Raw genomic sequence first — 116,244 nt, forward strand, 5'->3', positions numbered from 1 at the left:
CAACCCATGACACAGGTTGGTCAGATTAAACGAAGCTGCATTTGTTGAGAATGACAAGTGTTTAGCTGGCTTCTCAAGAAATTACAGACAACCTGACTTGGTTAGACTGCAGTACTTTCTCATCTATTCCTTCACTTGGTCCTCCAGAGTGCTGCCACCTGAAGCCTGAGCATTTCCTGTTCTGGTGCGATAGTAGCCAGGACTTTTGTCACCTGGAGAAATAACTGGGAACTTTTTGTAAAATTCAGGGACACTTTCCAAATGCCAAATGCTTGGTGACTAAGAGAAAATTTTCCCATGGAAAATGTATTACAAGAAGGCTGTCCAGGCCAGGCACAGTGGCTCACGCCTATAATCCTAGCACTCTGGGAGGCTGAGGCGGGCGGATTGCTTGAGGTCAGGAGTTCGAAACCAGCCTGAGCAAGAGTGAGACCCGGTTTCTACTATAAATAGAAAGAAATTAATTGGCCAACTAATACATATAGAAAAAATTAGCCGGGCATGGTGGCATATGCTTGTAGTCCCAGCTACTCGAGAGGCTGAGGCAGGATTGCTTGAGCCCAGGAGTTTGAGGTTGCTGTGAGCTAGGCTGATGCTATGGCACTCACTCTAGCCTGGGCAACAAAACAACTCTGTCTCAAATAAAAAAAAAAAAAAAGAAGGCTGTCCATGCTGAATATATAAGGGTCTGAGCCCTCCTTTGCAGCCCAGAAACTTAAAAATGCCTTTGGGCCCACTTCTAAGATCAGGAGACTCGAGGCAAATCACTGTGCTTCCTTCTTAAGTCTTATCCTCAGATGATATCAAAGTTAACTTTGAAGGGCAAAGAAGTCCCCAAGGTCAACAGAAGGTATGAGAAATTGTAAAGATAGGAGGATAATCCTGTCCACTTTGTCTTGGGACTCAGGTCCTGGGATCAGGCTCCAAGCTTCTCTGAGGTCACCCTGTCCAACATCTCCCATTTTCTACTTTTGTGACAGGGGCTCCCCATGGCCATGCTTCTTAACCAAGCTGAGGAAGGTGGAAGTGTTTTTTTTTGAAAAAGCCCCTCAGCAACTTGGAAGGTAGGCCTCCTTTGAGACTCATCAGATACTAAACCTGTAATTTTAAAGACGAAGTTCCTGAGGTCAGAGAGATGGAGTTTGCCCCAACATCAGGAACAGAGCCAGCACTATCCCAGACCACCTGACTCCCAGTCCCTGCCCTTTCCACTACTTCCATAGTCTTTTCTAGCAAAGGCTGGCAAGTCTTCCTTTGGAACTCTCCTCTCCCCTATCTCCCAAGTACAAAGACTCTTATTATTCCTGACTATCCTTCTGCCTCGCTGGCTCTGATAGAACTAGCAATGGGCATTTTGGACACATGCACAAGATTCCCGTCCGAGGGGATCTGAATACTGGCTGGTTTATACTGGCCACTTTGAAAGTACAGGGAGTTTACCTTCGCCTAGTTTTAATAATGGCTATCAACACAGGATCAAGTCAGGCTTTAAAAAGCCCTAGTTCCATAGCATTGTGCTCATTTGAGAGCCTGGTAACAAGTATGCAGTGTCAACAGTTCAATCCCATAATGAGCCGTTGGCAACCCAACAGCTAAGGCAGAAGGGAACTAAGGAATCTGTGTGTAGTTGTGTAGCTCGTTGAATTCTCAAGGTCAGAGTCTTCCCAAATTCTCTGGTTTCATTTTGGAATTAGCCCCCGTTAGGCTTCCAAAAACTTGATCCTAATATTCCTAGGAAATGAAATTGGAGGCCTACTAAACTTACCTTGGAAAAAAAAAGGAAAAAAACTTACCTTGGGAGGTTAGTTCTATTTCAAGATACCACGGAATCAAACCTCCAGGCCTCCAGAGCATCTCGGCCTGGTGTTCTCTGAGAACGTGCTATGACAGTTTATGTTAACTTTACCTAATTTTAAATAAGCAGGCTATGTTTTCTACTTAAAGTAAGAACTCAGAATATCCTGTTACCCTACTACACTTCCCAAAGACAGTGTATTAGTTATCTACAGCTGTGTAACAAATTACTCTAAAACACAATTGTTTAAACAACAAACATTTATTATCTTACTTTCTGTAAGTAACACATTGGAGAGTGGCTTAGCTGGAGTAGTTCTTGCTCATGAGGTTTTGGTCAAATCTTGGCTGGGACTGTAGTCATCTTGAAGTTTGACTGGGCCTGGAGGATCTGCTTCCAACACGGCTCCCTCATGTGGCTTTTAGCAGGAGGCCTCTGCTCCTCACCTCGAGGTCCTCTCCACAGAGCTGCTTGAGTGGCCTCACCATACAAAGGCTGGCTTTCGCCAGAGTGAGTGATTCCCAAGAGAGCAAGAAGGAGGCAATGGCTTTTATAACATACTCTCAGAAGTGATACATTATCACTTCCACATTCTATTCATTGAAAAGGAAATTACTAAATTCAGCCCATACTTAAAGGGAGGGAAAGGAAGTACCCTGTCTTAAGGAGAAACATATCAAAGAATTTGTGGATAGATTTTAAAACCACCACAAAGCTTTACTTCCTTATTTGTTAACAACTTGCCAGTGCTCACTGCACCTTCTATTATTTTCAAATTAATGTTTTTTCAAAGTAGTAAGATAAATTATCTGTCAAATAACCAGGCAGAGAACTAAAATATACCAGTATCTGGAAAGGTAGGTCTACTTGTAAGTTTTCTGAAGATTAACTTCACCTTATTAACAACTGACCCCTCCAAAAAAAAGAAAAAGTTCCAAATATTTCTTCTTAAGCAAGAGAGGATAATGGTAACTTAGGAAAGAATAGAATAATAATCACTGTAACAGGCTAGGCATGGTGGTAAGCACTTGTAGTCCCAGCTACTCAGGAGGCTGAGGCAGGAGGATCGAGTGAGCCCAGGTGAGGTTGCTGTGAGCTAGACTGACACCACAGCACTCTAGCCTGGACAAGAGTGAAACTCTGTCTCAAAAAAAAAAAAAGGCCGGACGCGGTGGCTCACGCCTGTAATCCTAGCACTCTGGGAGGCCAAGGCGGGCGGATTGCTTGAGGTCAGGAGTTCGAAACCAGCCTGAGCAAGAGTGAGACCCGGTTTCTACTATAAATAGAAAGAAATTAATTGGCCAACTAATATATATAGAAAAAAATTAGCCGGGCATGGCGGCACATGCCTGTAGTCCCAGCTACTCGGGAGGCTGAGGCAGGAGGATTGCTTGAGCCCAGGAGTTTGAGGTTGCTGTGAGCTAGGCTGATGCTACGGCACTCACTCTAGCCTGTGCAACAAAGCGAGACTCTGTCTCAAAAAAAAAAAAAAAATCACTGTGCCAAGTATCTTTCTTTTATTCAAAGATCTGTTAATATTAATTTCTTTCCTAAATGGAAGCCAATCCACAGTAAAATACTTTTATTCCATTCCTACTTAAGGGATATATAAATGGCATAAAGTTGCACATCTTTAATATAGGCCATACTGTAACTGTTTCCACCTAGTGGATGAAAATGGTACTAAAAGGGTTTGAAAAATAACAAAACTTCCTTCATATATACTTCATGAGTTACACACTTCTGTAACTTTTTATAATACCTGTCAACAAATCCTACAGAAATTCTTTCTATAAAGCAATCACATAAAACATACATTTTCCTATTTACTACAACCTCTAGAATTCTTCAGGTCAACAACCTGGAATACTACTAAGAATGAGGAAATAATCCAGTCTCCTAGCAGCCAATTAGTGTCACAATGTCCACAAACTGAAGCCCTATCCAACTGACAACTAAAAGGGTAGGAAATAGTTGGTGCCTAGCACATGAAATTCAATGAAGATCTGTTAAAGGAACCAATAAAGCTCCTGTATTTGACTCAAAAGGGAAGTCTTTCTCCCAGCACCTAGGATACTCTTTCCTGCCTTATATACTGGTCCTAGAAATCTTCTAATCTGAATTCTAATCATACAGCAGATCAGAAGAAACAGGAACTGACTCAAGAAAGTTCATTTTGGTCAAGCTGTCAAGACTGACAACTGACAGCAAATAAGAAAATTGTTGGAAAAGAGACACAAAGCAAACCACACTATTCTTGGGGCTGGTCAGTCTGGGAACAAGTGATACAATATAACTAGAGTTTATGATAATACCTGTGGGGTTATTAAGAAATGGTTCTTTTCCATACACCATTTACGAATGTAACATATTTTGAAAAAATTTTTGGTAAGACTTTTTTTTAAAGTTTTGTTGCTTAATGCAATGAGCTCTTAATCATTTGGAAAATTTGGCTATTCACAAATATAAATTCCCTGAGGGTTCTAAACAAGCAAAGCTTAATAGTATACTTCAAGCTGATATTAACTAAAAAAACATTTTACTAATGTCATTCACACTAAAATAAATAATTTCACTACTGTCACTCAGATTAAACAAAAGAGTCCTCAATTGTGTTCATTTTTCTTTCCTTTATTTTTGAGATAGCCCAGGGTAGATTCCTCCCCAGCTCTACCTCTACCACCCACATATACCTTGTAGGCATTAAATAAACAAAAGCAGTATCTTTGGTAGGAAATTTTCAAAATTTTCAAAAAGTTTTTAAAAAAAAAAAAGACAAGTTTCCCTCCTAGTTTCTGCATCCTGGACAAACAAAATGACACAGACTCACCAAGTTCCTTAGTCCCCTTCCTCAGTAATAGCCACTTACACTTTCATGTGCACTCTTCAAAAATAAATATTAATGCACATAAACACATGTCTTTTTGGGAACATAAACACCCTAGAATTTATCTGTTCATCATCAGTTTGCACTTTAATACACAGGGATTTTTGTCATTGTTTGTTCTCTCTTTTCAAATTCTGAAAATCTAGCTAAAAAATATCCCCCAAATTCTCCTTCAAAGGTTCTTTCACTGTGTTAAAAACAAAACAAAAAAGCTACCAAGACTACCCTAATTTCAAATATCAAAGATTTTCCCAACAGAAGAGAGCAAGAATAGTAATTTTCTCCTGCAGTTTTTAACTTTTAATTTAGTCTTTTAAAGGGCATGTTTTTTACAATTTAATTCAACTCAGAATGAAACTAAGTATCTATTACTTTGTGTAAAGAACAGCACTATGTACAGGGTAAGACAAAGCCTGTACCCAGGAAGAGCTTGGTGCTCATAGGGTAGAGAGAGGGAAAGAAGGTAGAGGAGAAAGAGACTTGAGAGAAGCAAAGACTATCATAAATTACTGGAGAGGAGGCTGGGGCCATGCTCAGGTTAAATGGAAAGGACAGAAAACAGCTCACTATGGACTGGAAAAATCAGTCTGGGCATTCACTCCTGTTTGCTTCTTAGCTTCCTCCCCACTTCCTTCTTATCACCATCTATGTTCTTCCCACCTAGTCTGTCTGAGCTTGATTATTTCCAAATAATTTTGAACCTTACTGATGACAATGGGACAATGAACTTGGATTAGGATAACAGTGCGTATGGCCTGAAATTACAAAGGAAAGTATAAAATTAACCACACATTTGATCACTGTGCGGAAACTTTTATATGTGATTTTGCCTCTGTAATTCTTTAAAATGTTTTCTTCTTCCCTAAAGTATAAGGTGGGGCATAAAAACCATGGTGGTCCCACTCAGACCATGGAAGTAAAAAATAAATAAGATCAGAATTCAAATGATTTAAAAAAAAAGGGGTGAGGAGGAATTCAATAAAAATATATGGTCTTTTAAAGTCCAAAACTACACAATAGCTCTGGAGAAAGTACCGAATCATCTGTTTCTCTTTGAGGCAAAGACAACACTATGACAAATAAAATTCTGGCTTAAGTACACTTGATAAATAAAATTTGACTTTTGTGCCTTATTGTTTTCACTCTAAATGAGCCAGAACTATGAAGAACCTACCAACTTGTTCTTCCCTTCATCTCCATGGCTATGGTCCTCTCACAGAAATAACAAAGGACTAGAAAGAGAAAAAGGTACAAAATGTCAACATGAATAATGTCTTCTCATCAAGTTAGATATTTATATATGGGCATATTTGTGAATTTTTCATGGAAATACTTTCTTTGCTTTTAGGCTGAATCTGCAAACAAGACACCCAAATCACTAGCTAACAAGCGTCCTTATGAAAACAGAAACAATGTGAAACTGAAATGATTACTAAATGTAGATGTGGTTTTAAGTTATTCCAATTATTTGAAAAATCTATTAGTAAGTAGCTTATAGAGTGCTTCTTGCTTCAAAATGCAATAATTTTAGATGTGAAAGCTATCCATTCTGATGAAAATTCTGGACATTAACATTGAATAAAATATTTATTGTGATTTTTTCCCCTGTGACATAAGACTGTTTATTTTTCCTAGCTCTCCAAATGACACAGTTGCAGAACCTCTTTCAGCTGGTCTTGCCTGAAAATAATATAAAGATTAAAGATATTAGAAATAGATAGATACACACAGCCCTGATTAAACCCCTTAATGTTGTCTTAAATTTTTTTTTAAAAAAACTAGGTAGGTGCAGTGGCTCATGCCTGTAAACCTAGCACTTTAAGAGGTCAAGGTGGGAGGATTGCTTGAGGTTAATAGTTCAAGACCAGCCTGAGCAACATAGTGAGATCCCATCTCTAGAAAAAATTTTTAAAAATTGGCGGGGCATGATGCTGCTCCTATAGTCCAAGCTACTTATGAGGCTGAGGTGGGAGGATTGCTTGAGCCCAGGCATTTAAGATTGCAGTGAGTTCTGGTTGCACCAACTCACTCCAGCTTGTCTCTAAAAAATTTCAAAACTTAATAAACAATAATAAAAAAAACCCCACAGAAACATGAACCCACTAAGAAAAATGATCTGTCTTAATAATGTTACCTGTGAATCATGATATTTCCATCCTATCATGTAATAAATCTGATATGTGGCAGGTACTGAACCATCTTCATTTCTATACATTTCTATAAAGACAAACAATAATAGTTAAAGTCTAAAAATGCAAGTAGGAAAAAAATCTGCTCAATAAAATTCATGTCCTCCAAAGAGAAACAGGTTACTAGGATACCTGTAGGAATCTGACAACGCTTTACATGAAAAATTCTTAATACCAAGAGGCTGAATAGTAAGGAAATAAGAAATGCTGTCTGGAAAAAGACAGAGCTACAGGATCTGTGTTTTGAGAGGAAGGACAAGAAGTCTGATGGAGCCTTAATGGGAAAGGACTCTCATTAAGGGGAATGTTCAGGGAATCAACATGACACAGCACAGATTCTTCAGTAAGGCTCAGGTGGAAAGGAGGGGTCACAGCTCCCTTACCTCTGTACACTGCTGCAGCCGCCAGCATTGTGTCTCGATGCAGCAGGGCTTTTCTGTTCCAAGAGCAGTTACTCTCACCCATACCTAAAAATACACTACAGGCAGTTTGAGATAATACAGCAAGTACCCTCAGCAGCTCAGTATCACAGATTTAACCCCATCTCATCCAATAGTTCACCTGTTCCCATTCTCTAATAATCATGTAAACTAACCTAAATCTTGCTTCACTTTCAGATTACAGCTCGGCTTCTTAGTAATTCTGAAGCAAAATAACTTGAAGCTTCGTGGATACTAAGACAAGTGAAGTCTAATTTCAGAATGCAAGCCCCACAATGCTTTTCTTGCCAGCAGTGGTCTAAAGTAAGCCAGCTGGGCAAAAATCAAGGTGATTGGCTCCCCCAAGTGAGTTGTCAGTAGTTGGCAAGTGCCTTTCTAAGCCCCTTTAGCTGCTCCTTGGAGGAGGATAGGCCAGTGCCACAATGCCTCACTCCTTCTAAGCCATAAATGTAAGTGTGATTGTGAAATTTGGAAGAGGGCTTGGAGATTCATTAGATAAGTACCAAAGCTACTATATGTTCTCAGATTTTACAATATTTTACTACTTCCAGATTAGGAAAGAATTATGTGTATTATTTTCAGGGGTACTTCTTTTAATGTTTTAAAATTCATTTTTAGACTTCTTTCCTTCAAGTTGATGGTTAAAAGTTAGGATAAATATTATTCCACTGTTCAACACAAATTAATGTATATTTGATGTTTCTTTATGCACATACTTAAAATTACTTTGAAAAGGCACATTCCAGTCTGCTAAAAGAATTTCAAAAATAAAAATTCTTTATATGTATTCTCTGTATTAAAGTTTACTACATGATCAAGCATTAGTTTCTTAGTTTTACTCTTCTACTTTCACAAATTAAAAAACAAATATTAACTCTCTAATATCAGTACTCAACAGTTTAAATATAATAATCTACCAAGTTTTTAATAGCTTTATTAAAAACAACAAATTAGCAGCAATAACAAAACCTTTTTCTTCTCTTCAACCCCAAAAGTTCCTATTATTCCCTAAAATAATGACTCTCTGACACTAAAATCCATGGCCCCTATCCTGTGAGTATAACAGCCCCAATTCATGAGGAATAGACTCAAACTAGTAGATTAATCATCAAGAAAAAGGTGGATCATACTCTTCTGTCAGGAAGCAGGTGGGCAACCTCAAACCAAACACCTGAGGTCTCCAAGGTAGCCAGACTAGACGGTCTGTAAAAGTTTCTAGTGCTAATATGTTTTAGACTCACTACATAATCTAATTTAAAAACATTTTACATAGCAAGTATCAGCCACATCAAGTGATCAGAGGTAAATTGGGACTCACACTACAAGAGTCTGTTGCTGATAATTGGTGTGGTGCTTCCATTTGTGCTCAACTTCCTGCTGCCATGGCTTACTTATGCATTAGACACAGATTATACCAGTGGAAAACAAATTTAATTTTTTTTAATATAAATATATGATGTACTAGAAATTCTAAAATGCCTGCTTAACAAACAATATTAGGATATTTTAATTAAGATTAGTAGGTAAAATGCTCTGAAGGGCTGAGCTAGGTCAGCCATACAGAAATTTAAGAGCACTACTGTATGCACAGGTGGTAACTGGGCAACAGTCCACCTTTCCCTCACAGAGAAGTGCCCTGCCACACAGAACGTCCCTTCTCCTGTGGAAGCAGTGTGATGTGGTGGAAAGAGTCTGGACTCTGGGATCATAATCCCAGTTTTAGCTGTTACATGACCTGGGGCAAAATCCTCAAAACAGAATGATGATACTTCCTAATAGATTGTGGTAGACCTTTTCTAAAGACCACCTAGAAAAGTCTGGGACTTCAGGACTGGCTCTGGGCTTTGGGATAACAAAAAAAAAATCTGGCCAGCAGGTAACTATTTAAGACTCTCACAGTGTTTTTAAGGTTAAGTTCAACGGCTTAGTAAAAAAAAAACTCCTAATTTATTAATATTACAGTTTATTAGGAACAATACTGAGTATTGTCTAAAAAAAATAACTGAACTTACCTTAAAACCACTGTGAAAGCCTTGAAAATTTCTCATGCATTCGTCAGCTGATATGCAACTTGTTTTGTAAAATTAGGTCAACATTCTGGACTTTTTTTCCTGTGAATTAATAATAGCAGCTTAAATGAGACACACCACACCATCAGGCAAAAAGTATACTACAAATGTCAAATACCAAAAACAAATTTGAAAGTGACACAGTCTTCTAGTTGGCAAAAGCAGAACACTTGGAAGTCTCCCACGTTCTCCTCCCTCCTTCACTCATCTCACCTGCCTCTGACTTTTCCCGCGGTAGAGTGGTTGAGATTTCAGGACACAAATCAGGCTTCTTGACTAAATTTAAATCCTGGCTCTACCACTTACTAATTACATCATCTTGGACAATTTACTTAACTTCGCCCTGTGCCTCAGTTTCCTTCTACATAACAAGACAAATTAGCCATGCTAGCTCTAGTCTTACCTTCCTCTTCCTCATAAACTATGCCTCATAAACAATGCTGGAAGGTGAGATTTCTAACACACTAATCTATCTGATTGTCTCCCCTCGGTGCAAAATTCTTCCATAACACTAGAAAGCTCACCTCAAAAAACCCAGAAGCCTCTAATCCTGTCATTACCCATAATCTCTACATTCTACATACTCATACAATACTGAATTACTATACAGTTTCTTCATCAGCAGAGTGAAGGATGTGCATATCCACTTACGCCTCCATGATTTTACACTGGCCATTTCCTCAGTGTGGAATGTAATGCCCACTCCCGTAAACCTGAACCCTTCCTTCATTCTCCTAGCAAACTAATTTTAGCTTAGGTGCTGCCTCTTCTGCAAAAGTATCTCTGACTCTCTAAGCAGATGTAAGGGCTTTTTCTCTTGTGTTTCTCCATGTACTTTGAAAAACAACGATCTCATTCTACAGTTGAATACAAATATCTGTCTATCTTTGTGTGTCTCTTCCTCTCTACTAGAATAGAAGCTCCCTGAGACCAGAACTATATATTTACATCACTGGCTCAGTGGCTGGCACGTAGTAGATGCTCAATAAATAATAAGTGGATGAATATAAAATTAACCAGTTAATGTTTATATGTACTTTGTAAAATATTACATTGATATGTTATCTTTAAATAATTCCTCTTAATTCTCTTAAGGATAAGAGATATCAAAGACTAAAATGCATTTCTGTAAATGACTTTACAGTGAAAATGAAAAGCACTGGCAGAGCTTCTCAAAGGTAAAAATTAGGCAATAGTTCCCCAAAATATATGACCTATTTAAAACCCTTAGGGGAAGAGAGGTTATTAACTGGGATGGGGCATGAGGCAACCTTTTAGGGGCCTGGAAATGTTTTATAACTTGGTCAGGATGGTAGTTAATAGGTCTACTTTCTCATTTAATAGGGTCTCTTTTTCATTTCTTTCTTGAATCATGAGCACACCATTTATTATACAGCAGAAAAAAAAATAAATGCTGTATTTGAAACATATTTTTATCATTAGAGCCTGAATGAGAAATCAGCCCACCACCATCTCTCAGGCCGTTGGATAAAGGTGCTGGGGGCAGTGCTTGGGAAGGGAGTCATATTATTGATCCTCTGTCATCTTGGGCACACATGCTACAGGCTGCTAATCTGTATGAATGAAAAGTGACTACAACGATACATTTCAGCTACACATCTTTACCCTGTAAAGTTAACAGAAGTTTCATATATACTCAGAGGACACTGGACAATGGGCAAGACGAACTTTGTTAGAAATGGACAACTCCAAGAAGCAACAGGGTCAGTTAAGAGAACACCAGAGCAGGAGTCAACAAGGCAAGAGTTGGGCACCTAATTCTGCCACAAAGAGGCAAGTAGTTCTCTTTGGGCATAATCTTTCTCACATGTAATAACAGGAAAGTAAGGGCAGCAATGTTCGCAAAAAAACTGTTAAATCTGTAAATAAAGAGCAGACACTTACTTTTATAATCCTATATTTTAAATCATCTTAAAATTTTTCATGAGCCAGATTAAGGCTACTTGAACTTCACAGAACACACCTTTAACCCCTCCATCTTCCCCCATTGATCAAAACTATGACATCTGTGTAAAAAAACAAACAAAACTCACAAATTCTCACAAAGGAGGCAAGCTAAAGCTCTCTTTTGAGAATAATCATCACCCCAGCATCCCTTTCAAGTAACAGATGCTTACTTTTGCATTTGGAGTTGGATCTGTGTCCTTGGTACTCCTTAAAGCCTCTTACAGGCCGTTACTTCCCCAGCCTATCTAGCACCCTCACCCTGATGAGGCCCAGACCACTTGGCTGTTACCTTTCCCTACTCCTGGCTTGCTGTCAGACATCAGGCCAGTCACTCTTCTCCTTCACTGAAGGGTCTGGCACCTGGCCAGGTTTACCTTATATCCCCAGTTCTGCCACCACCCTGGGTGACTTTGATGTTAGTAACTATCAAGTTAGGATTTTTTAATTTCATCTCTAATGAACTTCTCCATCACTCCACCTTTGCCTCTGTGACATGTTCCAGGCCGAGTTATCACTTGTAACTGCTTTACTTCCCAAACCATCAAATATCCCATTTTCTGCTCATATCCTCCTATCCTTCCAGTATGTTCAGGTACTTCAACCATGACTATTCTCCGACCACCTTGGGATTGCCTGTGCATGGCTGCTCTACTTTCTCCCACTTAATTAGCTCATTCTTTTTTCCCCCACTTCCCTTTTTTTTTTTTCTGAGACAGAGTCTCATTTTGTTGCCCAGGCTAAAGTGAGTGCCATGGCATCAGCCTAGCTCACAGCAACCTCAAACTCCTGGGCTCAAGCAATCCTACTGCCTCAGCCTCCCGAGTAGCTGGGACTACAGGCATGTGCATCCATGCCCGGCTAATTTTTTCTATATATATTAGTTGGCCAATTAATTTCTTTCTATTTATAGTAGAGACAGGGTCTCGCTCTTGCTCAGGCTGGTTTCGAACTCCTGACCTCGAGCAATCTGCCAACCTCGGCCTCCCAGAGTGCTAGGATTATAGGAGTGAGCCACCGCACCTGGCCCCCACTTCCCTTTTATTCCAGCATAGATTCTTCCAATTACACTCTTAGAGCTATCTTTTGCCATTGTCTTTTTGTCACTTTCAAACTACCAAACTCCAATCAAACTAACCCAACTATCTGCTTTTTTGTGCCTGGCTTTGAGCTGTGAACTACTGTTGATATATCTTACCAACTCAAACGCACCATTCAAATTCTCTAACTTTTCCCTGGTCAATTCACTTTCCCATTCTCTACAATGACTAATTCAAACCATCTCCACTCAGTTCTCAAACCTCTGACCATATCATTCTCAGCATATGAAATTGCTTCCTGTTTGACAAAGAAAACAGATCCATGAGATGGGAACTTCTACTATCAAACATAAATATCTGCTCCATTGGCACTACTCTCCTCCCTTCCTTCTATAAATCTGCTTCTCCTCTTATCCAAGGTCAACCCCTCTGTTGGCCTCTACCTTCTGAGGTAACTGAATCATCAATTATTGCTTCTCTTTCTTCTAGAGTCACCCTTCTATGGAAACACTTGAATTCTCCCAGTCAGCAGTTATATAAATTCAAGTCCTAAGACAAAACAAAATATAAAACCTCATCCCATCTCTTATTCCTCTCCTCTCCTCTGACACCTGTAACCTTTCCATCTCTCCTCTCTTCTTCACAGCCAAACTTCTAGAGAGAACAGCATACATTTGCTATCTCACCTGCCACTTACTCTTTAACTTACTCCCAATATTCTCCTTCCCTCACTCCAACAAAAGAACTCTACCAAGGTCACCAATAATCTTCTGTTCCTAGAGCTAATGGACTTTCTGCTCAGTCTGTATGTGACTCTTGATGCTGCTGAGTGCCTTCTTTGTTTTGAAACACCATTCTCTTGGTTCAGGCAATTCTACACTTTTCTAACGTTTCTTCTGAACACCTGGCTGGCTATTCCTTTTCAGTCTCCTTGCAGGCTCACTCTTCTTCTAACCAGTCACTATACAGCAGGTTCCTAAAGGTTCAGGACTAAGCTACTTTCTTTGCTCACTCCAAGCTTTTGCCATAGGTAACTGTTTCAAACACCACCTATTCACAAATGACTCACAACCTTTTAACCAGGCCAGTAGCCTCCTCTGAGCTACATCCCCATATACCTAAATGTCTACTTGACATCTCCTCTTAGATATTCCAAAAGCACTTCAAACCCAGTGTATCCAAATGTGAACTCAAGAATTGTCCCTGCCCAAACTTGGTCGTCTTCTACTATTTCCTCTATCAATAAAGGACACCATATATCTGGTTATCTGAGTTAGAAACTCAGCAGTTACGTTTGCAATGTCTCTCTCCTTCATCTGCCAACATCTAATCCACCAGTAAGAACTATCAAATTTACCTCCTAAATATCTCTGGAATGCATTCACTTCTCTTCATCTCTACTGCCTCAGTCCAAGCGTCCTCAAACTACAGCCGGCGGGCCACATGCCACCCACCTAGGACATTTATCTGGCCCGCTGGGTGTTTTTGCTGCAGCTGCCTGTCCTGCTTAGCAGCCGACTCGCCCCGGGCCCACAGTGTGCACTCTCCAATGGTCTGAGGGACAGTGAACTGGTCCCGTTTAAAAGTTTGAGGACCCCTGCCTTAGTCCATACATCCTCAAGGGGCATTTTAAGATAAGGACAAACAATTGTAACAAGGCCAATAAGGGCCTGCTGTGTGATCCCTGACCCTCACTGATCCACCAATCTCATCATTTAACTTTCTTTCTTACTCCCTGTACTCCAGCCAAAATGTCCTTCTTTCAGTTCTTGCCATAGGCTTTTGCATATACTGTTCTCCTTGCCTGGGACTCACTTCCCTGCCCTTTCCACCTAATTAACTCATCTTTATTTTTTTTTTAGAGCACAGCTCAATTGTCACTTCCTCAGACAAGATTTCTTTGAGTCTGTCAGAGCAGGACCTATCCCCTTAACAAAAGCCCATTCCTGAACTAATCCAACTCTCCATTTTCTTGTGCCCGGACCTCAGCTGCCAACTGTGGCTAGAAGAAGTCTTTGATATGTTCTACCATCCTCAAATGCACTCTTTACAAAAGTCCCGCCATCCTTTTATAAGCAGTCATTGCACTATACACCTCTACTTCATAGCACTAACCATAATTCAGATTTAACACTTATCTTTGTGACAGCTGCCTGGTGTGTCTGCCTCTTCCATCTTATATCAAGTGCTCCATGAAGACTATCTGTCTTCTCCTCATCAATGGATCCTTAGAGCTTAGCCCCAGTGCCTGCCATAAAGTTGGCTCTCAAAACATGTCTCTCAAAGGAGTCTAAAAATTCTTTAAAGTGCCTTACCTTGTAAGTCTTCCATCAATTCAAACATTCCAGGATAGTTAACTTGAATTTCATCGGTGTCCTATTTAAAAAGAAAAAGGAATATTCACTTGACATTCATCATAAAAAAACCAGATTTGAAAAGGGATCATACAGATTATCTAGACCAAATCTCTCATGGTAAACAGGAAATCTTCCTTACAACATTCTTCACAGATGTCATCTGGTTTATGCTTGATTTATGAAGATCACAAATTGCTGATTAAATATTCTCCATTGTGAGAGAAATCTTCCTAAAACTCTTATCAATTGGTTCTAGTTCTCTCCTTGGGAACAACACAGCATTAAGTCTATGCTGTACTCTACAAGCCATTAACCTCTTCTCTAACTCTTTGAAAACTCTTCCAAGACACCATAGTTTCTTGGAGAGGAGAGCTAGTCTTCTAGACAAAATTATAGATCATGTTCTGGCTATACTTCCCTGGACACAGTTAATATCAATCCTTCTTAAAATGTGGCACCCAGAATCAAGTCAAATATGACCATCTTCCAAGATATTTTCATTTTACTTCTGGTAATGCAGCAAATCAAGCACTGGCTTGTTTGGGAAATGAGCACACTTCTGGCACATGCAGATTTATTTCTCAAATGAACTTCTGGGCAATGACTGCCCCTGCTTTCTGAAGCTTGAGGAGGGAGTTTACTTTTGGTACAGTGGCAGACACCACTGGTGCTCCTCAAATATCCAGGTGCTGGAATATCACAATATTTCCTAGCTTCAGATATTTCTTCTGGCCAAAAAAGAGGGGCAAGGTAGTAAAGAGCAGTGAGCCTTTTCCATCTTTGGCTGTGATGTCCTTAGAGGACACATGGCCAGACAGCAGAGCCACAAGATGGAGATGGGCTGTCCAACTGGCATGTGGTTGTAATGTGATAAAATTGTATTGTGTTAAACACTAAATATAGAAGTTTGTATTGGAAACTAACCCTAAAGAAATCTAAATGTCATTAATAGAGGACTGGTTAAATAAAGATTATCTATTCAATATATATATAAAATACTATATACCTGTTAAAAAAGAATGAAGTAGATATATGTCTAAAGGATAAAATCTCCAAGTTATTGACTGAAAGAAAAAAAAGCAAAGAAGTGCATATAGAAAAAGCAATAGAGTGTATATATTATTGCATGTGTGGGTTTAAATGACACAACTGCATTCTGGTATTGTGTGGGAAGGATGTACAGGATAGTTAACAAATCTTTAGGGAGAGGGACAGGATGTCAGAAGTCAGGAGGAGGAGACTTTTCACTTCACATTTTGCTCTGGATCTCATTCTCTCTATATATGCATTTTACTCCACTTTATTCTTTCTCTTTTTTTTAACACATGCATGGATCATGGTATGTGTATGCTTTTTAATAAGATCATCTCTGAGTAGTGAGATCATGATCATTTCACCTATATACTTTTCTACATTAACAAACTACAGTATTTTTAAAGAGATCCTAAGATTAAAAACAAAATTCCAGGCTGTTACCTAGCCATTAAGCAATATCCTTTGAAAACAATTCTTCGATGAAACTAAGTAAAAGCACTATCTCTATCTTAATCAAAAGAGTACCACAATACCTTTGTCAAAGGTCTTATTCGAATTAAGATGGACTGTATCTGTACCATTGTCTTTAATGTACTAGTCTGGCAGTTTTATTCTACAAGGAAATGAGCCTCATTTAGAATGCCAATTAACTCTGAAAATAATCCACTAAGAGGATCATATAAATGTAAATACAACTATATTATATTGACTTGATTTCACTTTAAAAATAAAAGTCCATTGTAGTGTGAAAGTAATATATCTAATACATACAACATAAACATGAATAATTGATTACATAAATGTTTTTATAGATGGGAATATTTAGAAAAGGAATTAGTAAACAATATTAATATACCACTTCAGAAACAGTAGTGTATATATGCCTCAAAGGATAAACTTAATGATTCAAGGAACAAATTCTTATAGCTTTATTATTAAGTAAGCAACTCCCTAATTCCATAAACTGCATAGAAGATTCTACACCAATATTTCTATATTATGTTAATGTCTGAGTCATTCATCTCACTTTTAGAGAATATGGAAGGTATTCCAAATTAGATTTCCCAATTAACAGAAACGTAGGCTTTTAAATGCTATACCATCAAGTTAAACACTTTCAGTAGAAATTATTTCTAAAATGCATACTACATTACAACTGTAGAAAACCACTGTGGTTAACACAATTTAACTTTCCTCTTATACTTTTTAGAGGCTGTGCATTCCCAGAGATTCTTTTTTCACCTAAATTAGAGGTTTGTAACACAGCAATGTGGGAGACAATTCTTAATAAGGGTGGACTATAAAGGGAATTTTTTCCATATTATGAGTAAACTAAGTATTAGAGATGAAGTCTTTAAACCAGTGGTTTCTAATCTACTTTCAGTCACAAGATCTGATAAACCATGGGTTCTTTTCTCCATATATGAACAAAAAAACCAATTTTGCACAAAATGTCCCAGTGTTATTATACATATGAATGTGTCTATCTATAGTACAGTAAAGTAGTTCTTGTTTTACAAAAATCTGGAATATTACACACCAAATTGATAATAGTAGTTACCTTCAGGGTAGCAATTCTCAAAGTGTGCTTTGGAGATTCTTGGGGTCCCTAATATCATTTTGAGGGTCCATGAAGTCAAAACCATTTTCATACTAATACTAAGATGTTATTTGCCTTTTTGACCTCGTATTCTACAATGAGATTTTTCATAAGCTACATGACATGTGGTAATAGCAACAGATTTGAACACAGAAGCAGACATGAGAACCTAGCTTTCTTACTAGAGCATACATTAAAGAAATTTGTAAAAATGTCAAACGATAACTATTCTTCCCTCTCCGTTTTGTTTTGGAAAATATAGTTCTTTTTCATAAAAAACAGGTTATATATGTCAACAAGGAATAGGTATTGATAGTTTTAAATAAATTAACAGTAAATAAATTCAACTTTAATTTCTAATACGGTTAATATTGATAGATGTAACTCACATAAACAAAAACCCTTTAAGGTCCTCAAAAGTTTTTAAGTGTGTAGAGTGTCCTGAGACTAAAATTTGAAGAACTACTGCTCTCCAGAGAGTGCTGAAAGTTTTGTGGTTAAGGGAGAATGATAGGATTTCACTTTATCTGTATAGTTTAATATTTACAACCAAAATATATTTATGTATTACTTATATAATTAAAGTATATTTCAAAATAGTGACCCCTCAACATATTATACAATTGTCTGTATTAACAATGTTTGTTTTCATTACAAAGCTCATGTGAAGCAGTTTTTTGATTTCCAGCTGCTCTCCATTGCAGAATGCAGTTTCTATTGACTCGGGCCATTAAAAGTTTACATAAAGGTCAAGCCTAGACATAGGTGTAAATCTTGAGGGCTGTCTTCATTTCTCAGCCTAGCCTTCCAGCCTGTTATTTCTTCCCTTCCATTCCCTTCCCTTCCTTTCCAACATTAGGGGGCCTGCTGGTCTACACCCCTTTGCTTTCTATCAGAACAAGGAAGGATATGACAATCTATTTTTGTATGGTTGATTTTATGAAACATATTTACACTAAATAACTTCAAACAGTTATTTTAATTTTAAGCCTACAATCTCTAATTATGCAATGAACAGCTTTCTTCAAGAAATTCCTCTTTCTTCTAATCAGGTTTAGGAATATTTCTAGGCCTGAGGGGCTTGGAAACTCATTGTAAGTTTACTCAACTGATCTCTGCAGAGACTAATAACGTCTTTTAGAATGTTATTGGTGCGAGTGGAAGAGGGCAATCATGGTTTTTTCAGATAACTGTCTCTTGGAAGCCTAGTCCTGGGGAACTGCTAGCAGTAGAAGGATGGAGAAAAAGGAAGGCAGGAGCTAATATTTACTGAGTATCTACCATGGTCCAGGCACTTCAAACCTTTTATCTTATTTCTCACCTAAGGTAACTAACACATGCTCATTTCTGAAAGAAAGAAATGCTCAAAAAGGTGAAGTAAATTACCCAAATTGCTCTAGCTAGTAAAGGGGTAGGTAAGGATACAAGTTACTCCAATTGGACACTAATGCCCTATCCCATCACTGTACCATGCTGACTTCATGGTTCTTCTGCCCTGACTGCCTATGGATCTTCTTCTAAGCCCTAATGGAGTGGATCACCTGGTTCTACCTTCTCTAACCTTGATCTAACCCTAGGCTTTGAGAATTTGCATTCTGTCATTTCTGTTTCATATGGCATTGTTTCAAATGAGGGCTGGTGGTGGTAGTAACACTATAAATGCCTCTGTATATCCCCTTTTATTCTATCATCTGGAACATTCTAACTCCCATATTACACCTAACTCTGGATTGGAGGATTCTGATGGAGTAGTATGTTTAGAAAACTATCCTTGTTAACTATGGTATATTTTTTGAGCTACTTTTTCAGGTAACAAATACTAAAAATTTCTATATTCCTACCTTGTGTCAATGATGTATTTATATAAACTAAACATGTTAAATAATAGCTTTTCCCTTAAAAAAGAAAAAAGAGAGAAAGTACCAAATCTTTCCACAAAACCATGAATATGTACAGTTTTCTATCTTTACAATGAAAAGAAGTTGTTTCTGAACTGTGTAATTAATGGGTTACTTGATTCTCTAGATAGTTACCACAGTCAGAGTATTAAAGCCAGCTCTCCCAAGTAGATGTCCGAGGTCATTGATAGCAGTGAAAGGAGAAACGTGTGGAGAAAATCCTCCTTCCCTTTCTGTTTCTGCTAACTGTAAGGAACACCGAAGCTCATAGAGTGTGTCGCCTCCAAACATTGCGCCAATAAATACTCCATCTGGTTTTAAAACATAATGAATCTGTAATAAATATAAGACAACAAAACCATTCAAAAATGTAAACATATAAATGTTAAAAAGAATAAATACATAGTGTCTACATTAACATTTTATGACTACATTCTTATTTTGCCAAACTAATAATCAGATAATTTAGTAAATAACATCTAAGGCAACCAACTGTCAAAAGGTCATTGCTGCATAATGTAGTTACAAAGATAGAACTATACATTCACTAATAATATTAATATCTATAAAATACATTGTATACTTTCAAATATTCTAATAGACAAAACTTAGTTTTTTTTTTTAAAGAGACAAGGTCACACTGTGTCGCCCAGACTGGAGTGCAGTGGCACAATCATAGCTCATTGCAGACTCAAACTCCTAGCCTCAAGGGATCCTCCTCCCTTAGCTGCCCACGTAGCTGGACTATAGGCGTGTGCCACCAGGCATGGCTAATTTTTCTTCTTCTTTTTAGAGAGAGATACAGGGTATCACTATGTTACCCAGGCTGGTCTCAAACTCCTGGCCTCCAGGAGTGATCCTCCCACCTTGGCCTCCCAAAGTGATGGGATTACAGGTGTGAGCCACTGTACCTGGGCACTTTTATAATCAGAAAAACACTGAAAGGAAAAAAAACCAAAAACTTTTAAGCATGGTAGATTGCACACACACACACACACACACACACACACACACAAATCACAACCTCCCTATATGGAATGTCATTTAAAATGTCATTTTCTAACAACTTCCATCAACAGATGAAGTCTATTTCCTCTCTCCTTGAATGTGGACTGCCCTTGTGGCTTGCTTTGGCCAAAAGAATGTAGTGAAAGTGACAGTGTGCAACTTTCAAGTCTAGGTCTCAAATGGTTTTGCATGCTTTCACCTGCTCTCTTGGAGCCCTGCCTGGCCACCATGTTGTAGACAAGCCTGAGCTAGTCTGGTAGAGGATGAGAGATGTGGAGCAGAGACAAGACAGCTGTGCCTACTGAGCCCATCCTAGGCCAGCCAGCTCCCAGACAATCTGGCAGCTGATCAGACACACTGGTGAGCCAAGCCAGCCCCAGAAGATTTCCTGACCAAAGCCGGTCCAAACTGTCAGCCCACAAAATCATGAGCTAAATTGTCCTTATTTTAAGCCACTAAATTGGGGTGGCTTATTACGCAGAAAAAGCTAATCTATAAAGAAATCATTATGATTCACAGCATTAACCTAGTAACATATTAGTTTTCTTTAAAAAGAAGTAATTTATTTTCCAGCTTTAAAACAAAAACAAGTTTTAATTGATAACTTAAGCAAAACCATGGTCAGAGTCAATTCCAGAATCAGAAATTTTGTTCATGACTCTTAGACTACAATCCATAACTACTTTTGACTCTGACTACTCTCACCAATGAGCACCAATATAGGAAAGGATGGATTCTGAAGTAAACCAGAACCCAAATCACAGTAGGTTCTTCTATCAAAGCATTGTCTTAAATGTATATTTAATATATTATGAAGCAATTAAAAGCAATATTAAGCCAACCATCTGTAAAAACTATGGTTTCTTCCTTTCTGCCCCTTTAGTGTTACCTTCTTCTCGTCACCAAGCTCTAGCTTATTGACTCCCATGATTTCACAAGGTCCATTTTCCAATCTGTCTTCAGCCTGGCTATCTTCCCAGAACTCTAAACTCATCTTCAATGGCCTATCCCCTGGATATTTGTCTCTGGGCAAAATCACCACACCCACTATCCAAGACCCCCATGAGCAAAACACCTACTTTCAAATCAACTGCCCTGCCTGTAATTCTAGCACTCTGGGAGTCTGTAAGCAGGAGGATTGCTTGAGCTCAGGAGTTTGAGACCAGCCTGAGCAAGAGCAAGACCCTGTCTTTATTAAAAATAGAAAAAAGCCCAAATTAGCCAGGCAACTAAAAATGGAAAAAATTGGCTGGCGTGGTGGCTTGCACCATAATAGCAGCTACTGGGGAGGCTGAGGCAGGAGATCACTTGAGTGTAGAAGTTTGAGGTTGCTATAAGCTAGGCTGACGCCACAGCACTCTAGCCTCGACTAGAGTGATACTTTGTCTCAAAAAAACCTAAAAAACAAACAAACAAAAACTACCCTTTCCTATTGCCATATTTCTGTTAATTACCATTTTCTACTCCCTTTATCTGATCATTATCATTCTTTCCCCTACTAATTACTCCCCAGGCATCCCGACTCAAAATTTTAAAGTGAGCTTTGACTACTCCCTCTCTTTAATCTTCAGATCTAACCAGCCACCAAACTATTAATTCTTCCTTTGCAGAGTCCTAAATACCTCTACTTTCCTTTTATCTCCTGGCATTGCCACCTAGGTGCAGTATATCTCATACCTAGACCCCTGAAATAGTCTCCCTTCAATTTAACCAACTTCTCCAGGCATCAGTTTTCTAATCAGCACAATATATATATCTTGCAGGTTTATTTAACACACATATAAAATAGAGCACGGTAACTAGAAAACTGCTTAGATATGGCAGCTATTATCCTGCCCACCAGCTTTTTAATCATGTCACTTTCCTCTTCAAAGTTTCCCAGTGGCTCTGAATTGCAAATAAACTCCAAATTTCTTAACCTAGCACTCAAATCCTCCTAAATCTGTTTCCAATACTGTATACCTCATCTTCCAGGAATCCTCCCAACAGGTTTTCTCTCTTCTTTCAAGCTAATGAGGCTCTTGTACCTCCTCACTTATCTTGTGATTCTGCCTTCCTGGAATGCCTTCCCAATCCAAATCTTACCTACTCTCTAAGGCCCTGTTCAAGTACTTCCCTCTTGAAGCTTTTCTAGATCACTCCAAGTCATAGTGATCTCTTTCCCTTCTTTGAACACATGCTTTTTATCTACAAGTTCACTGATAACTGTCAATCAACAAAAATTTACCTAGCATCTTCTGAGTATATGGGATGGAGAAGATACAAGTATAAATAAATAGGTTTCTACCCACAAAAAGTTTATAGGCAATTACAGGAAAGAAGAAATCTACACAGAAAATATCTTAACAATATCAATGTTATTTTGCACAGTTACTAAGCTTTTCATATGTTTAAAATTTATATTAGATATCTTAATAAGGAGAGGAGAGTCAGCGAATGTACTTAACATATTAATGTACTTCTTAATATGCCAAATGGCACCAGGTACACCTGGCCCACAGAAGATATTACTTGATTTGATTCCATTCTCCAATTGTCAGACCCATAAGAAAATAGTTTGTAAAAACAGAAACATCTTTAAGTTCCTAATAATAAAAAAAGCCCATAGGATAGTCAAATTAATACAAGTTTTCTTACCTGTTCAAGTGCTCTAGGAAGGTCATTTACCCAGTGCAAACTAAAATATGAAAACACATATTTATTTTAGCTTAATTAGTATAATTAGTATTATTATCAATAATGATGAGCCTCAAAAAAGGTGTTAATTTTGAAGTTTGAAATCACATATCAAAATTCACTGAGTGTTTTCATGAAAAGTTTTAAAATGATAAATATTTGTAGGGGGAAAACCTTTTCTGTCACACTAGAAAATTTCCCATGTCAATATATTACTTTGCTTAAACAAAAATATCTGATATAATTATCTGTATTTTATTATGTTTTATTATCAGTGATCATTCTTCATCACTGAATAATGTAAAAGTCATTTCTATTCAGGCATTTTATCTAAACAGTGCCATTATGACACCTTATTGGTAGAGAGTAGTAAAAATAAGCACTTGATAACATGTTCAAAGAAACTCATCAATTAAATCAAATAATTAAGCTAGAGAAATACAGTATTCTTAGTCATACTTTCCTAGAAAAAAATGAAATTCATCCACAGACCTAAAATTTTCCCAAGGCAAATGATGTTATTCACCAAAAGCTTAATTCTGTGAGTTTTCTGATAAATAACATCTTACTTTTTTCATTTTAAAAACTGTATTATTATTATTTTTTAGAGCAGTGTTAGGTTCACAGCAAAATTGAAAGGAAGGTACAGAGATTTCCCACATATCGTTTTCCCCACACATGCACAGCCTCTCCCATTACCGACATCCCTCACCAGAGTGGTACATTTGTACAACTGATGAAGCTACACTAACACATCATTATCATCCCAAATCCAGTTTACACAGGGGTTCACTCTTGGTGTTGTATATTCTACAGGTATGGACAACTGTATACTATGTACCCACTATTATAGTAGTATCATACAGAGTAGCTATACTGCCCTAAAAACCCTCTGTACGTACCCCAATCCTGGCAAATCATTGATCTTTACTGTCTCCAGAGTTTTGTCTTTTTCAGAATGTCACAGGGTTGAAATCATGCAATGTGTAGCTTTTTCACATTAGCTTCTTTCATTTGGTATACATTTAAGTTTCCTCCATATCTTTTCATGCCTTGATAGCGTATTTCCTTTTAGCACTGAATAATATTCCATTGTTCAGAAACACCATAGTTTATCCATTTACCTACTTGAAGGACATCTTGGTTGCTTCCAAGCTTTGGCAATCATGAATAAAGCCGCTATAAACATGCATGCGCAGGTTTTTGTGTGAACACGTTTTCATCTCCTTCTGGTGCATGATTGCTGAATAATATAGTAAAAGTATGTTTGGTTTTTTAGGAAACTGCCAAACTATCTTCCAAAGTGTCTGTGCCATTTTGCATTCTCACCAGCAATGAATGACAGTTCTCATTGCTCCGCATCCTTGCCACCATTTGGGGTTGTCAGTGCTCTGGATTTTGGCCATTCTAACAGGTGTGTAGTATGCCCCACATTTTTAAGGTGATAAAAAAAAAAAACAAAAAAAAGAGCTCTATGTATTTAATAAAGCTCTTTACTTTTCTTTTGAGTCTATTTACTGTCTCCCAAAGTATAGTTTAGTGACAGCAAAAAATATATTCTCCGTCTCTGTAGAGTACAATCACACTTTCCTGGAAGAGTTGGCACCTCTTATGCTGAGTTCCAGGACAGAACTGACTACCCATTTTCAAACCATATGCTCACATTTACCTTTCCTAATGCTTTCCGACAATTACTAGACACCTAAAAAACTAAGGAAGTAAGCTCTATTATAAGTTCTATTATAGGGAAATTGAAAGAACGGAATTAGTTACCTGCAAATATCAAGCAAATAAGCTAATGTTAAAACTTGAGTCCTTACTCCCTATCCAGGGCTCTTTCCCCTAGACCAAGGCCCTGTACATTTTTCATTTCGTGACAGAATGTAAGTATTTTCTAAATTTGTTCAGCACATCTAAAAAAGCAGGAAAGAAATTACAAACTCGCTGAAGAAAACATCAAGGGTGACCAGCTGTCCCAGTTTGCTTGGGATGGAGGAGTTTCCCAGGACATTGGATTTTTAGTGCCCAAAGTGGCAAAGTCCTGAGAAAACCATGATGATTGATTGTTTGCTCTAAAAACAGCTGTCAAAAGGATTAAATTGGAGATGGAGAGCATCCGTGTTTAATCTTTGAAAGAAAATCTATTTGACTGTAAGAAGACAGGAGAAATAAGATACTACAGAGAAATACCACAGAGAATATGTTTTTTCTGTTAGACTCTGAGTTCTTTGAGGACAGGATTCCTGTCTGAATTCATTTTTATATTCCCCCAAAGCATCTAGCTCAGTGCATTGTATATTGTAACCTATTCAATAAATATTTACAATACATATTTGTGTAATAAATGTAGAAGAACACGGTAGAAAACATAAAGGGAAAAAAGTAACCTTGAGGATTATATTTCTGTTCACAGAAATAAATTAAAGTTGAAGGAAATACTAGCTTTCCCATATTTGCTTGAATGAGTTATGATAAGGGCAATCTAACATTTGAATACTAGAGCCAGTATACTCTTTTACTCTTGCCCCCATCAATAGCAATTCCAAAATATTAAGTTGCATAAGGGATGAAACCTCTTCTATCTCAGATGAAATTTTAACAAGTTGTAGAAAGTTGGGGGGAAAAATGAGGTACTAAATCATATTATTTACACCAGGGAGCATAGAATAACTCTTCACCATAGAAATCTTATGGTTTATAAACCAAGATGACTGGTTTATGATTTTTAAAAAGTTATTAAGAATTTATTCCATTATCTATTTTCTTTATCATGTAATAGTAAAACTTTATGGCATAAATTATCTATTTATAGCATATATATTTTTTAAAAGTACAAATGGATTACCAACCTTAAACTGCTAACCACCAGATCAAATGTATTTTCTTGGAAGGGAAGGAACTCTTCATCAGCTAAAACACTGACAGTAGGAATTTCTGTTTTTAAGGAATTTTTCTAATGGTAAAAAATAAAAGATCAAAATCACATTTACACAGAATCTCAATTACTAACACGGTCATTGTTAAACTGAAGTTAATGTTACATTTACTTGGCAGTTTCTACTCCTCCCCCAAGAGGTGGCACAAAGAAGGCACTAAAAAAACATTTTTTAAATGACTCTTAAGATCACCCAGTAGAATGGACTAGCTAGTTGGAAAAACATAAACAGGATACCCATCTCACATCCAAACAAATCTCACAAGGCTGGACGTTTCAGTGGAATAATTGAAGAATTAGAGGAAAATATCAGTGAACATTTTTATAGACAAAAAAGCCTACACAGACCTGACTGAAAAGCCAGAAAATGTAAAGGAGGAAAAGATTGATATATCTGATGATAAACTAATAAACATTTAAAAAGCAATAAACAAAGTAAACAACGGGAGAAATTATTTACAACATATATGATGAAGGATTAATAGTCCTAAAAAACAAGCTCTTACAAATCACCTAGAATAAGAACACAAAATGGCTATAAGTAGATAAAGTATGAGATACAGGTGCGTCACAAAATTATTTAAAAATTCACAAGTTAAGAAATACCAATAGCCAAGTTGTTTTGCATAACTATGTTCATTGTGATGTTTGTTATTGAGAAACTAGAAACATAGCTGCCCTTCAACAGAAAGTTAGCTAAATAAACCATAGACTATTCATGTATTAGAATACCATGTAACCATCTAAATAGATGGTACACACATAAACAGTATTCATTGACATAAGAAAATGACATTCTCTGAGAAATATGAAATGTTAGCATAATGCCGTTCATATAAAATTGTGTAGGGGAGACAGGTATAAGTCTGCAAAGGTGGAGACCAAATGTCACCATTGGTTGCTGCCTCAGTGGTGGGACTAGGGGTGATTTTTCCTTTCTCTTTTGTATTTCCTGTATTGTATAATTCTTCTTCATATGTGTTATATTTGTAATAAAAAATAAAGCTATTTTCATTTTTTTTAATTTTAATAATTTATTTTTTTATTTTTTTATAGAGACAGAGTCTCACTATGTTACACAGGCTGCTCTCGAACTCCTCCTGGCTTCAACTGATCCTCCTGCCTCGGCATCCCAAAATGCTGGGATTATAGGCATGAGCCACCATACCTGGCTGCTATTTTCATTTTGAAGGAAATAAAAATCAAGAAATAAAGAAGTAAAAATCATACCAGTAGATCAAAAACCAACAGTGTTAAAAAGTTACCTACCAAAGCATTTTCTGCAATGTCGGTTTGGAAAAATTTTCCAACAGTTTCCTGCAATGGAACAATTAAAGCTGATCAAATGACACAAAAACAAACAAATAAGCCCAGTAACAAATACAATAATTGTTGAAATTTCTAAAGGAGAAAGTATTAATACAGATTAATTTTCACCTTTACAAGGGTATTTTTCTACATAACACCAGAATGGTACACAAACACCTTTAATAACATATATTAAGTTACACAGATTTAAATACATGTAGCTAACCCTTTATTTGATATTTTTAACTATATTAAATATAGTAGAGAATACAAGTGTGAAGAATCAACACCCTGAGTTTACCCACTGGGTTAACTACTCCTCTGTGTTAACTTTTCCCTGGCATAATATTCTGAGAACTAGTTTCCTCACTCTTATGCCACAAAGGACCTGGAATGGGTTTTTTGCCTTTTAGATTCATTCAAAGAGTTTATAAAGAAAGACATACACAGAGACTTGGGGGTGGGGCTTAAGCCGTTACATTTTCCCATTTCACCTACCCTCTCTTCCTTCCAAGAGGAAAGGGGACTATGCTATTTCTGTCCCAGAAAAACACTTCCCCTTTGACTCTCTTTTCTCCAGGATCCTGCTCCATCTCCATCTCTATCAATCTTCAATCTCTATCTTCTGTGTCTCTTTCCCTCACCTTACAACAGGCACAAGCTTCCCAATTTTGAAAAATCTTCTCACCTCTAAACTCCTTACAGTTGTTTGGTTTGTAATATGCAACTTTCTTTACTGCTTACTAAAGTCTTTCTCCACATTCTTGGTAATCTATCTTCCCTTTCACTGCTATCCTAACACTATCTCTAAAGATCACTAGCAGCCTAGTCAATAAACACAGCAGTCTGTCTCAGTCCTGTTTCCCTGTCCTCTTTGAAGCACAGCACCATTGATGGTATCCTAATAGCTTCTTCAATACTTTCTACTCTGGCTCCCCTCCTCTGTTAGAGAAACAATCCTTTTCACTTTACCACACTCACTACCTAAAGAAATTCAGTGTCCACACCCTGGAAATGGTATACCCTACCATTACCTGGTCATTGATTACCTGAGGGCACCTGTTGTATGGCAAATATTTAAGTACAGACAAGAAGGAAAGAAAGGAAGAAAAGAAGAAAGAAAGAAAAGTGTCCTGAGTTGTACCATTTGCCAATTTCTATGGTGTAAACACTCCAACAATGATGTATTTCATGCTATCAACATCATGTTGCTAAATGTAGAGCTGGGAAGAGATGTACACAATTAGCTCTCACAAGCCAGCTCCAGCACACCCCCTCAAGGGATGAAGAATTCAGCCAATCCAATTATTTGTCCCTGCCTCTCACTTGAAAATTTGAATTAGGAAACTCAGAGATAGAGGCAGGGGTCCCTGGAGCTGGAATAGTATGTAGACTTTGGGGTGCAGGAAATGGTGTGCTGGTAAATATTTAATAACTGGCTCTTGGCAGGGGACTGTTTTATAGCATTTGCCAACTTCCATGGCATAAATCAGGGATGGGGAACCTGTGGCCCTCTAAGTCCTTAAGTGCAGCCTTTTGACTGAATCCAAACTTTACAGAACTGTGGCCTTAAGGCCACAGGTTCGCTACAATACTCCCACCATGGCTGATTTCAAACTAGCAACACAATGTCACAGAACACAGAGCTGGGAAGAGATGTTAACAATCAGGTCTCATGAGCTGTATAACCTAACTTCAGCTCACCACTCGGTATAGGGTATTCATACTGGGGCATATGCACTGGTGAACACTAGGGATAGTCTACAGGGAGAAAAAAGAATGAAGAAACCATTAAGCATTCATGTGACACCAGAGGGTACATGAAAGAACACAAGAGACTTTTTGTTCTGATGTTTTGAATTCTCCGTCCCTTGTGAGGTCTGGCTCTATTTCTCTGAGTTACATAGGAGCCTCTATGTAACAAATGTCCCTATATTTAAACTGGCTTTGGTAGATTTCTGCTTCTTACAATCAAAACATACCTTACTAAAAGACCCTTTCCATCTTTCTTACTGTTCCCAGTATCCTTGGCTCCTCCTCATTTTCTCACCCCTAAGTACAACTGTGGAAGTTTCTCTTCTACATTTTTGCCCCAGAAAGCTTACCTATTTCTATGGTTTCAGTTGTACCTCTGAAAGAGACTTCCAAATAAGAACAATAGCCTCCCCTTTGTCAGACTTACCTTGTCTCCCTTAATCCTCTTACCAACCTTTTAAGATGGCATTACTGCTCATATTTTACAGCAACTGAGGCCTGGAAAGACTGGGTAACTGGTCCAAGGGTATGTAGAAACCAGAGCTGAATTTTGAACCCCCATCTGATTTCAAGTCGACACTCTTAACCTCAATACCCCAATTCCAGTTCCACATTTCCAACTACCTGCTAGATATTAACAATAATATATGCCACTGTCACCTCTAACTCAATACATCTAAGATAGGAAGGATCCCTTGCTCCTTGCCCCACCATATCCCCTGACTTTTTCCAGTCACTAAAGGCATAACTTTAACATTATCTTGCATTTATTCATGCAACAGTCATTTAATAAATCTTCACTGTATGTTCTAGGTACTAGGATTTAGTAGTGAACAAAAGTGAGCAAGTCCAGTAGAGAGTACAGATGCCAAATAAACATACACTGAGGGCTAATAAGTGTTACGGAAACAAATGAAGCAACTAGCCAGCAAAGAGTAGGGGCACTATTTTCTAAAGCAGTCAGGGAGGGGATCTTTGATGAGTGGTCATTTGAGCAAAGACCTGAAAGAAGGGAGGAAGCAAACCACACAGATACCTTGGGAAAAAGCTCAGAGAGCAAGTACACTGCAAAGCCCTGGCCTATCTGAGAGACAGTAAAGAGGCCAGGGTTGCTGAAAAGTAGGGAGTGAGAGGAAGGAAGGTCAGAGACATGATGAAGAACAAGACCACTGAGGGCCTTATGGATTAGGACTCTGAATTGTTACTAAGTTAGATGAGAAGCCAACAGTTCTGAGCAAAGAACTGACAAATTGATTTGTGTTTCAAAAGAATTACTTTGTCCTGAAAACTGTCAGGGACAAAGGTAGAAACAGGGAGACTAACAGGCTACTGCAATAATCTAGACAAGAAGTGACAGTAGCTTGGACAATACAGTAATGGTGAAGGCTGTAAGAAGTGGTAGAGTTATGGATATATTTTGAAATCCAAATAAGATTTGTTGATGGATTCGATATAGGAGGGACTCAAGAGGAATAAATAAATATGTGTTTTGGCCTGCACAACAAAAAAGAATGGATTTGCCCTGCCCACCATATCCAATCAGTCATAAAGTTTTGTTGATTCTACGAGGTCTCTCTCATACATCCCATCATCTGTATCTGCTGCCTCAACATGGGTGGCAGGCCTTTATTTCTCATGCCTGCACCACCTTTAACACAGCCTCCTAATTGTTCTATTTCTCTATCCTCTCTCTTTTCAATCATTCTTACATATCAGCCCCAAATTAATCTTCCTACAACATCACTATATCACATCTTACAGCATTCCATCTCTGTGCCTCGCCTCCTGCCATGCCCTGACTCTCACTGCTATGAACCACCAACAGACAGTCTTTAAAATTCCAGGTCAGATTCTGGACCCTCTGAGAAAGCTTTGGCACATGAACTGCTACTGATTTTTCCTTTCCCTTTACTCATGTTGCACCTTAATGACTATACCATTTCAGTAGCATTTACTATTTTATCAATAGTGTTTGGAGAGCCTCTGTAGCACTTACTATTTTATCAATAGTAGTGTTTTGAGAGTCCCACCCCTTTCCCTACCCTGGCCCAAATGTATGTTTTTATTTAAGCAGATTTTATATAGAAATCCCACTTTAATATCTATGTCCAGCACAGTGTCCTATACATTGGAGTTAAAAGAACAAATGAATGTCTTTATGGTCTGAATTAGAAAGTGTAAAATAAAAGGGTATGATCATTAGTAAAGGCTACTTACATTTAATCACACAAAAATTTATAACCAGTTGATGAAATTAATATTTTTCTAGCTAAAAAATTAGCTTAATCATATTTTCTGTCTGAATTTCAATCTGATTTTTATTGTGAATTATCAAAAATGTCTGAACAAAGTGGGTACAAAGAGAAATATATCACGTATAGATTTAGAGAAATTATGTATCAGTAGAAAAACTGTATAAAATGGATTCAGAGGAAAAAAACACTTTAAGAGCCGAGTGTGGTGGCTCACGCCTGTAATCCTAGCACTTTGGGAGGCCGAGGAGGGCGGATTGCTCAAGGTCAGGAGTTCGAAACCAGCCTGAGCGAGACCCCGTCTCTACCAAAAATAGAAATAACTTAATTGACCAACTAAAAATATATATACAAAAAAAATTAGCCAGGTATGGTGGCGCATGCCTGTAGTCCCAGCTACTCGGGAGGCTGAGGCAGTAGGATCGCCGAGCCCCGGAGACTGAGGTTGCTGTGAGCCAGGCTAATGCCACGGCACTCACTCTAGCCTGGGCAACAAAGTGAGACTCTGTCTCAAAAAAAAAAAAAAACACTTTAAGAAAAAAATACTTAAAAAGGGAGAAAACCACCTCTGGTTCTACCACTTAAAAAAATATTAGCAATTCTGATATAATTAAAATCTAAATATGATAAAATTAAATTAAGAAAGTCTTTCTTTAAAATTAGCCAATTTTATTTTTCAGATTAAATAAAGTAATCAAATAAATATACCTTATTCAAATGTTGCGCTATGTAACCTCTTCCACAACCAAGGTCCAAGCCAAGGGAGAAATCTCTAAAAAACAGACACAGAAATTATGCTCTGTCTATAATAATACAGTCCATAAATTAAGAACTAATTTTTTTTAAGTAAAAACACTTTAGTAAAAACAACTTAAGGCAGTCACATTATCTGCCTTTTCTGCCTCATCTTACAAGCTATATTTACCAGAGAGTACATTGCATAGAGCAAGTCTGTCTGATCTAGCCATTCATGGGACCTCATAATGGACTGGCTTTCTATAAGGTAGCTCCATGATGTGGATGTGAAGAATGGATTTAATATGGGTATTTTAATTTAGGTAAAGATGGAAAAGAAGTTTATGTAAATTAATATGAAAATAATTGACATACTTATCAAGAACTTAATAATTATCCTTATTTCTCAAATTTGTTGAAGCAGCAGAACACTTAGAAATCATCATGTGAAACACCATTAAGTGCTAATATGTTAAACTTAAAAAAAAAAAACTAAATCATAGCTCCTTTTACTGAAAGCTTACCATGTGCAAGTACCATACTAAGTGTCTGAAGCTAAGTAAGTCAACCCAAGTACTTCAACTAATAAGCAGCAGTCAAAACTTGATTTTATTTGGTTTGAATCCTGAACCAGAACTATTATCCTCTATGCTATGGTGACTCCTCTAAATATATCAAGTTATTCTAAATCAGTACAGACATCTAACTGTAGGCCATAGCTTTAAGAAAAATTTATGATAAAAAAACTTAAAATTTTATGTACTAATATTTTTCCTGAAAAACTCGAACAGTCTCTTTTCAATTTCTGTTAAAATTCTATGTCAAAATTATAGAATACCAGTACAAGGATGGAGAACCCTTGTTGACAGATAACCATTTATTATCTATTGCCCTATATCTTGATGATGAACACAGCAATACGACACAGTTAAGTACACAGGCTTTAGAATAAGAAAGACATAAGTTAAAATTCTGGGCTTGCAATTTGCTGACCTTGTGATTATAGACAAGTGACTTAATCTTGGTGGATCTCAGTTTCCCCAACTGTAAAATGTTAATGTTGTTGCCTGCCTCAGGGTTGGTAAGAGAAGTACATGAAATGGTACATGTAAAGTATTTAGCACAGTGTAAATATTCAACAAGTTAGTTACTAGTTATTATTACCACTGATTATAAGAGTAGTAAGTGAGCCTTTGATCCCACAAATAAGATGCTTAATAATGTGTGGGATTCATTTTTAAAAATCAACAAATGATCAATGTTAACAATACAAACTACACTTTCATGTTAATGCAAGGATACTTAAACTAGTATTTTACTAATTTAATTCCAAAGAGTTAATGTTAAGATATGCTTTTAGCTACAATCATAAGTCTCTACATAGACTTGACTGTGTTTTGCTCAGTACTATGACACATAATAAAAAGATGGTAAAATCCAAACTGATTTGCATAATTCAGTATTTCATTTATTAAATTATAAACAACCTATAATCCAGGTGAATAATTACAGTAGCTATTTTTCAGATCTTTAAAATAATGAGGCTGGGCAGTGGCTCATGCCTGTAAACCTAGCACTCTGGGAGGCTGAGGCGGGCAGACTGCTTGAGGTCAGGAGTTCAAAACCAGCCTGAGCAAGAGCGAGACCCTGTCTCTACTATAAATAGAAAGAAATTAATTGGCCAACTAATATATATAGAAAAAATTAGCCAGGCATGGTGGTGCATGCCTATAGTCCCAGCTACTCGGGAGGCTGAGGCAGGACTGCTTGAGCCCAGGAGTTTGAGGTTGCTGTAAGCTAGGCTGATGCCACAGCACTCACTCTAGCCTGGGCAACAAATCGAGACACTGTCTCAAAAAAAAATAAATAAAAATAAAATAAAATAATAAAAAATAAAATAAAATAATGGAACTAATGAAACAAATAAAATGTGGGTGCCTATTTGCAACTGTGAAGTACTACTTTTTTTACCTTACAAAATTCATTCATCCCAAGACTCTTTTAAGTAGTAAAGATACATCTAAAATACAATTTAAAAAGTTTGTGGGCCGGGCGCGGTGGCTCACGCCTGTAATCCTAGCTCTCTGGAATCCCATTATATACAATGTTTCTAAGGCCTGTGGTCATCTGACAATATATTGTGGATCCCGGCCGGGCGCGGTGGCTCACACCTGTAATCCTAGCACTCTGGGAGGCCGAGGCGGGCGGATTGCTCGAGGTCAGGAGTTCGAAACCAGCCTGAGCAAGAGCGAGACCCCGTCTCTACTATAAATAGAAAGAAATTAATTGGCCAACTAACATATATACAAAAAATTAGCCGGGCATGGTGGCGAATGCCTGTAGTCCCAGCTACTTGGGAGGCTGAGGCAGGAGGATTGCTTGAGCCAGGAGTTTGAGGTTGCTGTGAGCTAGGCTGACGCCATGGCACTCACTCTAGAAAAAAAAAATAAAAAATAAAAAAATAAAATAAAATAAAGAAAAAAAAAAAGTTTGTGATTTTATAAATTCCCTTTTTTATAGACAAATGTAATAAATTATTCACATCTTGGTCTAATTTAATGGATATCTTTTAAATAAAAGAGCACATAAAGAGTAATTTGCTAATATCACAGAGTAATTCTATTGCAAAACTATTACTTGACTGTGGTTCTCACATCTTTTAAGCTTTGATTATGCCTAATATATACAGCAATGAATCCTTCAAGGTTTCAATAATTCTTGATGATGTGTTTCTCAAGTTGGCCTGTAATTATATTAATAATTATCATAGAACCCTTATTATCATTAACAATGCCAAAGTCTCATATAACCTGATGGAAGAACAAAGCGAGGTAGACTTCTCTCCTTCACTTTAATTGTAAAACAGTTAAACTTTTAAACCTAGGTTTAGTAGATCTTAAAAATTCACATGTAGACAATTCTTTATCTCCATTTTTGGAGCAATCTTTCCATTACTGGCTTTTGGCCAAATCCAGTAGGTCAGTCATTCAGGCATGGAGATAGCTGTGAGTTTGTGCTTCCACATCCATACTTTTTTTTTTTTAAGGCAAAAAAAAAAAAGAGAAATAGAGAGTGAGTTGCTCTCCCAGACAACAAAAAAGGAGAGACCTACAAAGTAATTCAAATCACCAATCCTGGTAATAAATTCCTCGAGGTTCTGCCATTATAGATATCAAGCTCTTAGCATTTAATCTTTTGAGTTTCCCCTCAAAAGTAGATTCTATTTTATTATGGTAATCACTACTTACCTGGCTATGTCATACACACGGTCGGCGATCCGACTTCCAACCTGAAGTATTATAAAAGGACACACAAGTCAAGATTAGGTTAAAGAGTATTCAACAATCCTTAGGTTACTTATATTTCCACGTAAGTACTTCCCTTTACCTCTTTTTCTATTTCACCACAGCAACTTTCTTTTCAAATCCTGAATAGGAACATAAATTAAAATATACCCAGGAAACAAACGAAACAAATTACTTCAGAAGTCAATTTAATGAAATCAAGACTAAACATTCTTGAAAAATATATACACACACCCATCTCTTTGGCCTTTACATTCCATACGATATAAGACAACAAGGATGAAAAGCAACAGGAAAACAACAGGTACATTATTGTCCACAGACATGAGAATGAGGTATATGAAAGTGAAAAAATTAGCTGGGGTTTATTACAGATCAATATGTAAGTGATCACTTAATAAAAAGTATCATTTGATGACTAACAAATTTTGTGGAACTTCAAAATAAGTAAATAACTTTTTGAAGCAATATTTACAAGATAGAAATAGCCAAAACTAAATAAAGTATACCTCCCACTGTCTCAATTCCACTCCAATTTGAAAGAAGTCATAAGGTAGATAGCACCACTTTCTGCTAGGCTAGCTTCAACTAGCAGGAATAAAGACATAGGAGTCTAATATTCCCTGCATTCTACGCATTCCCTCCTAAATATGCCAGAATTGCTATTAGGACTTGAAAGTTCCAGACATAGACATATTTACTTTTGGGGGGAAGAGGGTAAAGGAGGCACAAATATCTTTCCCCAGAGGAGTCCACTTCGTACATTATTCCTAATATGAATACCTTTCATTTACTGTAAAAAGAATTCACACACTTTATCTCATTTATTCTAGTCCTGAACATTGGCAAGGCCTCAGTCAAGTCGTAAGCCAGGTGATTTTCTTGGAGAGCTGAGGCTAGGAATGCACATCTAAGTACATGACATCGTGAACATTTCATGACGAAACCAGCAGTGTAGTATGTACACCATGGCTTACAAACAGGATACAGAAAATTTATTGATAGCTTACTTTCTATCTCTATAATAGACATTACCAGCCTCTGAGCAATTGTCTAATCTATGGCTTCCTGAGAGCACAGTCAATCATCTGATCAGGCCAGTGCTTGCACAGAGCTCTGCTCAAAGTAGGAGCTCAATATATGTTTGTTATGTTGGCTTGAAAGAGCTTGTTACATTTGGCTCCAATTTTCCTCCACTCCTGAAAAAAATATTTACTGAGGCCTTAGCTTGGTGCTGTGTATCTTGAAACCCTCAGTCCCTAGTCTACCTGGGCTGAGAGAAAGAGGTCTCTCAGAGTAGCACAGTCAAATCAGAGATCTTAATTTGATTTTCCTAAAACATAAATCAGATCATATCACTCCATTGCTTACAATAAGAGCCTCACATTCTTCTAGACCAGTGCTGTCCCAAAATAATGAGTGCCACATGTGTAATTTAAAATTTTCTAGTAGCCATATAGGAAAAAAAGATAAAAAGAAATAACAGAAATTAATTTTAATATATTTTCCTTAATCCAATATATCAAAAACATCATTCCAGCATGCAATCAATTTTTCATATTAATATTTTACTTCCCTTTTACATTCCAAGTCACTGACATCCAGTGTGTATTTTTACACTTACAACACATCTCAATTGGGCTAGTCAGATTTCAAGTGCTCAATAGCCACATGTGGCCAGCAGTTACCACGCCGGATGGACAGTGCAGATGGAGAAGAAAATCCGAAGTCCTACCCTGAAAGGCCCTAATGACCTGAGCCCTCCTAAGCCCTCCTGAGTCCTCTCCCACTCTATCGAGCGTCAATGGAGGCCTCCACGAGGTCCTTCGGGCCTCAGGGGCTTTGCACTGGTCCTTCTCTTTGCCGAAGAGGCTTTTCACCCTAGATCTTAGCTTGGCTAATCCCTTATCTTCTTGTCTGCCTGAGCTGCCTCCGCTGACCACATCGCAGTCACAGTCACGATACCGCTTCACGTTATTTCTCTCATGTTACTTCTTTACCTGAAATTATGTTCTTTGTCTACTGCACGCCCCGCTTCTCTCAAGAATGAAAGCCCACGAGGACAGCAGTCTTATTTTGCCCTGGCCATAGCTGTAACTCAAGCAGTATTTGCTGAGTGAGCGAACGCATGCATGAATGGAAAGCACGTTACAAATATCTGAGCCCAGCCTGTCCGCGACTACAGTGGAGGCCGAGGAGGCAGGACTCCGGTCAAGGTCAGACAGCGAGGCGGTGTCGGTCGGAGCCCAGCGACAGCTCCCGGACCTGAAGACAAGGCCTCCGCGCTGCTCCTCCCCGCTGTCCCGCGCGCGGTCTCACCTCCTCCCTCAGGTAGTCAAACTTCATCGGCTCGGGCTGCCTGGCCGCCCAGTTCTTCTGTTTCCTCTTCAAATCCCGGTCGAAGATATTTAGGGCTCTGGGCGAGGTGCCGCAGGGGACAGAGACACCAGAGGCGACCTCCCTACGGCAAAGGTTCTCCGCGGGGACCCCCGGCGCCCGAGGTCGCCGCAACAGACGCCAGAGCCCCGCAGGCCGCAGCATTTCCACTGTCGGTATCAATTGCCGGCGCGTTTTGTCGTGCGCATGTGCCGGCGCGGTTCCGGCAGGTAAAGCCGAGATCTTCGCAGAGGGAAAAGTGCAACTAGTTTGGACCATTTCGCTTGCCGTTACGGCGGAGCGTCTCGCGAAGGATTGTGGGTGTCGGCCTCCTCACGTGAGGCTTGGAGAGGGATTCCGGACGGTGAGTAGTGATGGATCGAGTAGAAGGGCTTTAGAGGAAGGAGATAGAGCTAGTCTCTTAGAAGGTCTCTTTCGGATTCCTGAGGGGTTCGCCCCTTCCTCCTTGCCTTTCCGGCCTCATTCTTCAGTCTTCCTGGGTCTCTTCGAGGTCGCTTTTCAAGAGACCTTAGCCCAGTAGCTGCCCCCTGAGGTGTGGATGGTGGGAGAAAGACCGTCGTTCCGGGTCTGTGTGGTATTCACCACCTTAGAGGGTGGGTAGAAGGAGAGAGTGGGTTACGGGGATGAGAACGTGTGTCAGAGGTGAGGTCGTGTCGCCTTATTCTCTCTTGGAATCCCTGACGTTTATGGAGTGTTTTGGTTCTAAACATTTACAATAGACATGCGTTATCTCTGCTAATTGAATGAGGTATGATTGTTCGGAGGGTTAAATGGTTAAATACATCTAAAGTGTATAAATAAATGTTAGTAAAACCTTTGATTTTTTTTTGCTGGTTAGTGTATAGAAAGTTGTTTTAAAATTTAGGAAAAACACAGCTTTATAGTCACGCCTTGTTTTTCAAATAAAGGAATACTGCCCTGATTAATCAGTCCATTTTTGCTCTTAATAATCAGTGACTTTTGGCTCTTTGCAAAATTCAAATCCGAAGATGCTAAACTATTGGGGACTGTGTACAAGGGTGCAATGCTAATTTATATACACATACATGTATATCCTAACATGTGTTGGGTAGATCAGCTCATTTGAGCCTTAGTCACTGCTAGAATAAGAAATTATAGAAAGTGATATTTATTAACCAGAGTGAGACTTTACCTTTGGAGGGTGGTCAGATTTAAACAGGAATCTTTGTGAGCTAAACCTGAATTGATTTTGATCTGTGTACTGAGGAGACTGACCTTGTAGAACTAAAGGCTGTTGAGAGTAGCAAAGGTTAAGGGTTTACAGAGGGAATGGGACCAGAATGTGAAGAAGCAAGTGAGACCAACTGAAGCTTGAGAATCTTTTAATTATGTTAGCTTTTAACTTGTAATACATACAGTTACACAGATAGAAATACAGAAATTCAGAATATATTGTGAACCAATGTGTTTTTAAAACATTTTATTTAATTATATTATTAATCATTATTGTAATATTTGTTTTATTTTTTAGCATTTGGTTTCTTTGAACATTTATTCAATAAAACATTTAAAAATGTCATCCAAACAAGAAATAATGAGTGACCAGCGGTTTAGGCGGGTTACAAAGGACCCAAGATTTTGGGAAATGCCAGAAAAGGATCGAAAAGTCAAAATTGACAAGAGATTTCGAGCCATGTTTCATGACAAAAAGTTTAAGTTGAACTATGCTGTGGATAAAAGAGGGCGCCCCATCAACCATAGCACTACAGAGGACTTGAAACGTTTTTATGACCTTTCAGATTCTGATTCTGATCTCTCCGATGAAGATAGCAAAGAATTTAATCAAAAGAAAATAAAGAAGAAAAAAAAACAGATTAAAAAAGAAACAGATTCAAAAAATCTGGTTGAGGAGAAAAAGAAAGAAACCAAGAAAGTTAGAATCCAAAAGGATTCTGAAAATAAAAATGATTTAAATAATTCTGAAAGAATTCAGAAAATGAAAAACTCATGTAAATTTAAGATAGAGTCAAGTAGAAGTCAAAAGAACGATAGTGAAGAATTTACCCCAAAAAGCACAAGAGAGAAAAAAAACATTGTTCAACATAATACAGACTCTTTTCCCAAAGGAAAACTGAGAACAGTAGACTCCAGCACCTTTGAAATTGTGAAATCTCCCAAGATCAAGTGTTCTAAGACGAGAAGAGAAATGCAGTCAGGTTGGTTGCAAAGAAATAGAGATTCTTTGATGTTGCATGATTTATTTTTATACCAATCTTTTAAAAAAGTAAGCATATATTAAGTAGTTTCATTGTATAATGAAAATGATCAAATGCTTCTTTGGCAATATAAGGTTATGAAAGAAAAATATTATACAGTGATTATTTGTTTTTGATGTCATGCTTGCAGATAGATGTGGAAATTGAATCTTGCAGTTAAATAATCATTTTGATTTGTGGTAGGTATTAATGAGAGCTATAGTTTTTAACCAGATAACTAAAGTGTTATATGTTATCACATAAGAAGAGGTGTGTCTAAAGAAGGTAAGTAGAGTTGGGTACTCATTCATTAGTTAATTCAGGTACTTAGTAACTAGGATGTAGTAGATAGAATGTGAGTAAGGCATGGTCCCCCATCTCAGGGCTATTGCTAGTTTATATGATGCCTCTGTGCATATTAGAAAAAGGTATGCCCTCTGGACACACAGAGCTCCCAGGGTTCACAGTTTGGTGAGGGGACAGTGCCTATGAGTGAAGCAACAGATTCTTTGACCTTGATCAGACACAACCACCCTGCAGGTTGCATGGCTTGCTGGGTGGAGATTGGCCTTGATGTTAGCACTTACCCCTTTGTAGATACACTTGTGCAGATAACAGCCTACTAAATTATGCCATGGTACTGGTCTAAAATAGCACCGTCCAGTACATAATTTTGCATTGTCTAAGAGCAACATTAAAAAGTAAAAACAAACAAGTGAAATTAATTTTAATAATATATTTTATTTAACCCAATATATCAAAAATTTATTTCAATATTTAATCAATATAAAAATAAATAGTATATTTTACATTCTATTTTCATACTAATTGCAAGATCTCAGGTGCTCAATTGCCATGTGTCTATTGATTGCTATATTGGACAGCATAGCTCTAAAGTGGATGAAAGAACAGTAATGCAAAATAGAGTAATAGTAAGTGCCATAAAAGATATTTAGCAGAGGCTATGGAAATTGGGAGAAAGGGGTCACTCAGGATATGTAATCAGAGAAAAATTCATAGGGGATGTACTATTTTGATAGGGAGTTGGGAAAAATTAAGTTTGAGAACCAAGAGCATTCTACACAGGAGAACCAAGAACATTCTACACAGAAACTTTTTGAGCAAAGATGTGATTGGGCATGTTCAGAAGAGATCAGCAGTCCCATTTGATTAGATAGGGTAAAGTCTTGACGGTATGAAATGAGTAAAAGAGAAGTGATTGGAACTAGGTAAGAAATGTCTGGTTCTAGTTTGTGTTCACATGTTTACTACACTTACTAAAATTTTGTGTCACGTGTAGCAGCAGGAAATTTTGAATGTTGTTGCTGATAGTTGGTGTTATAACTGAAAATTGTTGGCAGTTCATATGAGCCAGACCTGTGAATCTGGTATCCAAGGAAGGGAGGCATCAGGAAAAGGCAGAGATCACATTGGGAAGGTAGGCAGTATCAGACTGTAGACAGGATTCTAGATAGCAGGGATCAGGAAAAGGCAGAGATCACATTGGGAAGGTAGGCAGTATCAGACTGTAGACAGGATTCTAGATAGCAGGGACTGGGGCATCAGAGGTGGGATCCCATTCCATTTGTAGTGGAATGAGGCAGTAAACCTCATGTGGTATAGGAAGAAGGGAAAGAAATCTGATTACTGAAATTAGAGAATAAAATTGGACTGGGACCAACAGCAAAGTTGTTTTGATGCTAAGTTTGTTAGTCTAGCATCTTTTAAATTCCGCTTGCCTTAGTACACTGGATTAATACAACGTAGCCATGTAATCCTTTGGATTGATTCTACAGAATCCTCATACATATTTTTTCTCGTTCAATTTTCTCAATAACCTTGAGAAATGATGATATATCAAGAAACAAGGTGTCCTTACATAAGGACACACAGACCTAGGACTATAACTCATGTCTTCTGAATCTTTCTACCCCACCATATTGCTTGCAATAATTTATGTTGGTTCTACCCACACTTCAGGTATCTGTCCATCTATCCTCTTCACTTAACTGGAAGTTTCAGTGAAGGGATTGATTACTTCTCTTTTGCCAATGATTGTGTATTGATTACCTAGCACAGAGCAGGCACTTTAGTATTGCATGAATGTATGGATCTACTTGCATAATCTGAGTATATGTTAAGATTTCCATTAAATAACTTGGTTAAGGATGAATTTTACCGAATTTATATTTTCCTTTACTCAGTTTAATAGAAATTATATTTTTACTAGATTTGATGTCATAAGAATTTGGATTCAATATAATTCAGTGTGTACATTTTCTTAATTTCTCCTCCCTTTAACATCTTACAATAGCTCCACACATAATGGCAAGAGACAGTGATGGTTATGAAAACTCAATGGACAGTAAAATATTTGAAAAAGATGCTCTGGAGGAAGAAGATTCGGAAAGTGTTAGTGAAATAGGAAGTGATGAAGAATCTGAAAATGAAATTACAGGTATTGGTAAAGCTTCGGTTGATGATAGTGGAAATGAAGATGATGAAGATGAGGAGGAGGATGAAGATGAGGATAGTGAGGAGGAGGATGAAAGTGACAGTGGCCCTGATCTTGCAAGGGGTAAAGGAAATATAGAAACTAGTTCTGAAGATGAAGACGATATGGCAGATTTGTTTCCAGAAGAATCTGGTTTTGAACATGCTTGGAGAGAATTAGATAAAGATGCTCCTCGGGCTGATGAGGTAACCTTTTGAATAAATAAGATTATTTGTGAAGAACGCAATACAAGTAGCTTTTATGAATGGTAAAATTGATGTCATTAAATTAAGTGCGGAAAAACCTTACTGGCAATAATCTTGATGGTTTTGATTAAAACTTCCTGATATGGAATATGTTTATATAAGTTAGAAGATATCTATCCCAGCAAATAAGTTCTACATAAATAATTAAAAGTCACATGAAATTTTTAGAAAATACTTGGTTTAGGTAGTAAAACTAAGAACTAAGTAAGAGAAAGTACTTATCTGTTATATTTTTACTACTTGAACTCATTTAAAGTTCTCTTTTACTTACTGAAACCGCTTAGATGGCTACTATACTGATAATTTCAGGGCTTGGGGGGGGAGCATTACATTTTTAGAAACTTTATTTTTCAAGTATTGAGAACTATACAGATTATAAAATATTTAATTATTTTTATTTCTCAGATTACACATCGATTAGCAGTTTGTAACATGGACTGGGATAGATTAAAGGCAAAAGATTTGTTGGCTCTGTTCAATTCATTTAAACCTAAAGGAGGTGTTGTATTTTCTGTAAAGGTGAGAATTGATTTCATTTTAAAGTAAATATTTCTTGGCATTTTAAGTTAAATCTGTTTTTTTTTCTTTAATTTGTAGTTTTCCTTTTAAGGAAAATAATATGTAAATTATCCAGTACAATCTGGCCTGAAATTTATATAATAGTTATAAATGTTAGAAAGGAAGAGGTAAAATTATTATTATTTATGGTCTGTATGATTGTGTATACTTTAAAGACTCAAAGAAATGTAAGCTCAGTAAAGGGACAAGGGTATAAGATAAATATTTTTAAAAATTTTATTCCTCATTACTAGCATTAACCAATTAAGAAAAAGATCCTAACTACACTAGTAACAGAACCATATTAAGTCATTGGGAATTACCTTAATAAACACTTATATGACCTATATGAAGTGAAATTGATAAATTTGAAACACAAAATTTTGAGGCACCATATTTCAAGCCAGCATCCATGCTTTGCATTATGACAGACCTGTGTTCAAATCATGATTCTCATAAGTGCTATGGGATCTTAAACATTTTATTTATTCATCTCTCAGATATGTTTACATCTCTCAAACATATAGTTGACAAAGGGATACAACAATAATGCTAGCAGTTGGAAGGATTAAGTAAAACACAGCTCACAGAGTATTTAGTATAGTGGCTGAAATAGCTCTCCATTGTTATTACAGGTTGAGTGTCATTTATCTGAAATACTTGAGACCCCAAGTATTTCAGATTTTTTTGGATTTTGGAATATTTGTATTTTATGTATTTATCAGTTCATTCCAAATCCTAAATGCTCCAATGAGTGTTTCCTTTGAGCCTTATGTCAGTACTCAAAAACTTTGGGATTTGGAGTATTTCAGATTTCACATTTGGGATGTTCAACTTATATTATTCTGTTTAAATATTTAAAGATGTCGCTTCTACAGTTTTCATTGAAAATCCCAGTTTAAATGAAAGTTAAGAAAGAGAATACCAGGAATCCTCTAAAAGAATAAACAAGCAAGAATGACTAATAAATTTTTGAGAAATCATGCCAATGCAAAAGGACTTAACCTACCAGTTAAGATATCTAAATGTTCTATGATGTTACAAGAGTAGACAGGTTTGGGTGAAATGGGACAGAGTTCATATGATAATTTAGATCAAAATAAGCTGCTTGAGTGTTGGGACAAATGGACAAGTCATTGGATAAAGAACTTGGTTCAGATGTTCATGTCACAATTGCCCTAAATAAACTCCAGATGAAGCAAAGGGAGAAAAAAACCTTAAAAGTCAAATCCCAGAAGCAAAAAGAATTGTGTTTTGTTAAACCTTGTGTTTCAGGAGATGCGTAGTATGAATTTCTAGACTTACAAAAGAGAAAAAACAATCAACAGATGTGACTACATATATGTTTAAAAGTTCTATGTCAAAACTATTATATACATATACAACTCAGTAAGGAAATCTTGGATCCTTTTGTTGATAAGTTGCGTTTTTCAGACAACTCAAAAAAGCATGTATTAGCTAACAAGTGTGTATTTAGCCTGATAGTATCAAAACAGTGTTAATTAATATAGTTATATTTCTTGACTCTCAAAGTGGCCAAGGCAGAAAAATACCAAATCCTGGTAAGAGTGAATCCTTTTTCTTATACCAAGGCTGTATCTAGTTGAGTGTGGTGGCTCACATCTGTAATCCCTGAAACTTGAGAGGCCTAGACAGAAGGATCATTTGAGGCCAGGAGTTTCAGACCAGCTGGGCAATATAGCAAGATCACTGTCCCTGAAAATTTTTTTAAAAATTAGCCAGATGTCGTAGTGAGTGCCTGTAGTCCCAATGACTTGGGGGGCTGAGGCAGGGGGATCCCCTGAGTAGTTTGAGGCTACAGTGAGCTATGATTGAAGCACTGTACTCCAGCCTGGGCAAACATAGTGAGGCCTCATCTCTTAAAAAAAAAGACTATATCTAATCTATATAAGATTGTCAGTGGCTCTTTGTTTCTTTAACAGAAAGCATTAGATAAATGGTATGACTTAGAGATAAGTTGGTTATTATAAAATTTATTTTCATTATTTGTGTTTTGTATATTTCTTTATTTTTGTGTATTTCATGTAAACCATTTAATCCAGTCATTTTTTATATGTGTTAACATTTAGAATTCCTTAAGCTTAGAATCTTGTTTTGCTTTTCTTAATTTTTCCTTTGGATCCTAGAACCATCTTGTCCCAGGTGATGTGTGGAGGAGATATTCTGGTTTTTGTTCCCAAGCCCTATACATGTTATTCTCTAGCCAAAATGACTTAAGGGAAATTCCTCAGGATGCTTTAGATTCCTATAGTGAATTTGGAAATGAGTCATCCCTATTGTTTTTGTTGAGTCAAGTTATGACTCTTAGAATTCCTGACCTTGACAAGTCAGAATATTTATGAAAAGGAATGTATAAATTACATTGATCTTATTTTTTGTGTTTAGATATATCCTTCGGAGTTTGGAAAGGAGAGGATGAAGGAAGAACAAGTTCAAGGACCAGTAGAGTTATTAAGTATTCCTGAAGATGCCCCTGAAAAGGACTGGTATTGAGTCACTATAGAATATAAAACTAAACCTCATAAATTCACATCACTAATTTGGAATTCTGGTCACCTTGATAGTTAAGACTAAAGTTTACCCGTGTGCTGAATATGGGCAAAACAGATTAAAGTCTGTCAGAAGTAGCACATTCTTCCAACATTTTGTGTGTGTATTTATATTTCTGTATTCATGAAAATAATTATTGTAGTTTTTGAAAAATATGATTAAACTGACTTAGAGTTCTCGACATCATTGCTGTGAATTAATAAGTTTTGACTATTTTATGAGATGTCACTTTTCATTTAAGTGGCATTGAAGCATTCTTTAACTTCATATTTTGTAATTTTCTTATTTGAGAATTAAATAGAAAAATAACGATAATGTTTTTTAGAATCATGGTGTAGTATAGAAAATAAGATAGTTTAGTTTTAAGCCACTAGGTGGAGCTATTTGTGCACTTAATAAAAATGGTTAAATTGGTGGCAGAAGGCGGCAGATGAAGACCTTTAAAAAATGTGTTGTAGTTAAGTGAAATTAAACTTAAACTTTTTAGACTTGACAGCATTTGAATCTGGAGCAAACATATTGCAATGTCTTTGTAATTAGAAGTAATGGTTTCCCAGGATATTTTATAATACAGTGATCCTCTCCAGTGGTTTTACTTGAGAAGGCTATATGTGGTAACAAAATGAACAAAATAACTATTCTAAGAAACAAAATTATAGATAAGCACATATAATTCTCATACATTCCTTTTCCAGATATCGAACTCTAATACAAATACCTGTACCTTGTCAGAACAATAAACTGAACTTAAGTATTTAATGTTCATAGAGACTAAGTCATGAAGGAAAAATGGCTTAGAATGAAGGACAGCTTGTAATGTATTTTTCCTGAAACAGTTTATTATTATGTTTCTATATATAAGTAAACTTAATGAGTTTTTTCCACTTTAGGGCCTCTAGAGAAAAATTGAGAGATTATCAGTTCAAACGACTGAAATACTATTATGCAGTAGTAGACTGTGATTCTCCTGAAACAGCCAGTAAAATTTATGAGGATTGTGATGGCCTGGAATTTGAAAGTAGTTGTTCCTTCATAGATCTAAGGTAATCCAGTGTATATCTTACCAATTTAATCTTACAGCACAACATGATTATAGGATGTAAAATATTTGAACTGGTAGTGCTCTCTGTTTTATATTCTAAAATTACTTTTTGCGTTTCAATGAACTCTGCCCTGTGGAACATCACTCCTAAAAAACAAAACGAAAAAGAAGATGTGTGAATCATCCCCCTGTTTTTGTCCTTTCAAACATGTCGGCTGTGTTCTTAAGATGATGTGTCATATGCAGTGATATTTCCTTACAACTCTCTTTAGCACTAGGAACCAGATGAAGTAACTTTTAAAAAAGCATGAGGTGGGGGCAGAGGAATTTGCTAATAGACTGGGTATCTCCACTGTACTGGATCCATTACCCTATACAGTAGCCTCTAGTCACATCTTTTTTTTTTTTTTTTTGAGACTGAGTCTCACTTTGTTGCCCAGGCTAGAGTGAGTGCCATGGCGTCAGTCTAGCTCACAGCAGCCTCAAACTCCTGGGCTCAAGCAATCCTCCTGCCTCAGCCTCCCGAGTAGCTGGGACTACAGGCATGCACCACCATGCCCAGCTAATTTTTTCTATATGTATTAGTTGGCCAATTAATTTCTTTCTATTTATAGTAGAGACGGGGTCTCGCTCTTGCTCAGGCTGGTTTCGAACTTCTGACCTTGAGCAATCTGCCTGCCTCGGCCTCCCAAGTGCTAGGATTACAGGCGTGAGCCACCACGCCCGGCCTACATCTTATTATTTTAATGTATTTAATGTTAAATAAAATTAAAAATTCAATAACATAGTTACATTAGACACATTTCAAGTAATTAATGGTCACATTTTGGACAGCACATACAGAACATTGCCCTCGTCACAGAAAGTTTTATTGAACAGTGCTTCTCTAACTGCTGTTTCAGTGGATGAATGGTATTGCTGACATTGTCTCCAGACTTGGGCATTATTTTCACCATATGCTCAGGCTTTCCTGACCCAGGGCTAAAAACCTTAGGTGGTTGTGAACGTCAGTTCTAAGGAAACAGGAAGCTGAACTACTCTACCATTTTATCATTGGCTTGGTCTTTTTGAACCCAGTAAAGCACTCTACTGTGACATTTTCAATAGAAGTCACTTCTTTGGATCCAAGTTTGTTAGAGACTTTGTTCTCAAAATGAAATATTTCAGAAAAAAATGCATGATTTCATGGTTTCTATGGCTTTCATGCTTCAAAGATATTCAGAGTGACAGAAAAATACAAAAAATGTTTTGAATTGTTAATTTGGGGTAAGATTTTAGCAAGCTATAGTATATAGCAGAAATGGATGATCACAACAGGCAAGGTATTTCCTTCCCTTTTAACAATTTCAATAGGACGTTCTTGTTTTGAATGTTTAAATAGTAGTTACCAAACATTTGTTAGAATGTCAAGCTCTTTGGATTTTATGAATTCACATTAACTTGTTCTTTTCATGATCATTTTATTGTTTGTTTTCTTTTTGGGACATTTTCTTGCAGTGTTAGAATAAGTTCTCACAGTGCCTAGAAAATAAGATCAGTGACCATGAAAAAATTTTATATTCCCTGTTTTATTTTGTCATATATAACATCAGAAAAAAAAAATTGAGTTTCTTGCTGCCATCCAGTTATCTAAGGAATCCTTTTCCCCTCTATCCTAATATATTAAAGCAAGTGTATTGGATAGTTTTTAAAAATTTTCATCTCAGGCCAATATTTTCTTCTAAGTCTATATATAAGTGTATCGGAGGATACTTTTATTTAACCCAGTGAACCTTAATTATCCATTCTCCCATATGTAGCATATGCTTTTCGTGTATGTTTTTAAATAGAAATCTACATAAATTATAAAACCTAGATTATTTAACTCAACTCTTTTCCATTCCCTAGCCTTATGCCTAAAAGTTATCAAATAGTTATAGTGGCTAATTTACATTTAACAGCTAGTTATTTGTGAAATGGAAATTGTAAGGTAATATGGTTAAGATTTTTTAGTCTTAAAGAATCAATCTTAAGTTTTTCCTTATTTTCATTGACACTTCATGTATATATGGTAATTTGTATTCAGAATGCTTACCTGTTGATAATTCTGTTTGATCTTCAAAATACCATATAGCCAGTTGACTGTGCTGTCAGGAGTCTTTTTGAAACATGAGGGACCCACATGTGCACCTGACTTATAAACTGACTCCTAAGGCAGATTTTTCTATCTATACAGCATTCACTCACATTTATTGGAATTATAGATTTATAGCTTATGAATTCAAAAATTTTATGCCACTGGTATTTCTAACATTGTTTGCCTCTTTGTTCTATACAAAGTTTTATATGGTATGTATGTATAAACTATAATTAATTAGATGAGAATCTAAATTCTGGTTATTTATCTCTGTAGCATATGTTTAAACAAATTTATTTTTTCTTTGCATCTTAGGTTTATACCAGATGATATTACTTTTGATGACGAGCCCAAAGAGGTAGCCTCAGAAGTGGATCTGACAGCATATAAACCAAAATATTTCACATCTGCTGCAATGGGAACATCAACGGTATTTCTTAACTTTTAAAAATGTGTACCCTGTATTGCTTTAAAAAGAGATTTCAAGTATTATTTTCTTATAGCATCTTTAGAAATGGAAAGTATTCAAAATTTAAATGCACAAGTACAAATAGAAATGAGATGCAGCTGTGTTTGCATTTTTATCTACCACATCTATTTGAACCTATTTTCAGATTCCCTTTATGTCTTTAAGCCTAAGTCACTTACCTTCTAATGTTTCTTTTTTTCTCTATCTTTCACACACACACACTTATGCAACTAGGTTCCTTAATAAGTAATATATCAGATCCTAGCAGATATCTCAAGTCACAGTTAAAGCTTGTGAAAATTTAAAATAGGAGCACATTTTTCTGTAGATATAATCCAAAATTACAAAAACAAATGATGAAGAATAATTCAGGACTAATAGAAGTCACATTAATGCTTAATAACAAACACCCAAAGAGTTTTTGTGTGTTGAAATAGTGTATTACTTAGCTGACTGCCTTCTCCCTTTTCTTTTTCCCTTAAATCTTCTACCCACAGCTATACTCTACAGCAGCCACGATCTGGCTTTCCTGTATGACAAACCACTATGTTCCTCTGAGGAGGGGCTGGTGGCAGAGAGAGTTGCTGTATCTGCCACTTACTGTACTGTGGTGGGCACTATGTGGCATTGATTAGTTCCTGAGTATAGTAAAGCCCTATCATTATGTGAAAAGTGAAGCCTAAAATATTCAGTCACATAAAATGTAAAGTTGTGTTATTTTCAGGACCAAAATAATGACCAGCGCCAGCCCAACCCATCCAGCCAGCCAGTCTGGAGTTCCTGAGTCCTGGCAGTATTACCAACATATGTCCCAGTTCCAACAGCAGTTTGGTGGTTATTAGCTCAGACTTAATTATCACAATAGGGATAATTCTGAATCCTGTGACTACCTGGAACTTCTAAAACAGTAGCAGTGATTTTAAAGATATCTTGGTTAATTGATACCTATTTTGCTGTCCTCATCTGAGGATATTGGCCTGACAGGGAAAAAAAAAATAAAGCTATGGGATCTATCCTGTGATGAAGATAAAACCTCTAGCAGGACCCTATTGAGAATAGAGACTGTGTCAAGGACAGGAGTCAATCACCAGACCAATCATGTTATAGATGAATTTATATATAATGGAAGTTTAATGTGCTTTCGCCCTCCTGAAATACTAGAATTCCAGGTGAAAGATGTGTTTTCACTGATTCATAATAATGGCAACTTTTTCACCAGTACATTTTCTTTTTTTTTTCCTACCATAATTAACCTGCACACTGATTAATTTTTACTCCCAATAAAGTCATACCGTTTATATAGCAGAGAATTAGGAAGACGAAGGTGTAAGCTAATAGAAATGGTTCCCTTTTTACAAATAGGATACTCCATTAGTTATGTCATTCATGTATTTGTTTTAGTGTCTTAACTTTTTTTAACTTACCGTTAAACAAGTTAACAATATAATGTTTAACAATTTTGGGTTGTTTTTCTTGTTGATGAAAGGTGGAGATCACTTGGGATGAGACTGATCATGAAAGAATTACAACACTCAACAGGAAGTTTAAAAAGGAAGAGCTTTTGGATATGGATTTTCAAGCCTACTTAGCTTCTTCTAGCGAAGATGAAGAAGAGATGGAAGAGGAGCTACAAGGTACTTGTTAATCCTTTAGTGACTTATTTATGGAAATGTGTCACTGTAAGTAGCTTAAAGGGGAGAATCAAACAAATTCTCAAACTGTCTTCAAAGCATACTCGCATGCACAGTATTGTATACACCTGTAGATAGTGATAGCATTTTTTAAAAAAGTATTTCCTTAGCCTGAATTTCTCTAACCATAAACATTTTGTTTAAAACCCTGCCCTAGCCTGGCGCAGTGGCTCCTGCCGTCTCTACCAAAAATAGAAAAAATTAGCCAGGTATTGTGGCGCATGCGTATAGTCCCAGCTACTCGGCAGGCTGAGGCAAAAAGATCTCTTGAGCCCAGGAGTTTGACATTGCTGTGAGCTAGGCAAGGCTGATGCCACGGCACTCTAGCCGGAGCAACAGAGTGAGACTGTGTCTTTAAAAAATGAGAAATAAAAAAAATAAAACCCTGCCCTAACAAGAACAAAAAAGGCCTAGTCTTTTAGACTTATCCTAGTGCATATAGTTATACAGTCTCTTAGTAAACTAGACAAATGCTTTCTTAACACTTCTTACTTTTTTTTAACTAAGAGCTTCTTTTAGATTGATTAAATATTTTTCATCCATTTTTCTCCTCAAGTAGTTTGTAGTCTCTCAGTTTCTGTGCTTAGTCTAGAAATTAAGACTTGTGCCCTTATTAAGTAAAGTCTAATGATAATTACTATTTTACTCTTCTGGACAATTTAGGAATCTTTAAACAGCTTTCATGCTATCATTGTGTTGTAATCCTAATTAATTTTTAATCCTTCAGGATGTAATATTGCTGTTTCATACTGCCCTCATTTGAATTTGCCCACATTTCCCCCACTCCCTTTGCTCTTTCTAAATCTCATACCTCTGGAATCATTTTCCTTCTGCCTTAAGTATACCCTTGAGAATCTCCTTTAGTGAGTGTCTGCTAGTGTCAAACTTTCTTGAGGTTTAATTTGTCTGAAAATGTCTTTACTTGAAAAGAGTTTCACTGGTAAAGCATTTTCCAGTTCACTAATTGTCTTTTCAGCAGTGTTGAGTCTGCTGATAGACCTAGCGATTGAGTTCTTAATGTTGGTTATTGTATTTTTCATTCTAAAAGTTTATTTGACTATTTTTCAACTCAGCAGTATCACTTTTTTTATAGTTTTCTACTCATGCAGATAGTTTCAATACATTCTTTTATTTCTATAAACAGAGTAAGTAAGCATGTTTTTTTAATATCCTCTGAGAGTTTCAGTGTTTCATATATTTTCAGTTTGTTTTATTATTTTACAAGATACTTATCTCTCATTTACTTGAGTACCTTATTAACTTTGTGTGATGAAGGTATCTTTTTGATCAGGGCAAACTTTCATTTACTTTGGTCATTCTAGAACCACATTATTCCAAGTATTTAGGCTTCATGTTCTCTGGCTTCTGCCAGTGATACAAGTCTGTGTGAGGGCTGGTTTACTTCAGATTGATCATTTCCCTGAGATTTTATCCCTCTGGATCCCTGCTTAATGTAGGGGATACTAGTTGAAATTCCCTCCTTTTGTGGGGCTTTAACTTTTGTCCTCTTGCCCCTGAAACGCTGCTAAAACTGCCATTGAGTTTCACAGCTGTTTCTTCTGTGGATTAGGAAATAGGAGATGATCTCAGAGCAAAACAGGTATTTAACACTGGGGTCATCCTCTGATATTACCTTCTTCCTGATTTTGACATGGTAATTCTTCACTGCCTTGCCAGTTCTTTGAAACTTTTCTTTCTTTTTTAATTTCTGTGAAGCCTTTAAAAATATCTTTAAAATATTTCATCTAGCTTTATCATCAGTGAAAGGGTTGGTCTAAAGGACCTAGCTTGCCATTTATGCAAGCAGTTCTCAGATTGTCCTTTTCTTTAAGATTTTTTTTTTTTTTGATGATGATTGAAATGATTAATAGTGTACAATTCAACTTGAACAACATGGGTTTGAACTGCCCGGGTCCACTTATATGTGGAGATTCTTCCACCTTTGCCACCCTGAGGCAACAAGACCAATCTCTTCTCTTCTTGATCTTCCTCAGCCTACTCAATGTGAAGAGGAAGACCCTTATGATGATCTGCTTCCACTTAGTACATATATTTTCTCTTTTTTATGTTTTTCTTAACATTTCCATTTCTCTAGCTTACTTTATTGTAAGAATTCAATATATAATATATAACATACAGAATATGTAGATCAACTATGTTACCAGTAAGGCTTTTAGTCAACAGTAGTGTATTAGTGGTTAGGTTTGGGGGAGTCAAAAAGTTATATAAGGATGTTAAACCACTCAGGGGATTGGTCCCCTAAGCCCCTCGTTGTTCAAGAGTCAACTATACTGTTAAATTGCATGTGCTCTTTGCTTAAAATAACTCATTTTATAAAAATAAAGCCCCCAAAACCTTTTTTTTCCTTATATCTGTCTCTGTTTGGAAATTTGTTTGCTTTGTTGTAATTTCATGTCAGTTTTGGGTTTTTACTCTCGGCCTACATCTTCATTCTTCTTATCTAATAGAAGATATCCCAATCATGAAAAACTGTGAGTAAGAGTTTTAACAGGTACTAATAGAAAGTGAAGAACTGTTGATGTTGAACATAGATGTAAGTATTTTAGATTAGTTTATAATGTAACATTTCTCGTAGCTGTCTTTTTGGTTTTCCTTTTGCATATGTGTTTTTGTAGCCTACCTGACAAATTAAATAATCCTAAAATACTTCTTTACAATTACCATAAGGCCATTAAACCTTGACTTTCTTAGATCCTGTGATTGGTCTATTGGATTGTTTTTAGACTACTGAAGATAGTGCTTCATTTTTCCAAGCCTTTCATAAACTACCACTCTTGAGCAGTATTCCATACATGGAATGGAAAATTATGTTTAATCATTCTAGTTTCTTTGTTCAGACATCTCATAGTAATAAAACCACATAATTGCTTAAGTATTTAATAGTCTTTGAAAATTTATGATTTGCAATGATAGTTGAGCATAAAAGTGTTCACATTTTTTAAGGCCTCTGTGGCTGTTGCTTATTAATTTTTTTTTTTTTGGCATTCCAAAGAATTGGGTGACGATTTTATTTCTTAGTGTACACAGAGCAGCCAGATCCTTTTTTCAAATAGTCTTTATGTCTTTCTCCTACAAACATGTGGAGAAAGACATATTTATTTATTTACATTTCCTTTTTATTTGTATGCTCATATAGGTATTTAGAACTTTTCTAAAAATTCTGGATAGTTTTTCTTCACTATCAGCCCTAAGATAAAGGAAAAAAGATAACATTCTATCTGTACTTATGAAGATTGTATACTAGTTTTTCAAACAGATTTCTTTGGTTTAAGAGAAGTGAACTAAATTTTAAAATGTTATTTTTGACATTAGGGCAACTAGTATCATGAATAAATAAGCATTAAATTGTCAGTACATTCTTGTTAAGATCTTGGGCTCTGCTAGTTTCAAACCCTGACTTCACCTTATGTAAGTTAAATTTCTTAAAACCTCTTTGTCTTTCTTTTCATAACTGAGAAATGAAGATCATAATACTACCAGGCTCATGATTAGAAAAATTGAGATGATATACATAAAGTACTTAAGATACTACCTTGTATTGCATATTTTTATTTCTTAAAACTTTGGTGATTAATAGCTTTTTGTTTGAAATTTACTACCCATTAACTTTTTTAAAGCATCTATTTTTCTTCAGTATTTTATTAGTTTTTTTTTTTGAGACCGAGTCTCTCTTTGTTGCCCAGGCTAGAGTGAGTGCCGTGGCATCAACCTCAAACTCTTGGGCTCAAGCGATCCTACTGCCTCAGACTCCCGAGTAGCTGGGACTACAGGCATGCGCTAACTACAGGCATACCTGGCTAATTTTTTCTCTATATATTAGTTGGCCAATTAATTTCTTTATATTTATAGTAGAGACGGGGTCTCGCTCTTGCTTAGGCTGGTTTCAAACTCCTGACCTCGAGCAATCTGCCCGCCTCGGCCTCCCAGAGTGCTAGGATTACAGGTGTGAGCCACCACGCCCGGCCTTTCTTCAGTATTTTAATTGATTACAAATTTACTGTAATCTGTAACTTGGTACCTGTGATACAATGATATATTCTAATGCCTTAGAACTACTAAATGTTTCTAGTTCATTGTTTATACAAGAGCATAGCAAGGGTGGCTTACTGTTAGAATTATTATTTTTTCACTCTTTATATAGTGTTAAGGCTTTCACAAAGTAATGTCCTTAAATTGGGGGAAAACAGACCTACATGAGTTATCCCACATTTTAGAGCTTCAGAAAGTAAAATTTCAGTACTGGAAAAAATCAATTTAAAGTCAACCATCAGAGACTTACCACTAAAATTTCAACCTGGAAGGAGCTTAGCTTGCTTTTAATTATGTTTTCAGAAGTAAGCTTTTAATAGAAAGAAATACATTGCCATTTGTTAATGTATTCCTGATGTTTTATCCATTGAATTATGGGATACATGACAGAATTCCATCCAACATTATTATTGTAGCACAAAGCACAAACAGGAAAAAAATGAATTTCAGCTGTTTGGGTAAAAATATAAAAGTGTGATAGGATGGAAAGAATGTCCTAAACTGTTTTTTATTCATTTAGGGAAAGAAAAAATATAAAAATATTTACCTAACCAAGTTTTTTTAAGATATATATGTATCTCACCTTTTTAACGATATAAAGACTATCTGTTAACAGTGATGTTTCTCAGCCAAATGCTTAATAATGTCAGACTTTTTTTGGTGATCAGTTAACCATAGGTTACAGAAGAGGGACTTTATTATGCTGCTTCTAAATTTTCCTTTACTCGGGACATTTAGTCAATTCAATAAGTATGTTTTGCATTAAAACCCAGGTTCCTAATTTATTTCCTTGATTTGGAGAATTCCAGTAGAAATGCAGAGCAAACAAACTTTTTGTGTATTAGTTTTCTTGGGTATTTCTTGCCCATGAATTTTATGCTATTCCTTTGTATTCTAATTGTTTTTATAAAACTAGGAAATGGAAATGTGAATATTTTTTGTACACAGTGAAATTAATTGAAGTACCTCCTAATTTATTCATTTTTGTTCTTAGTATATTAATGAGATCTTTGGAGTAAGCATGCTTATAGTCAACTGGAAATGGTTTAGTACTTCTAGGTTTGGATTATAAACAACTTCCTTTATCTCTTCTCTTTAGTCCAAATAGCTAAATCCATGTACCAAATTCATCCCAACAATATTCAGCCTTCTTTTTTGAACATAACATTTTAAAGCTGCTGTGCTAGATGGTGGAGGTCATAAAGAAGGATAAAGTGCCATCCTTGCTGTCTTGCAACTTGTAGGGAAGAGAAGTCCCAGGATGTTATGTGACTACAAAATTATTTAGAAATGTAAATTTTAATAAAAAGGGATTCTCAAGTATACTATTATGACAGTGCTAATTTATTTTGCACCTGATTTTTATTATATACAATACTATCATTCAGTTCCTTTAATATTCAGAAGTTTAAGACCAATTTTGATATATTTTATGGTTGCAGTATGTCTGGCAACATCCTTTAGAAGGGTGCTGGAGTTACTATCATATCTAGAAATGAATTGTTTCTGGGTATTAAATGAAATTTTTGTTTGTTGGTTGGTTTTGTTAGGTGGTGATGGAGTCAATGTAGAAGAAGACGGGAAAACAAAGAAAAGTCAGAAGGATGATGAGGAACAAATTGCTAAATATAGGCAGCTCTTGCAGGTTATTCAAGAAAAAGAAAAGAAAGGCAAAGAAAATGATATGGAAATGGAAATTAAGTGGGTTCCAGGTAAGAAATAGATACTAACTAAATGTTTTCTCTTTTTCTTCATTTCAGGATGTTGAGTGCACTTTAGAAGTTTAACTACTCTTTAGAAACAAACTTAAAAATTCTTATTTTCCAGAAATGTTTTGGTGAGGACCTTCACATAGTATTTCCATACACTATTTAACTCACTTAGTGACTAGATTTTTAGACTCTTACCAACTTTTCTTGATTGGTTTCGATTTACTAACTATAAATTATTTCTATCCTAAGTTAATTGTATTATTCTCAGGATATAGAAACTTTAATTCAGGAATCATGTGTTCTGTAGTTACTATACTTCTTTTTAAGGTATATGATTCTTAAGTGACCTTTTCTTCCATAACCCATACTAGTCCTTAATTCGTGAGGTTTCACTAAGGCAAAATATGTATTACATAGTTCCTCATCTCAATTTTGCTGTGAATAATCAATATGGGATAGTAGAGTAGTATAATATTAATTACAACAATGTCAAAGCTAAACAAAGATAAAACTGTGATAAATAGGAATTATTCTCTAATATGTAGTGGTCCCCCCTTATCCATGGTTTCACTTTCCAGTGGTCCAAAAATAGGTGAGTACAGTTTAGTATTATAAGACACTTTGAAAGACAAAGAGACTCTATATTCATATAACTTCTATTATAGTATATTGTAATTGTTCTACTTTATTATTGTTTTTAATCTGTTAGTAAGTTAAACTTTATCATAGCTATGTATGTATAGGAAAAAAACATAATGTATATAGGATTTGGTACTATCCGTGTTTTCAGGCATCTACTGGGGGTCTTGGAATATATCTCCTGCAGATAATGGGGGACTGCTGTACACAGTTTTTCAACTTTGCTGGGCAGATCAGCATGTACTTTTGCACCAATACTGTTTTTGCAGATTATTGCTGTTTATATATATGTATATCTTTTAAAGCCAGGTATATGTTTTGATAAGGATTCAGTCTTTTAGCCCCAGTTAGTCTCTAGAAGAAAGAAAGAATACTAACCACTTGCAGGAATATCATTGTCTAAAATATAAAAAAGTATTCTATCATCAATTATTTCTATTTTTGTATGAGTAGCATGCTTTTGCACTGAGAATAAAACATTCGTTTGCATGGTTTTTATTTGGGAAAAAAGACTAGCATATTTTGATAGTAATATTTGAGAATTGATTGGCTATTGTAGTAAATATACTAGGGTGAACATATGTCTCCCTTATATTCCTATAGGAATATAGTAATATATGTGTTATGACCCATTTGGTTCAAATGGTTGACTCTTGCAGAAAGTTGTAGTAAAAAAAATATAATGAAGTTTATTAGTGTACCATATGACCAATGATTGGGAGGACTCAATTGATTTAGCCTGGAGAGGAAAAGTCTAAAAAGTGACTTTAATAATTATTTCCAAGTATAGGATATATAAAGACTTAATATCTTTCATTACCTCACAGGTTAGCACTACGGCCAGTGGATAAAAGTCGAAGGCAGGTAGATTTCAATGTACTATAAAGAGAAATTCTCTGTATTATTAGAATTGTCCAGTAAAGTAGCATGAAGGCTACTTTAAGGGCTTGAGCTCCCTATGTCAGTAAGTCTCCACAAAAAAGCTTCATAAGCATGGTGCCACTCGAATGTTTGTGAAGACATATTTTACTTGAGGCCCTTGCTTTTATGAATCTAAGAAATGTTGAATTCTGTCTTTTAAGTGAAATATTTTATAGTTTAAGTCTAATCTTAGAATTAACTTAATGAAGATACTTTCATGTAACCTTTTTTTTTTTTTGAGACAGAGTCTCACTCTGTTGCCTGGGCTAGAGTGCTATGGCATCAGCCTAGCTCATAGCAACCTCAAATTCCTGGGCTCAAGTGATCCTTCTGCCTCAGCCTCCTGAGTAGCTAGGAATACAGGCATGTACCACCATGCCTGGCTAATTTTTTGTATATATTTTTAGTTGACCAATTAATTTCTTTCTATTTTTAGTAGGGACAGGGTCTTGCTCTTGCTCAGACTGGTTTTAAACTCCTGACCGTGAGCCATCCTCCCACCTCGGCCTCCCATATTTGGTAATATTTTATTAAAGATATTTGCACCAGCTGAAGCAGTGGCTCTTGCCTGTAATCCAAGCACTTTGGGAGGCCAAAGCAGGAGGATTGCTTGAGGCCAGGAGTTTGAGACCAGCGTGAACATAGTGAGACCCCCATCTCTATGAAAAATTTGAAAAATTAGCTAGGCGTAGTGGCACGTGCCTATAATCTCAGCTACTTGGAAGGCTGAGGTGGGTGGATCACATGAACCTAGGAGTTGGAGGCTGCAGTGAGCTGATTGTGCCACTGCACTCCAGAGTGATACCCTGTCTCAGAGAAAGAAGAAAAAAGATATTTAATGCACCTATGTTAAAGAGGAATATTGGTTTGTAATTTTCATTCCTTACAATGTTTCTATGCATGTGAGGACTAGTAGAAAACAACCAAGCCATAATAAGAAGCTGCTGCTAAAAGTCAGACTCACTCAGTAGTTAGTTACATGACTTCCTCCCTCAAACAGCAACTTTACATATGCTATAGATCAACCTGTGGTTCTCTCACAAGCTATAAAACTACCAGTGTCAAAACCTCAAATATTAAATCTTAGATGCCAAGTATCTAGGATGTTATAAATAATCTATAGCTTTTTCCATATTTTGACTTATTTTCATAGGATAGTTTCCCAGAAATAGAATTACTAGGAAAGAACATGAATACTTTTTGTGTCTTGAAGTTATTGCCAAATTTCTTTCCAAAAGTGTTGTACCAGCTTATTATAATGCTTTCAACAATCAGTACGAGTGTCAGTTTCATGGAATTATCAACATTGGGTATATATTTTTTACTTTTAATTGAATGTGGGAAAATTGATATTCTAATGTGTAATGCACTTTTAAAGGTGCTTTTAAAATTCTAGTATTTTTGAAGGCTCCTAATGGGGTATTGTTGCCTATGAATCCCTGTTGTATATGTGCGTTCACGCACATGCAAGTGTACAAATGTAAAGTCTTTTACATGATACATATCTTATATGAGTTAATTGAGCTAATCTTTGTGAACCTCAGTTTACTCATTTGGAAATTGAGCCCAATAATAACTGTACTGCTTAATTTGAGATATTTTTTAAGTTATCTTATGAACTACAAAGTACTATTCATCTCATGTGTATTCTGGTGGGTTTGTGTCTTAAGAAATGTGGGTTTTCAATAATAATAATTTCCCTGAACCTCAAGACTTTTGTGATGTTATACTTAAATAAACCACAGAGGGTCAGTATGACATTATACTATAACTGTATCTTTCATTGGTTCTTCTGTGGCTTAGATCTCTAAAATATTAAGCTCTTAGAAAAATAGTACTCTTTAATCACTAACAATATAGTTTGATTTGATTTTTAAAAAGGAGTTCTAATTTAGACTGTTTAAACTTCCCAGCTTTTTACATTGGGTTACACACTATAGTAACATGAAGAGTTTAATTCCTTAAGGGTAAGGCATTAAGGGAGACAAATAACAGGTTCATGAGTATAACAAATGGAATGAAGTATTCTTCATATTGATATTTTAATTCCTATGGAAATATAATAATATAACCTTATTAATTAGGATTATACATAAGTAAAAATATTGAATTGTAAGATTTTTAAAGAAATTTATACTTCATTATTTTGATGTATGTGGAGTAATAATATTACCTATCTCAATATATGGCTAAAGGTATCCTACCTGACTCACCCTGATGAGTAGATAACATGATGCATATAATTAGCATGTTGGGCCTTCATCAAGGAACATGCTTCATAAGGGAATTTGAAATACACATATAAATGAAGTGTAATCAGTCTTATCTCTTACATAACCTCCCCATATTATGCTTTAATAACATATAATTTATGTAAAAATACTTTTTGTTGCAGATAATGCAAGTTGAATGTAAGTAATATCTATGAAATTCCATTCAGAATATAAACAAATAATGATATGTTGTTTTGTTTATAGTCTTAACCCTCTTAGTGCAGCCAGCCAAAAAATCGGCTTCTGCATCTAGGGCGAAAAGTACGGCCTGCCACACTTCTCGTCCCAGATGCAAAAGCCCTGCCGCACTAAGAGGGTTAAAAGAGATTAAATATGATAACAGTCCCCTTCTCCTTAGCTCTCTGGTTTAATAGATAATGGTGAAATGAATGTCTGGTCTTATTTTCTGCTCAGCATCCTTTAGTACCCTTAACTTTCCTGTATTAACCCATCAAATATTTATTGAACACCTATTCTCTGCCAGGAATTATTTGAGGCACTGTGTAAACAAAACATACAAGTCCCTGAGCTCATAGATCTTATATTCTGGTGAGGGGAAGATAGATGACAAACAAGTAAGAAAAATGTTTGAACAGAAACTAAAGGCAGTGGAGGTCAGAGAGTAGGCCAGGCACAAGAAGACTGTACAAGCAGAGGAAATGGCAAAGGAATGGTCTTGAAGCTGTAGCTTATCTGTTGTGTTTGAAGAAAAGCAAGGAGAGCAGGGTGACTAGCATGGAATGAGTGGAGGAGAGAATAATAACTGAGATTAGAGAAGTAGCTTGGGGCTGGAGATGAAGGTTTTGTAGGCCATTATAAGGACATGAACAACTTCTGTGACTGAAATTAGAAGCCATTGGAGGATTTTGAGCCTAGGAGTGATAAAATCTGACTTTTATGTTTAACAGGCTCACTCTTGCTGCTATAGATGCATAGATTAAAGTGGGAGGCAAGGACAAAATTAGGGAGTCAGTCAAGAGACTGTTGCAGTGACGGGTATATACATACATAATGAGTGAGATGTGCACCATCTGGGGGATGGTCATGCTGGAGACTCAGACTGTAGGGGGTGGGGGGGAAAGGGCATTTATTGAAACCTTAAAATCTGTACCCCTATAATATGCCAAAATAAATAAAATAAAATAAAAAAAGAGACTGTTGCAGTAATGCTGAGATAATGAAGATCATGAGTGGAACATATTTAGAAAGGAACATGAAGATTTCTCTCTTTTTCACATGTAAAGTTGAAGATACCTGTTAGTTACCTAAATAGACATACCAAGGAATCAGTTAGATATACAGTTAAGAGTTCGGGAAAGAAGTCAGTATGGGAGATAAAAACTTAGGCATCTTCATTGTATAGACCTCTGAAAGTAATAAGAACAAGGTAGTAAATATAGGTAGAAAAGAAAGGAGGTTCAAAAACTGATCATTGGAGCACTCCTGCATTTAGAGGTGGAGGAATGAGGAGGGACCACGCAAAGCAGCTAGGAAGAGGCTACCAGAGAAGAAAAGAGGAAATTCAGAATTGTGGGGTATTCTACCAGCCAAGTGAAGAAAGCATTTCAGTGAGAATATTGGTCAATAAAATACTAAGACCGAGAATGACCATTGGATTTAGCAATGTGGAGATCATCAGTAGAATGGTTTTGTTGGAGTGGCAGTGGGTGAAAGTTACAAGTATAGGTTCAAGAGCAAATGGGAGGAGAGGAATTGGACATAGCAAGTCTCTCTTTTCTTCACTCTTTACAATTGTAATTCCATTTTCATTGTGCTATCTGCTGTTTATCCTTTGTCTTTCTTTTCCTTACCTTTATTTCATTTTTATTCCTCTGTTCAGTGTTCCATTGGGAAGCTTAAACAGAGAGACATCAGTGACATGCATATATGGCCATTGTATTATTCATTATTCAGAAGTGAAATGTTTTTGAATCAGTTGGGCATTCATTTTGTTAGCCTCATTTCAAACATTTTAATTTTTAGACATCTCAAAACCTGTTCACTATTTACTTTTGGCTATATCTCCATTTCCATTTTTTGCCAATATACTCCTTATTTGAAATGTATTCACAAAAATGATTTTTCAGTCAGAACTTTTAAAATAACCAGATGTTTAAAATTTTGAGTTGAGTGTAGGAGAGGATATTAAATGGAAAACCTGAACTTAAAAATAAGCTAAAAGAATTTGCAGTTTGCCTCATATTTTGGTGATGGGGAGGAAACCAGGTCACTGTGCACTATTGTAACATGTACAGAGTCATACAGCTAGCAAGTGGTTAGAATTTTAAAACTTAAGTGTATGCCCCTTTCTTGACTCATCCATTTAACAGGTTGACTGTAAAGGCTTCATAAGGTAATAAGCTGACACTTCATACTGTGCAAAAAACATCTGAATCATGTGGAATATATAGTAAAATGAGAAGCAGCTAGGGTTATCTAAAAATGTTGCTAGCACATTTTCTCCGTATAGTTGCTAGTAAATTGCTCAGTGTTTCCTGGATATTTGAAAGATTATTTTCTCCCTTAATAATATAAAGATTTAATTTTTTAAAAAACGTTTTCCCAGAAGCTTTTAACAAAGATTTAAAGCAAAAACTAATAATATTTTTATACTAGTAGTTTTAGAAAGTGCTAAAATTTCCATATCTTAAGAAGTTTCAGGTTAATTGATCTGGGTTTTTTACTCCCGTAGGATCCCAGTTAAATGTGTAAATCAGTAAGGGCTTCTGGTTGCGAGCATTTCTGTTGGTTCTGTTAATGTGGTCCTTCCCTCTCTGCACATGTATCACTTTTTACCAGTTGTATTGTTTGCATCTGTAGCCGCTATTTCCAGACCATAGTACTTTTTCTTTTGTTTTCTTGTCTTTTTTTTCCCTTCACTTTGCCTTAAACTTGCAATCTTCTGGAAGTCAGCCCAAGAAGACAGAGCTTCTTGCATGTATTGTTTTCCTATAGTCCACAGCTGTGCTTATTTGTTTGAAGTTGTGAATTCTTTGGTCTGTAAAGCAAACCTTTTCCCTATTCTATTTGTGGTTGTCCCACATCATCATTCTATCTATATACTAACTGCCTGGCTAGCAAAGTAGCCATATGTTCCATATGTGATTGTGACAGAATTTACTCAGACTACTTGCTTTCAACAGTTTCATTACTGCTTTCCTTTCTAATTTGAAATTGAAAAGTCATATAACTTACAAGTTTACTACCTTAACACAGTCATTTTTACATATCTTCTACAAGTATACATAGTTGATTCTGTTACACTCCCATTTTGCATTCTGCTTTGATTCGTTTATCATACTTTTATGTGTTCCTAAATAACCTTTATTGTCTTAATGCCTGCGTCACAGTCCATTTTGTTTCTGATTTATAACTTATGAATCACTCCCATGATGCTATACTTTAGGTTCTTTATATAGTCTTGCTATTATGGATAAGGTAATGACCTTTTATTGAATTTTCTTAGAGATAAATTCCCAAGAATAGAAAATCTTCATGTCTCTTGTCAAAGTTTTCTTTTTTTTTTTTTTTTTTTGAAAGGATTTTATTTGCTTGTGGTATTGACTGGGGAACTTTTAAAGGCTCAGAAATGCTGATAAAATTATACATGAAATAAAATCTCATTTTTACGATAGATTTGAGCTTTGAGCCACATAAAGGATAGGGCATAAGCACTTTTGTGTAGGTGTTTGGTTTGATACAAACTTTACTCCCACTCGAGGACCATATACCATATTTCCTGTGCTCTGAAAGATTTGCCAGCCTTTCTCGGTGTCTTTCAGTTAGACCATTGCAGACAACTGTTCACTGATTATCTTATTATATGCTAGTAATTTTTCAGCGTTGAGGTCCAAGGTGAAGCTTGAACTGGTAGCAAGCTACATTTGCTGGTTTTGTATGGGAGGAGCCCCGTATTAGTCCTTACATATTGACAGCATTTGCCTGATGTAATCTGTTAGGGCAAGGGAGCGTGAGGGTATTTTTTTTCCTCACTTTAATCGTCGTTCAAAGTGGGTGGGATAGCTCCCGTCAAATGAGAAGTCTGTGTAGGACTTAAGAAACTTTTCCTAAGCATCGTCAGCTTAGTTTGTCACCAAATATATTTCATTTTAGGATCACATTGCTCCTTTCAGTAGAAAAATTGGTAGATTAAAAACATTTTTTTTTTTTTTTTTTTTTTTTAACAACAGGGGTTTGCTCTGTTGCCCAGGCAGGAATGCAGTAGTGTCATTATAGCTCATTGCAACCTCAAACTCCTGGGCTCAAGTCCTCCCACCTCAACTTTTTGTAGAGACAGGGGTCTCACTGTGTTTCTCAGGCTGGTCTTACACACCTGGCCTCAAGCCATCCTCTCACCTCAGCCTTCCAAAGTGCTGGGATTACAGGTGTGAGCCACCACTCCCAGACACATTATAATATTTTAAAATAATTTATTTACACGCATAATTGTGATCCAGAAGAATTGCATTTAAAAATACCTTTTGGGGGTGGGAGGGGAAACTTGCAATTAGTGGATGTCTATGATATATCAGGAACTGTTCTAGGTGCTTTACAAACAATATTACATTAAAATCTTCAAAGTGGTTAGTGCCCCATTTTGCAAAAGAGAAAACTGAGGCACAGACTTGCTTAAGGTCACAAAGCTAAGAAAAAGAACTATAATTCAAACCTTGATCTCTCTGATAGCAGAACACATTTAAGAATTTAAAGGGTATTGCCCTAGGTTGCTAATTAAATTAGAGGCCTGAACTTTTAGTGTTCTTCCCAATCTGCATGTGTTTATTATTGTTTACACAAAGATAAATAAGACTCTCAGTGAATTTTACTTGAAAATTTGGGAGAATTTTTATTTTTTAAAAAATGATAAGCACTTACCTGGGATGGCCCAATTTGTGCTATTACAGACATCTCAATGTGTAGGAGAGTGTTTGAGCCGTAGCCAGGGTGTCATGTGTGAAAATCCTATCATCTGATTAATAAGATGCTCTGAAAGTTGAAAAAAGGCAAGGGGACGCTTTTGCATATTTGCTGTTGAATACTGGAGGCTTCTAGACATGTATGTTATTAGTTGGTATTTAAGATTTTGATATCTTTTTGAACCCAAAGAGTGTTTGGCCTGCCACAAATTTTTTTAGTAGATTTTGTCACCAGAGAATTCGTAAGAATAGAAATAGCACTTGCTGCTAGTAAGACAAGCCATGAAAATAGTCACATGCCACCTAACGACATTTCAGTCAATGATAGACTGCATATAATAACGATGGTCCCACAAGTTATAGTGGAGCTGAAAAATTCCTATTGTGTAGTGCCATCATTACATCTTAGCACAACACGTTACCTTTTCTGTGTTTAGATACACAAATACTTGCCATTGGGTTACAGTTGCCTACAATATTTAGTACAGTAACATACAGTACAGGTTTGCAGCATAGGAGCAATAGACTGACTATACCTAGGTATATACTAGGTATATGCCTAGGTGTATCCTAGGCTATCCCATCTCTGTGTAAGTGTACACTCTAAGATTTTACAATGACGATAGATTTCTCAGAATATCTCCTGTCGTTAAGCGACACTTGACTGTATTGAAGTCTTAACTATGGTGGGGAGAGTATGGTTGTGTTTGGGATTTTTTAAATCTTTTGGACCTGATTTTTTTATATATATATATATTTTTTTTTTTTTAGTTGACCAGATAATTTCTATTTTTAGTAGAGCCAGACCTGATTTTTTTTAACTAACATTATATTGCTAAGATTTATCTTTATTTTTTGTAACTATAATTCATTTGACTTCTGTACTATAGTTAGATATATTCATTCTTTTGTTTGATACACATTACGGTTCTTAGGTATTTACTGTGGTGAATCATGCTGAGATTATATATATATATATATCCTAGTACTTTTTAAATTTTTCTGGGTATTTACCTAAGAATATTTATAATTGCTAGGTTATAGGATATGTGAATGTTCAATTTTATTTATTTATTTGTTTAAAGATAGGGTCTTGATCTGTTGCTCAGCCTGGAGTACACTGGCACAGTCATAGCTCATTGCAACTTCCCACTCTTGGCCTATAAGTGCAAGCCGCCACACCCATCTGAATATTCAACTTTGTAAGTGTGGTTTTATTAGTTTACCGTCCCACCAGCAGCACTTAATTTGCATTTCTATCGCCAGTGAAATTGAACTATATATGTTTCTTCCTTGGTGAAATTCTAATAGATGACTTTTGGCCATTTTTCTGTTAATGCTTTTCCTGTTGGCTTTTAGGAGTTCTTTATCTTTAATACTAATCTTTTGTCTTTTGTAAGATAGCAAATATCTTCTAGTTTGTAATTCTCTCCTCTTCTTTCTTCCTTTACTTCCTTATGTCATCTAATGAACAAGAGTATTTGATTTTAATATTGTTAAATTTATCTTTAATATTTAATTATTCCTGTGTTTTAGCTAAGAAAGCTTTTTAAAAAATTTTTTTCTTGTTATTTTCAACAACCCTTTCCAAATGAAGAAAGCTGTTTTTATACAAATGAGAGTAATGTTCTCTTTTATTTTCTACTAAAAGACTTAAGGTTTTGGACATTTAAGTCTTCGATACATCTGAAGTTAATTTTTTTATATGAGGTAGGGATCCAGTTTTATCCTGTGCACATAGAAAATCTTTTTTATCCTAGTCCATTTATTAAGTAATCTCTCCTTTCCCCTTCTTAATCTGACATGTCACCTCTGTCATGTTCCAGAGTTTCAAAACTGTGTATCTATTGTTTGACTCTCTGTTTTACTGAACATTTAGTTAGTTTACCTATCCCTAGACCAGTGCCATGCTCCCTAAAACTCAACAAAGAACGCTAATGACCACCAAACCTAGCCTACCTCTAGGCTAGTTAGTATGAGGGTTCTGTGAAGTAACCAAAACATGAACCAACCACAACCATTGAAAGAGCTGCAGCATGCAGTATCCTTGGGGGAGAGCCAGGTTTCAGTTAAAAAACGAGGACGGAGAAAATGTTCAGAGATATAATGAATTTTGCTGATAATATGCTATGAATTCCATAGAATGTAGTGGTAGAGAGTTGATGGGGTGTAGGTAGGAGTGGAAGAGTAGATGTGCAGTTACCTTTTGGGGATTAGAACATGGCATATTAAGGGGAACCTGATGATAAGGGGCTTTTTATGGTACCCAAGATGAGTAGGGATAAAAGAGCATGAAGAGATTATTCATGGTGGGATGATTCCTGAAGGTAGATTGTGGTGGTGAATCTCTGAATGTTGAGAATTAGGGAGGGAAGGGTATCTGCTATTGTCTTAAGATACCCGAAGCCAGTCCCCCCTCTTAATGGTGAAGGGGTAAATTTATTGTGAGCTCACAAGGCTTCTTGACTTCCACTGACAGAGCTGCAAGTGAGGAAGCCAATGTGACTAAAGAGCACACTATCTTAATCCTTCAGAGCCTACTTTGAATCCTATCAGGAAAGTATGGCCTTGCTCTCCAATGCTGTCTTGGATACCTTGCTTTTAAGATATTTGCATTGGCTTTGGTGTTCTAGAGTTGCACTACAATGTATCTAGGTCATTTTATGTTTGTTAGCTTTAATCTTATTTGGAATTAATTGGGTACCTAGAATCCTGATGATTAATATCTTTTATCAGTTCTGAAAAGCTTTGAGCCATTTCTCTTAAAGTATTATATTTCCTTATGTTCCTGTTTTTTTCCTTCTGAAAATCCTATTTGGTATGGGTGGTACTTTCTCACTTCATATCTGATAACTCATATTTTCTGTATCTTTGAATTTATGTAGCATGCTGGGTAATTTCTTCAGTTTTTTTCTTTCAGTTCATTGATTCTTTCTTCACCTCTGTCTAGTGTACTGTGTATTTTTTTCCAGGTTCATCTCATTTTGATAGTCTGATCTTTTAATTTCCTCTTCTGTTTTTAAATGTGCTGATTTTGTATTCCATATCTGATAATTCTGAAAATCATAGTCTTTATGGTTCTTATAGTTTTTTGTTTCTGCACACTCTGTTTTATAGTGAATTTTAATTGTGATCTCATTGTTTTTGGATCTTTATTTACTTATGGGAATCCTTAGAAGCCTGGGTCAAAAGTGTTCCTTTTTAGAGAGTATTTGCCAGATACCTAACAGCTCTTCCAATCAAAGACCAATTGAAACTAAATTTTTGGATTGGAGTATTTTGGGCCACACAAGTAGTATGAATTCCATCCACAAACCCATGGATTTGTGGGCTTGTGGTTATAAATTCTCTGGGGGGAAAATATATTTTTACTTCCCTTGTTCTGCCCCTAGCCAAAGCCCAAAGAGGCATGTGTTTCCCTCTTAGTTGAGGGGGTAGGGACATCACCCACTGAAAGCACCCTTAAGCATAGTAGTTTCTGATGGGACCTCCCACCATGATCAGGCCTCATTCTCTGTCTCCTGCCTCCTTGGCCAGCAGCCTGTTAAAACCCAAGATCCATACTAGACCATAGAAGATTAGTGTATGTCCCCAAGGAAAACCCTTCTAAGCTATTTTACTATTTCTGTTTGACCTTTCTTGTTGTGGTGAGTCCAAGAAATTCCCTTTGTTTCCTTATATCTTGGCCATTCATTTATTTTCTACCTTGCCTATAAACATGTGTAAAAATAACAATAGAACAAGTAGTTCTTCAGTCCTCTTTGCCGTAAACTAATTAGCTAAATGGCTTCACCAGAGTTGGCCAGAATTTAGTCTGTTAGTTACTAGGAGAGCTTGATATTATATACATTGTGATTACAAACTACTTGAAAGGCAAAGAAAACATACAAATAAAGTACAGGCAAATACAGGAAACAATAGCTCCCTAATGAGGTCCAAATGTCTTATATTTGAAGTCAGCTTTTTAAGAATATTTGATTCTAAGAAACAAGGGCAGCTTGATTTATAGTAAACTGAATATACTGGCAAATGGAAGGGATAATTTCAAGAGAGAGTAAAAGGAGATTTGGAAGAGGTGAGAGTATAAGCTCAAATTCAAGACAAATATAAAACAATTCCTACCCATTCAAAAAGGTTTTAAATAGTCAACAATAAAAAGTATTAATCTTTGCTCATTTGTTGCCCACTTTGGGCATATCTTCTATGGATACGTCATTGAATGTTTTGAGAGATACAGAATTAACAGTTGTATGAGAAACAATTCTCAATCTAGCAGCTTGCCTGTGCCCTCTTATCCTTATTAGCTATATGTGTTGTTTCCATATGATAGATATAACAGTATTAAATGTAGCCAAAGAACATCTGTTGGCTCGGGCTGATTGATCATTTCTGCTGTTCACTATTGTTTGCAAGGCTAGTAGTTATTTTCCTTTTTAATTTTATGCATTGTTGTTCCTTGTCCATAAGGTTGGGGAAAAATTTAACTCCTTTTTCTCTTCATTTGCTCTTTTATTCAGCATTTATGAGGAGTGTGCTACATGCTAGGCACACTTCAAATCTTCATCTTTCTCATTACAAAGTTGATAATTTGGCTCATCCAGTATGTTTTAAGTATACCCTGTGTACATAGTCACCTTACCTTACCATAGAGGAAAAAAATGGCACTGGCAAAGACCCCTTTTATTCATCTGGACAAGTATTCCTATGATTGCTGTTATATGAGTAAATGTATCCTTCTCCCCAGATCCTTTGGGATAACACGCCAGGTAACAGTGTTCCTTGGGCCAGTTTGAACGAGTGTCTTTGGTGACAGTGTTCCTTGTGGCATGGCTGGTGGTTTTCCTCTATAATTGGCCTTGTACCCAGAGTGAATTCCAAGTTTGGAGTTTTGGTGACACGGGTGGTAGCTAGTTTCATTTTAAAAGCTCCTTCTGGACTTGAGTGTTACACAGTCTGATTTATAACATACAACCATAAAAAAAAAAGATTGAGCCATAGTGTTCATGAATATTCTCCATGGATCCTAAGTCGTCATTTAAATAGAGTGCTAGTTTCAGCCTGTATCAGAAATCTTAAAACATGCATTGTGTTTTTATGAACAAAGTCAATTGTAGTACCTAGTGTAGTTATTTTAAGCTATTCATGTCCTGCCCATTGAAGACTTTTCAAATATTTCAAATGAATAAGGTCAGGAGGAATATTTACCCGTATTTTATAAGGACTTCGTAAGGATATTTTAAAGTATTTTAATATACATGCAGTCTGCCAAAATAATTCTGAATGGATTATGCTTCACAGTTATTATTGTCATAATTGAGTCATCTGTGTTCATAGTTGACTTTGAAAGGGGTTTTTGCCCCTTGTTTATTTGTAGGATTATTGATGTTATTTTTAACTAATTCGACAGTCCTTAGCTATACACTTAAAATTTTTTAAAAATAAATTTGTGCAAAACTAAAAAAGTTTTTATGAAGTTGTTTTTCAGTCACATAGTGGCTGCTCTCAAATGAGGCTAAAACTGTCTCTGAAGAATGTTCTTGTGCATATGCCAAGAGGCTTCTGGGATGGGCATATTTTTAAGGACTTGGAACATAAACAACTGTAATCTGTGGCAAGAGATTTAAATGACCTCATGATGACAATGAGAACAAAGCATTTTTTAAGTTATCATGATGGTGTGTTAATTCATTGCAGTATGTTTGTTATTCTACTATTTTGGTGTATTAAGTGAGAGCCAGGCAAAAAAAATTAAGACTGTGTGTGTCTAATTGAAGATACTGTTTCTTTATTGTTGTAAACCAACTAAGTACCAAAAAAATTTCCTAAGAATAAATATTTAATGAATTATTCTGGAGCTATAGGTTTTGGGTTTTTTCCCTTTTTTTTAACCACATGAACCACTTAGGGATAAAGACCATTTATTTAAATCTTACAGTTTTGATTCATTTTCTGTTGGAGAGAATATGTTCCAAACATGAAAGATCAAACAGTTGGCTTAAAGTAAGAATCCCTCCCTAAAGACAGATCAATTAAGTGTTTATTAAGTACTTACTATGTGTCTGGCACTATGCTAAATATTAGGGAATATGAAAGAAGGTGACTTTAAGCTGCTTTTGGTCTAGTTGGAAGAAAAGGCATACTCAGATGAAATTTAAAATATGGAAGACATGTAAATAAAATAATAATACCACTTATGTGGTACAAACAGTGAAATAGCCCTTCTTTTCAGAAATGACTTCTAATCATTGTCTAGACCAGTGGTTCTGAACTAGAGATGATTTTACCCTTCAAGAAAACATTTGGCAATGTCTAGAGACATTTTTTATTATCTCCACTAGGGCTACTGGCATCTAGTGGATAGACCAGAGATATTGCTAAATATCTTACAGGATAACCCTTCACAACAAAGAATTATCTGGTCCAAAATGACAAGAGTGCTGAAATTGAGAACCCTGATGTAGAACCTACAAATGTCAGTGCTGGTAAATTTTGAAGTTGTGGGAGATGGACTCTTTTCTTCCCCTAGACCTCTTCAGCTGCTGTTGTTTCCTTGAGGCCCTTAGATCTTTATACAGAGTTGATCATTGGGTATTCATAAACTCCCTGAACATTGTAGGCAAGTTTATCTAGGACAGTATTCCAGAGAAAGAGTCCATAGCTTTTATTAAATTCTAAAGGTATCCATGTCTCCAGAGAAAGTTCAGAAACATCAAACCAAGCATGGTGTCTCATGCCTATAATCCCAGCACTTTGGGAGGCCGAGCAGGAGGATTACTTGAGGCCAGGAGTTGGAGACCAGCCTGGACAACATAGCAAAATCCCATTGCTACAGAAATAAAATTAAAAACTTAGCTGGGCCTACAGCTACTTGGGAGCCTGAGGCGGGGAGATTGCTTAAGCCCTCAAGGTTACTATGTTGGTGCCATTGCACTCCAGCAAAAAAATAAAAAAACAAAACAAAAAACCAGTGTTCTAGTCACTTAAAAGAGAGAACACAGAACCTTCGTTAACATGTGCTGAGGTAGAAGTAGAATTAAGTTTCAAGGATCAAAATTAATCAGAAAATAGTTTTTTGGTGAAAAAAATATTGATATTTAATATTTTGAAGTAATAAAATATTTATGTAGACTACTTTAAAGATTATCATTTAATGTCTAATAATATAATACTGTACTTTTAAAATTTGAGACAACTGATTATGTGCTGACCAGTAGGCATAATGTATAAATTATTTTATTTTGTCATTAGAAATCAGTTTGCTTCATCAGAATTTGCTGCTTTTTCCCAAATGAAGATCCCAGTTTACATTTCTTAGGTGCTGTTTATCTGTTGAATCATTCAGAGATCTGATATGGTTTTACATAATATACATTTTTCCTGAAAGCTGTTTAGTAAAATAAATTGTGTTTTCTTCATAAAAAACATTTTTGAATTGAAAGTTGTGTTTCTAATTTGGCATTTAATAGATCAGAAACTCTAACAGCAGTATGTCATAAAAACAAATCTTACATAACCTTGAGTGTAATTTAATACTTTTCTAAGTTGTAGAAATTTGGAGATTAAGTCTTAGGTTAAAAACCAAAGAAAGTACCTTACAGATCATATATTCCAGCTGTTTAAAACTGTTTTGGGGAGCAGCTCATGACCCAAAAGCACTACTTTTATGTTATATATTTGGACTTCTATTATACTAAATATTTTGTTTGAGAGGGGGAAAAGGTACATGTGGGAGGGAAAGGTTGCATAGTTCTGATCTAGACCATTCATTTTCCAGATAAGGAACCTGAGGCCCAAACCTTTAGATTTTATTTTAGGCTATACATTTCTTCATTGTTTAGGTCAAACCATCATTTCAGATGTATTTGGTAATAGTATAGAGGGTGATCAGGAGTTCAAATTCTAGCTGTGCAGCTTTCTACCTGCATGTTCTTAGATAACTTGCTAAACGTTTTCAGTCTCTGTATACTCATCAACAAAAAGAATTATAATATTTTTAGGATTGTTTCTACTTCCTTAGAATTTATAATGTATCTGGGAAGATGATCTGGATTAGCTATGTCTCTCTTTAAAAGAGCATCTGAAATCATTCTATTTATTATTTTTAAATGGATTTTATTATGTCATCTAAATATTTAAGGCCCACCCAACCATGTCCTCCAAAAATACTACAAAATAAAATAAACATCTTTATTATCAAACAACATGGCATATTATTTACATTTCCTTCACTTTGGCAGTGTTGAGGGTCTTCGTAAGACTGATAGATCAGCATTGGGGCTTTTACTCCCACCTTTTACTTTTTTACTCCCTTTTTTACTCCCACTCTAACCCCTCTTCAGTTACCACATAAGATACCTAGAAACATGTATCAACAGCAGCACACTATAGGAACAAAGAACTTTAGAGATGAAATATAAGAGCAAATAGCAGCATTGTAAGAACTAAACCATAACAAGAATCTGAACTTGGTGGTCTTTTTGATCTTAACTATGTAGCCTCACACAGTACTTAAGGAGAGATTGAGAATTCTTTTCTCATGGGGTATTTCAACTGGGATTGCCTTGTTAAACAGTTTTTGTTAAAAACCTGTAGTTCTCAGGGAACACAGACTTTCACTTGGATGACAGAAGCAAGTAGAGATAATTATTATGTTAAAGACATGAGAAAGCACTTGTTTCTTGCTACTAAAAAAAAAAAAATTAATTAGTAGTCATATCCTGAGAAGATTTTATTCAGAATTTTTCTTAGAGGGTCAAAACAAGTATAGAGAAACAAAGGTTGAGCTTAAAGTATTTTTTCTTAGTGCTTGACTATTTATCAAGTTGCTGGGTTTTGTTTGTTGGTTTATTTTGATTTTATGTGGTTAGGTTTATTATCATGTGTTGTTAGGAAATAGCTTTAACAATCCCATGTCACTCTGTGATATTGGGGTATTACAGACATTCACTACTGCACTTACCTTGTTACTGTATTACATATGTGTAAATTACTTTTGTTTTTATAAATTAGACTTTTAAGTGATTGAAAGGACATTTTAAACTGAACTATTTGGATTTTTTCCTCAGGTCTTAAAGAAAGTGCAGAAGAGATGGTCAAAAACAAATTGGAAGGAAAGGATAAACTGACCCCTTGGGAACAATTTTTAGAGAAGAAGAAAGAGAAAAAAAGACTGAAAAAGAAACAGAAGGTATCGGTGTTAATTAGAACCAACCATGTATCAGAAGGTACCAGGGGCCAGGCACAGTGGCTCATGCCTGTAATCCTAGCACTTTGGGAGACTCAGGCAGGAGGATTACTTAAGCTCAGGAGTTTGAGGTTGCAGTGATCTATGATGATACAACTACACTCCAGCAAGAGAGACCTTGTCTCAATAAAAAAGAAGGTACTGGTGCTTGGCATCATTATTACAAAATGTAACCATTCACTGGAGTAGACCTTGTTGTCATCCCAGTGTTACGAAGGAATTCAATAGGGTAAGTCTTTTCAGCAAGACTACATAATGGTGTGTACAAAGCCTGGCAGGAGTCCAGAGCCACTATAACTGCTGTACCCTAACATTTTACATCTGTGTGCTACATAAATGAAATAGATAGTTTAGGTGATGTCTAGATATAAAGCAGTATGATTCTGTTATGTGTTTTTGAGTAAGAGACTTTTACTTGAGGATATAGTCATGTAGAAGTTTTTAACAGTGAAATTATGCTATACGTTTCTATTTCTCAATCTGTATTTTTGAAGTATTATCATATGACTCTTTTAACATCTATTGTCATCAAATCCCTTTATCAAGAGTATTTCCTCTATGTTAATATTGGAAAATATGATTTGATTCCCACTGTTCAGGGGTAACATCTTTTCAGAGTTAGAGTCCTTAGTAATAGTGGAGACCACTTACGATTTTTCCTACCAAAAAAATACTCTTATCTGGTCACTGAAAAATGCAGCATTCTGGCAGTGGTGTCATTACCTTACACTGTTATTATTGATACTAAAAAAATTTTACAACTTGGGGAATCTCGAATGATTAATGCTAGTCCGACTGTGTTGTTTCATAGTTGTAGAAAACTAGGTGATTTGTCTGAGGTTACACAGCATGCCACTGGCCAAGCTGAGACCAGAATCCATGCTTTCTCAGTTCAATGTTCTTTCTAGTGTACTATATACTGTTTCTCTCTATACTGTGTGAACTTACGGTGCTTTTGGTACAGCTATGATTTTTAGTGCTGTAATGGTAGAGGGCTACAAAGTTGAATGATGCAAAGGAGTAGTTTTTGTATTTCTACTGTAATCATTGTATGTGGAAATGGATAGTAAAATGGAGAAATGGGGTAAAATCCCTACCCCCATTGATGCGCTTTCATCTTCCCTAGAGGTTCCTTTTAAACTAAGTAGGCAGTAAAATATCTTTTAAATGGAATAATTCCACAAGTGGTTAAGCTATCAGTTTATTGGAAAATTTTCAAGTGGGTCTTTATGGAGTCAGTAAAGTAAGTAGTCACTTTGAGACTTGTAGCAGTTATATTATTTGATTTTCATTTGCTAGAAGCTTTGAGCTTATCTTGGGCTTTTACTTTTTCCCTTCATTTGTCTAAGTCTCATTTTATCAACAATATTCAAAATACAATTATTGAGTATCCAGGATGTTCTAGAATCAGTGCTTTGTACTGGACTTGATGACTCCAACAGATCCCTTCCAACTCTATAGGTTTTTTTTTGTTTGTTTGTTTGTTTTTGAGACATAGTTTCACTCTGTTGCTCTAGGGAGAGTGCCGTGCCGACAGCCTAGCTCACAGCAACCTCAAACTCCTGGGCTCAAGTGATCCTCCTGCCTCAGCCTCCCAAGTAGCTGGGACTCCAGGCATGTGCCACCATGCCCAGCTAGAGACAGGGTCTCGCTCTTGGTCAGGCTGGTTTCGAACTCCTGACCTCAAGTGATCCTCCTGCTGTGGCCTCCCAGAGTGTTAGGATTACAGGCATTAGCCACAATTTCTTTTAATAGATTGATTATAATTTTTTTTTTTTTTTTTTTTTTTTTGAGACAGAGTCTCACTCTGTTGCCCAGACTAGAGTGCCGTGGCATCAGCCTAGCTCACAGCAACCTCAAACTCCTGGGCTTAAGCAATCCTTCTGCCTCAGCCTCCCGAGTAGCTGGGATGACAGGCATGTGCCACCATGCCCGGCTAATTTTTTTGTATATATATTTTTAGTTGGCCAATTAATTTCTTTCTATTTTTAGTAGAGACAGGGTCTCGCTCTTGCGCAGGCTAGTTTCAAACTCCTGACCTTGAATGATCCTCCCGCCTCGGCCTCCCAGAGTGCTAGGATTACAGGCGTGAGCCACTGCATCCAGCCAGATTATAAAATTTTTGAGGGCAGAAACCATGTATAACTCGATTTCCCCTAAAAGCCCTACATAGTTTCCTGCATTTATTACATAGTCCATAATTATTTGTTTGACCAACAAAATAATGAGTTAGGTGGGAATTATTTTATAAACTGAACCATTTAAAAAACTAGTTTAATTTTAGACTGAACTACTTGATGTAAAAGAAATATACATGATTTTTCTTCACATACATACATTTTTAGAATAATGAAACTGTACCTATTTTTGCATTCAACTTTAAGGCTCTTGCTGAAGAGGCCAGTGAAGATGAACTTCCTTCTGATGTTGATTTGAATGACCCATACTTTGCAGAAGAAGTTAAAAAAATAGGTAAGCCAGCCCATTTTGGTAGTTTTCAATGGAATCTGAAGAAAAAGGTGAGATGGGTGGAAACAATATACACTAATTATTCTTTTAAAATTACTTGTTTTTGTGTAGCTCCCTTAGTGGCTTATAAGCAAGTCTTTATTTTGGGGTACAGTCACTGATCAGATTGGGAAGGGTCGGCATGCCCTGTTTTATTATAGGAGACTTCCGGTAATGTGGTTAATTTAAGTTTCTTGGGGATTCCTTTCTGAGAAGTATCCTTAGAGCCAGTCACATTGACTCTGTAAAAGGATAAGAGGAAATAGAAAGAAGAATAATCACTTTATTATGTGCTTTCACTGCTTTTTTTTAATAACACATCTACTCTAGGTCTCTCTCTGCAAAGGCTATGAAGAATTAAAGTATAAATGAATTTGTTTATATGTTTGTGTTGATATATGTATAATTTTTAAAAATCTGTACATGAAATTATATAAAAGCTTTTTCTGCTCAAATATACAAAACACGTCTATATTTCATTTTATCCCTTTTGCATTTATTCTGCTTAATTATAACTAAAAGCCAGCTTCTCTTGCTCCTTTTTTTCCTTGAATCCCTAAATCATCTTCTTATGTCCAGGGAACCTTGTTTCCATTTTGTATGCACCACTCATTCTTTCCTGAATGCTTTCATTTCTTACCTTTTTGGTATGTGTGAATGTGTTTGGTAAGGCACAGGCCATACTTGCTAAGTTAGTGCAGAGTCCACCGTAAGCATTTTCCATTTGTTCTCATGCTTTTTGCTTTTCCCTAATCTTTATACCACACACATGAACCCCAAAAGACTTGCTCTTGGAGCACCTCCAAGCTGGCATTGTAAAAAGAAGGATTTTATGAAGTTTCCCTGCTTTTTATCCCTTGTGACTAGTGGGCCAGAATAGTTCTCAACAGGAAAGTCAAAATTGCTCAAAATTATTTCCTGGTTGTTATAGCTTTTTAGCACTGACATTTTATTGATGCAAAGGAGATCAAGATTAATAAAGTCTATTATAGGATGTGAGATTCTTGGGAATTGGACAGAGAAATGGAAACTTAGCATATTCTGCTTTTTATCATACCTGAGTGGTCATTTCTAGAAGATGATGGATTTTAGCCTTATCCTCTGGTTTCAGGAAACCAAATTTATAATGGAGAAATGTGGAGCATTATAGTTTCCTTGTTCTGTATCCAAAGTGCTTCATTTGGCATGTGAAGTCTAGTCGGATTGTCGACCTTAGGGTAGGATTCAAAGAATAACTTAAATGGTTTGATTGCTTGAGGTAGCCAGTTTTTTGGAATCAGCACATTTAAATTGTGAGTAAGCTTTCTCTAAAGTTGGTATCAGAAGTTCCAAAGAAAAAGTTTTAGATAAAATTTGCTTGCTTTGAATTTACTTTTTATTTCAGAATGCTCCCTAGAAGTAATTATTTCTATCTAGGCTTAAGGTGTGTGTGTGTTTGTTTGTTTGTTTGTTTGTTTGTGTGTTTGTTTGTTTGTTTGTTGAAAAAGAAAAAGGCTGGGAATTTTTTACATAAAATTTAGGACCAGAATAATATCTTCCCATGCCTGCTTATTCATTCTATCAATAAATATTTTGATTGCCTACTGGTCATTCCCCTAGGCTAGAGTTAGAGCAGTAATAATACAAGCATAGAGGTGATTGAGATACAGAAAATAGGTGAAATAAAAAGGAAGTATTAATACAGATAGATTTGTATATTTGATGGCAGGAAGATGAAGGATTTTCCTGATTGGTTTATGGATCTATACTGTTAGTTCATTCGTTTGCAAAAGTACTGATAATCTGGATTTGCAAGTAAGGTAAGGACCTAGAAACAGATCATTGCAGAGGAGGGGGAATTTACTGCCTAAATGAATGACCAGATTTAAAGGCAATGTTCTAGTCAGGATAGCTGAGAATAGAGAAAAATGGGACATATAAATCTGAAGGCCAGGTGAGACATAAAACCATAGAATGTTCAACAGGGCAGAGGTAGGGGAGGCCTACACAGAGAGGGAGAGAACCAGCTGAGCCACACAGGCAGGTCCACAAAAGGAACATGACCCTTTTAAGTAGTGCTGGACGTGGCTTTTCATAAGCACAGTGCAAAGCTATATGCCTTCATTCATTTCATTGTTTATTCAGTCAGCAAATAATTATTGCGTATCAAAATTACCCAGTCCTCCCATATTACTTTCAGCATTTATTAGAAGATATTTAAATGTATGAGAATGATACAGTTCTTACCCATACTTTATATTTTGATCCAACTACCTAGAGTGTAACTAGGCTTTCAAAAAAATGTATATTAGATGTATATCATGTATATGCACAAGTAGGTGGGTTTAATGAGAAATTTTTAGTACATTGGAAGTGAAAATAATAATTACTGACCCTGGTTTCCAAATATTTAAGATAAAATGAGTTTGTACCAGTGTTTGGAAGGGTGTGTAGTTCAAGTTCCACAGTTGAACAGGACAAAGACATTATAAACCAGATGTACTTGGGTACATTTATAACACCTTTGCTCTAGGCAGTCCCATAGAGCTAAACTTATACACCCTTATACACCTTTCAAATGGAGGAATTGAGTTCATTGATGCCAGACCTGGTGGTGTTTGGCTCAGATTAGGAGCCAATGTGAGTTCTAGAGATCATTTATCATTTTTTCCATTTTTTTTTCCCCTGAACTGCCAACATAGTATCAAATGACAGTTTTGAAAATATAATGTGCTTTTAGGGTGAGCACATTAATGAAATAGAAGTGAAATAAAAAATTGGAAAATTTGTTTATTGCTATCTAATTACATAAACTCTTTAAAAAGATTTTGAAGAAGTGGGATTAAATAAAATATACCATTATTAAAATGTACCTGTTGTCTTGACAGCTTTACATATTTGATAAAGCGCCATGAAAATCTAACAATACAGTACACATTTGATTCATTCAGCCAGTATGTCGAATGCTTACATAGTGTACTGTTTGTGTGTTGTTTTACAGCTTACAAATGCTTCTATATGGATTGTGTCTTCTAATCCATACTTCAGCCCACCTTATACATAAGTAAACTAAAGTTCAAAATACATAGTTGAATTGCCCAAGGACCAGTTGGTAGCTGGTAGAATCTGAATTCTAGTGGGCTTGCCTTTATTTATTGTAATTTTAAAAGTATATCATAAAGACCAGAACCTGTGCAGGGACCCACATATGTAAGAGCTGGACATGAGAAACTGCTAGATTTCTAAGCAAAGCCAGAATGTCTTGCCCTAGATGGAGATTAACAGACTGTATTTGATTATGGGCAAATGATGCAGGAACTTACTACAAAAAAAGAGCGATTCACTAGGGGCTTACCACTCCCATCTGGTCAGTACCAAGACCACATCTGCCCTTCAGTGAACTCTCTTTAGCTTCTCTCTTACATGAATTGCTCAGCTTAAACCCTCTGGAGGAACTTTTTTATGGGAAATAATTCTCTGACATTACAAGTAATGGAAAATGGAATTTCCTTTACAAATATTCCTTTTACAGATCAATTGTTTTTACAACACATCTTTTTCCATAGCTTTTTTTTTTTTTCTTAAAAGAGTAGTAGCCTCAGTAAGCATTATTTAGATTTGTTTTAACTATAAAACTCCAGTGTCTGATCTGGAGTCTCTGTTAGCATTTGACTTATTAGAATCAATCCATATGTGCTTTTTGCAGCAGTCCCAGGAGATGTTTCTTAGTTGCCAAAAGATTTACTGAAAAATAAAGATAACATTTTAGAACAGCAATTTTCATTTCCGTAGTACTTTATGTCTAACTTAAGTGTAAAAACTTCCCAGACAGGAAAATGCTTTAAAAAAAAAATTAAGATATGTCCTTTTAATATGATCTTGTTAATAGTGCAGAAAGGATCTCTATGCATTATTTATCTTTTGACTAACCAGTTCAGTCTAGCACATGGCAAATTCTTTGTAAGCAAAGGAATTTTCATCATGCTAAAATTGGATATCATTTTTAGCCTTGACTATCTTGAAGATTTTTTTTTTCTTCCTTACTATAGTCTTTCTTTCAAGTTTATTTTTATGACTTTCCACCAGGTTATTATAAAGTCTAGAGTAATTCATTGTGGGCGCTTTGAAATTATTTTCCACAGCTGTATCTCCTTTATGTATTAATCATATACAGCCTGATTGTTCTCCCTGCCATAGAACAATTTTCTGCATGTGTCACTTGTCCATTTATTTCAAAACAAGCTGTTGACTTGAGAGCATAGGAGTAGAGGGTAAACTTAGGGAATGGGAGTTCAGACTCTAAGAAGTTAGAATCTTGATAGTTGCACGTGTAAATACATACACATACTTTAAGACTGAAAAAAGGTTATAATCTTAAGGTAGTGTTAATCATTCCAGGATAAACATTTCAGATAGGACCAATGAAGATTTTCACTTTAGGGAGAAGGACTGCATACAATAAATATTTCTCCTTGAAAGTACAAAACTAGTGCCTTGGCAGCACTGATGAGTGACCCTGGCAGCACTTGTATGCTGGCATATTCTCAAAGCTGGCCATGTGTACCAGATAGGCATACATGAGTGCAGCAGGGACTTAATACTCATGGAGCAGTTTCTAAACCCTCTTTGACTTTAGGCTTTGCTTTTCCTGTTATCTCCTGTTAGTTGCAGTTCTTCAACCATCATTATGTATTCTGTGAATTTAACTTATTATTTCACAGCAGAATGCATTTTAAATTGAAAGGGCTGTTACAGGAAGAATGGCATTTGATAGCTAAGGAGTATAGTTGTCGTTACCAGTAGAAAGCCTGAGCAGGAATGCTTAGGTTTGAATCATGATTCCATCACTTACTAAACCTGAGACAAATAACCTCTGTATGCCTTAGTTTCCTCATCTGTAAAATGAAGATTATAATAAATATATAGTAAAATCTATCTCATGCCATTGTTGTGAGGATTAAGTCAATTACTATGTATAAATTGAATAGAACAGTACTATTGCCTGACACATGGTAATTGTGACGTTTTTCTTTAGAGACTGTGTGGTTTCTCTGCAATGGAAGGACAGAACAATCTGTCCAAAGAAGACAGTGTCTAGCAGTTGACAGAGTATCAACATTATGCAGTAACATTCTAGAGTAACAGAGCCTGGCTTTGTAGATACTGAGCCTCCTATTCTTCAGACTAATCTTTCCTACTTGAGTACCCTGACACCAGCTCCCTTTGTGCCCCTCCCATTCAAATGGGCAAAAGAAAGGAAGAAAAAGTCTGGCATCAGCATGATCACTGAGGAATGCAAGACATCTCATATATGTATAGTTAGACGATAACAATAAAAGCAAGCACTCATGTAGCAACATGTGCCAGACATTGTCTTCAGAAATTAACATTTTGCTTTATGTGTGCATATACTTTTATAGTGTATCATAAAGATATTTTTATATAAGATATTACTATATAATAGACATATTTAATAATAGATTGTTTCTTTAGCTCACTATAGTCTCAAAAACATCATATATACTCCTCCCCCATAATATTTGCCTTTTCAAAAACCCAGGCCAGGCGGGGCTCAGTGGCTCACGCCTGTAATCCTAGCACTCTGGGAGGCTGAGGCAGGCGGATTGCTGTAGGTCAGGAGTTCAAAACCAGCCTGAGCAAGAGTGAGACCCCGTCTCTACTATAAATAGAAAGAAATTAATTGGCCAACTAATATATAGAGAAAAAATTAGCCAGACATGGCGGCGCATGCCTGTAGTCCCGGCTACTTGGGAGGCTGAGGCAGGAGGATTGCTTGAGCCCAGGAGTTTGAGGTTGCTCTGAGCTAGGCCACAGTACTCACTCTAGCCTGGGCAACAAAGCGAGACTCTGTCTCAAAAAAAAAAAAAAAACCCAGGCCAGTGATCTTTTGGACTGTCCTGCCTTCTAGGTGTGTCTGTTCCTTGTCCCTCAGTCTCCTCTATTTGCCATTAACAAATATTAAAGTTAAGCTAGTAGTTCAGTTAGATTCATGTTGAACAGTTTGGGCAAGAATACTTCATAGGCAATGCTGTATCTTTCATATTATATCATATTTAGGGATATAGATTGTTCCAAAGATCACTTGATTAGGGCAGTCCAGTGCACACCAGGGGATTTTCTTAGGCTCTACTTGGCAGTCAAATTTAAAAGGCTTCAGTGAATCACACTTCACTCACAGGTAGTCACGTAGCAGGGCAGTACTGGGTATTTCTCTTCAATGAGTCCTCACAGCAGTCCACTGAGCGATACAGCTTGGGTACAAGGAAAGGAGACACAGTATGCGGTAGTCATCCTGGCCTAGAAGTCCCATATCCCAAGTAGGAATTGGTACCTTTTTAACAGCCCCTGGGCATACCTTCCAGATCCCTGTTTTACCAGTTATGGGAGTCACTATTCAGGGAAGCCCAGAATTTTACTAAATGTATATATTACTTTTATCATGAGTAGATGTTAAATTTTATCAAATGCTTTTTCTATATCTGTTGAAATGATCTATGGTTTTTCTTTTTTAGTTGATAATGTAAATTATACATTACTTTTGATAGAGATTCTTTCTTTATAATATATAGTCATTCTATTCAGAAGCATTGTTATTTATTCCATTCATATATACAGTCTTCTTTCAGTAATACATTTTTCTTCCTTTAGATTTGACACATTTATTGTTAAGATTATTTCTAGATACTTGGCATTTTTGTTCCTAGTATAGATTGTTGCTGATATCCTGTAATTTTTAACCCTCTGATGTTGGTTTGTTGCACCAGGTACAAAGAAAAAATCAATAAAATCTGCAAAAGATGACTTATCTCCAGAAGAAGAAAGTGAGATAGAAAGACAAAAGGTAAAACATGATCATTGTTACATGCTTAGTGGATAATTGAGCTGTACAGTTTAAATGAAGTCTACATGTATTTCTAATTTTAAAAAAAGAAAACTTATTTTAGCAATGGAATTTATAAATAAATTATAACAGACATAATTAAATATTTTAGCAGCATGATTTTCAAATATTTACCAAGCATTTCTCCAACTAATAACAAAATTAAAATTTACCTCAGACCCAGGAGTATTTCCTTTATGGTTAAGAGGAAAATATCACATTATTAAAAACACTTACTATAAATGAGATAGAAAATGCTATTAAAATTTCAAAGTAATATTGCCATAAGTTTTAATTCAGTCTGAATCTGTCCTGTAATAGACTTTGCTATTATGGCTTGTCAAATGCTAATTTCATTTCCCTTTTTATTATTGTTAATAACATAAATTTAATATACAAAATTACAGTCTTCCTTGGAAATACAGTAAACCTTATGATTCAGTCACCCATAGGTTCAGAGTCGTATGTATTTTTGCCGAGGAGGCAGGAATTGGAGACAACAACTCCCCTATAGCTGATGTTCACATTGCTGTCCAGGAGTGAGCCTGACTGGACACCTAAACTCTGCATCTTAATGCATTCTCTGCTCTCCGTTCATTGCATATACAGTAATGCTCCTAAAGTTATTTAAAGAGCAAGAAAGAAAATCTTTCTTCTTGGAAAGTAGCTCTAAAAAGAATGCCAACTGCAAGTGCCAGTGATGGAAATAAAAAGAAATTAAGGCAGTCTAAAGTGGTAACATAGGAAAATTCACAAAGGTCTGGGAGCATACTTCCTATTTTCACTAGTTTACATGGTTGTTTATGTAATTCTTGAGGTTTCCCATTTAATTCCATGGTCCATAGAAAATACCTGTTTAATGGAAACAGACATTATACTAGATTTCAGAAGGAAATACTGAGATCCTACCTTCGTAGAAATGTGTCAGTATTGAAAAAGTAAAAAAAGAAAATCATCTTCTTGTTAGAAGTACACATTTATAGCACTAGAAAATTCTACTTAAGAAAAAAAAGTACATGCTTGAAAAGTATAATTTGCATCACAAAGTAAGCTTCACTAGGTTTAGTGTCATTGCTTAGAAAGAGCAAAGTGAGAATGAGAAATTTTTATTTGAAGGGACTTTAGAAGACTCTTGTTCTTGTAGCCTACTAACAGTTACACTAAGTGAGATGTGGTCTGGTTTTTAAATACAGGCTTTCACCTCTCTCCTGCTCTTAGTAATGTTGCTTCCAGAGATTCTACCTTATTGCTATACAGAGATCTCTAGGTTTCTTTGAGTTTTTGGTAATCCGTAGTCAGTTTACACATGAGAGATGTTATCTCCTGGAGCATTAGTGATTGAGTTCTCTTTTCCTGTAAGGGATATCTGTGCCCCACCCTCCTCTTTGGGAGGAAGAAAACACTGTTGTATATTCACACTTGTTTTTTCTCTCCACAGGCTGAAATGGCTTTGCTCGTGATGGATGAAGAGGAGGACAGCAAGAAACACTTCAATTACAACAAGATTGTTGAGCACCAGAATCTGAGCAAAAAGAAGAAAAAACAGCTCATGAAAAAGAAGGAATTATTAGAGGATGACTTTGAGGTAACCAGAAACACAAGTCATTAGCCTTTTAAAGCTGAATTTGATCTAAAGTCAAGCTCTGCAGATAGAAATTGAGCATAGTCAAAGTTATCCTTGAAAATCTCTTGAAGGGCCAGTGGTGGAACCAAAGCTACCGTCTTTTAGTCCAGCACAACCAGTTCATCCCAGGATGGATTAAATCACTGTTTCTTTTGTTAAGCAGCAGGTAAAGTAGTTGACTTGTATTTTGGTAGCCTTGTTGCACCAAAAATATGTAGTTTTTACTGTTTCTGGATACTCTCAAAAAAAAAAAAAAAAAGACAAAAATATGTAGTTTTTACTGTTAGAATTACATGTAGCATGATCCTCACTGGGAAAGGTATGCCTAATTAAGTTCTACTGATGAATAGCAGGTTCGTGTCACATTGGATCACACTCTCACTGCTTACAGTGGCCAGCACAGTAGACCATGCTTTATAATTGCAGTGTTTCTTATTACCATCACTCCTCCTTTTTCTTCCTTTTGTTGAGTACACAGTGTATATTCTTAATGGCTGCAGAGTCCCTACACATGAGTTTGAGCCCTCTACAGAAAACCTACATGAGTTTGAGCCCTCTACAGAAAACCTACAGTTACTAGGAACTACTTACTGACTTTCAACCATAAACCTGAAAGAACAAACCCCAAAGACTATAGGGGAAATTTGGAATTTATTCAAAGTATGGAAGATAGTATACAGATAACTTCTAAGTAGCACATAGAGGGGCTTTGAGGCCACTCTGTAGCTCCAGTTTGTATAAATCAGTTTCACATATGCTTCTGTTCCACTGAAGTTTTGGGTGAGCTGGTTTCCTTATGAAAAACAAAGGATGATTTGTAGTCATATCTTCTATTGTAAGATCTGCCTTCATGCGTTAATAATCCTATGTGGAAATATTTTTCATGAGTTTTTTTGGGTATTTTTTTGTGATTGTTCTCAGTGTCACCTCTGTCGGGCCTCACTATAACTAAATAAAGGTACAATCCATCTTCAGGTGGGCTCATGCTTCCTACATTTCCCCTTCTTGCCGGTCACCCCTGTGCCTGGCAACACTCAGAAAGGTGGGCTGGAATTAAGGGTACATTCTTAAATGTGGAGCCACAATATTTTTATAGAAAGATAGAAGATGAATTTAGGGCTTGTGTCTGACCAGACCTTGGTCAGGGATGGATACATTCCTATAGTGGTCTTTAAATCTCTTGATCTATGAGTCATCCTCAGTAGCTACTTATTTTTGCCACCAATGTTAAAATTTCTTAAAACTTACTCAGAATGCAGAGATTTTGCATAAAGCTCCAGCAGGAGATGTCCAGATTGGCTTGTTTATGGTGGCCTGAAATTGGTTTCATGCTGTTGGTATTGGGAAGACCTACCATGGGAATCACTGACTGTAGAGTCAGTCAGTCTGAGTGGTCATTGTAGTTATAGGCCATGTTATATATGGACCACTGTAGTTCCTTTCAAATAGATTGTCATTGCATGATAAGAACAGTGTGTCCTGCACATTGTGGTCCACGGGTGAGCCTTAAAACTCCACTGAAGATCTGTGGAAAACAGTTTTGTAATGAATCAATCCAAATACTGAGGTTTGTATTTTTTATAATCAACAATTCACCAACCTTGTATATTTGGCCCCATTTCTGGGCCTTTAGGCTTATTTATTTTATTTAATTAATTTACTAATTATTAATCCTTTTGGATTTGCAGGTAAATGTTGGTGATGCACGGTTTCAGGCAATGTATACTTCCCACTTGTTCAACTTGGATCCCTCAGATCCTAATTTCAAGAAAACAAAGGCTATGGAAAAAATCCTTGAGGAGAAAGCCCGGCAAAGAGAACAAAAAGAACAAGAACTTATTCAGGCAATAAAGCAAAAAGAGAGTGAGGTTCAAAAGGAATCACAAAAGAAGTCCATTGATCCAGCCTTGTCAATGCTAATTAAATCTGTAAAAAACAAAACAGAGCAGTTTCAAGCAAGAAAAAAACAAAAAGTCAAATAACTTGATATTGTTTCTTTTTGGACTAAGAATATGTTCTCCTAAAGTATACAGAAATAGTAGAAGGAATAGTTATTGAGAACAAAGTTAGCTTTCAAGAATATAAATAAAATCTTACTGTGACCACAGTAAAATATTTCTCCAAAAATAATTGTTGTACCTAATTGTGAATGACTGACAGATTTGTACTGTATATTCCCACAGATTTATTGTTATTAAATCAAATTACCTTGATTATAGTATTTATAAAATTTTTATAGTTTACGAAGTTTAGTTCCAACTAGTAGAAAGTTACTCTAGCTTTTTTTAAAGGACTGTTTATAATTCTGTGTTAAAATAGAGCGGTATCTACTCTGGAGTCTGTGTAAAGGTTAGGGACAATTTGAAAATATGTATATGTAATACATTAATTTCTCTGGAAGCAGGAGGCAGATTTAGATAATTTATTTTTCTAGCCACAAAGGATGGAAGCCAAGGACTTTCTTTATAATTTGGTCATGTTTAATATGGTTTATGAGTTAACTTGTAAATAAAGGTGTAAAATATTTTATTTTGTATAGCCACTGATTTATTTCATTTTATGTATCTCAAACTACTCTCTGGAAAAATATCTGAAATACTGACTTGTAAGTCTTTAAGATGACAGTTACATGAAAAGGCAGTTCTAGGTTTGCATTTCTTATATAATTACATTTAAAATGTTCATAAGCTCTTCAGTGTTTTTTTTCTCTAATATTTGTAGCAACAGAAAATTCTTCTGTCCTTCAAATTTTTGGAATGCTTTAGAAAAGTGGATATGCTGCTGTGGAGTTTATGGAAATCTTAATTCTTTTTAAAACTAAAACACATCTTCAAGGCCTTAACACTTGAAGATGTGCTCATCTGGTCTAGATATTATGAACTGTTAACTGACCACCTGGACAGGACAATTAGATGTGCTATGTAAGCAAATGGAAATAAAACTAAAATGATCGCCTATAATCCTAGCACTCTGGGAGGCCGAGGCGGGCAGATTGCTCGAGGTCAGGAGTTCAAAACCAGCCTGAGCAACAGTGAGACCCCGTCTCTACTATAAATAGAAAGAAATTAATCAGCCAACTAATATATATAGAAAAAATTAGCCGGGCATGGTGGCGCATGCCTGTAGTCCCAGCTATTCGGGAGGCTGAGGCAACAGAATCACTTGAGCCCAGAAGTTTGAGGTTGCTGTGAGCTAGGCTGACACCACAGCACTCACTCTAGCCTGGGCAACAAAGTAAGACTCTGTCTCAAAAAAAAAAAAACCAAATGATCACTTGGAACAAATTATAAATATAGTATCTTCTGAAAGGCAGTAGGATCATGAAATGGTATATGTCTCCTTTTATTTAGGTCATTGGTTTCTTTCATTGGTGTTTTATAGTTTTCCATATACAAACCCAGCACGTTTTTTAATATTTATACCTGTACCTAAATGTTGCAATATTTTCTATGCTTTCTTCCCTCCTTCATGCTACTGCCTGGAATACAAATGTAATAGCTAGAGCTTTAGTAGCCATCTTGGATCCACACTCTACTATCTAGGGGTAATGAAAGTTGGAAAGAGCCAGGATCATTAAGGACTTGGTAGAGTATACTTACTATTTCACCCACGAACTTTTTTGAAACTTCTATGTGATAGATACATTAAATCCTTTCTTGTTTAAACCCCTATTTTCTCAGGTCTCTGTTCCTTGCTGTTCTATTTATATCCTAATTAATACAAAGACAAATATAATGGCCTTTGACTATAGTCTTTGTGGACAATCTTGCCCTATTTTGAGCTTATTGTAGATTACACCCTACCCTTTTTTTTTTTGAAGTGAAACAAAACAAATTTTATTTTGAGAATTTATATATTTGAATTAGGCAGCCCTGATATAAAGTGAAAAAGGATTTTTATTCTATTTTATTAATTTTTTTAATTTCAGAATATTATAGGGGTACAAATGTTTTGGTTACATGGATTGCTTTTGTACTGCTTGAGTCAAAGTTGTAAGTGTGCCCACCATCCAGATGGTGTACATTGTACCCATTAGGTATGATTCCACTCATCCCCTCCTTCCCCCTCCTACCTGGACAATTTCCATTGAGTTTCCTTTCTCCTTTTTCTTAAAGAAACTCTTTATATTACATTGTGGTCAGAGTGCTTGCAATCTGAAATTGCTGGAATAGGATGCCCTGTACTGTAACATTCCCACATTTCTGGATGTGGACATGATTCAAGAGAAGTGAGACGAACCCCCTTAAAAGGCAACTGGGACCCTTTGTTCTACAAGCACTACTGGCATTAGACTTACAAACTATTTTCAGCATTTCTGGGTTCACATTATCACCTTCCTCTAAGAGTTTATGAAGGAGCAGTTGCCAAGAGCAAGCCAGAATCACGCACAGGGGAAAATGAAAAAGTGTGAGCGAGAGTCTATGCCCAGCCTTAAGTGTGGGTTCTACATTACCCAAATTTTGCCAGAATGTGGGATGAAAACTCCATGCTGTGCGACAATGCCAAAGCAAATAGACTAACAAATTATATTATGTTAGTGAATGTTGTGAGAAATGCCTGCCTTGGGCTTATGAGCTGTTTTCATGAATTTTTTAAAATTAAAATTGAGTCATTATCCATCACTACACATGCTTTTTGTCTTGAGTAGTGCTATGGTTTGGTTTGTCCTCACCAAAACTCATGTTGAAATTTGATCCCCAATGTAGTAGTGTTGATTTTTTGAACTTCTTTTTTACTAAAATCTGAAATTAATTAGCAGTGTCTTTTCTCTTAGACCAGTAAGAAATAATGTACCCTCTCGTACTTCAGAAAGTTCATCTGATGAACAAGGCAGGGAATGGTCCATAAAGTGCACTAAATTTTCAAAACTATTTTGGAAAAATTATTTAAACTAAGAATTAGGGAAAACATTTTAGCTAGAAGTAGAACAACTCTAAAGGATAGAACAGGTTTACTCTGACAGCAGCTCATTTAAACGAAAATTCTGAAAATATTTATGTTCCTCCATTTGGATCTATTATCTAGACTTGTAGTTCTATGATAATTCTAGGGTTCTTCTGTAGAGTCTAAGCAGTATCAGAAATTTCAGCTTCCCTATCCATTTTCTTAGGCATGTTGTACATAACAGAAGCCAAATGTGATTGGTCTAGCTTGGGTCAGGTGATTCCAACTACCCCACCTCCTTGGTCTCTACCCCTTACTGACAGGGGAGGATGGGGAAGGTTGGGTCTATTTCCTGAAGAAAGAGCAGGCTAAGGGGTTAAAATGACCAACCCAATAGCCACTGCTTTCTTTTTCATTTTCTCTTTCCTTTTTCTTCTGAGAAGCAAAAAAGCACTGGTGGCTAGCAAAACTAAATAAAAAAGAAGACAGAGATGTTCTTTTATTGTTGTTTTTAATTAACCTCACCAAAGCCATGTTGTGCCTAAAGACACTAATGCCAACTCAGGTAATCAATGTAATCAGAGGTACTGGGAAAGCAGAGACAACTTGAAAAAAATGCCAAATTCAGGAACTATTGTGTGGCAATTGAGGTGGGTCAATGCTGGTGTGCCAGGGCCTGCAGTAGCACACGCTCTAAGCCCAGGCTCATTATTAGGAGTGATTATTGAATGTATAAGTTAGACATGCAGGGATATAAGATTGCAAGTTGAAACCCCAAGAGCTTCAGATTTGTAAAACAATGGAAAAAGATGAGATAAGCAGAGATGAACAGCCCCATATGATTTCTATTACTGTTGACTTCTCAAATGTATTGTTTCCAATTAATTGTGTCAGTTGACTTTTGTCTCCTTTTTATATATTTTTGGCTTCCCAAAATAACCTCATTAAACAACATTGCCACATATTTAAATAACCAGGGGGGGGCCACAGAACAAAACAATGAACTATAGTGGTGTTCCTTTGGGATGTGTCTTGAAAGTTTTTACCAAATAATTGGTGGTCTGGGTGCAGTGGCTCACACCTGTAATCCCAGTGCTTTGGGCAGCTAAGGTGGGAGGATCACTTGAGGCCAAGAGTACCAGACCACCCTGGGATACATAGTGAGACCCCATCTCTACAGAAAAATTTAAAAAATTATCTGTGTATGGCAGTGTGTGCCAGTAGTCCCAGCTACTTGGGGAGGCTGAGGTGGAGGAATCGCTTAAACCCAGGAGTTCAAGGTTGCAGTGAGCTGTCATCATGCCACTACACTCCAACTGGGCAACACTGAGACCCTGTCTCTAACAACAAAAATAATTAGTATTATGCTTCACTCAAGTGACATCTAGACTGCATATAAATGGCATGTAATATTCCTCAGTCACTATGTGAAACTGTTATAAATACCACATTAAATAACAAGTACTTCTGGCACATGAATTAGAACACAAAAAGAAGCAAGAAAATGGATACCAAGAACTACTAGAAAACTAGTAGCATTATGCCAAAACCTACTGCATTCCTGACATTAAGAAAGATTTAACAAGTCTTTTCTCCCTGGTAAGGACTCTACCATCAAATCCCCTCAAATTCTAAACATGTCTACACAGATGGTAGCTCTCTCTCCCAAGTGACAGAAGTATCCATGTATCCTTTAATAAGTTTACTTTTTGCGTGTGTCTATTATATTAGGATGCTCTCTAAGTATCAGGCCCATGGAGCCCCTATTGCCTGGATGTAGGGTCAATACTACCAGAGGCTTCCTTGGGCAAAACCCAACAAGAAGCAGTTACAAAGAGCTCTGGTCAGCAAAGATCAGCCTCACAGGCACAAAGCAGGGAAGGGAAGGTGGAGAATGGATGGAAATGGAAGGTGGGGGGAATGTGGACAAACACAGAATGACCTTATACCTATTTACCCTGAGAGCTAGTCCATGGGCCTGTGCAAATTGTCATATATATCATCTTTGGAACTGTGCTAAAGGTCACTGACCTCATCCTATTTCATGTTTCCATAGTAACCCATCTCTCATTATAAGACAGTTCAGCATTTAGATTATAGGTTATAGGTTATGTGCACTTCCATTCACTTCCAAAGACTTAGACTTTTATTTCTAAAGAGTTAACACAAGGGGGCAACCAAAGCCCTCACCTTGAGGTTGAGGGTTGAATGGTTTTTATTATTATTCTTTTACCATATAATAAAAGCATAAATTGCAACCTTTGGGATATGAAAATGAAAACCTTTTCATGGGCACAGGAGTATGTTGATTTAAGAAACAGTGGTGACCCGGTTCAATCTTGCAGATTTGCCAAATTGGTTTGAGAATTTCTCAAGTCTTCTGGAAGTGTGCCTCACCCTACTGGAAGTATTTTCTCTACCTTATATAGGTGGAGGGCAGAGAAAACAATATTGCTTCACTAGCCTCCTATCAAACAAAGAATCTTTTCTACTCAAGTGGTGTTCATTCTCTGAAGGGGGAAAAAAATTAATATTTATTGAGTGTCTAGCAAGTGATTTGGGGGAATTTACTTTTTATTGAGTGTCTACCAAGTAAATTAATATTTATTAAGTGTCTACAAAGTATCTCCTGAGAGAGAGCAATAAAGTCATTCAGCTAAGCTGGAGGGTCACAAAGACTCAGTCATCATTTGGGGTTGATTGGCGACCTGCTGGCTAATGAGCAATTGGGCCATCTGAATTCAAAGAGAAATGAGGGATGTAACAGACAAAGCAGAAAGATGCAGAAATGAGCCATCATGCAACTCCAGAGACACAGAGAAAGTGGCTGTCAGGTGGTATTTCACAATCAAGCTCTGTGAGGTTCCCTGGTATCCTTACACAAATTCACCTTTTCTTGAATTAGCTTAGGGAAATTTTTTTCCTTCCTGCTCAGTGTTTTCTGAGACAGTCAAATCGTGTCAGTTTTTAACAACTCTGCTGATAATTTTACCCATGATATGAGATGTGGATTTATTAAAAACTACATTGTCACAAAAAAAAAATTGTGTAAGTCATTCTAGGAACAGATAAAGGTTTTCATTTAACTGAATTTTCAGCTAACCTCTGTGGGTTCTGTACAACTAATCTAATTTCCTATAGTTTTCAGATGCTAATATAATAAAGCTGAAGAGTTAAATACCTACCTGTTTCCACTTTGGGGCCATTATAAATAGTATTGCTATAAACATTCTTGATGTACCTATGGTGAGCATCAACAACCGTGTCTGCTGGTTACATACCAAGAGAAGATGTGCTGGGTCACTGGAGATCATATATCAGCTACATCCCTTGAAATGATGGGGAATGAGGAAAGCAATCCCTTTTCAGGATGAAAGACAGGTTGTTAGCTTCACAAGCCTTGTTTGATTCTTGAGAGAGGCACATGGTTACCTGAAGACAGAATTTAGACTGATTTCTTTTTTAATTTTTTTTTTTTTTTTTTTGAGACAGTCTCACTCTGTTGCCCAGGCTAGAGTGCCATGGCATCAGCCTAGCTCACAGCAGCCTCCACCTCCCAGGCTCAAGTGATCCTCCTGCCTCAGCCTCCCAAGTAGCTGGGACTACAGGTCCACACCACCACATGCAGCTAATTTTTCTATTTTTAGTACAGATGGGGTCTCACTCTTGCTCAGGCTGGTCTTGAACTCCTGACCTCAAGCGATCCTCTCACCTCAGCCTCCCAGAGTGCTGGGATTACACGAATGAGCCACCATGCCCAGTCCCCTTTTTAATTTTTAATTTGTAAAGCAAATTGACCAGAAAAAAAGATTCTATAATCCCAGAACTGAGCTCTGCATAGAACAAGCTAAGCCACATTCTGTTAATTTCACTGTATATCACAACATCCGGATTCACTGTAGGCAGTTCTCAATTTACTTTCTCTGCTTGGAAAGTTTCGATCTGGGTGGCTGGCTCCCAGTGTTTCTTTCATTGTTAGTATTAGGCTTTGCTCTGGAAAGCAGAAACTATTTTTCATAATTTGTACATCTCCTGAGATTTTGGGTCGGCGATCATAAACTGGGAGTTGGCAACACATAATGGTAATACTATCTCCATTAAAATTACCATGGGGTTAAGAAGAAACTATGCTTCTTGTTGGGTTGTATTTTTACCCTTGATTCTATTTTAACAAGCAAGTGTGCATTAGGCAGGATAAACTGTTCACTAAATATCTCTGGAGGCACTGACTTTTTTTCTATCTGAATATTTTTCCTTCTGTATATCATTCATTCTGCCCGAAAGACATCAAAGCGGCTGCCTAAGAGAACATAGGCCACCAATTTTAATAACTCTGAAAAACAAGTAGGGTAAGCATTTTTCTTCCCATTTCACCAGTGGGGAAACTTGAGACTTGGAGAAATTATGCAATTTTCCCCAGATCATACAAATAGTTCATAATATAAGTGGTATTAAAAGTTACACCACCTCTCTCTGTCCACTAAACCACTGTGAAATGCTCCAAAACAGCATTCCAGCATACTGGGTCCAGATGATCTCACCAAGCATGGCCATTTGGTCCAAATCAACCTTACTCATTTTATGATATTTATCAAGTTTTAACCATGTATAAAGACTCATTTTAATAATTGGTCAATATTAGTAAAACCATCAAATTTGTCATGTTCATGGACACAGTGATATTCCATTTCTTCCACTGATCAGCTGTCTTGGCTTCAGTGAGTGATAGTTATCTTTCTAGGTATGGGGGGAATCCTGTCTTATAAATCAGAAGCATTTTCTTCAAAAATCTTTTAGAAAAAATGTTCTTCGGAAGTCCTTTAAAAAAGTTATCTTTAGATAACTCCAGAAACAAGTCGCATTGGAGGATGACATACTCAGTAAGTGCCGCTTGGTCAGTTCTTCCTCTGACAATTTCTGTTCCTTTTTTTTTTATTATTATTATTTTCTGAATACTAGTTAAAGCAGTAGCTGGTCTTGGACTATCTTTTATGAAATGTATACTAGAATCATATTATAGTTGGCAAGCTTCTAACACCATGGGAAGGAAAACAGAACCAAGACTGGCAAAGGGAAGAACCACACACACCTGCCATCCCTGATGGAGAGCAGAATGGTAGGCAGAGCCCTCCAAGTAATTTACATTGTCACTGTCCTCTTGCTCAGTGCCCATGAGATGCAGCCCTGCTGTGTTCAACTTTTCCCCAAAACTTAGGCTACTGCTGTTGTTCCTATTTTCACATTCTACTGAGATGTCTTAGTTAACACGCTTTGTCTGTAAGTACCAGAAGCCAACTCAAGGTAATGTAGACAAGAAGGAATTATAAGGACATGAAGGCATCTGGCCAAACTGGAAGATAAACACGAACAGTCATTCATTCTCTTCCCAGCATACACTTCCCTTACCAATAACTCCAGGTTTCCCCTTGGGAATCTGTGTGAATCTGGGGATACTGACTGCAGCTCTAGCTCAAGGGATGAAACATGTGACCTAGACTCATCCAGTCAACACAATCCACCCCATTCCACTACCACCTGCCACCTACCACCACAGTGGTTGATGGAGAGACAGGCACGTGACTTGTGTCAGTCCAATCAAGATGACTCATGGAACCTTAATGGGAATTCTGGATCTCTTTCCTTCTGGATGATAGAAAAGTCAGCATATAGCTCTTAGGGCTTGTGGCAGCCATGTTGACCTTGGCACAGTAGACAGATGCAAAATGTCAGGTCCATGCAGCCAAACATGGTTCCCAAAAATGATTGATAGTTCGTAAAACCACCTCACTTTAAGTGAACAGTCCATGTTGAATTAGAAATGTCTATGAGCACATTTCTAGAAGCAAGGATTTCACTGGTCCCATCCACACTGGCCCAGAGGGAAGACTGGAGAGATGGGAGAGGCAGAAGGGGACACAAGCTCCATTGCTGATCTACCATCCCGGTTACACAGAGGGAAGCTGGATAGATCCCAAATCAAATTTGTATCCTGATTAACCAGGTGAGTCGAAGACCCCAAAAACAAAATGAACTGAAGGCAATGAAATCTTTTTAGGTTGTCAGCAGATAAATTCTCTTATGACTTGGTTTTTCGTCAACAGAAATGAAAAGAAACAATGTCCTTTTGAAGAAGTGTATGCGGTGCAAGATTTCACCAAATAAACCAAAGGCAATTCCTAGAAGCCTTTTGAAAAGAAAATACTAGAATTCCTATGACCACAAGAGACGAAAGATGGATGGCAGGAAGCAGATGGTGAAAGAAATAAAGAGTAGCATTTGTGTTTGAGGACTTCTGTTCAGATGGGTTGCTAAAAATAATTACCTGTTGATTTAGGAAAACTCTGGTTTTTAAAATTATAATTCTTTCACGATTAAACTGCTATGAATTTCTTTTAAGTCTGGCACGCACAAAAAAGCTTCTGGTTCAAGACTCAGCGTTATGATTGTCCCATTGTGGTGGCAGACATAGTTCAGGAATGTTCTGTGCTTAGCTGAGCTCATTCTTCTTGTTCAGAAATGTTTCAGATTTTTATTCATTTCAGGTCTCCTTGGGGACAAGAGAGCTTTGAACTTTAGAAGATTTTACTTGGTCTTGTTTCAAGAAGGTATTCTTAATGAGCAGATTTTTTCCATAAAACCAAAACACTGCATTTGGAAAGATATTTTAAAATTTTGGAGTAGTCAGGATTCTTTCAAATTGACAGAAACCCAATGAAAACTAGCTTTAGCACAAAAAGGAATTTACTCACATATCTGAGAAGTCTAAGGGGTGGGTATGCTTCAGGCATGAATCTATATTTTAAGTTATCACTAGACATTAGCAAACATCAAAGTTTCATGTGTTCTAAACATGTACACACAAGTTTATAGTAGCACTATTCACAATAGCCAAAAGGTGGAAACAGCTGTGGATATATCAACACACAAATGGATGGACCAATTGCGGTATATCCATAAAATGGAATATTATTTGGCCATAAGAATAAATGAAGTACTGATACATGCCACAACATGGATGAACCCCAGAAACATGCTAAATGAAATAAGCCAGACACAAAAAGACAAATATTGAATGATTCTATTTATATAAAATATCCAGAATAGGTAAAGCCATAGAAACAGAATACAAATTTCTGGTTAATAGGTATGGGCTTTCCTTTTGAGGTAATGGAAATGTTTTGGAATTAGAAGTGGTGGTTGTACAACATTGTAAAAATACTAAATGGGCTGGGTGCGGTGGCTCACGCCTGTAATCCTAGCACTCTGGGAGGCCTAGGCAGGCGGATTGCTCAAGGTCAGGAGTTCGAAACCAGTCTAAGCAACAGTGAGACCCCATCTCTACTATAAATAGAAAGAAATTAATTGGCCAACTAATATATATAGAAAAAATTAGCCGGGCACGGTGGCGCATGCCTATAGTCCCAGCTACTCGGGAGGCTGAGGCAGCAGGATTGCTTGAGCCCAGGAGTTTGAGGTTGCTGTGAACTAGGCTGATGCCACGGCACTCACTCTAGCCTGGGCAACACAGTGAGACTCTGTCTCAAAACCCCCCCCCCAAAAAAAAAAAACTAAATGAGACTAAATTATTCACTTTATAAATGGTTAATTTTATGTTATGCGAATTCATCCTCAACAAATATGAAAAGGAAAGGAAAAGAAAATCTTTTAAAAAAGATTTAAGGTGTTCTTCCCTTAAAAATACATACACTTTTGGCCAGGTACAGTGGCTTACACCTGTAATACTAGCACTCCAGGCGGCCAAGGCAGGAGGATCACTTGAGGTCAGGAGTTCAAGACGAGCCTGAGCAAAATAGTAAGACCCTGTCTCTACAAATAATAGAAAAATTAGCCGGGTGTGGTGGCACAAGCCTGTAGTCCTGGCTACTCAGGAGGCAGGAGGATTACTTGAGCCCTGGAATTTGAGGTTGCAGTGAGTTATGATCATGCCACTGCCCATTCTCTTAAAAAAACAGATTTTAAAACTTAAAAAAATCTATACTACAAACTGTGGTCATAATTATACATAATTATGGTAATGTTCTTATAATTAGTTGACCTCTTTTTTAAATTTTGAAATAAAATTACTCTCAGTAACATTGCAAGAATATAAAAAACTTCCATATGGCCTTCACCCATATTCCCCAATTGTTAAAATTTTACCACATTCACTTGATTTCTCTTTCTTTCTTTCTTTCCTTTCTTTTTCTACTTCTGTCACTCTCTTTCTCCCTATATGTGTGTGTGTATATATATATATATATACACACACACACACACCTATCTACTATGTGTAAATGTTTATATATATTCATATTACTCTTAATTTTTAAGGAGGTCTGCAACTCTGATATTCTATAATTCTTTGATTACTTGTGGAAACTGAGGCAGGGGAGCAAGCAAAATATAAATTATGCTATGGTTTGAAAATGTCCCCTCCCAAATTCAGATGTTGCCAATGTGCTAGTATTAAAGTCGGGGCCTTTAAGAGGTGACTAGGCCACGGTGATTAATCTGTCATGAATGGGATTAAGGCCCTTACAAAAGAGGCTTCCCACAGTGCTGGGCTAGGTTGCCTTCCACCTTCTGCTATGTGAGGACACATCAGGGAGACCCTAACCACTCCAAATGTAGATACCTTGATCTTGGACTTCCTCAGCCCCCAGAACTGTGAGAAATAAATTTCTGTTCTTTACACATTACCCAATTCCAGGTATTTTGTTATTGCTGCACAAATGGACTAAGAAATTATAACAAGACATTGCCTTGTCTTAAGTAAACTCTCAATGTGTGGTTTAGCAGCATGGGGGAGGGGTGAGAAGGTTGTGGCAAGGGAGGAAGTTCTCAAACCATTTTGTAAGTGATGGTTGCTGCCAAGATGAGTGCTGGGGCCACTAGCACTGGAAGCAGAGGACATAATGGCTCTCATCCAGCTCAAGTATGAGGGCTGCTCATCAAGCCACCAACCCCATCTGCCCACATTTCTGGTTCTTCTTTGTACTGTGTTTGCTACTCTCTGCTTTTGAAGATGACACTACCAGTAATGCTCCCCAGCTGGGAGTGCAGGTGTCACTGATAAGACCACTGGGGCCCAGAATTCTTCCCACACTGGGAACATATGGTGTTTCCTTTTTGTTTGGGGGCTGCGGTTGTCACTCAAAGTCTAGTGTTGGGTGCATTTGGTTTTTACACTTGTGAGATGGCTCATTAAGAGTCTCGTTTCTCATCTTCCCATGTGCAAGAGCCTCTCTAAGACACAGTAAATACTTTTCCACCACAACATGTTCTATGGGACTCTCAATTGTTGTGAGCTTCATTCACACTAATGCTATTTATGCAATAGAGTCTATAAATGTGCACATACTGTCAGCTGTTTTTAAGGCAAGACAGTGTGTCTAGAGGTGTTTTGTCCTTTTATCTGCATAATCTATTGAAGAGGTCATTTTCAGAGAGTTATTTTAAAAATAAATACAATTGTATATGGAATAAAATGAAGAGCTTGACAATGTTACTTCATCATGAGATTAGTTATTACAACTTTTATGCATGTAAATGTGCATTGATGACTTGAGTTTAAACCATCTCAGCCAGTCAAAACTCAACAATGTCCCAATCACAGGCAAATCACACAGAAAGGTTTGTGTTTACCAAGCATTGAAAAGGTGTAACTTTCTTAATTTAAGCTCCCCTAAAAGGAGACTCTGAAACAGGAATAGGAATGTCAGGAGTCTATTTGCAATGAGATCAGGAGACAGGAATGAGGGGAGTGAGATTGAGTAAGGGAAGGGAAGGAACCCCCAAAGAGGGTGTGCTTGTTGATTGGCAGGTTATCACTGTGGAGGGCTAGAGCTTAATCCTACTGGGGCACTCTTGAGGACAGGGCAGAACAACCACTTTGAAGTGATCCCACCTGAGGGCTAAGGGAACTGGGGTATTTATACAAGCAAGTATTGTTTGAGGGCTGCTCAGGAGTCTGCCTGACTGCAAGCAGTGAGGAGCAGAGTTTGGTCTAGCCAAGGAGTTCCAGTCAAAAAGATTGAGTTATTGGTCGCTGGAATTTAGGTGAGCCTGTAGAAATGCTCAAGGGAATATGATTGTATCTGCTACATACAAGGTAGGCAGGGGTTAGAGTTTTAAGCATTTTTCTGCTTGGGAAACAAGTTTAGAGACATTTAGTGACTTCCCCAAGAACACATGGCATACCATCATTCTTGTAATTGCAAGTACTTTTGTTTAGAACCCAACTCAAACTAGCACAAGCTAAAATGGAGAATATATTAGCACATGTAACTGAAAAGCTCAGGGGTAAGTTGTCTTAGTCTGTTTAGTGTTGCTATAACAGAATGTCTGACGCTGAGTAATTCACAAACAATAGAAGCTTATTTGGCTCATGGTTCTGGAAGCTGGAAAGTCCAAAAGCATGGCACCAGCATCTGGTGAGAGCCACATCCATGGCGGAAGGATGAAGGGCAAGAGAGGGTGAAAGCAAGGCAGAGAGAAAATTGGGCTGAATTCATCCTTTTATCAGGAGCCCACCCCCATGATAACTAACCCACTCCCACATTATGGTTAATCTATTCTGAGGGCAGAGCCCTCATGACCTAATCCCCTCTTAAAGGCCCCCCAGTACCATCACATTGGCAATTAAATTTCAACATGATGACACTCTACAAAAAAGACACCTGCACTCGAATGTTTATAGCAGCACAATTCATAATTGCAAGGCTGTGGAAAGAGCCCAAGTGCCCATCAATCCAAGAATGGATTAATAAAATGTGGTATATGTATACCATGGAGTACTATTCAGCTCTAAGAAACAATGGTGATATAGCACATCTTATATTTTCCTGGTTAGAGCTGGAACCCATACTACTAAGTGAAGTATCCCAAGAATGGAAAAACAAGCACCAGATATATTCTCCAGAAAACTGGTATTAACTGAGTAGCACCTAAGTGGACACATAGGTACTACAGTAATAGGGTATTGGGCAGGTGGGAGGGGGGAGGGGGGAGGGGGGTGGGTATATACATACATAATGAGTGAGATGTGCACCATCTGGGGGATGGTCATGATGGAGACTCAGACTTTTGGGGGTGGGGGGGAAATGGGCATTTATTGAAACCTTAAAATCTGTACCCCCATAATATGCCAAAATAAAAAAAAAAAAATTTCAACATGAAGTTGAAGGGTACATTCAGATCATAGAATAAGATCCTCAGGTTAAGAGAGATCCGAGGAATCAAACCATGACATTAGTGCCATAGTTTAACCACTCTCTTTTGTATACATTTATTCATTAAATCAACAAATATCTATTTCCAAAATCTAACCAAAGTAGTAGTTGACAGGACATTTTATAAACAGCATAAGTCAACTGAAAAAGTGAATCATCTATAGACAAATTACAAGTTAATTTAAAATAATTAAATGTTAGTAAGAAAATGAATAATAATAAAATAATGTGAGTGTATATATGTCTACAAGTTAAGGAATTGTGCAAATGTCGGAAATTTGAATGAATTTGTGCAAAAAGCTGTAAATTTTTAAAAAACCAAAAAACTATGTATAGTATCTCATTTTCTATCTGAGTTTCATCTGAGACCTCATCAATATTATATAGTGCCCTCTTTGATATTTCAGCAATGACTTGGCAGTTCAAAGGCATACTCACAGGATTTCAAGTGGTGCCTGTGTACATAGGTAGTACATCATATCTTTGCCTTAGATTGTGAATACCCCACTTCAGCAGACCCAATATCTATTTCAGTATGTTACCACCACACATTCTTTCTGTTCATCCCATCTAGACAGACAGTGTCCAAAAATTACCACTAATGTCATAGTCCAAAAACTCTAATCTGGGCTAGTAGGATTCAACAGGTAACTGGAGGGTGTTTCCTGGTGGTAAGTTCAACAGAAAATGGCTGAAGTGGCAGGTTCTAGAAAACCCTGAACACAAGAACCAGTTAGTTCTGGGCAAAAGGAGGTGGAGGGTACCATCAGGGTGTTAGGAACTAGGGAACCCAGAAGCATAGATGAAACAAGAAGGAGATGAGGGAGAATTCCCCAGGTTGAGTTCTCTGGAAAGCAGACTCTGAAGTGGAGTTTAGCGTGCAGAATGTTTATTGGGGAGTGTCCTTGAATTCAACACCTGAGGAAAGGAGGGAAAAAGAGCAGGAGTGGGTAGCAATGCAGGGATAATGACAGATTCAGCCAGTCCCTGGGAAGCTCAGAAGCCAGAATGGCTCTTCAGAGTTGTCCTGAGTCCCACTAAAATGTTGGGCCTTTGTACTCCAGCATTAATTAGTCATTGGATGAGGGCTGCCCCTGGAAGGTGATGATCTGATCTTGGATTACACAGCTCCCTATAGCTGAGGCAATTCCCAAGATATGAATGACTCAGAAGTATCTCTTCTGAGCTTCAGATCTGCATATATACAACTGCCAACTTAATATCTTTCTACAATTTCAAAAGGGATGAAGAGATTGGGAGGTACAGAGAGAGCAAGATGATCATAGTGGCTGTAGAAAGGTCATAGAAGTCAGAGGCTCGGTACCAAAGCTTGTGCCACCCTTTTGCAATTTTACCAAGGGAAGACCCTTATCCTGGAAATGGCTCCATGAAAAATGGACCCCAGATCTTCAAATGTTCCTGTGATCACCTCTGTTCCACTCAACCAACCCCCCTCCATTTAATGTACTCCTCACATTTCATGAAATTGTGTGGATATTTTTTCTTTTTGACTTGAGAGTTGATTTTCCTCTTCTTCTTTTATTACATAGCTCAGTATTTATGAAAAGGCTTTTGGGAATTAACACAAGACCAACGTAATTTAAAGATTTCAGAGCCAAAAGACTTTGGAAGAAAGCATTTCAGGCCTTCGAAGGATAGATGGAAGCCAATGGCTTGAACTCTTGAGATTTTCTTGGGCAGGAAAACTTTGGAATACTGGAATAAGACTTTCTTCCTCTCTGTCTCCCTCCCTGCCTACAAACTGTTCCATAAGTCAAATACTGAAATGGAGGAGATTTTAAATTTGATCTCCAAATCTACAATTGATATCCAAAAATTTAGAGGAAGGAAAAACAAAAACATCTGAAGAGTGAAATTGTACATTTGTGGTGTTGGAAAGAGCATGGGATTGGAAGCCAAGAAACTTGGGCTGCTGGTCCCAACTCTGCTACTAAAAGTAGCTGTGTGACCTTGAACAAAAAGCTGACGGTTTCTTGGCCTCTTCTATAAAAAGAAGAAGTCTGGGCATGGTAGTCTTTAAGTCCCCCTACCTTACCTGCCCCCAGAAAACACACTCTACCACTACCTTCTTCTTTTTTTAAAGTTGTAAAGCACTGATGTTCCAGTTCTCCATCATCCCTTTAAGTTTACGCAGTGGAGCTGGTTTGTTTCCTATCCCTGAGTGAAAACTTGGGCAGCTGGAACGATTTTTCTGATAGCTTGAATGATTTCAGCTTCGGAGTCTAACTTTACTTTTAATGCTAAGATTCTAGTATTCACATAATTGCCAGTAACGATAGCTCACACATTCGCAGAATTATGTTGAAGTCAGCAGTGTGCTTCCATATATAGTAACTCATTTGAGCCTCGCCAATGTTAACAGGCCTATTGAGATAGGCAAGTCAGATAGTAATAGTTTTACCATTTTGTTGCTTGGAAAAGATGTTTAAAGACATTTAGTTACATAGTATATGTGGGTTTTTCCAGTTGCAAGTTCTTCCTGGAAACACAACTCAAAACTTGCACAATAAAAAACGAGAGCTTTTTGGCTTATGCAATCACAAAGCCTGGAACAGGTCTTCAGGTTCAAGTGGATCAAGGACCTCAAACTGTGACATTAGCATCTTGTCTCTTTCCATAATCTGACCACCTTCTTCTGTGTTTATTTATTAATTGAGTCAACAAATCTCGATTGAATATCTAATATGTGTTAATGGTGTTATAGGCACAAGGGATACCATGAATAAAGCATTATATTTATAACATAATGGTGACTAAAAACTGCATTCGAAGAATGGAATGGAATTTACATTCATCAGAATATTCATAGAACTTACATATTAGTGGCAGGAGAGGGCATAAGTAAACCAATAAATGATATGTACTGTTGGAATAATCCAGGCAAGAGATAATGATGGATTGGACTAGGCCAGTGGAGGAAAGGAGAAGTAATTGGATTTTGGATATTCTTTGAGGGTAGAGCACACAAAGGGTATTCTGATGGATTGAATGTGAATGAAAGAGAAGAGTTAAGTGTAACTCCATGGTTTCTGTTCTAGGAAACTGGGTCAATGGTGGAGATATTATGGGATAGCGAAGACCATTGGAAAAGCATATTTGGGATGTGCAGATGCCCGGAGTTGCTTTTGGACATGCTAAGTTGCAACACCTATTCAACATGTAAATGGAGATGTGAAGCAAACCACTGGATAAACATGTCTGGCTTTTAAGAGAGAGGTCCAGCCTGGAGCTCATAGTGTGTGGTGTGTTGGCTCAATATATAATCTTCAGTTTTATTGCTTAGATGTTCCCACCCCAATTCCAGTGGAAGAAACATGCTTAGTTTTTGGTCATTGAAGCAGAAGTCTGATTTAGCTTGGTTACCTTGGATCATCGTCATGCCCTGAGCCAATCACTGTAGCTAGGGAAAGGGAAGCTCTGATTGGCCAGACCTGTATCCAAACTCCCCTGTTGACCTACGGTGGATCCAGCACATGAACTAAGAGTGGGAAAGGTGGAGTCCTCAGAGAACTGCCACAAGTTTGGAGAGAATGCTGTGAAAGCAGAAACCATGAAAAATAGATTGAAAGATCTGGAATTCAAAACAGGTTTCATCTCTCTCCAATAGTAGCTAAGATGGAGACTCACACTTCTGTAGTAAAATGTTAACAGAGCCTCCTCCCATCCCCCACCAAAATAGCTTAGTAGCTAACATTAAGAGAAGCAAGAAACTACCAAGCAAAAAATCAAATGATGGAACATTTGTACCTAAGTCCCTGTTTTAGAGCTCCACATTGGGAGCTCTAAAGTAAATAGTTCTGGCCAGGTGCAGTGGCTCACACCTGTAATCCCAGCACTTTAGGAGGCTTAGATAGTAGGATCACTTGAGGCCAGGAGTTTGAGACCAGCCTGAGCAACATAGCGAAACCCTATCTCTGCAATATATAGGAAAATTAGCTGGGCATGCCTGCCTGTAGTCCCAGCTGCTCAAGAGGCTGAGTCAGGAGGATCATTTGAGCCCAGGAGTTTGAGGTTGCAGTGAGCTATGATGATGCACCATGCTCCAGCTGGGGCAACAGAGAGAAACTCTGTCTCAAAAAATTGAAAAAAAAAAAAAAAGGCAATAGTTCTTCAGCTCTATTCTACTACTGTTTCTCTCATCTATTGTAGCATATAACAAGCCACCTCAAAACTTAGTGGCTTAAAACAATGAACATTTTATTATTTTCATGTTTCTTTTTTTTTTTTTTTTTTTTTTTTGAGACAGAGTTTTGCTTTGTTGCCCAGGCTAGAGTGAGTGCCATGGCGGCAGCCTAGCTCACAGCAACCTCAATCTCCTGGGCTCAAGCGATCCTACTGCCTCAGCCTCCCGAGTAGCTGGGACTACAGGCATGTGCCACCATGCTAGGCTAATTTTTTTCTATATATATTAGTTGGCCAATTAATTTCTTTCTATTTATAGTAGAGACGGGGGTCTCGCTCTTGCTCAGGCTGGTTTCGAACTCCTGACCTCGAGCAATCTGCCCGCCTCGGCCTCCCAGAGTGCTAGGATTACAGGCGTGAGCCACCGCGCCTGGCCTATACTCATGTTTCTATATGTTGCCTGGCCTCAGCTGGGCAATTTATCTGGTCTCATTTGGGTTACAGTCAGATGGTGGGTGAGCCTGGAGCCATCTGGAGATTTAGCTGGGATGCTGGACAGCTGTGTCTCTTTCTCCACTCTGTTTTCTCAGGGCCTCTTCTTTTCACATGGCTGTTCCACATGCTCTCTCCAAAAGGGTAGCCAGATTTCTTAAATGGTGGCCCAAGGCTCCCAACGGTTAAGCATTCAAAGAAGGAGAAAGTGGGAGTTGCCAGACATCTTCAAGGGTAGGCCTGCAGTGTGATTGCTTGTTCTATTGGCCAACACAAGTTTCAGGCCAGCCCAGATTTAATGTGAGAATGGGGAGTGAGCCAACACGAGGACATGGCTAGCAGCAGAGGCTCATTAAGGGGTCATTCTTGGAGACCAACTACCACAAACACATCACATGAAACACAAGTTGTTCGGTCTAGGTCAGCCTTGCCTAAAATGTGTTTATAGAACACTAGCCTCACAAAATGGTCATGAAAGAAAAAGTGTTGTAATTTCAACACATTTAGAAAATGCTACATATTATAAACAATTTTAGAATATCATGCTGTCCACTAAAAGATAAGGACTCAGAGAAGTCTATACTTGATAAATTTGTTGTTTTATCTAGAATCTCATCCTAGGTTACTCCAAAAAGCTGAGCCTGAGACAAGGATTTGTGTGTAAGCAGTTTTGTTTGTTTTATTTTGTTTTTAAAGTGATCTTGGCCATGTCTTGGCTACATTGCCTGTAGAGAGACCTTGTCTGTATAAGAAACAAAAAAATTAGCTGGATGTGGTGGCCTTTGCCTGTAGTCCCAGTTACTTCAGAGGCTGAGGTAGAAGGATCATTTGAGCCTAGGAGTTTGAGCCTGGACAACAGAGGAAAACCCTATCGCTAAGAAAAAAAAAGTGATTGAATGGGAAGAGTGGAAGAGGGAAAGAAAAAAAGCCAATCCAAAAGTGGGCTATTGAGTTGATGGCCACCGTGGGATGCTACATGGATAGGGTTCCACTGTGTAGAATGTAACTCAGAACTTTCCACTTGAGAGATAGAAGGAGGCATTTTTATTCACTGGCTCCATCCCGCATTTATCAAAGGTTTCCCCTTAGGTGTTTCCTCTGTCACATGTCCAGGACTGTGCATACATCAGAAGCACCCAACATGTTCCTGCAGGGGTCCCAGCCTGAGACAGAAAACAAGAGGAACATGGGATGGCTGAGGGGAGGTACCTGCACTTGGCTGGTTGGCACAGCAATGACTGGATTAAATCTGTGGGCCAAGGAAATGTGAGTTGAGGCACAACTATGTTTGACATAGGTAACATTTCTCAAAACTGTCTGCCTGAGGACTCATGTTTCAAATAGTGCCTACCATTATTCCACATTGTCAATATTGCACAAAACACCAAAAACAATGTTATTTTGGGGGTGTGGGGAAACTTCCCTTTCCCCCAAAAGTTCATTGAAAGATCAACTTGCAATGAAGGCAGATTAATAAAAGAAAGAGGTTTATTTACCATGCTCATGGGAAGAATCACAGAGTGATTACTCAATGTCCCAGTGGGATGCAGGTATTTTTATACCATCCTTCTAGTGGGGAGTGGGAGATGAGGATTACAGATAATTCTGTTTAGGAGCAATACATGGTTACTAGGGAGGATAAATGGATGGGGGAAAAAGATTGACTTGTAAATGATTGTCTTTGCAAATGAAATTAACTTGAAAGACAGATATTATATTTTAAAGGATTTGGGCCAGGTCTGGTTGCATTCTTGATCTGTTTTTTTCCTGCAATATATTGAGATAACTGGGAGAAGAAGGGAAGTCAATTGCTCTTTTGACGGGTCAGTTCGGTTATGCAAATAGAGGGAAAGCCCCTTCCAATGCTTTTTGATCTTGAAGGGCCTTTAATTCAAAATATTCTTTATACCAAGGAGTCATATTTTGGGGTGAAATTTTCCTGACCTCCTTCATTATACAAACCACCACCTCCCAGTTTTTATGCTTAATTTCTCCCAGACTGTGTTCTTTCTGGCATTCTGGCTAAGTCCATCTTAGCATTGACTGAGCAACCATTGTAACACACAGGCATGGAATCTTCTGCCCCTATAAACACACCTGTCTGCAATTCTACCACTAAAGATTCCAGCTTGGGTTGGGGGGACATACGTTAATTGCCTACACAGCACCCATTTCTCCTCCCCCCTTCCTAGCAGCACCCCACATGTGAATAGGGTGACAGTGGTCCTCTTGTCTGCTCAAGAATAGGTGGCTTAAGGCAATCAGTACATTCCATCTTTTAGCTCTAGGGACTGGATTAGAGGCAACTCTCAATGGCTTTCTGGATGTGGAAGAGAGAGCATCTTGCCCCAGTTGTTATTGATAACCACTTTGTAACCACATAGAGAGCCAGCTTTGAGTTGAAGCCAGTACTGTGGCAGGTAAAGTTAGGGTTGAAAGACTCTGGGATCCTGAGTCAGCCCTTCCCTGAAATTCAACTGACCTCCAGTTTTCTTAGTTTACATGCACCAATAAATTTTCTCTGGGGCTAAACCAATTTGAGTTCGGTTTTCTATGTTTTGTAATTGATTGTACTCTACTTGATAGCTTTGAAAAGAATGACTGTATTTCACACTCATATAGGCTTCTAGAGATTAACTGCATGAGGTCTTGTTTCTCAGCATGTTCCTGAACTGTAGAAGAAATAAGTATTTATTTGGCACAATTTTACCAATTTTCCACCTAGCAAACATTTGCTCACAAATGTAGAACCCCAATACCCTTCCAGAATTCTGGTCAAAGGAGTGTGAAAGAGAGAGACCATTATTTAAGAATAGATTTCACAAATTTAGGGACATCTTACACAATAACTAGCCCCAAATAACAGACTCTTTAGAAGTGTCAAGGTTATGAAAGATGAAGTACTGAGTTAACAGTCCCAAATTAAAGCAGGCAAAGAAGATGCAAAAACTGAATGCAACATGGGATCCTGAATTGGATTTTGGACCAGAAAAAGGAGTTTAGTAGGACAATCAGTGAAATTCAAATAAGGTTTATAGTTAGTTTTAGTTAATAGTATTGACTCAATGTTAATTTCCTCATTTTGATAACTGATTAACTGGTTATGTAAGTTGTTAAGTTTTGGGGAGCTGGGTGAAGGATGTAAGAATGAACATCTTTTTTTTTTTTTTTTTTTTTGAGACAGAGTCTCGCTTTGTTGTCCAGGCTAGAGTGAGTGCCGTGGCGTCAGCCTAGCTCACAGCAACCTCAAACTCCTGGGCTCCAGTGATCCTTCTGCCTCAGCCTCCCGAGTAGCTGGGACTACAGGCATGCGCCACCATGCCCGGCTAATTTTATATATATATATCAGTTGGCCAATTAATTTCTTTCTATTTATAGTAGAGACGGGGTCTCGCTCTTGCTCAGGCTGGTTTTGAACTCCTGACCTTGAGCAATCCGCCCGCCTCGGCCTCCCAAGAGCTAGGATTACAGGCGTGAGCCACAGCGCCCGGCCAGAATGAACATCTTGGTACTATTTTTGTGATGTTTTTGGAAGCCAGAAATTATTTCAAAATGAAAAGCTAAAAACATTATTTTAAAGTGAGCAATAAAGTACAGCTTTAGAGTGGCCCTTTGTTAAAGCATTAATTAGAATTTCCACTGTCATGATATTTTATCAATACATAGAGGACATGGGTCTCCAAAGTTTCCTTGGCAACCCATTCATTAGCAAAACTCAGAATTTGCATTTCTGTCTTGGAAGATGTCAAGCTAAAGGCAAACCTATTTCTTTTATGATGCCTTATTAAGGATATCTGACTTGGTCTTGGAAGCATGCAAAAAATGTTTTGGTTTGGGAGTAAGATAGATGTCAATCCAGAAAATTTTAAGAATAGGCAATTGTTCAAATAAGACTTTCAGTCTCAGATTGTGGAGCGAAAGGATTTGACAGAGAAATGCCGAGGAGACTCATCTGAGGGGGGTTGTTCTGGCACTCACGGCTGAGTTGCAAGCCAGAATTTGGAATGGGTGACTCTGGAAAGTAGATTTGGTGGGAAAAGAGGATGATTCACTCACCAATAATAACAGTGATAAATACTGCTGACAAGTAACTTTTAATTAGCGAATGGAAAATAAGCTCAAAACACACATGCTGAGTCCCTTGGAAGTGAAGTCAGAACAAATTCTTTTCAAAAATGGGAACATTTGTAGTAGCTCCTGGCTCTGGAATCCATTGATCTTGGGGGTTTTTTGGTTTTTTTTTTTTTTTTCAATGTGGAAGATTGTTCTCTTTCAGAGAAAATCTAATTATTAAATCTTTCCAGTGAGTTAACATGAAGGTTATTCTGAAATGCATCAGAGAAGCACTGCAAAGTACATTTATTTCTTTCTCCAAGTACAAAAAAGTATTTTAAGTTTTATTTTTCAGAATCATTAACTATAATTTTGATTCATATTCTACAATTGGAAAAAGAGGCCAGGACCCAATTCTTGGAAGTGGGCTCAATCAAAAGCCTTAATTCTGAAACTTGTTAGGAAGATTTCCTGTCCCTGAATGAGGCATGGCCTAGGATGGAGGGGATGTCATACGTGGGGCATTCAGAGAGGAAAGTGTTAAAGTTCTGTGCATGAAGCCTTGGATTTCTACATCAGAAGTGAGGCATTCTATGTTAAATAGGATCGTTTCTGATTACCTTTTTCTACTTTCTGATGGCAAATTCCCTTAAATTTCCTCTTCTATTTCTTTTGTTCTACTCTTTCTTCTTCTTCTTCCTCCTCCTCCTCCTCCTCCTCCTCCTCCTCCTCCTCCTCCTCCTCTTCTTCTTCTTCTTCTTCTTCTTCTTCTTCTTCTTCTTCTTCTTCTTCTTCTCCTTCTCCTTCTTCCTTTTTTTGGCTGCTTCTTTTGACCCTTTACTTCTCAGTTCCATAATTGCAGCCTTCTTTGCTCTCACCTACAGAGTTTCATTTTGCATGATTCTGGGGAATAAGATGTTGGGAAAAGAAAAAAAAAACATGATAGGCAATAAACATTAAAAATATTCCTCCCTTTGAGGCTTTCTGGGCCTTCCAAGTCCAACTTCAAGTCCCATTCAGAGTTTGGTGGAAACATAAAAAATAATTATCATTTGAACATTACATTGTGGGGGGGGTCAATGCTATTTCCATCCTGGTCCTATCTCTTGATTAAGTCAAAGCCCCACCTACCAACTTCCTCCATCTTTCTTTTATACTCCAGAGGGTCTGGTGTTGATTGGATTATTGTTCCCTATCCTTCAGTGTCTATAACAGGGTTCGTATATTGATGCTCTTTGCCAAGGGGCTTTCTGTTACCTCTCAGCAAAATAGATAGGAACTTCTGGTTTCTGGTCTGGCCGATAAGGAGCTCAGATGTCACCACTTTGTCCTAACAAAAAGTAAAAAACTGAACAAACTGAAAGTCAACAACTTTTCTTAGATCGGTCAGAAAAGTGAGGTCACAGGGCAAACTGCTGCCCCCCAAACCGGAGTGATAGGAGAATACAGAGAATCGCAACTTACTGGAACAGAAACCCCCTTCACTGGCACCAGCACTAGGGTTGGAAAGCCCGAACTGTAATTGATGAACTGCTGGAGTCTCAGTGTAGACAACTCGGAGAGCTAAACTTTAGGAGGACCCTGTCATGGGAAGGAAACCCACGCTTTTGGTGAGTTTTATCTCTACCAGGTCCTCACAGTGAATACTGACTGTAGAAAAATCCCCTTGAACTTCTGGCAGCGGGAAGGGAAAAGAAACCATTTTAAAATATACCAGAGCATTCTGTTCTTCCTAAAAAGGCCTGGTCTCAAGAGATATGTGGACGGAAAAAATCCAAACTCTGAAATATTTGAAAGAAGTTTATTTAGAGCCACATTTGAGGGCCATGACCCGGAGACACTCCCAAGAAGCTTTGAGCAGGTGGATGCACTGTGGCTGGGTTACAGTTTAATTTTATACATTTCAGGGAGATAGGAGTTACAGGTTAAGTCATAAATCAATACGTAGGAGGCATACATTGGCTTGTCCCAAAAAGGTGGGACATCCTGAAGGTGGGGGGCTTACAGGTTATAGGTGGGTTCAAAGATTCTTTAGCTTCTAATTGGTTAAAGACATGAAGCTTTGTCTAAAGGCTTGAAATGTTTTAACATAAGGAACTGTTATCAGAGATAAGCCACTGGACATAGATTTGTTGTATAAATTGTGGACCTGCAGGTTTGTCTTACATACCCTTAGGCCTGTTAATGGGTTACAAAGGATGTCTCCAAGAAGGGAGGGGGGCATGATGAGGCATATCTGACCTCCCTCCTTTTGGCAGACAATTTAGTTTTAGGATATTCCTTTGGCCACGAGGGGGTCCATTTAGCCGGTAGGGATGAACCTTAAAATTTTATTTTAGTTCACAGATATTATTTTACCAGATCCTAAACTTTGGGGTTTTATCAGAGCCTAACCTACCCGAGGGAAGAGAAACACCCAGGTCCAGCTAGCTCTTGCCATCCTTTCCCATCTAAGGTGGGTACTGAGAAGCACTAGCGAAGATTGCTGGCACAGGCTCACGAGGCTGAGACCCAGTCACAGGACTACAGTGTGAGTCCCTCCCCCAGCAAATCACCACCACATTCCTACACACAAATAAAGGCATAACCAGTACATCATATTCACATTTCAACAAAAAATTACAAGGCATACTAAAATTAAAACAAACAAACAAACCAGTTTGGAGAGACTGAACAACATCAGAACCAGAGTCTGATGTAGCAGGAATGTTGAAATTATCGGACTGGGTTTTGTTTGTTCATTTTTCTGGTTGGTTGGTTTTTTTGAGACAGGTTCTTGCTCTGTCGCCCTGGCAGAGCGTCATCGTAGGTCACTGCAACCTCAAACTCCCTGGCTCAAGTGATCCTCCTGCCTCAGTGTGAGATGAGATCTTGCCCTTCCTCAGGCTAGTCTCCAACTTCTGGCCTCAAGTGATCCTCTTACCTAAGCCTCCTAAAGTGCTAGAATTACAGGCATGAGCCACTGTACCTGGCCCAGACTGGGAGATTTTAAAACAGTATAATTAATACACTAAAGGCCCTAACGGAAAAAGTAGACGACAGCATATAAGAACAGAGAGATAATATAAACAGAGAGATAGAAATTCCAAGAAAGAGTAAAAAAGAAATACCAAATATCAAAAATGCTAAAATAGAAATGAAGAATGCCTTTTATGGGCTCATTGGTGGACTAGAAGTGGCTGAAGTAATAAGCTCTAACCTGGAAGATATTTCAATAGAAAACTCTAAAACTGAAAAGCAAACAGAAAAAGACTGGAAGAAAAAAAAAAAAAACAGAAGAGAAAATCCAGGAACTGTGGGACAACTATAAATATAATAATATAACACATGTAAAATGGGGATACCAAAAAGAGAAGGAAAAAAAAAGGAACAGAAAAAATATCTGAAACAATAATTACTGAGAATTTCCCCAAATTCATGTCAGACACCAAACCACAGATCCAGGAATCTGAGAATACCAAGCAGGATAAATGCTAAAAAACTTTATAGCTAGGCATATCATATTCAAACTTCAGAAAACCAAAGATAAAGAAAAAATCTTGAAAGAATTAGAGGAAAAAAAAATCTTACCTGTAGAAGAGCAAAAATAAAAATTATATCTTTCTCCTCAGAAACCATGCAAACAAGAATAGTAGAGTAAAACATTTAAAATGTTCAGGAAATTTCCTATGACTTCAATGTAAAAAGAAAAATGAAAAAAAAAAATGTTCAGGATAAAAAAAAACCCACCAACCTAGAATTTGGTAGCCTGTGAAATTATTCTTCAAGTGAAGAAGAAATAAACACTTTCTCCAAAAAAGAAAAATTGAGGAAATTTGTTGCTGGTAAACCTGCCTTGAAAGAAATGTTAAAAGAAGTTCTTCAAAGAGAAGGAAAATAATATATATCAGAAACTTGGATTTACATAAAGAAGAGCATCAGAGAATGAATAAATGAAAGCAAAATAAAAATGTTCATTTTTCTTATTCTTTATCGATCTAATAATGACAGCTTGCTCAAAATAATAATAGCAAAAATGTATTCAATTATGGATGCTTATATATATACATATGCTAACATATAAGTGAAATGAATGACACAATGATACAAAGAACAGGAAGGATGAATTAAGAATATTTTTTATTATAATGTACTTGCACTTGTGAAGCAGTACAACATTATTTGAAAGTGGACATGGATTGGTTATAAATGTATATTGGAAACTCTAGGGTAATCATGTAAAAAAAGTATAAAAAAGAAGCATAATTAATATATTAAGAGAAAAAATGGAATCACAAAATTCTCAGTTAAAACTACAAAAGATAGGTCAGGCGGGGTGGCTCACGTGGGAGGCCGAGGCGGGAGGATCACTCAAGGTCAGGAGTTTGAAACCAGCCTGAGCAAGAGCAGAGATCCCCGTCTCTACTATAAATAGAAAGAAATTAATTGGCCAACTAAAAATATATAGAGAAAAAATTAGCTGGGCATGGTGGCGCATGCCTGTAGTCCCAGCTACTCGGGAGGCTGAGGCAGGAGGATTGCTTGAGCCCAGGAGTTTGAAGCTGCTGTGAGTTAGGCTGATGCCACGGCACTCTAGCAAGGGCAACAAACTGAGACTCTGTCTCAAAAAAAAAAAAAAAAACCCACAAAAAGCAGAAAAAATGTGGAAGACAATAGAAACAGAGTAGGACAACAAATAGAAACAATAACAAATATGATGGATATTAATCTAACTATATCAATATCACTTTAAACACCAATGATCTAAGTGCACATCAGTTGAAAGACAGAAATGATCAGAATGAATCAAAAAGCAAGACTTAACTACAGATGGTCCCCAACTTGTGATGGTTCAACTTACAATATTTTGACTTTACGGTGGTGTGAAAGTGGTACGTATTCAGTTGAAACTGTATTTAAAATACCTATAAAACATTCCATTTTTCACATTCAGTACACTATTCAATAAATAACATGAGTTAGCCAACACTTCATTATAAAGTGGCATTAGTGTTACATGATTTTGCCCAACTATAGGCTAATGTAAGTGTTCTGAGCATGTGTAAGATAGACTAGGCTGAGCCTGGGCACGGTGGCTCACGCCTGTAATCCTAGCACTCTGGGAGGCCAAGGCAGGAGGATTGCTTGAGCTCAGGAGTTCGAGACCAGCCTGAGCAAGAGCAAGAACAAGACCCCCCGTCTCTACTAAAAATAGAAAGAAATTAGCCAAACAACTAAATATAGAAAAAATTAGCCAGGCATGGTGGCACATGCCTGTAGTCCCAGCTACCTGGGAGGTTGAGGCAGGAGGATCGCTTGAGCCCAAGAGTTTGAGGTTAAGAAGACAGAATAATGGCCAGCAAACATGTGAAAAAATGCTCAACATCTCTAATCATCAGAGAAATGCAAATCAAAACCACAATGAGATGAATACAAATCAAAACCACAATGAGATACCACCTAACCCCAGTGAGAATGGCCTATATCAAGAAAACCCAAAACAACAAATGCTGGCGAGGATATGGAGAGACAGGCACACTCTTACACTGCTGGTGGGACTGTAAATTAGTGCAACCTTTCTGGAAAAGAATTTGGAAATGTCTCAAACAGCTAGAAATAGAAATAC

The 116,244-nt window shown here is 37.0% G+C and overlaps 2 protein-coding genes across 6 annotated transcripts; one reads left to right on the forward strand and one right to left on the reverse strand.

Moving 5' to 3' along the window:
- Positions 1-6,250: 6,250 nt before the first annotated feature.
- NDUFAF5 (NADH:ubiquinone oxidoreductase complex assembly factor 5) lies at positions 6,251-37,879 on the reverse strand. Of its 4 annotated transcripts, XM_012780838.3 has the most exons (11): positions 37,569-37,879; positions 35,193-35,233; positions 31,918-31,981; positions 27,164-27,211; positions 25,809-25,912; positions 22,921-22,960; positions 19,411-19,608; positions 14,701-14,761; positions 7,255-7,338; positions 6,817-6,899; positions 6,251-6,362 (listed from the first exon to the last, which is right to left on the reverse strand). In XM_012780838.3, exons 1-11 carry the CDS (start codon positions 37,788-37,790, stop codon positions 6,270-6,272), a joined length of 1,038 nt encoding a protein of 345 aa, XP_012636292.1. In that variant the 5' UTR covers positions 37,791-37,879; the 3' UTR covers positions 6,251-6,269. The 4 variants fall into 4 exon arrangements, with proteins under 4 accessions (XP_012636292.1, XP_075867036.1, XP_075867034.1 ...); XM_076010919.1 differs by lacking the exons at positions 6,251-6,362; positions 6,817-6,899 and adding an exon at positions 9,324-9,422; XM_076010920.1 differs by lacking the exons at positions 6,251-6,362; positions 6,817-6,899 and adding an exon at positions 9,324-9,422 and having other exon boundaries at positions 7,262-7,349.
- ESF1 (ESF1 nucleolar pre-rRNA processing protein) lies at positions 37,870-88,365 on the forward strand. 2 transcript variants are annotated; one of them, XM_012780835.3, is made up of 14 exons: positions 37,870-37,989; positions 39,139-39,823; positions 42,177-42,562; positions 43,028-43,141; positions 45,587-45,687; positions 46,642-46,794; positions 49,225-49,339; positions 50,865-51,012; positions 56,670-56,831; positions 74,646-74,767; positions 77,209-77,296; positions 84,097-84,173; positions 85,651-85,797; positions 87,525-88,365. In XM_012780835.3, the coding sequence occupies exons 2-14, from the start codon at positions 39,181-39,183 to the stop codon at positions 87,816-87,818; spliced, it is 2,550 nt and encodes an 849-aa protein (XP_012636289.2). In that variant the 5' UTR covers positions 37,870-37,989; positions 39,139-39,180; the 3' UTR covers positions 87,819-88,365. The 2 variants fall into 2 exon arrangements, with proteins under 2 accessions (XP_012636289.2, XP_012636290.2); XM_012780836.2 differs by lacking the exon at positions 37,870-37,989 and adding an exon at positions 37,996-38,394.
- Positions 88,366-116,244: the final 27,879 nt, after the last annotated feature.

Source organism: Microcebus murinus, chromosome 16 (assembly GCF_040939455.1).
Source record: "Microcebus murinus isolate Inina chromosome 16, M.murinus_Inina_mat1.0, whole genome shotgun sequence".
Lineage (NCBI taxonomy): Eukaryota > Metazoa > Chordata > Mammalia > Primates > Cheirogaleidae > Microcebus > Microcebus murinus.

Coding starts and splice junctions, on each gene's coding strand:
- NDUFAF5 (XM_012780838.3), bottom strand. CDS start 37,790: ATGCTGCGGCCTGCGGGGCTCTGGCGTCTGTTGCGGCGACCTCGGGCG. Junction 35,234..37,568: donor TTGACTACCTGAGGGAGGAG/GTGAGACCGCGC, acceptor ATAATACTTCAG/GTTGGAAGTCGGATCGCCGA. Junction 31,982..35,192: donor CGTGTGTATGACATAGCCAG/GTAAGTAGTGAT, acceptor TCTGTTTTTTAG/AGATTTCTCCCTTGGCTTGG.
- ESF1 (XM_012780835.3), top strand. CDS start 39,181: ATGTCATCCAAACAAGAAATAATGAGTGACCAGCGGTTTAGGCGGGTT. Junction 46,795..49,224: donor TGTTCCTTCATAGATCTAAG/GTAATCCAGTGT, acceptor TTTGCATCTTAG/GTTTATACCAGATGATATTA. Junction 49,340..50,864: donor CTGCAATGGGAACATCAACG/GTATTTCTTAAC, acceptor TGTTGATGAAAG/GTGGAGATCACTTGGGATGA.